Consider the following 114,189-nt stretch of genomic DNA (forward strand, 5'->3'; position numbering starts at 1 on the left):
CACTCAGATTTTGCCCTTCTGAACCCTGCAAGTCTTGTGCTCCCAGGAAAGTGCCAGTGTTTAGAGGTCTCACTTCTCCGGGCAAATGACCGGATAAGTATGAGTGATGGTCTTCTCCTCCTCGATGATGCGGTGCTTCAGGTAGTCTTGCCAGTTGCAAGTAGTTTGGAAGAGGACAGGTCCTCTGTTGAGACCTCCGGTCTGCTCAAGGAAACTTAAAGAACAAGCTGAGGGTTCACTGACGATCAGTGGGACAGAGACAAAGCTGTCAGCCCGACTGTGAGCCAGGCAGTTTCCCTTACACTTCGGGAAAAATACAACAGGCAGAGCTAATGTCTAGCGAGAAATATTCTTACCTTTTATTTCTTTTACAGGTGCACAAACGTGTAAAACACAATTAAAAAATGAGTTTTTAAAAATTAGTTAAGAAAATGGTTAATTATTTGCATCAGACTTCAAAACCACCACTGGGCAATTTCATCTGCATACCTCCCAAAGAAGAAGCTACTCACACCACAGCTTGTGAACGCTTGACATAAACAGTTCCTTTACAATCATATACCCGCTGAGAAGATTCAGTGACTTGTTACATACATTTTCTATCAGCCTGACCATACATCCTTAGGGCATTCCTTATCTCTTATCACCTTACACCATGTAAGGCCTCCTTTAAGACACCCCTTAAAACTCTTGGATCAATTTTTACATCTAAGCCTCCTTACATAGTTGTGTCAGACTTTTTTTGATAATACTTCTGTGAAGCAACTTGGGGTGTTTTATTCAGTTAAAGGTGCTATGTTGTTGTTGCTTAAAATCTATGAAGTTGTTGTAATAAAGAATATTGCATTCTATAAATTTCTCCAAAATCTGTTTGATAAGCAATTGATCTATCATATTTCTTCCTGGTCTAAAACCAGCTTTTTTCTTCATGTAGTCTCATTTCAGTATATCTTTTCCAGCTTTGTTGCCAAAGGCTTTTCTTAAATTGATTATTCTGTAATTGCTGCATTTACTCTTGTCTCCTTTTAAGATGATAATATTTATTAGCTTTCCCCAGTTTTCAGGCACTTGCTCTTCTAAAATAAATTTGTTCAACAGCTTTTTCATCAATTTGACAGTACCTCCCTCAGCTGCCTGCAACAACTCAGCAATTTAAACTGATCAGTTTTGTTTTTCAATGATTCTGGTTCTTATGGTGACAAACAAACTCTTTCAAACAAATGCATTAAAAAATGGACTTGATTATGATTAGCAGACAAGAAAAACGATTGATTTCATGGTGGTAAATGGAAATCCAGTGTTAGGTCATTCGGATCATTTGCGGCTCCCTCCACAAGTTGGTTTTGGCATGTGGACGAGGTCAGGTATGGGAACAAAAACAAAAATACCTGGAAAAACTCAGCAGGTCTGACAGCACCTGCGGAGAGGGATACTTTGCAGCCTTCCGGACTTAATATTGAGTTCAACAGTTTCAGATCATGAACTCTCTCTTCCATCCCCATCCCCTTTCCGATCCCACTTTTTCCAATAATTTATAATTTTTTTACACTATATTCTTTTCTTTTCCCTCCTATTTTTAAATTTATTTCGGTCTATTGTTTCATCTCCACCTTTCAGCCCAATTCGATCCCTTCCCCCCACTCCACCCGCACTAGGGACATCTGCCACTTGCTTGCTTCCCTTAATGTCCCCATCTTTGAGATAATATCACCACCATCAACACCCCTTTGTCCTTTTGTCTATGACATCTTTGGCAGTCTCTTCTTGGCCTCCACCTATCACTGGCCCCCTGTCGAGCTCTACCTGTCCCACCCCCTTCTACCAGCTTATATTTCATCTCATTTCTATATGTCTTAGTTCCAATGAAGAGTCATAAGGACTCGAAACGTCCACTGTATCCCTCTCCGCAGACGGTGTCAGACCTGAGTTTTTCTAGGTATTTTTGTTCCAGATTTCCAGCATCCGTAGTGTTTTGCTTTTGCATCAAGTATGGGAGTTGTGTCAGGACTTCACAAAGCCTCAGTCCCCGAAACATCTTTACTAAGGAAAAACATGTTTTTGTTCTTTTTGTTTCAGATTTCCAGCATGCGCAGTATTTTGCTTTTACCCGAAACATCTTTGTTGAACTGACTTATCAAGAACATGTCGAAGAGGCGACAGTATTGAAACATCTAAACAGTGCGGAAATGCTGTAGCAGGGTTTCGAATTGACCACGTGAACACTAAGAATGCGAAATCGAAAGTGAAGTTGTCCTTTTTTTACTTCTTACTTCGCGAAATGGCTGCAGCAAACGTGCTGGAAATAAACCATCGTCAGTCGAGGGTTTGGGCTGTGGGGCGCTCATTCCTGGTATGGGCTGTGCTCACAGTGCGGTGTGGCTCTGCGACAGGTAAGGAAACTGACCGGTGCTGAGTTCTCCTGTGTAAATTGTGGTGTTATTAAAAAAAAAGAAAACCGGATTGATAAAATGGAGCCTTCAACCCCACCAGAAACATTTTCCATAGAATTCTTCTCGGGAACTGAATACTTTAAACAAGCAGTTTTAGAATGTTTGCATGTGTGTGCTATAGTGAGTCCTTGCGATTAACATGATGTCTATTTGTGTGGAAACGTTTAGGATATTATATCTTGTTCTATTATATCCCCGCCCATTGGCTTCCTGTGGTGCCATTTTTTAGTTTCAAACAAAATAAGTTCAGGCTATTTTCAGTAGTTTTTTAAAACAAAAAATGGTAATTAAAAAAGCCAGTATGGACAAAAATGACAATGAATGTTGTCGTAAAAATATTTATCGAATCCTTCAGTGAAGAAATTTTGTCCCAATGTATGTGCCATCTGAAATGGCCTAAGCCATTAAGTTGTATTGAACTGCTTGTAGTAGTTCAATAAGAAGGCCCCACCACCAACACATCAAGGCAATGAATACTTGACAAAAACAGAATTACCTGGAAAAACTCAGCAGGTCTGGCAGCATCAGTGGAGAAGAAAAGAGTCGACGTTTCGAGTCCTCACGACCCTTCAACAGAACTGAGTATAGTTAGGAGAGGGGTGAAATATAAGCTGGTTTAAGGAAGTGGGGGGGAGAGCGAAGTTGAGGGGCGGGGGGGTGGTGGTTGTAGGGACAAGCAAGCAGTGATAGGAGCAGATAATCAAAAGATGTCACAGACAAAAGGATCAAAGAGGTGTTGAAGGTGGTGATATTATCTAAGAAAATGTGCTAATTAAGAATGGATGGCAGGACACTCAAGGTACAGCTCTAGTGGGGGTGGGGTGGAAAGACTGACAAGGTATTAGTTGTCGATTTTAAAATAATGGAAATAGGTGGGAAAAGAAAAATCTATATAAACTATTGAAAAAAACAAAAGGGAGGGGGAAGAAACGGGGTGGGGATGGGGGGAGGGAGTTTAAGATCTAAAGTTGTTGAATTCAATATTAACCCCGAAGGCTGCAAAGTGCCTAGTCGGAAGATGAGGTGCTGTTCCTCCAGTTTGCGTTGGGCTTCACTGGAACAATGCAGCAAGCCAAGGACAGACATGTGGGCAAGACAGCAGGGTGGAGTGTTAAAATGGCAAGCGACAGGGAGGTTTGGGTCTTTCTTGCGGACAGACCGCAGGTGTTCTGCAAAGCGGTCGCCCAGTTTGCGTTTGGTCTCTCCAATGTAGAGGAGACCGCATTGGGAGCAACGAATGCAGTAGACTAAGTTAGAGGAAATGCAAGTGAAATGCTGCTTCACTTGAAAGGAGTGTTTGGGCCCTTGGACGGTGAGGAGAGAGGAAGTGAAGGGGCAGGTGTTGCATCTTCTGCGTGGGCATGAGGAGGTGCCGTAGGTGGGGGTTGGGGAGTAGGGGGTGATAGAGGAGTGGACCAGGGTGTCCCGGAGGGAACGATCCCTACGGAATGCCGCCAGGGAATACTTGTCTTGTTGGTGACACCTACAGCTTGTGAATGAATATTGAAAATAACTGAAGCCCTCCTACAAATTAAGTGGGTACTTAATTTATTTGTGTTATGTCTAGTGGTTCCCAGAGTTCCAAAAATTACAATTTGGTAAACAGGCAGTGCCGTAAGAAGTGATGTGGCATTGTGGATATGCAGTAATTCCTCTCAAAGTTGTAGATGCATTCCTGAAAAGTGCAACTTTAAGTGAAACAACTTCAAGCCTACAGGCAACGGTCACGATGGTGGTCCCATGGGCCATTGATCTGGTCAGGAGGAAACGACTCACGTTCCTCCAGCCTAGGTATTCTGCTGCGGGGAGGCAACTTCATCGTCTCCGAGGTTAAGGAGGTGGTGGGCGGGCGCCTCCTCATAGCAGACGTAATGTACAAGAATGCTCCACTCCGGTTAATTAACGTGTCCACCCCAGCACAAAAGGGCGAGCGGCTGGCGGTCTTTCAGCAGCTCCCACTGCTGCTGGCGACCTCCAGGCTGGTCATTCTGGGTGGTGACTTCAACAGCATCATCGATGTGGCTGGACGATCCGGCAGGGCCGACAGCAGATTGGACGCTACGTCCAGATCCCTGATGGAAACAGTTAAGGATGCCAAGCTGCACAATATCTTCAGCAACCCTGCAGACGGAGCGCAGCGTAGATACACCTGGTCGCAGCCAGACGGGTCCATCCATTCCAGGGTAGACTTCCTGTTTGTGTCCCGTACGTTCACAGTCAGATCCACCAACATCAAGCCGGTGTTCTTCTCTGACCACTGCCTGCTGCTGGCTGACTGTTGCTTACAGGAAGACCAGAGGGTTGGCAGGGGGGCATGGAAGTTGAACGTGCAACTGCTGACCCCAGAGAACATTGAGGAGCTCGAGGGATTTCAAAGGTTGGAGAACCGTGAAACCCCTCTTTGAGTCCCTGACACACTGGTGGGAAGCAATCAAGGAAAACGTCAAGAGGTTTTTCATCCTCAAATGCGTCCAGAAAACTAGAAAAGAACAGAGGGAAATATCCCAACTCCAGAAAAACATGCAGAACCTGCTCCAGCTGCAGTCGATGGGGGTCAATGTCAAGGAGGACCTCCAAGAGGTGGAGAGCCAGGAAGCCTCGCTCTTTGCCTCGGAGGCTTCCAAGATCATCTTCCGGTCCAGAGTCCGCTCCGTGGAGCAGGATGAGACGTGCTCTTGTTTCTTCTTCCAAAAGGTACACACAGAGAGCTCTGTGATCAGCAGCCTGAAGGAAGAAGACGGCTCAGTAAAGTCATCACAGTCCGACATTTTTGAGGATCAGCAAATCCTTTTTATGCCGGATTGTATGCCGTGAAGCCCACAGACAGCATGGCCTTCCTGTCCTCTATCACGGAGGTCTTCGATGACAGTACACGGGAGAGCCTGGAGAAACCGCAAACTCCTGACGACCTGACTAAGGCCCTTGAGTCCTTCGAGAAGAGTAAGACTCCCGGAAGCGACGGCTTACCGGCTGAGTTGTATTTGGCTCTGTGGGATTGGATCGGCCCAGACCTGCTAGAAGTGTACGAGAGTATGCTTCTGGCTGGTAGCATGTCAGAATCCATGAAGAAAGGCATCATCGCCCTCATCTACAAGCACAAGGGGGAAAGGGAGGAAATTAGAAATTGGCGACCCATTTCACTGTTGAATGTGGACTATAAGATTCTGTGCAAAGTCATTGCCAATCGGGTCAAGTCCGCTCTGGAATTGGTGATCCACCCTGACCAGACCTGCACTGTGCTGGGCAGGAAGATCTCTGACAGCCTCGCGCTGCTCAGGGATACGATTGCCTATGTACAGGACAGGGATGTGGCCACCTGCCTCATCAGCCTGGATCAGGAGAAGGCCATTGACAGAATATTGCACACATACATGAAGGATGTGCTCTCCAAAATGGGGTTTGGGGAGGGAATCCACAACTGGATCCAACTGCTCTACACTAACATCAGTAGCGCAGTCTCAATCAATGGGTAGGAATCAGATAGCTTTCCTATTAAATCTGAAGTCAGGCAGGGCTGCCATCTCTCCCCTGTCCTGTTTTTGTGTTGCATTGAACGTTTTGCTGAGTCCACCAGGAAGGATCCGGGCATAAGAGGAGTGACGATCCCAGGCAGTAGAGGCACTCAGGTCAAAGCCTCCCTGTACGTGGACTATGTCGCCATCTTCTGCTAGGATCCACTGTCGGTGATGATCCACATCTGCAACCAGTTCGAACTGGCCTCGGGAGCCAAGGTAAATCGTGGGAAGAGTGAAGCCATGTTCTTTGGGAACTGGGCTGACCGATCCTTTGTCCCCTTCACCCTCAGGGCTGACGGCCTGAAGGTGCTGGGAATATGGTTTTAAGGAACTGGAGCATGCATTAGAAACTGGAAGGAGCGAGTGTCTATGGTGAAAAGGAAACTGGGCATGTAGGAGCAACGCTCCCTCTCCATTGTGGGTAGGAACCTGGTCATCAGGTGTGAGGCACTCTCGCTGTTGCTGTACGTGGCGCAGGTCTGGCCCATTCCAGACTCCTGCGCGATGGTGATCACCCGACCCATCTTTCGCTTTATCTGGAGGTCGAAAATGGATTGTCTCCGCAGGGATGCGCTGTACAAGCCTCTAGACAAGGGGGGAAAAATGTGCCCAACATCGCCCTCATGGCCGCCTTTGTGTGCGGCTGCGTCAAGCTGTGCGTAGACCCTCGGTATGCAAACACCAAGTGTCACTATGTGCTGAGGTTCTACCTGTCCCTGGTGTTGCGAAGGATGGGTCTGGCTACGCTGCTGCGGAACGCTCCAAGTAGTTGGACCGTGCTGTACCACCTGTCCCTTGTGGAAAAATTTATGCAGGGAAACACCTTTGACTACAAGTCCATCAGGCAGTGGTTGGCACGTAACGTCTTAGAGGCCCTGCGGGAAAAGGAGAGGGTGGATCCTGTCAGATGGTTCCCCGAACAGAGTATCAAAGTCATTTGGCAGAATGCCTCATCGCCAGAACTTTCCAACAAGCACCAAAGTGTAGCGTGGCTGGTGCTGAGAAAGGCCCTCCCCGTCAGACCCTTCCAACACTCCAGGAGTCTCACCCCTTCGACACGTTGCCCTCGAGGTGGCTGTGGTGGGGAAGAGACCGTTGTTCACCTCCTTGTGGATTGTGCCTTTGCAAAGAAGGTCTGGAGAGAGATGCAGTGGTTTCTGTCGAGGTTCATCTGAGCAGTTCTGTGACACAGGATTCTCTGCTCTACGGGCTGTTCCCAGGAACACATACCGAGACAATCATCAACTGCAGCTGGAGGATCATCAACTCGGTGAAAGACGCTCTTTGGTCTGCCTGAAACTGGTTGGTCTTCCAGCGCTAAGAGTTGTCCCCGATCGAGTGTTGCAAACTGGCACATTCTAAGGTCCAGGACTACGTGCTGAGGGACGCACTAAAGCTTGGGGCAGCTGCCGCAAAGGCACAATGGGGAAAGGTCGCTGTCTAAGGCCTTTCTCCCAAAGTGCACTGAGGGGCTGGGAATTATATAGACCCCTCGGGCTGTACGGCTCACAATGAATATATGCATTGAATACTAATGAATGTGTATGCATTGAATACATTATAATTGTATTGAAGTACTTCAGAGTGCAACATGATGTATGTTGATAGTGCAATGGTATTGGAGATGTCTGATTTTCTGTCATGACCATATTGAAATGATTGTAATATTCATTGATTGTATTGAAGCACCGTGTGATCCATGTGTAAAAGTTTAATCTGATTGTACTTTTTGTGATGGCGATTTAGAAATGTTTTGTAATGTCCTTCCAGATATTTTATGAAGAAAGTAAGTGTACTTTTCAAACAAAAAACAACCTTCAAGTGAATAAGATTTTCCTATTGCAACCAATGTAAAAACTGTGGTCAGGTTCTGTTGGACTACTGTTGTCAGAAAGGAACATTAAAACGTTATACTCTAAGCTGAAACACTGTTCAGTACTTTCCCAAATTCCTACATTTGAAAATGAAATAACTTATTTCAAATACATTTTAAAATATGAAATCGACTAGCTTTTTCTACTGGCCTCGCGCAGGCTAACTCCCTTGTGCAAGCTGACTCCCCGCAGGCCGCATCCCCCACGTCCCCCACGTCCTGTAAGCGAGAACTCGAGAGAGGCGGCAAGAGGGAGGAAGGGTGCAAGAGGGGCTGTGAGTGGGAGAGTCGGGCAGGGAAGTGGCAAGTGGGAGTGCTGGGCAGGAAAGTGGTGAACGGGAGAGTCTGGGTGAGCGGATGAGACTTAGGAGTGGGAGAGAGTCACAGGTAGCGGGAGAGGCTGCTCCAAAATGGTGCCAATTGGGTCTCATATGCCACCTCCATTAATGCAGATTCATGTGGCTGGTGGAAGAGGGTTTGGGCTGCAAGGTGACCGGAGTTAGGACATACTGGATGGTGGAGGAGCAGGCTGGATGTCGCCAGACGTACCTGCGTCATGTGAGTCAGTCGACGTGGAGCTTGTAGCCAAACCCATCCAGAGCCTCAAAATCACGGCGCTCGGCCCCGACTGCACTTGTGATGTCGAGGGGCACCGGCTTGTGGAGCACTTCGGTCCAAATTGACCCCTCCTCAGACAGAATTTCTCAGTGGCCCAGACAAAACCTCCCTCAGGAGCCTTAGTCCCACAATCTAAGCCATCTTTCAGAGGGGTTTACTGTACAGGCTGTTACTGCACAACCTCCACTTCCTCCCTCTTGTCGGCTGTCCAGACATTCCATGTGGCATTCCATTCTGCCATCCAGAGGAGGCAGAGCCCCAGGGAGGGCTCGCTCCAATGGAGCCCCCCACTTCACACCAGAGATTTGGCATGGAGGATGTTGCATGTGACAGTCCCGTGCGATAGAAAGTTAAATCGGTTCACAAATTCCCAGGCTGCCCGTGTTTTCTGCAGCCTTCTGAAATCTGTGTTCCATGTTTATGTTGAGGGCAGAGGTTTTTCATTATCCAAAGGGGCTGTTTCTCAGTTTTTGGTTGCACTTTAGTTCAACACTCGTGGTCTTGGCCATGCAGTGCACACGAAGGGAGTGGGGTTGGCAGCCAGATTAGAGGACCTCCTCATTGGTCTACCTTTGGGACTGGCCAAGGTGTCCATGAACAGGTCTAGGCAGTGGACAGTTGAGGGCATTGTTTATCCTGACTGTCTGTCTCTCTTCCGTGATTGCATCCATGCCTGGGGTATCTGGAGATGGTGCACATGGTGTCCGCTGGGTGCCAGCAGGAGTTGGGGGGCGGTGGGGCAGGGAGCAGGGGGCAGTGTGGTTTGCTGGAGAGCATCAAAACTCCCAAAGTGAAATTCTAATTTCACAATTTTCTGTTAAAGTTTTATAGGTTCTGTTGAAATAATGAAGACTGTCCTTTAAGGTGTTGATCATTTGTTTTGTTTATTTGTTTCATTCTCATTGATTTTTTTTTTTAACTGTATAAAGTGAGTTTTCTGGGACACTGGGCATTGGCTAAGGTGGAGGCAGACACTTGTTATGTTGCATTCAGTGAATAAATTTAGTATTAAGTAAAAGATTGGCATCTGGTTTCCTGTTTCAGAATAAATTGATACCCACTCTCCTGCTCCCCCTCCCCTTGAACTTGCGGTGAGGCGAGAGTGACTGCCCTTGACATCAACTGAGTGTGGTGTCAACAAGCCCTAACAAAACTGGAGTCACTGGGAATCAGGGGGAAAACTTTCCACTGGTTGGAGTCATATAAAGCACAAAGGAAAGCTATTTGGTTGTTGGAGGCCAATCCTCTCAACCCCAGGACATCGCGACAGGAGTTCTTCAGGCTAATATCCTAGGATGTACCATCTTCAGTTGCTTCATTATTGACCCTCCATCCATCAGAAGCGGGAATGCTTGCTGATGATTGCACAGTATTTAGTACCATTAATGACTCCTCAGATACAGCAGCAGCCCGTGTCTGTAAGCAGCAAGACCTGGACAACATACAGGCTTGGGCTGATAAGTGGCAAGTAACATTCATGCCATATAAGTGCCAGGCAATGACCATCTCCAACAAGATAGAGTCTAACCATCTCCTCATGACGTTCAATGGTATTACCATCATTGAATCCCCCACGATCAACATCCTGATGATTGCCATTGACCAGAAACTGAACTGGTCCAGCCATATAAATATTCTGACTTCCCAAAGGAGGTCAGAGGTTGGGAATTCTTTGGCAAATAACTCATTTCTGGTTTCCCATTTTGGAATTTGCTGCCTGGAGGGCAGTGGAGGCTGAGTTGAATATATCCATGGCTGAGCTAGACAGATTGTTGATTTACAAGGGAATGTGTAAGGGTTAAGGGGGTCAGGAAGAAAAGTGGAGTTAAGGCAGAGCTTCCCAACTGGGAGGAAATTCTAGGGTCATAAGTGCTACTGTGTAGCGTCAGATGAATCTCAACAGGCCTCTTTTAAAGCCCCTTTTTTTTTAAAATGGTGGGTGCGGCCTCAGTGGCTGACGCTTGAGACCTGATCACTGCTCCAAAAACAAGAACTGAAAAGGTAAGTTTTTAAAGACATGTGAAGATTAAAACCTCTGTCACCTCTTCTCACAACTCCCACTGAGGGCTCACGGCAATCTCGAAGCCTCGAAATGGGGTCCCAGTGGAAAGCACTGACTTAATGCCACTCTCAGATCAGCTGTGATCTTATTGAATGGCAGAGCAGGCTCAGTGGTCCAAATGCAAGAAATCAAAAGCAGTAACCTCAGGGTTACTCCCAGTCCTACCTGCTAACAGATTTGAGCGATTGAACACGTGGTGTAGGAGGGCGGCATCAGATTTCTGAGGCATTGGGATCGGTTCTGGGGCACATGGTACCTGTTCAAGATGGACGGGTTGCAATTTCACAGGACTGCGACTAATACCTCGCAGGGATATTTGCTATTGTTGTTGGGGAGGGTTTAGACTAGATGAGCAGGGGAGTGGGAACCTGAAAGGGAGCTCAGATTGCAGGGAAGCAAAACTGGCAATAGGAAGTGGAAAAGTAGTAAGCAAAATTAGCAGACAGAGGAAACAAAGGCAAGGATCAAATAGGATCAGAATTCAGAATAATGTTAAAAAGTCAGAATTCAAGGCACACTATCTGAAGGCTTGCGGTATTCGCAACACTTTTGATTTGAAGGCACAAATTGAGATAAATGGGTATGATTTAATTGCCATTAGAGTTGTGGCTACAGGATGATCAGAATTGGGAACTGAATGTCCAAGGCTATTCGTCATTTAGGAAGGATTGGCAAAAAGGAAAAGAGGTGGAGTAGTGCTCATAATAATGGAAGAGGTCAGTACATTAGTGAGAGAGTATCTTGGATAGAAGTATCAAGATGTAGAAACAGTGAAGGGCAGCAAACATTGATGGGACGAAAACAAAAAATGCTGGAAAAGGTCAGCAGGTCTGACAGCATCTGTGGAGAGGAAGACAGAGTTAACGTTTCGAGTCCGTTTGACTCTTCATCAGAACTGTATGACCTTTCTGATGAAGAGTCATACAGGCTTGAAACGTTAACTCTGTCTTCCTCTCCACAGATGCTGTCAAACCTGCTGAGCTTTTCCAGCAATGTTTGTTTTTGTTTCAGATTTCCAGCATCCGCAGTATTTGGCTTTTATCTAAACATTGGTGGGAGTTGTTTATAGGCCACTTAAAAGTACTGGTAATGTTGGGCAAGGTATCAGTCAAGAAATTAGAGATGCATATAACATGGGTGATACAGTAATAATGGGCTACTTCAATTTACAAAAAGACTGTGTAAAAACCTCATCACTACTAATGCTGTGGAAGATGAATTCCTGGAGCGAGTTGGTTTCTGGAGCAGTACTTTGAAGAACTAACTTGGGATTGGGCTATTTTAGATTTAGTATTATGTAATGAGAAAGGGCTAATTAATAACCTGGCCGTAAAGGAGCCTTTGGAAAATAGTGACTGTAATATGATAGAATTTCACGTTAAATTTGAATGTGATATTGTTCATTCTGAAACTAGGGCCTTAAATCGTAACAAAGGAAAGTATGAAGGTATGAGGGGCAAGTTGGCCATAGTGGATTGGGAAAACATACTAAAAGATTTAATGGTCGACAGACAATGGCTAGTATTTAAAGAAGTATTACGTGATCTACAACAGATATACATTCCTCTAAGGCACAAACACCCAATAGAAAGATGAATCAACTGTGGCTAAGAAAAGAAGTTTAAAGATTACATTAGACCAAAGGAAGTGGCTTATAAGGTTGCCAGAAAAAAGTGATAAGCCCAAGGATTGGGAACAATTTAGAATCCAGCGAAGGATGACCAAGAAACTGATAAAGGAAAATTGAATATGAATGCAAACTAACAAGGAACATAAAGGCAAAACTGGACCTGTATTCTCAAGAGTTTTGATGAATTAGAGGTGATTTCATTGAAACTTACAGAATTCTTATGGGGAAAGACAGGGTGGATGTAGGTAGCATGTTTCCCCCGACTGGTGAGTTAGAATCAGGGGAAATAGTCTCAGAATAAGAGTCAGGCCTTTTAAGACTGAGATGAGGAGGAATTTCTTCACTCGAGGCTAGTGAATCTTTGGAATTCTCTACCCCACAAGGTATGTTAAAGACAGAAATCAATAGATTTCTGGTAACTAATGACATCAATGGATTTGGAGATAGTGTGGGAAAGTGATTGAGGTAGATAATTAGCCATGATCTAATTAAATGGCAGAGTAGGCATGATGGGCCGAATGGCCTACTCCTGCTCCTATTTCTTACAATCATATGATCCCCACAGCCTGCCCTCCATCTACAAGGCACAAGTCACAAGAGTGATAGAATGCTCTCCACTTGCCTAAATGACTATGACTCCAACATTCAGGAAGCTCAACACCATTCAGGACAAAGCAACCCGCTTGATCGGTACCCCATCCAGAAATTTATACATTCATTCCCTCTGCCACCTATGCGCAGTAGCAGCAGTGTATACCATCTGCAACTTGCATTGCAATAACATGCCAAGCTTCCTTTGACGGCACCTTCCAAACCCACAACCTCTACCAGCTAGAAGGACAAGGAGGCGCACCACCATCTTCAAATTCCTCTCCAAGCCACACAGCATCCTGACTTGGAACTATATCACCATTCCTTCACTTCCTAACAGCACTGTGGGTGCACCTACACCAGGTAGATTGCAGCAGTTCAAGAAGGTGGCTCACCGCTAGTTTCTCAAGGGAAATTGGGATGGGCAGCAAATGCTGGCCTTGCGATGCATGTCCACATGCCATTACAGCATTAAAAAAGGAAACACATTAGGGAATTATAGATGTGACTTGCGCCTAATTGTTCCATGGCAGTGCTTTGGAGATGACTCTCTGAAGTGCTACTGTGTCACTTTAAATCGTATATTTTGAATCTTTTTTATTTATAATTTTGACAATTGAATAATGATACTAATATTTAATGTTCTTTTTATTTAGAAAATTTGGACATGACCATATTTGCGAGCCCAAAGGATGTCTTGGTGAATGATAATGTTTCTCTGGAATGTAAATTTACTGGCCATAGCACAGTAAACCTCAACTTAACAAATGTAGGTGTCCAGTGGATTGGGGCCAAAAATAAAAAGATCTATGAGTTTAATGGACGTAAATTTACTGCAGCGAGACAAGGAGCAATAATACCTCTAACGAAATTACAGAAAGGAGATGCTTCACTTCATCTTCCAAATATACAGCTTGATGAAGAAGGGAGATACACATGTATTGTATTTGTCACACCTGAAAAGGTAACAAAGAGTTCAGAACTGCGGGTGTCAGGTAAGAGTACCTGAAATGCTATCTTTTGTTGTGTTGGGGAAAATGCTATGTTCGAGCTGTAAAATAAACATGCTCCAATTAGAATCAATGGTTCCTTGGGTTGGCACACTACCTTTTCTCCTATGTAGCCTGGGTCTTAACGCAATCCATATTGACGGACTGATATTCTGCTCCATCTCCTAGCAGTGTGTGTGAAATGAATTTGAACAGTCTTAATTTTGGTGTGGAATGAGCAATTTTACCCCTAAGGTCAGCAAGAAGGCAGTGTGGGAAATTGGAAACTTAGAACGGTGCAGTAGGGATACTGCTCTTGAGGTTAAAGGTGAGGTTCAATGTTGGGGCAGAGTAGAAGAGTTTTAATTGGTAACAACACAACTTACATGTATTTGTTTGCTGACACTTGATTAAAACAATTGAAAAACCTTCTGATGCCTAACTGTGATGAGAACAAAAAATGTTCAAAAATTTTATCAGAGTGCTCTGACAACCTGAACTGCTCAGAACACAAAAGTAATAAGCTGCACAAGAAATGCCCCCACACAGCCATGAAAGAACTGGCAACCTAAAATCAGCAATGAGAATACTCCCTATATTGAAAAAATGAAGCCAATATAATAAGTGGGGACAAATGCAAATTATAAACAATCCCGAGATTATCATTATAAAAGATCATTTTAAAAAGTTGCACAAGAAATTAATATTAATTTGCTGGATATACTAATGGGAATCTGAGGGCTTTCTTTATCATCACTATCACTAAGGGCTGCATTTTCCGGTTGGTGAGTGGGAGCAGGACCCACTCGCTGAGCGTAAAATGACACGGGGGGGACGTCGGGTGTGCATCCCAACATCACCGCGCGTCATTCCGGTCTTAAGTTCGGCGGGCACACATCGGAGCCAGCTGAGCGTCCGCCGAACTGTCAACGTCCACTTAAGGCCTTTAGAAAAAGTAATTAACCCAATCAATGGACCTGCCCGTCCTACCTTAAGGTTGGCAGGCAGGTGAAGAGCCCAGGCGGCCTTCAGAAAAAACATGAAACCTCATTCACAGGCGGGATGAGGTCTCATGAGGGATTTAAAATGTGTATAAACAATTTTAAATAAAAGTGATTGACATGTCCCTGCTCATGTGACAGTGTCACATGAGGGTACATGTCAGGAATATTTTTTTTCTCTTTTTAATAAAGTTTTCAAATTTGAGCCGTGCTCCCTGAGGCTCCCTGAATACACAATCAGGGCAGCATTCCCCCCTCACCCTCCCAATGGGGGAAAATGCTGCCCTGATTGTGTATTATTTCCATAGCGCTGAAAAATCTGCCTACTGAAGCCCAATTTCTGCAGCAATTCTCACCAAATTCAATGGCATGAAAATATTATCTACTTCCTTTGTGTCCACGATTTGGGAAATTTCAATATGGAGTACCGTAAGGATCAGTGCTGGGGCCTCAGCTATTTACAATCTATGTTAAAGACTTAGACAAAGAATTGGAGAGTGGTCTATCTAAGTTTGCTGTTTTTACAAATCCAGTTGGGAATGCATGCTTTTTAAAAGGCATGAAACTTATAAATGTTGATGTTCAGAGAGACTTGAGTGTACTCATACAAGTAACACAAAAAGTTAGCATGCAGATACAGCAAGCAATTAGGAAAACAAAAGGCATTTTGGCCTTTATTGCATGGGGATTGGAGTACAGGAATAAACAAGTCTTACCATAATTGCATTGTGGAATATTGTGTGCACTTTTGGTCCCCATACTTAAGGAAGGATATACTTTCATTGGAGGCAGTACACCGAGGGTTCATTATATAGGACAACCCTCTCATCACAGGGACCAATGATGAGAGGCTGAGTAAATTGGGTCTGTATTCTCTGGAAGAATGGAAGAACTCAGAGGTGATTTGATTGAAACATCCAAAATGATGAAGGGCTTGATGGGATAGTTCCTGTAAAGTTTTTTCCCCTGGCTGGAGAATCTAGAACATTGGGGCACAGTCTTGGGTCAAGGGACTGATCATTTAGGGCAACGATGAGAAGAAATTTCTTCAAAGGGTTGCGAATCTTTGGAATTAATTTAGTTAAGGGTGAGGTACACAGATTTTTGGTGTCTCAGGGAACTAAGGGATATGAGGAGAGGTTAGTGGAGCTGAAGTGTAAAATCAGTCATGATGGTATTGGATGACGGACTGGGCTCAACAGGCCATATGGTCTATTCCTGCTCCTATTTCTTATGTTGTTATATTTTTGTATTAACAAAAAACACTGTGGTATAAATAGTGGTTTAACCCCTTTATGGCCTTCGCCTTCCACATCTCTGTAATCTCCTCCAGGCTTACAAACCCCATCCAGAATACACCATTCTTCTGGCTGTGGCCCCTTAAGCATCCTGTACTCCCCCATCCCACCTTTCTTTCAGTAACCTAAGTACTTCCTTCCAAAACAACTTTTGTGTCAGCTATGGCTCATTTGGTTGCACTTTTGCTTCAGTCAGAAACTTGTGGATTCAAGTCCCACTCTAGAACTTGAGCCAAAAAAAATCAAAATCTGACACTGCAATGTGCAGAACTGAGGGATCCTGCACTGTCAGAGGTGTGGTCTCTTGATGAGACATTAAACCAAGGTCCTGTCTATCTCTGATGGATGTAAAAGATCGGACAGCACTGTCTCCATGAAGAGTAGGAGAGTTGCCTTTGGTTTCCTAGCCACTGTTTATCCCTTGATTAACATCACAAAAACAGATCATCCTGGTCATTACCATATTGTTTGTGGGAGCTTGCTGTGTGCAAATTGGCTGTCGTGATTCCTACATTACAACAGTTACACTTCAGAGGTACTTCATTTGTTGTAAAAAGCTTTGGGATGTTCTGTAGTTGTTGAAGGTGATATTTTGATGCATGTCTTTTTTCTTTCACTTCCTTTTCATACTTTAGAAGTTATGTAAGGATTTTCTCTTTGTCTTCTTTCTCTTCCTGCTCTTCATCTCCTCCACTTTGTACTTATCTTTGCTCCCATTTCCCCTCATGCGTATTGGTGTTGGAGAAATCTGGAGTGTTTCAGTCTGAATTTGAAGCATTGGAATAGTTACTTAATTTATTCCAGATATAATTGTGCACTCTCTTGAAGAAACCAAGTAGATGATTGAATGAATGAATGAAATTGCTGAAGGAAGGAAAGTGTTGTTTTCAGTCAGTGTTTGTACAGACTAACGTAGGCCTGGCTTTATATATGTTTGGTAATGTGCCTTTTGCCAGTCTGACTTATTTTTACATTTATCTTTAATGCAGCTCGACCAGTGGTCCATTTGTCCACAAAGGAGATCACTATTTTGTCTGGATCTGAGGGGTCAGTGAGTTGTAATGTTACAGGATTTTATCCACAGCAGCACAAACTCATCTGGCAAAAGATACCAAATAAGGAACCTAAGGAACCTAGAGAACTAAAAGATGATATCTGCAATGGCGCTGTAATTTCCAATCATGATGGAACCTTCAGTGTTTCCAGTAGACTAAGAATTGAACCAACATTGGATGATGATGGTAATGTGTACAGATGTGCCATGACTCACCGGTCACTTCCTGACAGTGTTTCAGAGGAAGCTAAACTCTCAGTGCAAGGTACATTCTCATCTTTGCAAAAGATTTTTCAGTGTGTTTTTGCAAAAGCTCACAAAAGTTTAAAAAGTTTATCCTATTGTTTAACACTGAATTTCTACGGAGATTAGCATTTGACTTAAATCAGGAATTCATCCCTTATTATTCCACAATTAAATTACTATTGTACATAATAATGGTTATCCAAATTAACCAGACATAACATTTCTAAATTTCATAATGGGAGGGAGTAATCTGTGTTTAAAAGCTGTTTAATGGTACTACACGTTAGAGTTATGTGCACATTGTTTTTAGAACCTTTAAATAGTCTGTACAGTGGATGCTGCTTGTGCCCATGCGAATATGGTGACCGAATTAATTTGGAAATACTGAGAACAATAAAAACAGTAAGCCCTCACTTAAAGTTGTGGTTGCATTCCTGAAAATTGCAACTTTAAGTGAAACAACTTTATGCAAATCATTGACTCCTGTATTAAAAGGTGGAGTTTGGTTTTTCTGGGCAAGAAATACCTGAAGGAGCCGATGTAAAAGTTGAATACTGTACCGTACATGTGCAACAGGGTGCACTCCTAGCTGGATTAACTTGCAAAATAAAATAAATCACTGAATATAAGAGAAATACTGTGGAAATTCAAATTAGATAACACTAAATCACCCAGACAAGCCCTGAGTAGCACTGCTTCATTGTCTGATCCACAGAAACTCAGTTCAACTTTTTGCTCCCTTTCCTTTCTCACTCTGTCTTCTTGATCTCCCTCCTTTCCCAACCTCTGTCTCCTTTCTGCCTAACCCCCATGACCACCCCCCTCCAATCTTCACCCCCCCACCCCAGCCTAGAGCTGCACTCTGGCCAACTTCCAGTCCAAGGCCGTACCTGGGCCCAGTGCCTGGTCCTCTTCCTGACAGTCTACAGGGGGCAAAGCCCCTGTCCTGGACTATGGATTGAGTAGGGGTGGGGTGGGAGGAGGCTGTGGATTTAGCTGGAGAGCTCGCTTGCTCTCTTCCCATCCCAAGCTGCCATGGCACTGCTGCAAGCGGTGCTGACTGTCCCTGCCCTGGCTGAGCCTCTCTGTCAGGCCCCCTGCCTTGCGCTCTTCTTCCTGGGTCCCGTGCCCCGTTCGCTTGCTGAAGCTTTGGCTGCTGATGAAGGTCGTGGCGGCTCCGGGATCAGAACATGGTGGCATCTGGCCCAGCGTGCAACATATGGTGTGCTTTTGGCAAGGCGGTGGCGGGGGGGTGGTGGGTGGGGGGGTGGTGGTGACAAAGTGCAAATGATGTAAACTTGAAAATGGTGACACGTGTCAGAAAAAAGGCCCTAAATAACAAACAATGTGAAGTGGGGCAACCTAAAGTGAGGACTTGCATTGTTGATTGTTGTAAAAATCGATCGGGTTCACTAATGCCTTTTAGGGAAGGAAATCTTCCGCCCTTACCTTGTCTGGCCAACATGTGACTCCAGACCCACAGCAATGTGGTTGACCCTTAAATGCCCTCTGAAATGGCTGAGCAAGCCACTTGGTTGTATCGAATCGCTACTAAGCCTAAAAGGAATGAAACCGGATGGACCGCCTGACATCGACCCAGGCACCGATAACGACAATGGCACACCAAGCCCTGTCAGCCCTACAAAGACCTCCTTACTAACATTTGGGTGCCTGTGCCAAAATTGGGTGAGCTTCCCCAGAGACTGTCAAGAAACTGCCTGACATGGTCATATCATGGAATCATACCTTACAGATCATGTCCCAGACACCACCATCACCAGACTTGGGTTTGCCCTGCCCCATCGGCAGGGAAGATCCATCAAAGATGGCAGCATAGTGGGTATGCATTCAGGAGGGAGTTTCCCCCACCTCACACCCCACCCCCCCCCCCCCAATAAAGGGCCAGAGTTCTCTTTTTGAGAATTCCCCTGGGTTGAGGCAGAGATGCATCAAAATTCAATATAACCATATTGGATTTGTGAGTAAATATCTTTCTTTAATTATTGCTGTTTGTTTAAGTTATCCAACATAATTTGCTGATAAGTTGAATTTATAAATTTTGTGTATGAAGACTGCGTTATTGATATGTTATATTTAGCTTTAGTTATCATTTTATAACTTTATGTATAAGCTATAACCTACAATGGGCTTCAATAAAAATACCACCAAGGAGCCCTGGTAAATCTGAAGTGAATGAGAATTTGAGCAGGGTGTGGGGTTGTTGGGGGGTTGCGGTTAGCTCTCCATGGGTCGGAGCCTAAGCTGCAAACCTTGTGTTTCCCACTTCTGGCTAACAATCACTGGAGGCTGTATTATACGAGTAGATGCCTCTGTGAACCATGGATGTGCAATTTGGAACCTGTCCCTTCCCCACCCCCCCCCTTGGAGGCGGGACTTCTGGATTTGGAAGAAAGGATCTGTCATTGTGAAAATTCAGGCCTAAGTTGAGCAGAGTTCCTTATTTCCCTGCTGCTTCTGCAGTCTTCAGCTAAAACTGGCTTTTTAAAACCTTTACTGTAATTTCCATGCAACACAGCAAATTACTCCTGTTTTTCAGTAGCCGACACCAAGCAAATGAACTGACCCATGAAATACAGAGTGAACATCCCTCCAAGTCATTGGTAACTGCAGCTTATTTTTCATTTGTGCAAAAGGAATGCCATTGTTTAGAGAGGCCATTAACTGCAAGTCCGTCAATTCAAATTCTTTAACGTCTATGTTTAAGTATCTTAAATTCTAATTTAAAAAAATGGAACAACCCCATAACACATTTGGTGCAAGTCATAATTTAGTGTAATCTCAATGCTTCTGTATTTATGTTTCAAATTTCAGAACTTGAGGAACCTCCTTCAGCAGTAGGACCAGTTGTTGCAAGCATAATTTGTACGTTGCTGCTATGTGCACTATTGGTTGGTGTTGGACTTTTCTATTGGTTCAGAGTTAAAGGAGGTAATATATATAAGTGGTGAAACTTTTTTCTAATTGTGCAATGACTATCGATACTTGTGTGGACCTTGTTCTTGTAATTTCTTTGGCTGTTTATTGTTTCCCCCGTAACAGTCCTCGCGGTTTTTTTGTGCTGCCCCCATGGTGTTAGAGAAAAGAACCTGGGGTTTATGTTTAGCTGCAAATCACAGCCCAAAATTGTTTTGAGTGTTTCTACTTAAACTAACTTACATTCTGTCAGATGTGAAACCCTGTCATTAACAATCAGGTAGAGATTAAGAGCGTTTTACTTTTAAATTTTGCCTTAAGAAATGTTGCTTCATATATTTAAACATAGTAAGTTAGAATTATAAAATGGTTACAATATAGGAGGAGGCCATTCGGCTCATCGAGTCCATGCTGGCTCTCTGCAAGAGCAATCCAGTTTGTTCCAGTCCTTGCCCTTGCCCCTTGACTCATCCAGTAAGATCATGGCTGGTCCGATTTTGGCATATAACTCTGTTTTCCTACCTGATCCCTGGGGAGCCCCACTGTAAACCTCCCTCCAGTCTGAGAAACACCCATTCACCACTACTCTCACTACTGGGTCAAAATCCTGGAACTCCCTAACAGCATTGTAGGTGTACCTACACTACATGAACTGCAGCGGTTCAAGAAGGCAGCTCACCACCACCTTCTCAGAGACAGTTAGGGTTAAGCAATAAATGCTGACCTAGCCAGCAACACCCACATCCCATAAATGAATTTTAAAAACTCTGACTCCTATCACTTAGCCAATTTCATATCCACACTGCCACTGCCCCATTTATTCCATGAGTTTTAAGTTCTCTTAATTAAGTGACACTTTATAAACACCTTTTGGAAGTCCATATATACTGCAACAACCCCATTGCCTTCACCAATCCTCTGTTATCTTCTTAAAATAAGTTAGTTAAACATAATTTGCCTTTAAAAAATCTGTGCTGGTTTTCCTTTATTAATCCACACTTGTCCAACTGATTATTAATTTTGTCTCAGAACATCATTTCTATAAGCTTCCCCACCACTGGGGTTAAATTTATAAGCCTGCAAGTGCTGGATTTATCCTTGCACCTTGTATTGAACAAGGACGTAGTATTTGCAATTCTCCAGCTCTTAGGCACCACGCTCGTATTTCAGGATTTAACTATGAAACTTGGTGCAGTGTGTTTAATACAGCTGTCTGCTGTGCATTTAAAAAAAAAAGATTTTTTATAAGAGTGCCCTGTGAATGACCCAATTTTAAATAACTGAAAATTACTTCAAATAGTTCTGTTCTGTATGTTTTTAGTTTTATTGCTGTAGAGTAGTCAATTTATTTGTAAATTAACAGGAAAGTCATGTTCAAAAGCTTTCAAAATGTGACTATTAGTGTTCTTGTGCGTAAAAAAAGGCTAGTTTTAAAAATCAAAACACTGTGGATGCTAGAAATAGAAACAGAAAATGCTGGAAAATCCCAGCAGATCCAGCTGATTCGAGGGATCACTGACCTGAGGCATTGACTGTTTCTTTCTCCATAGCTGCTGTCGGACCTGCTGAGTTTTCATTCTCAATTTTAATGAGTCCGATTAACAGAGCTGGCAGTGGTGATTAAGTTGATGTTAGGGCGTTGCCAGTTGTGTGGGTGCAGCTGGCTTCTAGTGCAACATTTTCGAAACAGGCACAAAAGATCACAGAAATTCAACTTCCACTAGATGTAATTTGCACTGCATTGGCCATCATTGGCTGAAATGATTAAAAAAAACAGCACAGCATTACTGAAACTCCTGTCCTGTGGAGATACACAAAGTATCATGTCTTCTATATATACTTCTGCCTGTAGCCTAGCAAGAAAATAAGAGAAAACAAATGAGAACGTTTAGATTGTCAAGTTGTTTTTTTTTTATATGTTAGCTTCTCCAGAAATTGAATGCAGTAAACCTTCCATCATTCGCCATTTTGAAGAAGCCAGCATCTGCTTCACAGTTAACAGATTTAGACCTCAGAAAATTAAAATTGTTTTAAGCTTAAAGAGGAAAGAGGATGAACACAAAACACACATTTTTGAATGGTGTATCCCAGAGGATATCGCAAAGAATAAAGGATATTTGGCGTCCAACGGAAATGCAGATGACGTGCAGCTTCTCATGAACGATTGTGAAGCAGACACGTCCTTTAAGCCTTTGCAGCCAATACTTTCTAAGGACAGAAATGGAACTTTCAAAGTACATTGTGATATCAAAATGTTTCCTGATGTGGACAGAGATGATGAGGCTGAATTAATTCTTCATGTTCACCATGAAAGTCTTGCAAAAACTGCTGTGAAATCTATAACACTGGATGTTAAAGGAGGTAAATCATGAGCATTTGATTTTAATCATTATTATTTATGCTCGTTGAATCCATTCTGTATTTCCTTTCTTAACTTGTGTATTTGTAAATATGAAGTGACATGCGATTAACAGCGGTAATGCAGTTCTGTCATCTGTAGTCCCTAAATTAATATAAGATTCAGCCTAGAAAATAACATTTTCTTGCTCTTATTAACACCTGAAAACTTCTTTCGGTTTAAATAAACAACTTCTTTGTTTTGTTTCTCTTTCCCAAAGTCCCACCAAAGGTTTCAAACATTGTGATGCCACTTCACACCCATCATAATGACCTTGTGGCCTTGACTTGTTCAATTAATGGATTTAAACCAAGACCATTAACAATCATATGGCAACAAATGCGGAGGAATAATGAGTTGAAAGAAATTGTTCGTTTGGATCATAAGAACAGAACAATCCTTGCCTCTGACAATGGGAAGAAGTCTAAGTATAACCATCAAATAAGTGAAGTTGAGTATGAAGATAAATCATATGGTATCACCAGTGTACTAGTTATTAGGCCAGATATACTGCAAGACACAGGTACAAAGTACATCTGTGTGGTACAGCATGACTGCACTCACAGTGAGGAGCAGAAAGAAATAACTCTGAATGTTACAGGTATGTAATATTTTTGACATTTCCTTATTTAGAAGAATGGATTAAATTTGTTTACAGACACTTTGTATTTTTTACAATGCAACAAAATTGATGATTTTATTTGGAAAATCCTGTGAAGAATGAAGTGCCCTGAGCACCATATTTCTCTAATTGAGGTCATTGTGTAACTTTTTATTTTATACTTGAGTCCTATTTCCAAATTTTCAGAACACAGTGGATTAAATTTTCTGGCCATTGACTGCAGGTTAGGTAGAATCTAGACTCCAATATCTCTAACATCCCGCTGTTAAAGTAAATTTGTTTTACATGTTTCTTTTTCAGCCCCTCCAAAAGTGGAGAAGATAACACATGGTACAGAAAAACTAGTTGCAGGAGAGCCCATGACTTTAAGCTGTCAAATACATTCTTTTTACCCCTATAAAATCACAGTAACATGGTTCAAAAATGGTGAAAAAATGATAGAAGAACCTGAAGTATGTGAGCCAACTGTGGAAAGTGATGGACTCTGTTATTTGACAAGTCGTGTGAAGAGTACACCTACCGGGGCTGATGTTAAGAAGAAATATATGTGCCGAGTAGAACATGAAAGCCTAATGGAGCCATTGGAGGTTGACTGGGTACTCGATCAGCTGGGTAAGTAACTATTGTTACAATCCCCATGGGGAAACTATAAACCAAAATAACCGAGTTTACTGAATGACCCCCAAATGAAAAAAATTCCCAAGATCCACTTTTTGTAGCCTTCACTTCAACATGAATCAGAACCAACACAAATTAAACATGAATTAACAGGTAAATGATACTTCAAATCAAATTTCACTTTAGATAGATGATACAACAAAGATAGATTTTGTGCAAGCATACGCATCACTCCATACACAAATGTGGCACTACACAATTCCGTATTATGCTGTTTTTTATTCACGCAAGGTAAGTCAGGAGTCCTATCCCACAATAGCTTTCACCTTCAAGTTTCATGGTATGATTCTCACCAGCAAGCACACTTCCACTAACCCTCTCTCCTTTGGGTCACCATCCTGATGCTCTCCAGAGTTCCTTTACAGCTGATGAACCAAGAACACCCTGGTTCAGTTTGGCCACTTCTGGGAAACCACCCAGCTCTTATGTGTCTCCAAGCTATTTGCAGAAACTTTCCAGATTTTCGACCCTTTTGGCCAGCTTACACAGCACCTCCCAAGAGCCCCTGTCTCCTTTTCTGCCAAAGAGAAAAATTGACCTCTCCTTGAGAATAATTTGCTTCTTCTCCACACAAGAATTCTGTGTTTCCTTTCACTATCTCTGCCGCCTTTTTCTTGGTGCCTGCATCTGTGCACTGATCGCCTTCACCCTCCAATACCTCTACTTGCAGATCTCCTTTGTGCTTGCCAGCCACACTGCTTCTTTCTTAACTTCCTTCCTGTTTGTACTACTTCCAGGTCAAGGGCGGCCAGGTCACATGGACATGTATTTCTTATTATCCAAGAAAATTACAGTTAATTCCTTTACAAATGATGTGAACTCGCCAAAATCCTTTTCAAACATTCTTAAAAATAATTTTGGATTCCACCAGACCTTTTTAAAGAAATTACAAATTTTCCTTACTGTTCTGCTCCTGGTCAAAGGTCATCACATCATCTGACCAGAGCATATGATTACTAACTTTTGCCAAACATTTAGACAAAAAAAAGGACAAAATTTGCAGCAGTTGGACATCTGATAGCCGTTAGTTGGAAATTCTCTTGCACATTCAGGTTTTTGCATGTTTTATGTAGCAGGTTTCTGTGAGCTGATGACATCATAGTGCAGGAAACTGGGTATCTGATGCCTGATTGCACAGGGAATGCAGCTATCTATCTCCTTGGCGTTCCAGATTGAAGATTTTTTACTTGTTCGTGGGCTGTGGGTGTCACTGAACAAAGTCAACAAAGTCCCAACCGTGGTTTCCCTTGAGAAGATGATGGTGAGCCACATTGTTGAACTGCTGCAGTTTGTGCTTCCTGCTGTGGGGGCAGGGGGTGTCAGCTGTGGCTCAGTTCATAGCACCCTCGCCTTTGAATCAGAGGGTTGTGGGTTCATGTCCCACTCCCGGAAACCAAGAACTGTGATTGTACTCGAAAGAGTTGCAATCTGTGACTGTTGATAACTCGAAAGAGTTGCTGTGGGGGCAGAGTGTTCCAGATTTTTAACCTGTGCGCTGATCGCCTTCACCCATATTTTAGCAATAATAAAAGAATGGTGGCATATTTCCAAGTCAGGATGGAGGGGAAATTGTAGGTGGTGGTGCTCCCATGTGCCTGCTGCCTTTCTACTTGTAGGTGGCAGAGTTTGCTGGTTTAATGGAAGGTGCTTTTGAAGGAATCTTGGTGAGTTGCTGCAGTGCATCTTGCAGATGGCACACACTGTTAACAACTGCCCTGGTAGTTGCGGGAGTGAATATTTAAAGTGGCGGATAATATGTCAAACAAGTGGACTGTTTTGTCCTGGATGGTGTTGAATTCCTTGAGTTTTGTTGGATCTGCACTTATCCTGGCAAGTGGAGAGTATTCCATTACTACTGCCTTCTGATGCTGGATGTTTGCTGCATTGTACCTAATCTCTAACCTGTTCTTGTCGCCACAATATTTATGTAGCTGGTCCAGTTGCATTACTGGTCAGTGGTGACCCCAGGATATTGATCATGGGGGATTCAGTGATGATGATGCCATTGAATGTCATGGGGAGGTGATTAGACCCTTTCTGTCATTAAAGATGGCTATTGTCTGGCACATGTGTGGTCTGAATGTAACTTGTCATTTATCAACCCAAGCCTGAATGTTGTTCTCGTGTCTTACTGCATGCGAACAGATAATGCTTCATTATCTGACGAGTTGCAAATGGAACTAAATATGGGACAATCATCAGCAAATATCTCCGCTTATGGCCTTATAAAGGTGAGCAGTTCATTGATGAAGCAGCTGAAGATAGTTGGGCTTAGGACACTAGCCTGAGGTTGGGAAATTTTTTTTGCTCTTTCATGGGATGTGAGTGACGCTGGCAAGGCCAGCATTTGCTGGATATCCCTAACTGCCCTTGAACCGCTTCAATCCATCTAGTGCAGTTATTCCCCCATTGCTGTTAGTGAGGGAGTTCCGGTATTTTGACCCAGCAACAGTGAAGGCACGGCGATATAATTCCAAATCAGAACGGTACTTGGCTTGGAGGCGAACTACAGATAGTGGTGTTCCCATGCATCTGCCGCCCTTGTTCTACTGGGTGGCAGAGGTCAGAGGTTTGGAAAGTGTTGCGAAAGAGCCTTGGTGAGTTGCTGCAGTGCATCTTGTATATAGTACACACTACTGCCACTGTGTGTCAGTGGTGGAGGGAGTGAATATTTAACTCCTGCTCGTGTAGCCACAATATTTATGCTGCTGGTCCAGTTCAGTTTCTCGTCAATGGTAACCCCCAGGATGTTGATAGTGGGGGATTCAGTGATGGTAATGCTATTGAACACCAAGAAGAGATGGTTAGATTCTCTTTTGTTGGAAATAGTCATTGCCGTGCACTTGTGTGGCCCGTATGTTATTTACTATTTATCATTCTGAGGGGAAATTGTAGGTGGCAGTGTTCCTATGTGCCTGGTGTCTTTGCTGCAGTACATTTTGTAGATGGTACATACTGCTGTCAACTGCTGCACTGGTAGTTGAGGGAGTGAATATTTAAAAAGCAGGTTAGAGGCTGGGAATTGTGAGGTGAATCACTCACATCCTGACTTGATCTGCAAGGCACAAATCAGGAATGTGATGGAATGGTACTGAACACTATGCAATCATCAGAAAATATCACCACTTTGGACCATATTATTGAGGGAAAAGTTATTGATGAAACACTTGAAGATGTTTGGACACTACCCTGAGGACCTCCTGCAGCGATGTCCTGGGACTGAGATGGTTGGCCTCCAACAAGCAGAACCATCTTCCTTTGTACTGGGTATGACTCCAACCCTCGGAGAGTTTTTCCCCTGATTCCCATTGACTTCAGATTTGCCAAGGCTCATTTGGTCAATTTCTGCCTTGATATCAAGGGCGGTTACTTTTTCCTTCCCTCTTGAGTTCAGCTCTTTTGTCCATGTTTGGAACAAGGCTGTAATGAGGTCAGGAGCCAAGTGGGCCTGGCAAACCCCAAACTGAGCATCAGTGAGCAAGGTATTGCTGTGTAAATGCTGCTTGATAACAGTGTCGACGATCCCTTTCAACACTTTGCTGATGATCGAGAGGAGGCTTATGGGGCAGTAATTGGTCAGATTGGATTTATTCTGCTTTTTGTGGCTAAGACATGCATGGGCAATTTTCCACATTGCCAGGTAGATGCCCGTTTTGTAACTGTACTGGAACAGTTTGGCTAGAGGTGCAGCTAGTTCTGAAGCACATGTCTTCAGTACTACAACCAGGATGTTGTCAGGGCCCATGGTCCTTGCTGTATCCGGTGCAATCAGTGATTTTGTGATTAAAACTTGGAGTGAGTCAATTTAGCTGAAGACTGACTTCTGTTATGGTGAGGATCTTGGGAGGAGGCAGCGATGAATCATCCACTTGGTTCTTCTGGCTGAAGATGGGTGTGAAACCTTCAGCCTAATGTTATTTTGCACTCACATGCTGGACTGTCATCAATGAGGACAGGGAAACTCTTTCGAGTTATCAACAGTCACAGATTGCAACTCTTTCGAGTACAATCACAGTTCTTGGTTTCCGGGAGTGGGACATGAACCCACAACCCTCTGATTCAAAGGCGAGGGTGCTATGAACTGAGCCACAGCTGACACCTCGAATGAGGACAGGGAGATGCATGGAGCCTTCTCCTCCCACTAATTGTTTAATTGGATACCATCATTCATGACTGCATGTGGCAGGTTTGCAGAGCTTTTGATCTGATCCATTGGTAGTGGAATTGCTCAGCTATATATAAAGTATCTGCTTTGTCAGTTCCACATGAATGTTGTCCTTTGTTGTAACTCACTAGGTTGACACCTCCATTTTTAGGTATGCCCAGTGCTGCTCCTCCATGCTCTTCCATACTCCCTATCGTACTGGGGTTGATCACCTGGGTTATTGGTAATAATAGTGTAAAGGATATGCACATCCATGAGGTTACTGACTGTGGTGGAATACAGTACCTCGCGGATGCTCAGTTTGGAGTTGCTAGATTGGTACTAAATTTATCCCATTTAGTATGCTGTTAGTGTCATGTAACATGATAGAAGGTGACCTTGGTGAAAACTAGGCTTCACTCCTAACAATATGAGAGTGACTGGTGCAACAGATTGTTGGAGATGAGTTCAAGAAGATTTTTCCTTCCTTCTAGATTGCTCACCACCTTCTGATGGCCCAGTCTAGTAGCTACGTTCTTCAGGACTGTGCCAGCTTGTTCAGTAATGCTGCTACCAAGCTATTCTTAGCGGTGAACATTGTAGTCCCCCACCCAAACTATATCTTGTGCCCTTGCTACCCTCAGTGTTTTTTTACAAGCTTTGTTCAATATAGTGGAGTATTGATTCATCAGCTGAGGAAGGGTGGTAGGTGGAAATGAGCAGGAGGTTTCCTTGCCTGTGTCTGATCTATTATCATGAGACTTCATGGGGTCTGGAATTGAAGTGGAAGACTCCCAGGGGCAATCCTTGTCACCTCTGGTGGGTCTATCCTGTTGCTGGTTCAGGACTTATCCTTGTTTTCACATCCTTCCATGGCCTCACCCATCTCTATTTCAGTATTCTCCTCCGTCACCACAACCTTCTGAGATATCTGTGCTCCTCTAATTCTAGTCTCCTGTTCATCCTGAGTTTTAAATACACCACCATTGGTGGCCACACCTACAGTTTCCTTGGCCTCAAACTCTGGAATACCCTGCCTATACCTCAACGCCTCTGTCCCTTGCTTTCTTCCTTTAAAACACTCATTAAAATCTACCTCTTTGACCAAGCTTTTGGTCACCTGACCTAATATCATCTTATGTGGCTCAGTGAGATGCTTTATTTCATAATGCTCTTCTGTGCAATTTGTATATAAATAGTGGCATGTGTCATTCGTCTCATCATTTTATCAGCAGCACAATTTGGGGAATACTTGACTTGGGTATTTAAATTCTCTGATTTGATTTAAAAATGCATAAACGGTGAATATTTGTACATGAGAAAATGTTAACAAGCTGAGATTCATATGCAGATTCAGACAAATCTACTGGGCTGTTCCTGCATTGGAAAAGGTCCATGGTGAAGGCCCATGACCTAGAGTGATTTGTTTAGAGACAAGGGAAGTAAAGAAACCCAAATCTTGGGTCAAGATTTCTATTTCAACTTGGTTGTTTTTTTCTACATTTTAGCAAACTGAGAAAATCTGAGTTGATCTTTTTTCTGTCCATGAAATATATTCCATCTGCATTCTTTTCTATTTTGTTCAAGAAAACAATAATACGAAAGCCTAGAATAACTGCGAACAATAGTAAGAAAGAAAGACCTTGCATTTAAATCATGCCCTTCATATCCTATCTAAGTCCATAAACACTAGGGCCAGGATTTTCCCTGCTTGCCGCTGTCGGGCATGTTTCATGAAGTGAGTGGACAATATGGCGCGATTGAATTCGTGATTGTTTGCTCAGCCCAGCAACAGTGGGCCGCGTTTCCCGCCATCGAACGTCAGGAACCTCATTTTTAATACATCAGCAATCAGCATCTCGTTATTAGGCCAGCCCGCTGGAATCGCCCCCCCCAGCTGGATCCTCTATCCACATCGGCAGGAAAGCACGCTGCTGTGTTTCACAACAGCACACAAAAGGCGTGCACTAGGTGGGCTGCACTTTGAGGGGAACTCAGAGGTGAGTTCACAGCAACAATGTGCAGCGCTCGCCAGGGTCGCCTGTTAGACTTCAAACTTGAGGATCGTCGGTGGGGGGGGATGTAAAGGGCAGCCCTGCCGTTGAGGTGACTTGTGGGGGTGGGGCGGGGGGAAGGGCTTCCTTGCGGTTGAGGCGACTTATGGGAGTGGCACAAGGGCAACCCTGCCATTGAATATAGCGCACAAGCATTCGGGGTGGGGGTAGGGTGGGCGAGGGAAGCAACCACTCCTTAGGGAAACCTGTATAAGGTAACCATTCCTCAGCAGCTGAGATAGTTCAGGTGCAGCCACATTGATATAATTGGAGTCGGGTTTCTAGCTTATGTGCCCACTGGTGTTGAGAGGTGTTGAACTGCACCAAGTGCTCCAAAGCTTTGTACCCCCTCCCGGCACAGACTGCAAAGTCATAATCATTTAAGTGGACTGCAGAACAGTTGGATGACTGCACACGTTGTACAATCTCCTTGCTAAAGCTGGCCATGGAGCAGTTACTGCTGGAGGTGCTACAGCCCCTTGTAATGTCAGCATCCCGGTTTGGACCAGTCTCCCCCATGGTTGAAGCTAACAGTGCAGCCTTGCAGTGCAGGTTAGGAGAATGTCTGAGCTGAGAGCACAGCATACAGTCCAATGGGCAAAGCTGCCACCAATTGGTCAGGTGGATTGGGGCAGAGTTGGGTGGAGTTTCAGGTAGCCATGTGGCGCACTGATCTGTGGCCATCCAGATGATGGCCATCACTCTCCAGGAAGCATTAAGGGGCCATCACACTTAACCAGGACAGGTTTTTAGTACGCTCTGGTGAACCAGCTGTATCCCTGCTGGCCTACAGAGAACAAAGATGACAGAGGAGAAAGTGATGGAGGCGCCCGGCTGTGCAGAGGAAGGAGCAGCACCCTCTGGAAGAAGGGGTGGCTGGGGCTCCCGTGCACGCTGCCAAAGAGCCCCAGAGAGCTGTCACTGGTTGGTGCCGAGTGACACCCAGTGTCCATAGAGGCCACGTTTCCTTCCTGCAAATGACTGAGAACCAGAATCGCTGAAGACTACGCATGTCTAGGGACCTGGTCGGTCACATCTGCCACCTAACTGCAGGATTTTGTGCCACGGGGACATGGAGGGCATCCACTGCCAGTGGCTGTGAAAGTGACCGCGGTGCTCAATTTCTATGCCAGTGGCCCCTTTCAGGGCTCCACAGGCGACCTCTGTGGGATATCACAATCCGCCACCCACAAATGCATCCATGAGGTCACGGATGCCATCTTCACGAGGGCACACAACTTTGTGCATTTTGTCCGGAACCAGGACATCCAGGATGCAAGAGCGATTGGATTCGCCCAGATCTTGGGTTTCCCACAGATTCAGGGCGCAATTGACTGCACTCAGGTAGAACTCAGATCTCCATCGCAAAACACGGTGAACTACATCAACTGCAATTGGTTCCACTCACTGAATGTGCAGCTGGTGTGCGACCACGGGAAACGCATCCTGCAGGTATGTGCTCGGTTTCCAGGGAATATGCACAACTCCTACATCCTCAGTCGGTCACAGATCCCTGAAGTCTTCCAGGGTCCACGGAAGCTGCAGGGATGGCTCCTCGGGACAAGGGCTACTTTGGCTGATGACACCCGTGCAGCGGCCTCAGACTGCAGCAGAGCGACAGCATGATGAGGCTCATGCAGCAGCTCACAACTTGGTGGAGCAGACCATCGGGATGCTGAAGATGCGGTTCCAGTGCTTGGACCGGACTGGTGGAGCCCTGCAATACAGTCCACAGAGAGTGTCATGCATCGTCGTTGTCTGCTGCACCCTTTACAACCTGGCGCTGCAATGGGGAATCGAGCTGAGGAGGAGATGGAGAAGCTGGAGGCCTCCTCCGATGAGGAGGATGTCGATGGGGATGAGGGTGATGGGGTGCTCGAAGGCAATGATGATGGGGATGAGGCCCACGCTCAGGCTAGATGAGGCAGGTGGACTCAGGAGGCCCTCATAGTTGCTGGATTCGAGGAGGGTGATGACGACATGCAGTGAGGGTGACCCCATAGATCCTTACATTGCATCTAGGAATGTTTGACTCCAATCTGGCTTATGGCAGTGCGAATATCCTCGATGAAAATGCTCCTGTCGTGGAGACACAGTGGAGGCCTTAATAGTTGCTCGATTGCAGGAGGATGATGATGACGACATGCAGTGAGGACACTCCATAGATCTTCACATAGTCCCTGAGAATGTCCGACTCCTGTCTGACCGAGGGCAGCTCGTTTGCGCTCCATGATCAGGGTCATATCATAAAGACGCAGCCATGAAACTTTAGAAGCTTCTTACCCTTCATCAGGTGCCTTCAACACCTGAGCCCTTCAGGAGCACAGCGTCACTGGTCACAGATGCTGAAGAGATGGGGGCCAGCCCCACCTTGAAGGTTCTGAGCGCACAGAGAGAATGATGGAACTCAGTGGTGCCTGCCCACTACATTCTGGCAGCAATGACCAGCACCGTCGGGGTGCAGGCATCAGTAATGTGTCCAGGGAGTGTGAGGCCATACCAACACTTAGGTCTGAAGGCTGCACAGAGCACAGGGAAAAGGCCCTGGACTGAGACACCTGCCTTTATCTTGTGCAGAAAGGTTTCACATCTAAATGATGAGAACACTGCTCATCAGAACAAGGAGCCATAGGCAGGGAGACATTCTTGGGAGTTTATTGACAACAGTGAACAGTGTGCACAAGTGATTAACACCTGTGTCCAGGCGGAATAGCTAATTTTTCTTAACCTTCGTAATCCTGCCACTACGTCTTGGTGCTCCACGCCATCCATAGGAGGCAGCCTGCTGACTGCAACGCCCTGTCCTCTGGAGGGCCGAGACCTGGAGGGCCCCGGCCTGCTTTCAGGGTCCTGCTGTGTGGCAGTGGCACCCTCCTTGGCCTGTGGAGCTGGAGCTGCTGAGGTCACAGGAAGAGGGGAGTAGGATGGGCCGGACACTCCCAGAGTCACCTGGATGGATAGCCCTGGGGTGTGCACCTGCTGATCCTCCTCCCTATGGGTGCCCGAGGGCCCCAGGCTGCCCCGTTGAGGAGCAGAGATAGCTGGAGTGAGATCGAGCTGCCTGCCACCCCTCTTGCGTACACACTGTTGGAGGCCAAATATGGCATCAGTGATGGAGCTGAGCCTGCGTAGCAGTGCAGGAGCGAAGTCCTGGACCAAGGTCTCCATGGCGGCCACCATCCTATAACTGTTGACCTTGGTGCATTGCAATTCCGGCGCTATCTTCTCAGAATGAAGGCAGACGGACTTCTCCATCATGCCTTGCAATCTGAGGAGTGCAGCGGACATCATTTCCTGATGTTCCCTAGCTTGCCTTTGCAGCTCCAGCAACTGTGACATGACCGAGTCCAGAGGCTCGTCATGTGACTTGGACTCAGCAAATTTCTGGCCTCCAGCAGTCCTCTGAGTGCCAGAAACCTGGGAAGTCCCTGCTGTGGATCAGACAGCTTGGTGTGTTCCCCAGTTTGTGATCCTGAGGCTATTCTAAAGCTGGGGCCTGTTGAGGCGTGTGTCTCTATGCTGGTGGAGTGTGTGGGTGAGCGCTGTGACGGGTCTTCAAGGAGGGTGCCTCCAGATTCCTCTTCAGAGGCTTCTTCAGGGCTTGACTGGAGGCCCTGGGTTATGGACACCGTCGGCTCCAGATGTGCCTGCGAAAGCAAGGAGAGATAATTAATGCATATCAGTGGCCTGTGAAACAGGACACACCACTCACGGTATGGTTGTTTGATGGATGTTGCACTGCTGGATCCTCACTTGGTAGAGCAGCGCTGACCTCTCCGTTAGTACAGGGCCGGTCCAGATCCTCACCGGCCAGCTGGATGGCAATTTTCAAAGTCCATGAGGATCTTGATTTCAGGCATTCCCCCATCGGTCTGCGACCACTCCCTCTTGTTGTGTGTCAGCTTGTCCTGCATGAATTGAGATGGAGAAAGTGTAAGCAGAATAATTGTCAGGCCACATGATAAGTATGCCTGACGTGTGGGTGGTGAGTGGTCCCATGGATGGGATGAGGACAATGACAGTGAGTACGAGAGAGTGAATGGTGATGTCCCTTGAACTATCAGTGAGTGAGATCCCTGTGGATGTGAGATGGATTTGTGAGTGTGTGAGTTGAGAGTGATGAAAAGAGTGACTTACCCTGGCAGAACCGAGGAGATCATTCACCCTCTTGAGGCACTTGAGTGTCTGTCCTCTTTTGAAAGGTGTTGGCACTGACCACTGCTGCTGCCGCTGCCTCCCAAGCCGGGTAGATCACTCTGCTGCCCGTCTTGCGGACAGAGCAGTGTTAGAGGACACCCTGGTGGGACTCCACAGCATCCAAAAGGCATTCCAGTGACGCACCGCTAAACCTGGGGGCTCGGGGACATCTTCCCTGCAGCAGTCATGGGCTGGAAGCACTGAGATGTGTGCGCGTGGCTGGACTTTAAATATGACTCCTGGCGTGACGAAGTGGCGAGGTGATGACAGGGGGCGAATGAGAGCTTTCCTGCCATGGAAACGACGTGTTTCCTGGGAATGCGTCAATAGTGTGGCAAGTTTGGGAAAATATGGCGTGAAAACCCACCAGCCACACTGACATTTTACCTGCCCATCACCCCACTTAGTGGAAATCTGGGACGATTTCACCATGTTAATGAATTCCTTTTGGAATGTTGTCTGTGGTTTTGTAGGCAAACAGGGCAATTTGTACAAAGCAGTGTCCCACCAACAATGATGTGATGAACAACCAGTTAATCTTTTCTTGTTGAGTTTGTTTGAGGGTGAAATGTTGGCTAGCCCAGGAGAATCCCTTACTCTTGAAAAATGTTCAATGAGATCTTTTATGTCCACCTGAAGAGGTGGATCCAGCTGCTTTCAGTGCTGCAGTACTGTTTCTGTATTGTGCTGACCTAACACTGCAAATTACTTCAAGGCCTGGAGTGGCAGTAGAAACTAGGCCTTCTTCAGAGGCAATAGTAGTACAGGTGAACCAAGGTGAATGGTGTTGGAAAGGATTGTTTGCAGCTCCCTGTTAGCTCATTGGGAGAACGTGCCACCTGACTTCGGCCTGCACAACTGAGAAGTAGAACCATAGAATGGCTGTAGCACAGAAGGAGGCCATTCGGCCTGTCATGTCTGTGCCGGTTTCTGCTGGAGCAACTCAGTTATTCTCACTCCCCCATCTTTTCCATTAGTCCTCCAATTTTTTTTATCTCCAGATAATTATTCAATTCATTTTTGGAAGCCACGATTGATTCTGCCTCCACCACACCCTAAGGCAGCTCATGACAGTAAACACCTTTTGTCAAATCCCTTCTTAACCTTCTGTGTTCTGAGCAGAACAGTAGCAGCTTCTCCAGCCCCTCCACATAATGGAAACCCCTCAATCCCTGGTGCCACTATGGTAAATCTCGCTCGTGCCCCTAAACATCCTTCCCACTGTGTGGTGCCCAGAATTGAATGCAATACTCCAACTGAGGCTTAACTAGTGATTTAAAATTGTAAGGTTACAAGTCCAATCCCTGAGTTATCTGATCCCAGCTGAGGTATTGGTGGAGTGCTACAATCTGCCTTGGCCCCCATGGACTCGATGAATTATCACTTTCCAATGATTCCCTGTTGAATGCAAGGCTAGACTTGAATAGCCTCCGAGTATTCAATGTTCAATCTCACAGACAGTGACTGGAAATTTCCGAGAGGTATGGGAGCAATCGTGGCCTGTAACAGGGTGAGAGGAAAAACAGCGCCAGAGAAAAAGGATACTTTTTATTGAAGAAATCAATGTTTGACAATTTGTCAAGATGCACTAGTCTTTTTAAAATATTTTGGTGTTCTTTTAGTTATGCAGTCTTATTAACACTGTTTATTTTGTATGTGTGCAGTGTCAACGCCAAAGGTAACAGAAGTTACAGCAGATCCTGTTCTCCCAGAAGTGGGAAAACCTGTAAAACTTTCCTGCAAAGCATACGGCTTCTCTCCAAAAGACAATCAAATTATCTGGTTCAAAGGGTTTGATAAAACCATGGATGGAGTTGAAACATCTGAAGTCCAGTTTGATAAAACAACTGATTCGTACTTTCTATGGTCTAAAAGGACATTCGTTCCAACTTATAAGGACCATGGAAAAGAGTTCAAAATGCAAATCCTTCACTATGCAACTTCAGACAAACCTGTCTCATCCAGTTATTTCTTGAAAATAATGGGTAAGTCTCATTCCAACAAGAAGTGCAACTTCACAGTAACAATTGTAGAATATTGAATAGATTATTTGGAAATGGCCAGATATGTTTCCAGTTCATTAAATTGACATGTTTTAATAGAAGTGGTTCAGTCTCCGAGTCTTGGGGTGCTCACTCAATTCACCTTCATCCCCTGTCCCCTGTGAGAGTGCCTGTTGGTGGGCGGAGTTGAGGGCGAATGAGAACCCTGCAACTGGGAGCCAGACACACACACTCTGCTCCTTATGAGTCCTGTCCAGCCCCCTCTCTCTCTCACACACAGGCACGTGCGCTCACCCTCTCTCTCGGGCCTGCGATCCCCCTCCTCCCTCGCGCGTGCGCTCCTCCTCCCTCTCACGCACGCTCCCCCTCCCCCTTTGCGCGTGGGCATGCACGCATACACACTCAACCACTAACACTCCCTCACTCACTCACTCGCTGACCCACCCTCATGCTCACTTACTCACCATCACTCATGAACTTGGCTTGGTGGCGGGGGTAGGTGTGATATGAGCTGGAGCAAGGCCTGAGGCCTAGCGGTGCCCAAATGTGGAAGGCCGGGGGAGAACCGGTGGGATGCAGGGAGTACCGGGGGAGAGCCAGGGGAATGGAGCTGGGCTAGAGCACCAATAGCCTGGGGAAAGCATGGTGAATATGTGCTCCAAAATGTGTCTCTCTATCTTCAAATACTCGCTGTTGCCTATCAGCAGCAAACGCGGGAGAAAAGCAGGCTTTGATAGGAGGAGCAGCCTCCTGAAGAAATCTTCAAACGTACTGAGCTGTCTCAATGGCATTTTCAACAGTCGTTCCCGGGGCCACATTGGGGGGGCTTCGCAGACTGCAGTGCGGCCCAGGGTCCACAGGTTGGACAAGCCTGGACTAAATTGATGGCATAGCAATAATTGTTGAGGATCAACTTGGTTTTACAAATATTACACCGTCATAACTGGAATGACTCCTGAATCAGTTCTGCAGTGCAATACGCTTGCGTTAAATAAAGCTGTACATGCAGCTGTAAGGTCATCAAACATGTACTCTATTAGTGGCCAAAAACATTTTTTATTATTCGTTCAGCATTTATTGCCCATCTCTAGTTGCCCTTGTTCAGAGGGCATTTAAGAGTCAACCACATTGCTCTGGGTCTGGAGTGACATGAAGGCCAGACCAGGCAAGGACAGCAGATTTCCTTCTCTAAAGGACATTAGTGAACCAGATGGGTTTTTACAACAATCGGCAATGGTTTCTTGGTGGTCATCGTCAAACTTTTAGTTGCAGATTTTTATTGAATTCCAATTTCATCATCTGCCATGGTGGGATTTGAACCCGAGTCCCCAGAGCATTACCCTGGGTCTTTGGAATACTAGTCTAGTGACAATACCACGATGACACCTCCTCCCCCTACATAGCTACCTCTAACAGGATGCTAGCATTCCTTTTACTTTGAGAATGGTGATAACTTTGCCATTGCGGCCACAGGCTTGTGCTATTTCTTTGAGATCAACCTAACCTTCAGGAACAGTGCCATCTCACATTACATTCCTTGTTTGTCTGTGACCTCCAAGTTCCTTTCTGTGGCTGTATTGGCCCTAAATTGTGCTATTCCAACATGGCTGTGATTATCAAATCAGTAGCATAAATGTTCTGTAAGGTAAAGGTTTTTTTTTAAGTTGTCATTATCTTTGATAAAGGTCTAACTTGCACACTGAAAGATTTGATTACTGCCCTTGTTTTAAACATTCAACATTTGGGGGAAAAAGATAGATCTTTTGAATCTCCTTTTTGATCCTTCAACATGATGGCTATTTGGTAGAGTAATCAACTGTGGATTCATGCAACTTTTACAGGAATTCCATCTGTTGAAGATATCAAACTTGACCCACCAGAAGCCACGTATGGTACAGATCTTGCTTTGATCTGCAACGTCACTAACTTTTACCCACAAGATATTGGTACAGCTTGGCTAAAAGACGGAAACCAGATAGTCAAAGGGATTACGGTTAAAGGACCTGTGAGGGAGAACAATGGATGTTATCGGTTGACTTCCCGATTGCAAGTAACTCCAACTGCACGAGATTTTGATGAAGAATTTTCCTTCCGTGTGGAGCATGTTAAATTAAAATCTCCAGTTACAAAGCAGACAGTTCTAACACTTCAAGGTAGGTGTTATCCTGATCCTTCTCTCCACAAGTTTGAAAAGTTCCACGTCATATTTAAATGTTTGTGATTTAAGTGAATATACTTCACTAGGCCACCCAGAAATAATCTGGAAGAATTTGACTCGATACTCGAGGTAATGGAATGTGCTGGGTGGTGGTGATGGGTGGGTGGGTGGGTGGGGTGGGGGGGGGGGGGTAGAGAGAATGCTTGTGGGGAGACACATTTAGGAGTCATTTCACATTAAATGATTGTGAGCAAATTGAAATTCGATAAATTGGAGAAGGAAAACTTCAATTGAAGTTACTTAAAGGAAGGATATTTGATTTAAGATCATTATATTCACTGTAAAAACAGATTCCAAATAAATGTATCTTTTAAAGTAATTCCATTTATTGGAGCTAATTCTCACTAGTTCAGAAGCTTTTCTTACCTGAAGACATCAGTTCTTCAGTTTGTTAAAAATATTAAACTTTTATTACTGATCATCCTAATAGGGTTTGGATCAAATTACTAAAATTATGATTTTTGAATTTGTTTTTTTTCCCTTCTGTCTGACACTACTTCCTGCCTGACCATTAATTCAGTGGCCATTGTTGTTTGGGACGTCCCTTTGATATCCATTTGTCAAGGTATCTGTTACTACATGCTGCTTTAATGTAGTAAACCAATGGGCTGCAGCGGCTCAAGAGGGCAGCTCACCACCAGCTTCTCAAGGGCAACTAGGGATGGGCAGTAAATGCTGGCCCAGCCAGCGAAGCCCACAGCCCGTGAATGAATAAAAAAAATACACCACCTCCATCTTCACTTTAAAATCAGTGCTGTTTTCAAAAGAATCTTTTCTGTAACTATGTAAGTTGTTTATCTATAGAAAATATTAGAATAATTCTAATAGTAACTTTTGAGCAAACTCATGAGATCTTAACTTTTCTTTCATAAATTTGTGTATAATTCAGACTAGAAAAGCACCCTTTATTTTCTTTTTATATTCAGAAATTAATCAGTTGGCTTCAATAACTAAACATTCATGAACCTTTTTATTTGTCTTTCAGCTTATTCTCCTACCTTGTCTCCAATTAAAGTTGATCCAAAACTGCCTGAAGTTAATCAGCCTATCACATTCAGTATCTCATTGACAAACTATGCTCCTGCTGCTGTGCAAGTAAAGTGGTTTAAAAATGGGACATCTTGTTCAGGAGTGACTAACAATTCGCCTGAGATTGCTGATGATGGTCTTTTTTCATCAGTTACAAGCTTAACATTTACTGTAGCTGAGAAGGATCATGAGAGTTTAATCAGATGTGAGGTGCTTCACATCGCAACAAAAGAAATTCAGGAGCAAAATTTCACATTATCCCTTAAAGGTGAGTGTTGTTTTATCGGAGTTGGATTCAGAACAAAGCATTTCATTACAATTGTTGTCATTGTAAAATTGATGTTTTTGTTGAGCTCGAAGCATTCATTTGAATGTGTATTTGACATTGAAACTTTATATTGAATAAACGTTTCTTCACCGCTGAGAATAGTTAATTTTGGTGACTTCAGTTTGTTGCAATACTATTAGAGAGTTACTTAATACTCTTAACATTGTAAGTCTTTATTTAATTTGACCAGTGTTGTTTCTATGTTCAGGTGTTAAAGATGAAGAAGTGCATTATGAAAACATACACAGTGGTGAAGGTAAAGTGAAGATTTTGAGAAGTTCCTGTTTTGTGTGTGTTTGATGTAATCCGTAGTGATGTCAACATGGCATTTCAGCTTATTATACAGAATAACCCAGATATTCCTTTTTAGGTCTGTTTATGGCAGAAATATCCACCCTAAATGGGTAATCCTTTTAAAATAAGGCCATAATGATATGACCACATCCTGCATCCCATTTTCCATCATTACTGCCTTATTTACATTGAGTTCTAAAGATGCCCATATACAATGGCTGCCTAGGGTTCCTGGATGCTGGGGAAAAGACAAAAACATATTTGAAAAGCCAAACACATAATTAAAGTCTTGCAAAATCCTTATTTCTTCAGTAATTTAATATTTTTGTTTGCTGTTCCTAATGCTTCACTCTCTGCCATTTCACCATGAGCCCCTACCTTCAGATAAGACATAACATAGATTTCTATGTCAGTATGCTCCCTGAACGGGAAAGGAAATCGGGTTGGTGAGGTTGCACTGGAAGCCCATGACATCTCCCCAGTAGTAACCCACACTTGAGGATATGGAAAGAGATGACCTTTTCTGCATTTACTTGAGGAAGAGAAGGAACAGCAGCAGAGGCTTGAGGATGAAACAGAGCACAACCATTTCCTTCCTGCAGAACATATTTCTGCTACATTGAGACAAGAGGCTCTCGTGACTACCACATCTAATTATTGCACAACCCTCTTCTGCACATTTTACCCCACAACGTTTTGCTGAATGCGTTAATAGTTTTTCTTCATGCCATCTAATCAAATCCCTTTTCAAACATTGACATGGACAATGTCTGTACATGCAACTTCAGTGCAACCACAGTTTTAGCGGTTTTCCTAGGTGCCATCTAAGTAACAAGATGGTGTGAGTTGGCTGGATTTTATGCCAGTATGAACAGTTTCCTGAAGGCAGAACAGTTCTAAGGTGGATCTGTTGTCGGCTGCCTGAGAAATTTGGCCTGCCTGCATCCCTTCCTCCTTTCATGTTGGAAACTGAGCAGTTTGCAGGAGAGCATGTATCCTCCCCTATTCCTGGTACAAAAAGCTTTTTATACACTCGGAATAATTCCCTAATCTTACCCCAATTGGTGGCAGCTGCTCTCAATTACAAGAAAGCATGCACTCCATTGTAGCATGATTCCAACATTAACAGATTCCTTTCTTTCTTAAAGAAAATTAAATGCATTTTTTTAGGACAAAAGGAACTGAAGACATATAACTCACATTTAAGACTCACATTCTAAATTGGCCCTCTTATAATACTCCCAATAATTTCTCACTAGAAGCGTTCCTTTTGGCGAAACAATCTCTCGCTCTCTCTCTCACCATGGTTCTTTCTTTTCCGCCATGGTACTCTGTAAGTTAAATTAGTGTATGATATTTAAATAAGTGTATCTATTTGAACAATGCTTCCAAAAGTTTCCCTCTACATCTGGTGCCTCCTTAGGAGGTTTGAAAACATCCCCTTGGAGTGATCCCCTGCATTCCCAAGTAAACATTGCAAAAATAGCATTACCTTTCCTGCTGTGGTCGCGTCCACTCTGAGCTCTATCTGCTAAACATTCTTCAAAACATCAGGCTGCTAACCTAGCCTTGGCTTTAAGCTCCATCTGATAGGACGTTTTCGATGCAGATAATGCGACAGTGTTGGCTGACCCCTATTTGGGACCTCTGACTACACGCCGAACTCCCTCCATCTCTCTGTTAAGCCTCCTGTATAGTTTTATTTCCTGATTTGTTCTCCATTATTAAAACTTCTTGGTCATATGTATTTCTGCTTCTACTATTGTGTCATGATGGTTCTGCATTCTCCATTTCAGTGTGTAGTCTAGTCAGACTGTTGCCTGTATTTGACTTGAAAGTAGCTGGAAAGTCTGCTTTCCCAAAATTTTTTTCAGGGCAGCAGACATTTGGTCTAAGAGAGTTTTTCCATGAAACTGAACCCCCAAAATACCAGAAGTCGATCTATGTGTGAAATCTGTGCACAATCCAGTAACTTGAATGTATGCGCAGACTCCATCATTTCTAGGTCAAACTTTGTCAGTCTCTTATACAACCTATCAAAGTCCATAATATACTCTTCCGTGGACTGACTGACGGTCGTCTTAAATTTATCAAAAGTTGGCTACACTTCATCGGCTTCCAACAAATCATCTTTCTTGTAAAACCTGTCCAAATCACACCACTTAGGATAGGGTCTTCTGATTTGGTGAGGGACAGGATGGTGTGACTGTGAGCGAGGCAGGTAAGGGAACCCGGAGGGGAGGAATCTCGGCCTTTGCAATTGTCCAATAGGTTTGAGGCTCTCTTAGCTTTTTTGGATGAGTGAGGGGGCTGAAGGGTGGATGAGCAAACTGACCATGGCGCCGTGGTACAGGAAGCCATCCAAGTCGGGGAAGCAAAAAGGAATGTAGTGGTAGTAGGCGACAGTATAGTGAGGGTAATTGACACTGTTCTCTATAGCAAAGAGCAAGAATCCAGACAGCTGCATTGCCTGCTCATTGCCAGGGTTTGGATATGCGCTGAGGGCTGGAGAGGAACTTGCAGCGGAAGGGGGAGGATCTAGTTATTGTGGTCTGTAGAGGTACCAACAACATGGGTAGAACTAGGAAAGAGGTTCTGCATAGACAGTATGAGGAGCTAGGCACCAAATTAAAAAGCAGAACCTCAAAAGGTAATAATCTCTGGATTATTACCTGACCCACGTGCAAATTGGCATAGGATAAATAAAACTAGAGAGATGAATATGTGGCTGAAAGACTGGTGTGAGAGAAGTGGGTTCCAGTTCGTGGGGCACTGGCACTAGTATTGGGGAAAGTGGGGTTTTTCCGTTGCACCAGAACAGTGCTGGGACCAGTGTTCTAGCAAGCCTCATAACTAGGGAAGTAGAGAGGGCTTTAAACTAAATAGCAGGATCAAAGGATCAAATTTGGCAAGATATGGTAAATCAAAGTGCAGAGAAAAGATGAGAGAAAGGTATTAATGTGAGAAATGATAAACAGACCATAACAAGAAGGTACAGAGAGTACATGGAGTACAAATCTAGGAATAAGTCAGCAGATAAGGCTAGAGGTTACAACAATAATAAAAGGACAAAACTAAAGGCTCTGTATCTGAATGCACTTAGCATTTGAAGCAAAACAGTTGAACTGAGAGCGCAAATAGAAATAAATAAGTACGATCTGAAACCCATTACAGAGACATTATAGAAGGATTATATAGATTGGGATCTGAATATTGAAGGGTATGTGACATTTAGGAGGGTCAGGAAGCTACGAAAAGGTGAAGGGGCGGCTCTGTTTAGTAATGATGCTATTAGCACAATAGAGAGGCATGATCTAAGTCCAGGAGTCCAGGATGTAGAAATGATCTGCGTAGAGATGAAAAATGATAAAGGCAAGAAGTTACTTGTGGGAGTGGTGTACAGGCCCCCTAACAGTAACCACACAGTAGAACGGGGTATAAAGGAAGAAATAATGGGAGGTTATCAGAAAGATACGACAATAATCATAGGGGAATTTAATCTGCATATAGACTGGGAAAATCAGATGGGTAAAGGTAACCCAGATGAGGAATTTAGAGAATGTTTTCGGGATAATTTCTTAGAACAGCACGTTCTGGCGCCAACCAGAGAGCCAACTATACTAAAGCTGGTATTTTACAACATGATCAGATTAATTAATGACCTCATATTGAAGGTGCCCCAAGGTAGTAACGATCAAAATATCGAATTTTACATTCAGTTTGAGGGAGAGAAGACTGGATCCAAGACTAATATTTTAAACTTAAATAAGGGAAGTTATGAGGGCATGAAAGCACAGCTAGCTCAAGTGAACTGGCAAATTAGATTAAGGAATAGGTCAATATAGATGTAGTGACAGATATTTAAGAGGATATTTCAGAATTTACAAAATAGATACATTCCAACGATAGAATAATCCCAAGGGGAGGGCTCTATCAATGGTTACCTAAAAAAGTTAAAGATAGTCACAAACTTAAAGATAAATCATATAATTGAGCAAAGATGGATGGCAGGTCAGAAGAGTGGACAGAATATAAAAAATAGCAAAGAATGACCAAAAGGTTGAAAAGGAAGGAAAAATTAGAAGATGAGAGAAAGCTAGCTAGAAATATAAAGACAGATAGTCAGAGTTTCTATAGAAATTTAATAAAGAAAAGAGTTAATGGTTAATAAAGTGAGTGTTGGTTCCATAGAAAAAGAGTCTGGTGAATTAATGATGGAAAATAAGGAGCTGACAGATGAACTGAACTGGTATTTTGCATTGGTCTTCACTACAGAGGATACAAGTACCACCCCAGAAATAGCTGCAAATCAGGAAATGGAAAGGAGAGAGGAACTCGGGGGCAAATTACAATCACCAGGGTAGTGGCACTGTGAAAATTGTTGGTGCTGCAGACTGAAAGTCCCCGGGTTCTGATGGACTTCATTCTAGGGTCTTAAAAGAAGTGGCTAGTGAGATAGTTGATGCGTTGGTTTTAATTTTCCAATATCCCCTAAATTCGCGGAAACTTCAATTAGATTGGAAAATAGCAAATGTAACTCCTTTATTCAAAAAGGGAGACAGAAAGCCTGGAACTACAGGCTTAACATCTGTCTTAGGGAAAATCTTAGAAGCAATTATTAAAGACGTTACAGCAGGGCACTTAGATAAATTCAGGGTAATCAGGCAGAGTCAACATGGTTTTGTGACAAGGAAATCATGTTTAACCAGCTTATTGGAGTCCTTTGACGAAGTAACATACACTGCGGAAAAAGGGGAACCGGAGGACATACTGTATTTAGATTTCCAGAAGGCATTTGATAAAGTGCCACTTTCAACGTTATTGTGAAAAATAAAAGCTCATGGTGTGGAGCAGATAGAAGATTGGCTAGCTAACAGGAAACAGAAGGTAGGCATAAATCAGTTTTTTTTTCTAGTTGGCTGGATGCAACGAGTGGTGTGGCAGAGGGATCATTGCTGGTGCCTCGACTTTTTACAGTTTATATAAATCACTTGGATGAATGGGCCGAAGATATGGTTGCTAAATTTGCTGATGGCACAAAGATAGGTAGGATAGCAAGATGTGAAGAGGATACAAGGAAACAGCAAAGGGACGTAGATATGTTAAGTAAGCAGGCAAAGACCTGGCAAATGGAATGGAGTAAAACGTTGGAAAGTGTGAAATTGTCCATTTTGACAGAAAAATAAAAAAGCATATTATCCAAATGTTGAAAGATTGCAGAGCGATCTAGGGGTCCTAGTGCATGAATCGCAAAAGGCTAATATGCAGCTACAGCAAGTAAATAGGAAAGTTAATAGAATGTTACCGTTTATTGCAGGGGGAATTGGAATGCAAAGGTAGGGAGATTATGCTTCAGTTATACGGGGTATTGGTGAGACCACAACTGGAGCACTGTGTACAGTATTGGTCTCCTTATTTAAGGGAGGACATAAATGCATTGGAAGCAGTTCAGAGAAGGTTTGCTAGACTAATTCCTAGAATGGGTTGGTTGTCTTATGAGGAAAGATTGGACAGGTTAGGCTTGTATTTGCTGGAGTTTAGAAGAGTAAGAGGCAACTTGATTGAAAAACAAAACATCCTGAGGGGTCTTGACAGGGTCGAGGTGGTGACGGTGTTTCCGCTTGTGGGAGAATCTTGTACTTGGGGCCACTGTTCAGAAAATAAGAGGTCACCCATTCAGGACATTCAGGAATTTTTCGGGCTGGAGGAAGCTTTGTAATGGAGTTCCCCGGTGGTCGGTTTTGGGACCCTTGCTTTTCCTGATATATACTAGTGATTTAGATCTTGGTGTGCAGGGGACAGTTTCAAAGTTTGTGGATGATACAAAGCTTGGGAGTGTTGTAAACTGCGAGGAGGACAGTGCAGAACTTCAAAAGGACATAGACAAGTTGGTGGAGTGGGCAGCTAGGTAGCAGATGAAGTTCAATGCGGAGAAGTGTGAAGTGATGCATTTTGGTAGGAAAAACATGGACGGACAATACAAAATAAAGGATGAAATTTTGAAGGGGTGCAGGAGCAGAAAGATCTGGGTGTATATGTACATAGATCATTGAAAGTGGAAGAACAGGTGAAGAGAGCAGTTAATAAAGCATATAGTATCCTGGGCTTTAATAATATGGGCATAGAGTACAAGAGCAATGAGCTTATGCTGAATTTATATAAAACACTTGTTAGACCTCAGCTGGAGTATTTTGTACAGTTCTGGGCGCCACATTATAGGAAGGATGTGAACATATTGGAGAGAGTATAGAAGAGGTTTTCAAGAATGATTCCAGGGATGAGAAACTTCAGTTACAAAGATGGATTGGAGAGGTTGGGACTGTTCTCCTTGGAGAAAAGACGGCTAAGAGGAGATTTGATAAAGATGTTCAAAATCATGAAGGGGCTGGACAGAGTAGATATGGAGAAGCTGTTGCCACTCATAAAAGGATCAAGAATGTGAGGGCACAGATTTGAAACGATTTGCAAAAGAAGCAAATCTGATGTGAGAAAAAACTTCTTTGCACAATGAATGGTTTTTGTCTGGAATGCACTGCGTGGAAGTGTGGTGGAGGTAGGTTCGATCAAGGCATTCAAGAGGAAATTGGATGATTATTTGAATGGAAACAATGTGCAGGGGAAAGGCAGGGCAATGGCACTAGGTTATTATGCTCATTTGGAGAGTCAGTGCAGACACGATGGGCTGAATGGCCTCCTTTTGTGTTGTTAAAATTCTCTAAACAGATGACGAGAATTTTTTTGAGGGTTGTGAATTTTTGAAATTCTCTTCCACAAAAGGTGGTGGAAGCAGAGTCTTTGAATATTCAAAGGCAGAGGTAGATAGAAGCTTGATAAGTAAGGGGGTGAAAGGTTTTAACCGGGTGGGCAGGAATGTGGAATCGAGGTTATAATCAGATCAACTGTGATCTCATTATAACCTCAATTCCACATTCCTGTATAACAGAGCATGCTTAAAGGGCCAACTGGCCTATTCCTGCTCCTAATTCATATCTTCATAATAGAAGAGATTTGATCCCTCTTTAGTCACCAAGTAACCCATATCCAGTTCCAAAAATACTACATTCCTAATCTTACTTTTTCCTGGTAATGACAAAGCCATACTTTGCTTCCTCCAGGAGAACAAGATAACTCATGTCCATATTTCCACCTTATTTTTCCACTGCCATAGAATCCAGACGCTGAAAAAAAACGAGTAAATAATCAAATTGAGAATTTGCATCAGGCCTCAGCCATTTTGCACCAGAGGTTGCCAGGAATTTTCTTTTTTTTTCATAAGATGCAGGTAAAAAAAAACCTCCTATTTAACTTCCAATCACCAGAGCTCAATGTTCATTCTCTGCTTTTATGTTAAGTTCATACGTTGAGGGAAGGATGCATCTGGAGCCAATCTTTTCCTTTATCCAGGTTTATTCACAAGACCACAGAATGCAAGCATAGAGTTCTTTGTTACTCCTCCAAACCCAATGTAAATTGTTTTTTATACACTTGGAATAATTCCCTAATCTTTCCCCATTTGGTGGCAGCTGCCCTCAATTACAAACTAAAGCATGCACTATCGTAGCATGATTCCAACATTAACACCAAGTACTAAGTGGTTTACTCCTGTTCTATGTTCCTGTGGTAAGTTATTCAAGCATTTTAATACAGTTAGTGAAAACTTTTGATAAATGGTAGATAGTGCATTATTGTCTGGCTTCTTGTATCTTACCTGACCTGCTGCTCAAGGTTTTTAAGCTTTTTGTGGCATGGGGTGACTGTGTGCTTAATAGTTGATTTCATGCTAACTGCCCTGCATATTTCCTGTGACTCTCCATTTGTCTGTTCCCAACGTTTGCTATGTTCCATAATTGTATCAAATTTAGTAAAATCTCCCTGATGTTGGAAACATGCCTACTTTGATTTGTAACACACGATGTTTTGCCCACAAATGAATAAGTTGTAACAATTTGGCTTTTAACTATTTAACTAGGATTAGGGTATATATAGAACTTTAATCTCGCACTCAAAGTTCCTAGTTTGAAGAACAGAATTCCTTCTTATCTCATTCTTGAATATTTTTGTTCCTTCTCTCTTCTATGACGCCATCTTCATTATTCTTTCAACTCTGTGTCTACTTAATTGAGACAAAAGGATGGCTAGATAGTCTCTGACTGCTGTCATCTTTTTATTCTCTCCTTGGACATCAAGGCTCATGATTTATGCAAGGTTTGGTGACTCTTAATAAAATGGCTCATTTCCTGTAGAATGTCAGAAGCAGTTGGGATTAAAATGAAAAGGCCCTGAGTGTAGGAGTGCAGAGTTCTGCTGCTAGAACTACCAACTTTCCTTGTGTTTTTTTTAATACAGTAAAATCTATATTTTTTTCACGTTATCAAGATTTTTATTCATTTCAAATTTTTATTCCAACAGATGCTTTTCCGAAGGTGTCACAGATAACTTGCCAAACAAACTGCCCTAAAGCTGGCAAGCCCATAACAGTTTCCTGCACTGTTGAAGGAGCCACCATAGAAGAAGCTCACATCACTTGGTACAAAGATGCTTACCCTTTTGACGATGTAAGCTGCATTGCAAACACACCACTTCAAACTGGTACAGGTTTCACCACTGCTCTAACTTTTATACCAAAGCAAGAAAACGACAACTGTCAGCTGCAAGTTGATGTCATCACTGAGATGGACCCAATTAGCAGATATTTCAAGCTGAAATTAAGTTGAGTTGGTGTGGCTTTTTCTGGAAAATGTAGCAATGCATTGTGATTTGATGTGAAACATGGAAACAGCTTCCTTGTTTTGACCTCACGTCATGTATAATGCATTAAAATGTTTCCCGTAGGTGACTGAAATGGCGTATGGTCAACATCAGTTTTATTTTTATATTTCATCATTATCGTCTGAATTTTCTAATCATTAATACATTTATCCTGAGTCTTCATAAGATATATATCTCTAGGTTATATTAACAATACATGTATTTGTTTCTGTCAGTTGAATGATGAAACACATGAAGAAAAGCCATTAATTAGCTACTGTATTTGGAAACTGAAAGAATGAGCTTTGAGGACAGACCTTCAAAGCCACTCTGCGAAAACAGAATAACTGAATGAAAGAGGGTTATATTATACTGTGAAGGATGAGGAGAGGGGAATAGCTGCTAAAATGATCTCTACACTTTGCTATACAGTGTGTGTTGGGTAAGAAAGGAGTGAGAAGAGAAAAAGAGGATGAGGTGTTATCTCCTTCAGTGTTGCCACCCTTCACAGTCAAGGCTAAGATAGATAGATTTTTGGTCTCTCATGGAGTCAGGATATTGGGAGCTTGCAGGAAAGTAAAGTTGAGGCAGAAGATCAGCCACAATTGTGGGAATGACTATTGCTGCTTCATTCATTCCTTTATCATGTGGCAGCATTTCTTTCTTCAGTTTCTTTTTGTAACCTCAAAAGTGCAATTGTAAGACTGGTAGTTAATTGACAAACAGACCTTTAGCAGATATGGTCTCATAGCTCTAAGGTTTTTAATTGAGATTTATTGTTTTATTAAAATTTATTACAAACAAATAAATTGGGACTTTTAGTACCATTGTGATATTTAACTGCCAAGAATTTCACTGTATATTCATGCTTTACTTAAATTTTACCTTTTTTTAAAAAAAATGCATTTGTATCCCTTTTGGTGTATACCTATTTCTGCATTTGAATGAACAGCAAATGTAATTCTATTTTAGTAATGTTACGAGTACTAATCAAATGTTTTAAATACTTTTTGTATGTTTTGATATTCACCAAAATGGAGAAGTAGAACAGAATAGTTAAAATACAAATTTAACAGAGCTTACTTTTAGCAATAAATTGATGTTGGTCAAAAAGACAGAAGTGTGTCATTTGAAGTGAAAATTTGCTAAAGCTTGAAGTTGAAAAATTTGCCTGGCATGGGCATGATCACCTACTATGCTATAAATCTTTGTTCCTTTTGTGATATATGAATAAGCAGCTAATAAAGATTTTGTATTATTGGTTTAAACATGCATGAATTGCTCCTAAGACTTTCACAAACTACTAGATGATCTTGTATTGCTGCTTAAGGTGAGATTGGAAGATACTGAGCTAGAAGCTGAATAACCCAGTTTTTGGGCATGCTGGTGGTGATTCATGACCTGCCTGTACCCGTTCTGATCGAGGTGGGCAACCTGCAAAATTCTTGTTCCCAAGTTATCTGAACTACTCTATCTAGAGCACCCCTAGCACTGTTGTCTGCTCTTGAGTGCTGCTGGTGAGCTATGTGTGCAGCAGTAGGCCCTAGCAGCATTGATTTGTAGACAAAATTGTACAGCCAGCTTGCTGCTGTTAAAGACAATCAGTACCTCAAAGGGAGCCTGCACAGAAGGCTTGCTGCAATATACATTATTACAAAGTAAACACCAGGGCAGACGGAGGAATTCATAGTGATGGATTTGGTGCTGGCAGCATGAGTGGAGTTTGGACTCGTGGACCTGGTAACAGTACTATTAGAGGTCTAATGATCTCATACTGGTGGTCAACATCAATGAATGCATTTTCACATGATGTCCCCTGGCTACCCACCACCAACTTCTCGTGCCAATCAATACACCATCACTTACTCAGTAGTAATCCCTGGAATTTAGGACTCAGACCAAACATCCATATAGATATTCCACCTCCCCTTCACACACCTACCAATGCTGCCAACCTCATACTTGCCTCATTCAGGGTACCTGACTTTTTAAATAATGCAACTGCAGGGCTCATTTTGCAGCTTTATGCTTCTTTTGTCAAATGTAAACACAGATGACGCCTGCATATTCTGTGCCCAAATTTGGGATCCTGTTGTTACATCAGCTGGTTGAGCTGTTTAACATAGGAATAGTGTCAAATTAACGTCTTCCAGCACACGCATGGGATGCATTAGCTTGCACTCTTATTCTCCAGCAACACCTCAAGGGTCATGCAGGGATCTGCCAGCGGTGCTTTGTGCCCCTGGAAACAGAGGTAGGCACTGCTGAAAGTGGTGCTACAGCAATGAATTTCAAGCCCATTCCGTTTCCTAGTCACAAGAGTGTCCTACGCAGAGCGCATAATTTATTATGGTTCTCCTGTGGCATTGCTCAAGAAGAAGAAAAAAGCATTCTCGCAACAATTGCTACTTCCTCCCCACTCCCTCCTGTCTATAGGGCCATTTATATTGGTCTTTAATTTGGATTCTGGGATCCATGACCTGGTTTTCTGAATTTACGCTGCTAAATCTATTTTCCTTGGACTTGGCCACAAATACATTAAACTGCATATGGATGTCAGCTTTGGCTTATGGTCATTGGGCTTAACAACACAAATGCTGTCAGTTGGTTATGATAGGTTCCTGGAATCCAAATTAAAAGGTCAATATGGAAGTGGCTTCTACCTTCTGTCCATGTTCATTCACTTTCCCAATCCTTTGAAGGCTGTATTGCTCTGATATTTTTGATTTGCTTCTATCATTGCGTAATTCTCTCTTTCCCCATTGTCTCATTTTTAATTTCTATCTCTCAGAGTGAGGGTATTCTTTGGAATTGCAGTAAAGAGTCTGGGAAGACTTTTGAGTGTGGGTTAGATTTGGCAGCACATGGACAGGTCTGCACAGTAAGGCCTGGGATCAATAGGGGATTGGGGCAAGGATACAATTGCCTCTGACTACTCTAGAGAGGTGATGTGCTTAAAAAGGATTCAAATGTTTAGAGATTTTTGACTACAGACCATACTATTTTACAGTTCTTAATCATAGAAGGGTTTGGACCACTGAGCTTGGGCAGGATAGGGAGAAGTGATATAATTAAGTATCTGGGTGTGTTAGTGCTGAGGATAGATGTCACTGGATTGGAGTGTGGGAACATTGAGTGAAACAGTAAGTACCGAGGGGTTGGAAACTGCAGAATGTGTGCATGGACTTCAAATACCTTGGAACAGTGCAAAGTGTGGCAGTGTTCAAGGAACAATAGTCGGCTGTTTAGCCCGTCAAGCCTGTTTCACCACTTAATGGCTGATCTATGACCTAACTCCATGTGCCTGTCTTAATTTGTCCCATATTCTTTAATACACGAGTTAACAAATTCTATCAATTTCAGGTTTAAAATAAACAATTGACAGTGCCTTTGTGGAACAGCGATTCAAACATTTGACTGACTGTGGGATCAAGGAACTCCAGCAAAATTGAAATCAGGGGGACAGCTCTTCGCAGGTTGGAGGCATACCTAGCGCAAAGGAAGATGGTTGTGGTTGTTAGAGGTCAATCATCTCAGTTCCAGGCCATCACTGCAGAAGTTCCTCGGGGTAGTATCCTCAGCCCAGCCATCTTCAGCTGCTTCATCAATGACCTTCCATCATAAGGTCAGAAGTTGGGATGTCCGCTGATGATTGCATAGTGTTCAGCACCATTCGCGACTCCTCAGATACTGAAGCAGTCAATGTCCAAATGCACCAAGACCTGGACAATATCCAGGCTTGGGCAGACAAGTGGCAAATAACATTCGTGCCACACAGGTGTCAGGCAATGACCGTCTCCAACAAGAGAGAATCCAACCATCGGCCCTTGACATTCAATGGCATTACCATCACTGAATCCCCCACTATCAACATCCTGGGGGTTACCATTGACCCGAAAATGAACTGGACTAACTATACAAACAGTGTGGCTACAAGAGCAGGTCAGAGGCTAAGAATCTTGTGGCAAGTAACTCATCTTCTGACTCCCTAAAGCCTGTCCACCATCTACAAGGCACAAGTCAGGAGTGTGATGGAATAGTCCCCACTTGTGTGGATGAGTGCACCTCCAACAGCACTCAAGAAGCTTGACACCATCCAGGACAAAGTAGTCTGCTTGATTGGCACCAGGTTGCACAAACATTCACTCCGTCCATCACTGATGCACACTGGCAGCAGCGTGTATCATCTACAAGATGCACTGCAGAAACTCACAAAGGCTCCTTAGGCAACACCTTCCAAACTCATGACAGCTACCATCTAAAAGGATAAGGGCAACAGATAGATGGGAACACCACCACCCTCTAAGAATTCGCCTCCAAGCCACTCATCATCCTGACTTGGAAATATATCGCCGTTCCTTCACTGTCGCTGGGTTAAAATACTGGAACTCCCTAACAGCACTGTGTGTGCCTACACCACAGGGACTGCAACGATTCAAGAAGGCAGCTCATCATCACCTTCTCAAGGGCAATTAGGGATGGGCAATAAATGCTGGCCTAGCCAGCGAAGCCCACATCCCGTAAATGAATAAAAAATACTTCTACCACTCTTTGTGTGTAGAACTCTTTCCTAATTTCATGTCTCTGATTATTATACTATTCCCCCTGGTCCTGGACTTCCCAACTAAAGGGAATAGTTTCTCTCTATCTACCCTGTCTGTTTCCCATAATATCTGAAAACTTTGCTCAAGTCACCTCTTCACCTTCTAAATTCCAGAGAGGACAACCCTCGTTTGTGTAATCTCTCCTCATAATCTAAACCATCAAATCCAACCATCATTCTAGTAAATCTACACTGCACTCTCTCTGACACCAATATATCCTTCCTACAGCGTGATGCCCACAACTGCTCACTGTAATCCAGGAATGGTCTAACCAGGGCTTTGGGTAGCTGAATCATGTCTTCTACCCCCTTTGGATAGAAAGGCCAGCATTTCATTAGGGTTTTTGCTTATTTTCTGTTCCTGTTCACTACATTTTAATGATATGTGTGTCTGGACTCCTCAAGGCTCTTTGGACCTTCAGCATTTCTAGCTTTTCACCATTGAGAAAGGACCCTGTTCTATCCTTTATAGGTACGTATTTGAGGACCTCACATTTGGCTACATTGAAATTGATTTGCCACAGTTTTGCTGATTCACTTAATCTATCAATATCTCTTTGTAATTTTACGCTTCCATCTATGCTGCTTATAATGCTATATGTCATCAGCAAATTTAGATTTGTGGTTTTCTATTCTATCAGCTAGATTATTAGCAAATATGGTGAATAGTTGAAGCTCCAACACAGGTTTATATGGGGTGTAATTTGTCATATCTTGCAAATTTGAGTAGCTGCCCATTCCCTCCTTGCTCTATCTCCTGCTGCTCAGCCAATTTTCTAATCGGGTGAATGATTTGCTTTCAGTTCTATGAACTTAAACTTTAGCTAACAGTCCCTGTGAAGGACCTTATCAAATGCTCTCTATCTATATAAGTGACATCCATAGACATTCCCCTACCAATAATTTAGTCACCTTTTCAAAAGATCAATTAAATTCCCCAGCCATGATCTACCCTTTTTCAAATCCATACTGGCTCTGATCAGCTGAGACATTTTGAGGCGCTCGGTCAGCCTATCATTAATTATGAAATCATTTCCTGAAAACGCATAGTAAGTTAAATGGCCTAAAATTCTCTGACTTCCCTCTGTCACCTTAAGAAATGGATTTCAGAGAAATTTGCAAGTTTATTGTTCAGACCTTTGCAATGTTCTCGCCCACTTCCTTTAACATATACATCATCTGATCCTGGGAATTTGTCACTCATCAGTACCATTATTTTCTTCTTTACTGTTATTTTGCTGACGTTAATTTTGGAGAGGCCCTGTTTTTTATATATACCTTTCATGGAATGTATTGTTACTGGCAAGAATATTTGTTGCCCATCCCTCGTGGCCCTTGAACAGATGGTTATGAGCCGCCTTCTTGAACCACTGCAGTTCACCTCGTGCATTTACACCCACAGTGCTAAAAGGAAGGGAGATCCAGGATTTTGTTCTCATGACAGTGAAGGAATAGCACTTAGAATAGCTACAGAAGGAATAGGATATATTTCAATGGTGTGTGACTTGGAGAGGAACTTGCAGATATTGGTGTTCCCATATGTCTGCTGCCCTTGTCCTTCTAGATGGTAGATGGTGTGCGTTTGGAAGGAGCTGTTGAAGAAGCGTTGGTGAGTTGCTGCAGTGCATCTTGCATATGGTACTCACTGCTGCCACTGTGCATCGGTGAGTAGAGGGAGTGAACGTTTAAGGTGGTGAATGGAGTGCTGATCAAGTGGGCTGCTTTGACCTGGATTGTGTCGAGCCTGTTGAGTGTTGTTGGAGCCGCATTCATCCAGGCAAGGGGAGATTATTTCATCACAGTCCTCATTTGTGACTTTAAGATGGTGGACAGGCATTGGAGAGTCAGGAGGTGACTCACCGCGGTCTTCCCAGTCTCTGACTTGCTTTTGTAGCCACAGTATTTATATGGCTAGTCCAGTTAGATTTCTAGTTGGACATAGGACATTACCCTGGGAACTCCTGGATCAATGCCTTGGGGCTGAGATGATTGGCCACCTACAACCACAACAATCTTTCTTTGTGCTAGGTGTGACTCCAACCACTGGAGAGTTTTCCCCCTGATTCCCATTGACTTCTCCCAGGGCTCCTTGATGCCAAACTCAGTCAAATGCTGCCTTGGGGTCTAGGGCAGTCACTCTCACCTCACCTCTTGAGTGTTCAGCTCTTTGGTCCATGTTTGGACTAAAACTGTAATGAGGCCAAGAGCTGAGTGGCCCTGGTGAAACCCAAACTGAGCATCAGTGAGCAGGTTATTGCTGTTTCCAATAGCAGTGTCCTTGGAAGGTATGGCATACAGACCTCTTCCTCTGTTATAAATACTGTCCTTATTCAGCATGTCCATCATTTCCAGTTGTTGGTAATTAGGAACAGCATTGTTGGGCCAATTCCCAATTATGCCTTATCAGTCTGTTCTCAATTATCAATAAAGTGATGGAAGGTGTCATTGACAGTACTATCAAGTCGCACTGAATTAGCAATAACCTGCTCATGGATATAGCAAAGGCTATGGGTCCTGGTAACATCCTGGCTGTAGCACTGAAGACCTATTGTTCAGAACTAGCAATGCATGTAGCCAAACTATTCTGGTAGAGCTACAACAATGGCATCTACCCGCCAATGTGGAAAATTGCCCAGGTATGTCCTGTTCACAAAAAGCAAGGCAAATCCAACATGGCCAATTGCCATACCATCAACAATCATCATCAAAGTAATGGATGTTGAAGGCCAATCATTTCAGCCCCAGGACATCACTGGAAGAGTTCCTCAGGGTAGTTCCCCTGGTGCAACCATATTCAGCTGCTTCAGCTGTGACCTTCCCTCCATCATAAGATCTCAAGTCGAGGTGGGGATGTTCACTGATGATTGTGCAAAGTTCAGAACCATTCAGTATTCCTCAGATACTGAAGTAGTCTATGCCCAGATGCAGTAAGACCTGCACAACATTGAGGCTAGGGCTGATAAATGGCAAGTAACATCTGTGCCACACAAGTGCCCAGCAATGACCATCTCCAACAAGAGATTCTAATTATCTCTATTTGCCTGGATGAGTGCAGCTCCAATACTCAAGAAGCTTGACACCATTCATGACACTTGATCGATACCCCACCCACCACATTAAACATTTGTTCCCTGCACCACCGACGCACAGTGGCAACGGTGTGTACCATCTACAAGATGCACTGCAGCGATTCGCCAAGATTCCTTTGACAGCTTCTTCCATACCCGCAACCTCTACCACCTAGAAGCACAAGGGCAGCAGATGCATGGGAACACCAACGCCTGCAAATTCCCCTCCAAGTCACCATCCTGACTTGAAACTCTAACGCCACTCCTTCACTGACAGTGAGCCAAGATCCCATAACTCCCTCCCCAATAGTGCTGTTGGTGTACCTACAACACATGGACTGCAGCGGTTCCAGAACCTGGCTCACCACCACCTTTTCAAGGGTAATTAGGGAGCTGTTGTGGTAACATTGACGAACGAACCACATTAGTCTCAGGTACAGGTTACAATCGTTCATTCGAGCAATTGCAAGGAGTGAACCACCCAAAGCAGCTTGAGGTAGCACTCTACCAAATTACAAGTATACAGCTTATTTCTACATCACTGAGAAGAACATTGTTCAGCCTTCACCCAGGCAGAGCCTTCTCCCCCTATCTAAGCTGGGACCATCTGTCCTTTCCTCATCTGTTGACGAGCACACTTAATCTATCTTGTTTCCATCCTCCGTCTCCAGTCTGGCTCCCAGAGACTTCCTGGTGATTGCAGGCCCTAAGGGTGAGCAAAGTTCCTCTGGTAACCCTTAAATGTTAATGTACTTGATCGCACTGTCTGCCTGGAGATTCTAAGTAATTCCCTTTCAATAAATTCTTACTGTATTCCCCCTAACAGAACAAATGCTTATCCAGTTAGCAACGCTCAGATCCTAAGAATGAATAAAAACAAACAACTTGGTTGGCAAGGTGGAATTCATTTGGGTTGGACAGCCGAAGAAGCATTTGGCTAGCGGGAGTTGGTTGGTAGTTGGGTCAGCAAGCACTCTAGACACTCTAGGTGGGCCAAGAAACATTTGAGGAAGTGAGGTATGCTGAGATCCACTTAGTTTGGTGAATGGGTAGGAAAAGTGTGAGGCAAATAGCTGAGTTTGTGGGCAGGAAACATGGAGGCGAGGCCAGTGAGTCTGCAGGTACTTGCTATTGCCTGGGCAGGCGGATAAGTTGGTAGGTGGGCAAGGAGCAGCAATGGAACAAACTCCAACAAGGACAGTGGAGAAGTAATCAGGATAGACGAGTGAGCAGACGAATTGGAATCCTTCAGGTTGGCAAATGAGTAGTCGTGCAAAGAAGAACTTTAAAGGTGAGGGACTTTCACAGTTTGGTTTTCCTACATCAACCTAAACAGAATAATTTCCAACTGATTCTTGCTTCATTCATGGGATGGAATTTTCTGCGCCAGTTGGCGTTGGGCTTCATGGCGGGTGTGAGAGGACAATATGGTGGGAAGGCCAAAAATCCGTTTCACAACGTCGTGAAACCAGTTTGCAATTGTCCGCTCGGTCCATCAATGGTGGGCCTCGTTTCCTGCCACTACAGATCAGGAACTTCATTTTAATACATCTGCATATCATTATAAGCTCTGCTCAGCAGAATCATCCCTCCACGCTGAATTATCCGGGCACGTCGACACCTACGTGTTTCACAAAAGGATTTCTAAGGCATGCACCTGGCGAGCTGCACTTCGAGGGGAACTCGGAGCTGAGTGCACAGTAACATTGTGCAGCGTTTGTGAGGGTTGCCTGTTGGACTTCAAGGTTGAGGTGTCACGTATTCAGGTGAGGGCACAGGCAAGTTGCTTTTTCCTGGCTGGCTGACAGTGTACCACCGGGGTATGGGCTGCACTGCAGTTGATGATGGTGCTCAAGGACATGCAGGGTTATTCGGGGGGGGGGGGGTTGGTGGTGGAGGGAAGCAGCCACACATGAGGGAAACCTTGTACAAAGCGCCCACTCTCCGTAGCTGAGACAGTTCAGGTGCAGCCACATTGCCATGCTTGGAGTTGGGCCTCTAGCTTATGTGCCCATTCGAGCAACGTAGAGGCCTGAAAGTGCCACCAAATGTTCCAGAGCTTTTCACCCCTCAGGCACAGGCTGCAATCTAATGAGCATTTTAGTGGACTGCAGAACAATTGGTCTGCCCCATGGTTCAAGCTAACAGCGCAACCTTGCAGTGCGGGTTAGGAGAATGTCTATGCCTGAGATGAGAGCACAGCATGCAGTCCAGTGGGCTAAGCTGCCACCTGTCGGAGTAGGGCAGAGCTGGGTGGGCTTTCAGGCAGCTGTGCAGCGCACTATGCTCTGGCCATCCAACTGGTGGCCAACCCTTTCCAGGATGCATTAAGGGGCGTTCAGACATAACCAAGAGAGATTCTTAGTACATGCAAGCTAACCCACATGTCTCTCTCTTTCATCCTGCAGGAGTAGTACATCAGGAGCATGGAGCCTTGTGAACTAACTGTATGCCTCATGGTTTATAGAGAGTGGAGATGAAGGAGAAGAGAGTGATGGAGACACCTAGCTGGGCAGAGGGAGGAGTAGCACCCTCAGGAAGAAGGGGTGGCTGGGGCTCCCAGGCACACTACAAAAGAGCCACAGCGAGCCATTGTTAGTCGCTGCCTAGCTAGACCCAGGGTTCATATTTCACCTTTCTCCTAACTACGCTTCAGTTCTGCCGAAGGGTCGTGAAGACTCGAAACGTTAACTGATTTCTTCTCCGCCGATGCTGCCAGACCTGCTGAGTTTTTCCAGGTAATTCTGTTTTTGTTTATAGACAGTGCTTTTCATTCCTCCAGATGACCAAGAACGAGTGTCGCTGAAGGCTACACGTGTCCAGGGAACTGGTCGGTCACACCTGCCACCTGCTGCAGGATTTGGTGCCGTGGGGACATGGAGGGCATCCTTTGTCAGTGGCCATGAAAGTGACCACAGCGCTCAGTTTTTACACCAGTGGGTCCTTTCAGGGCTCCACAGATGACCTCTGTGGGATATCGCAAGCCTCCATGCACAAATGCATTCATGAGGTCATGGACGTCACCTTCATGAAGGCACAGAACTCTGTGCATTTCACCTGGGATCAGGAAAGCCAAGAAGCAACAGCACTGGGATTTATCCAGATCTCTGGTTTTCCACAGGTGCACGGTGCCGTCAACCCCGCCCACGTGTCACTCAGATCTCGGTCAACTACGCCAACATCCACAGCGGAGGTGAAGGCAGCCAGCTGACTGCTACGCCCTGTTTATGATAACAGTCGTCCTCTGGAGGGCTGAGCCACGGAGGGCCCGGGCCTACTTTCAAGGTCCTGCTGTGTGGCAATGGTATCCTCCTCGACTTGTGGAGCTGGATTTGCTGGTGTCACAGGAAGAGGGGATTCAGATGCGCTGGACAATCCCAGAGTCACCTGTGTGGATGTCCCCGGGGTGTGCACCTACTAAGCTTCCACCTTATGGGTGCCCGAGGGCCCCTGGCTGACTCCTTGAAGAGAAGGGGAAGCTGGAGTGAGATCGAGCTGCCCCACGCCCCTCTTGCGTTGACATCAAGACCTGGACAATATCCAGGATTAGGCTGACAAGTGGCAAGTAACATTCGCGCCACACAAGTTTCAGGCAATGACTATCTCCAACAACAGAGAATCCAACCATCATCCCTTCGTGTCCAATGGCATTACCATCACTGAATCCTCCACTGTCAACATCCTGGACGTTGCCTTGACCAGAAACTGAACTGGACTAGTCAAAGAAATACTGTGGCTACAAGAGAAGGTCAGATGCTAGGAATCCTGCGATGAGTAACTCACCTCCTGACTCCCCAAAGCCTGTTCACTATCTATAAGGCACAAGTCAGGAGTGTGATGGAATACTTTCCACTTGCCTGAATGAGTGCAGCTCCCACAACACTCAAAAAACTTGACACCGTCCAGGACAAAGCAGCCTGCTTGATTGGCACCACATCCACAAACATTCACTCCCTCCACCACCAATGCAGTGTAGCAGCAGCGTGTACCATCTCCAAGACGCAGTGCAGGAATTCACCAAGGCCCCTTCGACAGCACCTTCCAAACCTACAACCACTACCATTTAGAAGGACAAGGGCAGCAGATAGATGGGAACACCACGACCTGGAAGTTTTCCTCCAAGTTACTCACCACCCTGACTTGGAAATATATCGCTGTTCCTTAACTGTCGCTGTGTCAAACACTATTGGAAGCCAACTATGGCATCAGCAATGGAGTTCAGCCTGCATAGAAGTGCACGACCGATGCCCTGGACCAAAGACTCCAGAGCGGCCACTATCCTACCAGTGTTGCCCTCGGAGCGTTGGCATGCCGGCGTTAGCACCTCAGGCTGAAGGTGGACGAACTCCTCCATCGTGCCTTGCAATCTAAGGGGTGCACCAGACATCCCTTCCTGATGTTCCCGAGCTTGGCTTTGCAGATCCAGCAACTGATGTATGACTGAGTCCAGAGACTCATAATCTGACTCGGCTCAGCAGATTTCTGGCCTCCAGCAGCCCTCTGAGAGCCAGAAACCTGGGAAGTCCCTGCAGCTGATTGCTGTGGATCAGACAGTGTGATGTGCTCACCAGATTGTGACCCCAGGCTACTTTAAAGCTGGGTCCCATCAGGTGTGTGTGTCTGCTCGGGTGGAGAGTGTATGTGAGCACTGTGATAGGTTTTCAATGACATTTCAGCAGATTCTTCTTTTGAGGTATCTTCGAGGCTTGAGTCAAGACCTTGGGTTGAGGACTCCCTTGATTGTTTCCTAGATGTGCCTGCGAAAATAAGGGGAGATAATTAGTTCATGGCAGTGTCCTGTGAAACAGGACACATTACTCAGAGCATGGGTGTCAAATGGATTTTTCACCACTGGATCCTCACTTGGTTGAGCACCGCTGACCTCATCATTGGCACAGGAATGGCCCAGATCCTCCCCAGCCAACTGGATGACTCTATTTTCAATGTCCTGAGGACCTTGATTTCAGGCATTCTTCCACCAGTCTGCAACTTCTTACTTTTGTTGTGTGCCAGCTTGTCCTGCATGAATACAGATGGAGGGAGTGTAAGCAGAACACCTACCACGTCAGATGATAAGTATGCCTGGCATGTGTGGGTGGTGCGTACTCCGATGGACGGGATGAGGACAATGAAGGTGTGTATGAGAGAGTGATGAGAAGGTCAATCAGCTCCTGACCTCATTACAGCCTTGGTTCAAACATAGACAAAAGAGCTGAACGCCAGATGTGAGGTGAGAGTGACTGCCCTTGACACCAAGGCAGCATTTGACTGAATGTGGCATCAAGGAGCCCTAGCAAAACTCAAGTCAATGGGAATCAGGGGGAAATCTCTCCGTTGGTTGGAGTCATACCTAGCACAAAGGAAGATTGTTGTGGTTGTTGGAGGTCAATCAGCTCAGCTCCAGGACATCGCTGCTGGAGTTCCTCAAGGTAGTGTCCTCGGCCCAACCATCTTCAGCTGCTTCATCAATCCTTCCATTATAAAGTCAGAAATGGGATGTTCGCTGATGATTGTGCAATTTTCAGCACCGTTTGCGACTCCTCAGATACTGAAGCAGTCCATGTCCAAATGCAGCAAGACCTGAACAATATCCAGGCTTGGGCTGACAAGTGGCAAGTACCTACACCACAGGGCTGCAGCAGTTCAAGAAGGCAGCTCACCACCACATTCTGAAGGGCAATTAGGGATGGGCAATAAACGCTGGTCCAGCCGCGATCCCCACATCCCATAAATGAAAAAAAAACAACTGCATTCATGAAACATCTTTCACATTCTGGGTCATCCCAAAACATTCGTAGCCAACACATTACTTTTGAAATGTAATCACTGTTGCTATGTAGGTAAACAAACTAAGTTGTGTAACAAAGTTCCTCAAACAACAGGAGATAAGTAACCAGTCACACTGTTTCAGTGGTATTAGCTGAGGAATAAATCAAATGTTGGATAGTTCTCCTGATCTCTAAGTAGTGTCATATGATCTTTTACATCTACTTAAACAGGCAGACAGGGCCTGACTTTAACATGTCACCCAAGAAGTGACACCTCTGATAATGCCACACTCTTTTAGTGCAGTGCTGAGCTCAACCAAGATTATGGGCTTCAGCTTTCTGACTCAATGGTGAGAGCTTGCTCCTTGGCCAAGCTAAGACTGCTTTACCTTCAGCTGGGGGAGGATTTCATTTGCTGCAAAAGTGCAGACAGGATGGGCCAAGTGGCCTCTTTCTACACCGTAAACTTTCTATGTTTCTAATGTTGCTCCTGCTATCAGATGTACCTTTGCTCTAGGAGTAAATCACCTTACATGTGTGATATGAGCTGAAGTACAGATGGTGTAATATGATGGACCAAAATAAGCTTGAAGGACTTCTACTTCTTTAGGTTGTTTGGCTGGGATGTTGTAATTTTGTTTTAATGGATTTAAATTCAGTTGTTTTACTCATAGACGTTTACAGCACAGAAAGAGGCCATTCGACCCATTGTGTCCATGCCGGTCAAGAAAGATCTGACTACACTAATTCCATTTTCCAGTGCTTGACCCATAGCCCTGGAGGCTACAGCAATGCAAGTGAATATCTAAATACTTCTTAAATGTTATGAGAGTTTCTGACTCAACCGCCCTTTCAGGCAATGAGTCCCAGATTCCCACCACCCACTGGATGAAAACATTTCTCCTCAACTCCCCTCTTAGTCTTCTACCTCTTACTTTAAATCTATGCCCCCTGGCTATTGACCCCGTACTAATGGAAAAAGTGCCTTCCTATCCACTCTATCTACCCCACTCATAGTCTTATACACCTCTATCAGGTCCCCTCTCAACCTTCGCTGCTCCAAGGAAAACAACCCCAGCCTATCCAATCTTCCAGCGCATCCAATCTTCCAGCCCAAGCAGCATTCTGGTAAATCTCCGCTGCACCCTCTCCAGGGCAATCACATCCTTCCTATAATGTGGTTACCAGAACTGCACAGAGTACTCTAGTTGTGGCCCAACCAGTATTTTACACAGTTCCAGCATAACCTCCCTGCTCTTGTATTCTATGCCTTGGCTAATAAAGGCAAGTATCTCACAGGCCTTCTTAACCACCTTAACTACCTGCCCAGCTAACCACAGGGATCTGTGGATATGCACATGAAGGTCCCTCTGATCTTCAGTACTTTCCAGGGCCCTACCATTCATAGTGCAATTCCTTGCCTTGTTAGCCCTCCCCAAGTGCATTACCTCACACTTTTCCAGTTTAAATTCCATTTGCCACAGCACTGCCCACCTAAGCAGTCCATTGATATCGTCCTGCAGTTTACGGCCATCCTCCTCACTATTTATCACCCTACCAATTTTTGTGTCATCCGCGAACTTCTTGATCATACCCCCGACATTTAAGTCCAAATCATTTATGTACACAAACAGCAAGGGCTCCAGCACCAAGTCGTGCGGAACTACACTGGAAACAGACTTCCAGTCACAGAAACATCCCTCTACCATCACCCTCTGCTTCCTGCCTCTCAACTAATTTTGGATCCAACATGCCACTTTGCCTTGGATCCCATGGGCTCTTACTTTCTTGACCAGTCTGCCATGAGGGAGCTTATCAAAAGCCTTGCTAAAGTCCATGTAGACCACTTCAAGTGCATTACTCTCATCAACACTCCTGGTTACCTCCTCAAAAAATTCAATCAGATTTGTCAAACACGGCCTTCCCTTAACCAATCGATGCTGACTATCCCTGATTAATCTGTATCTCTCCAAGTGCAGATATATTCTGTCCCTCAGAATTCTTTCGAGTAACTTCCCACCACTGAGGTTAGACTGATGGCCTTTAATTTCCTGGTCTATCCCTTCCTCCCTTTTTTAATAATGGGACAACATTAGCAGTCCTCCAGTACTCAGGCACCTCACCTGTGGCCAGAGAGGATTTGAAAATTACTGCCAGGGCCCCTGATATCTCTCCCCTTTCCTCCCTCAACAGCCTGGGATACATTTATTTTATCCATTTACCCCAGGAAAGTTTGAGAGGGCTATACATTTCCTTATTGAAACGGACGTTATGTTGTACCGTGTTTATTAATATGTTTGATCTGTTTTTTTTGGGTGATGTTAGTTGAGGGATCCACATTCACCAGGTGATCTTTGCCACTCAATCTGCAAGTAGAGGGTGCGCGCGCAGCCCCGCCCGCCCGCCCGCACCCCGGCGAAAGTGAAACTTGCGCGGAGCCGAGGCTGTTTCTGCTTCCTGCTGACAGCGAGAGAAATTCGGAGCCGACCGAGAGAGAAAGAGAGGGGCCATGGGCTGGGCCGAGAACTCGTTGCCGTTCCTGGTACCGGTTCTGGTCGCGCTGGTGACTCTGGCACCGCTTTCAGGTAAAGGACAGGACGGGACGGGCGGTGGCGGTGAGCGGGCGGAGCGCTAACCGGGCCGGCTTCAGGCTGGGTTTGTACTTTGGCTGCGGATTTCCCCGGGTTTAAAATGATATTGGAGCAGAGCCGACCCTCTCTCGTCTGTTACTGATGTTCCTTTTGGGGATTGGGTTGCAAAGCAGAAGTTAATGCGATTAAAAAAAGCATGTACATGAATTATTCCTGACTTTCACTTTGTTACTAAAATAACTTTAGTTGAAATTGTATGCATTAAAACAATATATATTGTTACTGTGCTTAAACATTGACTGTCCAGGGGCTGTTTGACAGATGAGTAGTATCCAGAAGTCGTATCTGGTTTCCCTCCATTGCTGCCTGGGTGAGGACTGGAAGCTCTGAGGTGCCCCAGTGGTTGTACTAAGTGACATCAGCTAACACAGCAGCCTGCTTCAGCACAGGGGCTTAAAGATGGAAGGCAACCAAGTTGATGAATTTTCTGAAGATCTTTCATCTGTTGCTTTTTAATTTTCTCATCCTTATATTTTTCTCTCCAAACTACATAGCCCGGTGAGACTCTGCACTTGTACTGCTTGTGAAAGTTCCCAGTTTCACCAGGCGATGCTGTGCTGAGATTGTTTCACTTCCAATCAAGTAAAACTTTCATCAGGCGCGGATCTGTTGCTATACACTTTTTGGAACATAGGAATGGGAAATAGCCACTTGAGCCTATTTCACTATTCAGTCAGATCATGGCTAGTTTGGATTTTAGCTGCATACTGGTGCCTTGGTACAGTGACCCTAATACCCTTGTCTAACAAAAGTCTCAATTTCAGTTTTGATATTTTCAGTTGGCTGAACTCCAATAGCTTTTTGGAGGAGTGAATGTTCCAGACTTCTGCTACATTTTGTGTGAAGGAGTGCTTCCTGATTTCCCTTTGAACGGCTTAGCTCTAATTTTAAGATTATGCTCTCTTGTTCTGGATTTGCCCACTAGAAAAGCAGTAGCATCTACCCTATTGAAACTTTACCATTTTAACACCTTAATTAGATTACCCCAACCTTTTAAATTCAAGAGAATACAAGCCAGGTTTATACAACCAAACCTCATAATTTAACCCTTTGTCTTGCTATCATTCTGACAATCTGTGCTGTACCCTGTCCAAAGTCAATTTATATTTTCCAAGATTCAATGCTCAAAACTGAACGCAGTAACCCATATTGGTTTTGACCAAGGCTCTACAATTGAAGCATCATGTCAAAGGAATCTGAAAACCTTCCCCCCAGCCACACAATGACAATCAAAATGTTTAATTGTCTGTCTGGTCTAGTGCATGGCACTAGGAGTAATCGAGGTATTACAACTCTGGCACTTCTGTTCCTTAATCTAGAATTTAGATCCTTGAAATTCCTTTACAGAACTTCAATCCTATAGCTCTGAGTTTACAAGCTCAATTTAAGTCATCTGAGTGTCTTATGTTTATGGGTGTGTCTTTTTATTCATTCATGGAATGTCGGCATCAATGGCTTGGCCAGCATTTATTGCCCATCCCTAATTGCCCTTCAGAAGGTGGTGGTGCATGTGGTGTAGTTCACCCTCAGTTAGGGAGGGAGTTCCAGGATTTTGACCCAGCGACAGTGAAGGAACAGTGATATATTTCCACATCAGGATGGTGAGTGGCTTGGAGGAGAAATTCCAGGTGTTGGTGTTCCCATGTGTCTGCTCCCCTTGTCCTTCTAGAAGGTATCGTTCGTGGATTTGGAAGGTGCTGTCGAAGGAGACCTGGTGAATTCTTGCAGTGCACCTTGTAGATGGTACACACTACTGCCACTGTGCGTCGGTGGTGGACGGACTGATTATTTGTGGATGGTGTGCCAATCAAGCAGGTTGCTTTGTCCTGGATGGTGTCAAGCTTTTTGAGTGTTGTTGGAGCTACACTCATCCAGGCAAGTGGAGAGTATTCCACCACACTCCTGACTCGTGCCTTGTAGATGGTGGACGGGCTTTGGGGAGTCAGGATGATTCCTAGCTTCTGACCTGCTCTTGTAGCCACAGTATTTAATGGCCATTCCAATTCAGTCTCTGGTCAGTGGTAATGCTCAGGATATTGATAGTGGGGGATTCAGTGATGATAATGCTATTGGATGTCAAGGGGCGAAGGTTAGATTCTCCCTTGTTGGAGATGGTCATTGCCTGGCACTTGTGTGGCGTGCATGTTACTTGCCATTTGTCAGCCCAAGCCTGGCTATTGTCGAGGTCTTGCTGCATTTGGACATGGACTGAAACAGTGTCTGAGGAGTCGCCAATGGTGCTGAACATTGTGCAATCATCAGAGAACATCCCTACTTCTGACCTTACGATGGAAGGAAGGTCATTGATGAAGCATTGTATGCCCAGTGGAGAGTTTTCCACCTGATTCCAGTTGACTCCAGTTTGACTGCACTGTGACTTGATGCCACAGTCGGTCAAATGCTGCAATCTTTGCATCCCGACTGTATACCATTGTGCCGCTACTTCTGCTGGTGGTGTCTGGGGCATTATCTGTAAGATATGATTCCGTGAGTGTCAGGCTGTTGCTTGACTAGATTGTTGCAAATGCTTCAGCCTTATCTTTTGCGCTGATGTACTTGGATCCTCCATCATTGACGATGGTGATATTTGTGGAGCTTCCTCTGCCAGAGTGTTGTTTAATTGCCCACCACCATTCACAACTGGATGTGGCAGGACCGCAGAGCCTAGACCTGATCTGTTGCTTTTGGAGTAGCTTAGCTCTGTCTATCGCTTGTTGCTTATGCCGTTTGGCACACTAGTCCGATGTTGTAGCTTCGTTAAGTTGACACCTCATTTTTAGGTATGCCTGATGCTGATCCTGGCATGTCCTGCTGCACTCTTCATTGAATCATTGTTGACCCCCTGGCTTGGTTGTAATGGTGGACTGTGTTATATGCCAGGCCATGAGGCTATAGATTGTGGTTGAATATAGTTCTGCTGCTGATGATGGCCCACAGCACCTCATGGTTGCCCAACCTTGAGTTGTTAGATCTGTTCAAAATCTATCACATTTAGCACAGTGATAGTGTCACACAACACGCTGGAGGGTATCCTCAAAGTGAAGACAGGACTTCGTCTCCACAAAGACTGTGCTGTTGTCACTCCTATCTATACCGACATGGACAGATGAAGGTTGATGAGAATGAGGTTAAATATGTTTTTCCCTCTAGTTGGTTCCTTCGCCACCTGCCACAGACCCAGTCTAGCAGCTGTGTCCTTTAGGACTTAGCCAGCTCGGTCAGTAGCGGTGCTACTGAGCCACTCCTGGTGATGGACATTGAAGTGCCCCGCCCAGATTACAATCTGCGCTCTTGGTACCCTCGATGCTTGCTCCAAGTCGTGGTCCACATGGAGGTGTACTGATTCATCAACAGAAGGTGGGGGGCGTGGGGGGCAGCGGTAGGTACTAATCAGCAGGAGGTTTCCTTGCCCATGTTTGGCCTGATGCTTTGAGACTTCATGGGGTCTGGAGTCGATGCCGAGGACTCCCAGGGCAACCCCCTCCCGACTGTATACCAATGTGCCACTACTTCTGCTGGTGGTGTGTGGGACATTATCTGTAAGATATGATTCTGTGAGTACCAGGCTGTTGCTTGACTAGTCTGTGAGACAGCTCTCCCAATGTTGGCACAAGCCCCAGATGTAAGTAAGGAGGAATTTGCAGGATTGACAGAGCTGAGTTTGCCTTTGTTGTTTCTGGTGCCAAGGTCGATGCTGTGTGGTCAGTCCGGTTTCATTCCTTTTCGGCTTTTTAGCAGTTTGATACAACTGAGTGGCTTGCTAGGCCATTTCAGTGTTAGCCATATTGCTTTGGGTTTGGAGTCACAAGTAGGCCATACCAGGTGTGAAAGGCAGATTTCCTTCCCTAAAGGACATTAGTGAACGAGATGGGTTTTCACGACAATCGACAATGGTTTCATGGTCATCATTAGACTTTTAATTCCAGATTTTTTTTGATTCAAAGTTCACCGTTTGCCATGGTAGCATTCAGAGCATTACCCTGGGTCTTTGGATTACTAGTCCAGTGACAGTACCACTATGCCATCACCTCCCCGCGTGCTCAGTATCTAACCATACGATTGCACGAGACAGGGATTTGGCATAGGTATCCTTCTATGACTTGATAATCATGTTTGCACATACATTCAGTCCATCTTCAGAGGGATAGAAGTGAACAATAGGTCAAATGATAGATGTAAATTGTTAAGTTACTTTGTTTTATAGAAATAAACATAGGACAGGTATCACATTCAGTTGGTTCAATCCATGCAACTTGTCTTTGTGTAAAACAAAATAATGAATGCACTATTTTTCCTCACATCACTACATCATTTCTCTTGGCTTAAGCAAAATCAAATACACCACTCCAATGTATCACCCTGCAGCCTCTACTGAACTAGATTCACGTGTCACTGTCTTTATTTTCTCTTCTCCATGAGTAGCTGGAAAGGAAAGCCTACAGTTCCCCTGCCGAGCGCCCTGGTCCTGAGACTCCCAAGTGCAATTCTTGCCAAATGTGTATTGAATTTTGAGACAAGCTAATTAATTGCTTAGTGTCTCGTCTTTGGGGAAAGCAACTACCTTTAGCATTTAAGCACCGATCATCTTTGTATTTTACCAAATATGTGCCAGCATGAATCATTGCTCAAAATGGGTCATAAATATGTTAAAATATGATATCTGTGCAGCATTACCTCTGGAGTTACTCGATCTATCCTTGGCTCAACCTTTTCCTCCTCTAAATGTTGCCGAGGTGATGTCATCTGAAAACGTGTCTTTGTTTACATGTACACTGATGACACCCAGCTCGACATCACTACCTGTCTGAACTCCTCCACTGCCCCTATCAGCATGCTTTCTCACAACTAGTCCCAATCAGGGATAGACTGCAGTTTGTTCAAGTTGGACATCAGTAAAGCCAATGCCCCTTCCACAGACTCATGTAGAGGTACCTTTATCTCAATTGCATCTTCTTTACAGCTCCTGTTTCAGGTTGAAACAGACTCAAAATTGCAATATCTTATTTGACCCTGAGCTGAGCTTCTGACCCCATTTTGTTCCATGTCAAAGACTGCCTACTTCCACATTTATAATATTCCATGCCTCTACCTGGGCCTCATTTGTTATCAAAAGCCTCAACCACGGTTTTGTCAACTCCCAGACTCAACTATTCTAAAAGCACTCCTTCCCTGCTTTTCATTTTCCACCAGCTATAAACTTCAGCTCATTGAAAGATCTGCTACCCATCATCCGACTGCCACTAAATCCTGGTAACCAGTTAGCCTTGTGCTCACTGACCTAGTTTTGTTCTTGGCTCCCCAAAACCTCTAATTTAAAATTCTCAATCATTCAAATCCTTCATAGCCTCACCCCTCCTCAACTCTGTAACCCAAAACTCTTAGTTAACTCTGTGTCCCTCCAGTTTGGGCCTTGAGCAGCCCCAGCTCCCTTTGCCCCACCATTGGCAGCTGAATCTTCAGTTCTTTTGGCCCATGCCTCTAGAAATTTCCTTCCTGCACTAAAAAACCCCTTCAGCTTTCTGTCCTCCTTTTAAATATCTCATTAAAACCTACTTCTTTTGACCAAGCTTTTGGTCAAACCATCAAATATCTCCTCTTATGTTTTGTCGTTAAATTTTGACTGCGCTTTTGTGAAGCACTTGGGATGTTATCCTGTTTTGAAGGTGTTACATAAATGCAAGATGATGTTAGAATGGCTGAAGTGACAGGAAGAACTTCACTCGTGAGTGTTATGTGCAAGACTAAATAGTAAAGGTCCATATCATTCCCATAGCATCTTTGTCAAAATGTTAGGAAACCTCCCAATGGAGTTGTTTAGTAAGTCAAAGGATACACTGTTCTATGATGATATGCGTGTTTACGCGATGAAAGGAATAACTTCAGAGCCACTGATTTATAACAATTGAATAAGTCATCATTTTGATTTTTGTCCCACTGTTAGATTAATTTTATATACTGATAACTTTGGTCTCAATTATTGCAGAGCAAGGTGACCTAATTGTGTCAATGAATTCAAGAACTGTGAAAGCCCATGTAAATGAAGATGTTCATCTTGAATGCCGAGTGTCTGGTCACATGAGAGAAATTGACCTGAAAAATGTGGGGGTCCAGTGGTTCATCCAAAAATTAGGCGCTCCAGATACACTCAGACGAGAGGTGTATCAATTCACTAGTGGAAAACATACACCGTACAGAAAAGGAGCAACAATTCTTGATGACGACTTAAAGAAGGGAATCGCTTCCCTTTTTCTTCCAAATGTGCAATTTGCTGAAGAAGGAGATTACACTTGTGTTGTTTTTATAACCCCAGATAATGGAAGTGGAAAATCATCAATGACTGTTTCAGGTAAGAGTCTCTCACACTTTCCTTTTTTGATCATACAATCTGTTGAATAGCTACTGCATTAATTTTAAAACAGGTCAGGCAAAGATGTTCATGATCCCACACACAGGTCACAAAATCCAGGACCTTTGGAATTGAGACCATGCCGGATTTTCAGGTTTTCCTGGATTTTGGACCTGGAATCAGACAGGACATACAAAAAAAGAATTAGGAGCATGAGTAGACCACATGGCCCTTCAGGCCTGCTCCGCCACTCAGTAATAGCATGGTTGATCTGATTGTAACCTCAACTCCACGTTCTCAACTACACCTGCTACTCTTTCACCCCCTTGCTTATCAAGAATCTATTATCTCTGCCTTAAAAATATTCAAAGACTCTGCTGGAAGAGAGTTCTCTGAGGAAGAGAGTTCCAAAGACTCACTACCCTCTGAGAGAAAATGGGCGACCCCTTATTTTTACACAATGGCCCCTAGTGCCATACTCTTCCACAAGAGGAAATGTCCTCTCCACATCCACCCTGTCAAGACCCCTCAGGATCTTATATGTTTTAATCAAGTTGCCTCTTACTCTTCTAAACCCATCTGGTTCACTAGTGTACTTTAGGGAAGGAATCTGCAGTCCTTACCTGGTCTGGCCTACATGCGACTCCAGACCTAGAGCAATGTGGTTGACTCTTAAATGCACCCTGAACAAGGGCAATTATGGATGGGAAATAAATGCTGGCCTAGCCAGAGACGCCCACATCCCATGAACGAATTAAAAAAAATGATGCAGGAGGGGAAGGGGTACATATGGCTCTTTGAAGGATTTTGAGAGAATATTGCTTGAGTTGAGGTCAGAGTATGAAGTAATTGTGTTTTCATTCATGCCTGGGAAATAAAATGTTTTCTTACTGCAGGATAAAAAAAATGTTATCCTCACACATCACAGTAACATGTAAATAAACAAAAGAGCGAGCTGATTAATTGACAGCGACAGTCAGTGAACTGTATTAATTTTCTTTGCATTAAACTAGAAAATTGCAACAACATCAAGTGCCTGTTTTCTGAGGGTAGAGACACCTGATTATCCTATGTTCCACCAATGTACTGCTTTTCCCTACACATTGTATGCTTTTCTCTCCAGTTGTGAGGAAAGAATATTTTCAGCTCTATACATTTCAATGTGTGCCATCATTACATGTCCACATGATGTGAAAGGGTGAAAAAAATGCCTTCCTTAAATATTAAACATCTGTTACGTTGATCTTCACAGCCTCACCAAAGGTGAGCTTATCCTCGGCCACAATCACAATTGAGAATGGTACGGAGAAATCAGTGAAGTGTGACAGTGTTGGCTTTTATCCTGTCTCAATTGAGATGAATTGGAGACAGAAAACAAAAGATGGGGAACAAATAATTTCAAAACACATCTGCACAGGATCCCCAGTTAAAAACGATGATGGAACCTACAGTGTTTCTAGCCGTTTGAGGTTGCGCCCAACTCTGCAAGATAATGGCAATACTTATATATGCTATGTGAAACACCGATCACTTATTGAAGCTTTACAATTGACAACCCAACTGACTGTCAAAGGTAAGTTTATGTTTTTATGTACTTGCACATGAAGTGTGGTTTGTGTTAGAAACTGCAAATGGAAAATGAACACTGAAATTTTATTTTGAGATCATCAAAATGTGCATTGAAGTTTAATGTGCTCACCTGAAATTCTGCGGTTTGGGTTTAATAGTTCTAATGAAATTGGAATGTAGTAAGTATCTATCTTAATTTCAAGCTGAGTTTTTTTATTCTTATAACTTAAACTGAAAATTCAGTGCCTCTGATTGGCAATTGTGGTAGGAACCCAAAACAATCTGAAATTTATATGGACTAAATGACCCCTGTTGAAAGTTTCTGATTTTGGAGTTTTATGGTTGTATCAAGTTTGACTTGATCTCCATAGTTAAATAGCCTTCCAAAACTGAGTGTCAATTTTAGCATATCAATGATTGCTTGAGTGAGGTGTTAGATGATGACTATAGCCCATGGAACTTTCTGGAAGAAACTTGGTGAGGGAAAAATCAACACAAGTGTGCAGAGCATTTCAGTAATTCTGATTATATAATATCATGGTCAGAATTTGTGTGTCTTATTGTTGTCTGTGATTAAAGTGTCTTTTATGTGTGAGGTGTGTGTATTTAGTTACCCTCAGAATGATTTGTCTTTATTTAAATAATTTCTAGCAGCAAGCTTTTGCGATTTTAAAAACAAAGATTATTTATTATCACACTCTTGTCCTGTGGTTTTAACACGATATCTCGCACGCAATAGATAAGGATGAGTAGAAAAGCAATACAGTTACAAGTTGTAATGTAATTTCAGCCTCTTTTGTAGCAGACCTGTTGTTCCTTAACTGAATGCTGTAGTGGAGTTCTGGTAAAAGCAGAGGATTCTCAATAACCTCTGAGGTTCTTGTAGTTGAATTGCCAGGAGGTCAGTTCTCAGGTGAACTTGAAGGTGGAACAAGCTGGGGGAAGATTTCTTTCCTCTCTTTCCAGGTATAGCGGTTTTAGCTTGACTGAATTGTCTTGTGGCTGGTTTGATAGCTTTTCCCCCAAGAATATAATTTATTCATAAAATTTGTAATAGTGTAATACAAAACATTTCAACTTGGAAATTACAGAAAGTGCAAAAAAATTCATCTTGTCTCCATACAGCATGTTCTACTCTTGGGTGCCTCAATAGAGTTGTAAAACACTTGATATTTACAATATACATTCTGTGTCAAAAATACAACCATAGGGCAAAGGGCAGAATTTCCCAGCTGACGTGCGTGTGGCGTACCCCGCACGTCAGCGTGTAAAATGTTGCGTGAGCGTGCTGATGTCAGCACGTGGCATCGCGATATTTCGGTGGGCGGGCGCGCTCAGTTCGCCCGCCATTAATTGAAGGGCTTGTTAAGCCCCTTAACTTGCCAATTGTGTACGTTTTTGAGGGGCCCGTGCGAACTTCAGGTCGGCGCACGGGCCCAACGGGAAGGCGGATAGGAGATTATTTAAGAAAACTTTTGTAATATCGGGATATGTGGACTCAGGGGTTGTTCATGTTTTACGTGAAGTTATAATTGATGAAAGTGTTTAAAACTTGCCTGTGTGATTGTTAGTAATTCTCATCGATGTCCAAGAGGTTTTTGTGTAATTTGAAACCAGTCTGCAGTCAATAATCTTTTTTGGCCTTGCAGCTTTCCGGAGGCCTCCATTTAGCCTGGGGCTATGGGTTCTGACCTCTCCAGTGGAGGCTGCTCCCCTGAGGAGGAAGGGAGGGATAGAATAAAGAGGAGGCCAGGACTGAACAATCAGCCTCCAGGGGAGCCACCTTTGGGTGACCAGGCGCAGGCACAAGGGGCGCAGGGCCAAGAGGTTGTCCAAGGTGGAAGGGGCCGCAGACAACACCACTATCCTGCTGCCAGGGTATACAGGCGGCGAAGCAGCTACCTCAATATGACTGAGGTGCAGTGCCGAAGGAGGCTCTGACTGTCAAGGGAGACGGTCAACTATATCTGTCAGATGATTGGCCCTGAGATCTCCCCTAACTGTGTGGGAGGACACCCCATGCCAGCAGCTCTGAAGCTCACAGTTGCCCTCCACTTCTATGCCTCTGGCTCCTTCCAGGGCTCGGTGGGTGATCTTTGCGCTGTCTCCCAATCAGCTGTCCACACTTGTGTCAGCACTCTGTTCAGATGGGTATCCACCTTCATCCACTTCCGCTGCGACCAGGCAAGTCAGGCACAGCGAACCAGAGGCTTCGCGGCCATTGCTGGCTTCCCCCGTGTCCAGGGTGCAATAGACTGCACACATGTGGCCATCAAGGTGCCAGCAGGTGAACCCGGTGCCTTTGTCAACAGGAAGGGCTTCCACTCCATGATCGTGCAGATAGTGTGTGATCACAGGATGCAGATTCTACAAGTCTGTGCAAGGTTCCCAGGCAGCTCCCACCATGCCTACATCCTCAGACACTCCAGGTGCCGGGGCTCTTCAGTGCTCCGGCTCGGCTGGATGGTTGGCTGCTGGGTGACAAGGACTGTCCCCTGCGAAGGTGGCTCATGACGCCAGGACGCCGTCCAAGAACAGAAGCTGAGCAGCAGTACAATAGGAGCCAGGGCACCACAAGGGCTGCGGTGGAGAGAGCCATCGGCCTTCTCAAGATGTACTTCTGTTGCCTGGACCGCTCAGGGGGCGCACTCCAGTACCCCCCAGATCGCGTCTCTCTGATCGCGGTAGTCTGCTGCGCCCTGCACAATCTTGCGCTGGAAAGGGGGGATGCAGTTGACCATGAAGACCTTGACGCCCTGGATGAGGCTGCACATGATGAATCCAGCAGTGCCTCAGAGGATGAGGAAGCACAGGGCGATGATGAAGGGCACAGTGACGACCCGCGTTTACACCAAGGAGGCAGGGACACCCGGGACAATTTAATCCAAAGAACCTTCAGCTAGCTCCACACACATGGATCAGCAGGAACAGCATTGCCTGGAACTTCCACACATGGCACTTAGATGCTACATCTTCCATCTTATAAGCTGCAAATAAGGCTTTAGTACAGAAACATCAATGTCCACTCAAGCACTCATGATAATTATGTGAAAAAGAAAAAAGCATCACAATGAAAAGACCCTCAGCCATGGTAACAAAGGTGGACTTTATTGTGTCCAAAATTAAAGCGCACATGATTATTTCAGAATGACAGAAAAATGGGTCCCTATTCTAAGGCCAACACAAAATCACCAATGACATACCCAGGGAGTGCCTAAGGTGCCTTATGCTTACGTTTCCGGGTGCTACGTTTACGTGCCGCCCCATCGCTCGGAGTGGCTTGTGAGACTCTGCTGTCCTGTTGGCCTAGATGACCTTGGGCAGGCGTCCTCTGGCCCGTGGAGTCTGTGATGGCCCCGCCTGGGAAGGAGTGGCCAGTTCCTGAACTGGCACCTCCCCAGTTGTCGCAGCCTCAACGGAAGAAACGTTGACTGGCAGAGGAGCGGAGGAGCTGCTGCCCTCATCCGGAGCACCCTGAGAGGAGCTCGCAGCGACGACAGGCAGCTGCTGCACCAACGTGAGGTCCAAATCTACCTCCCTGCTCACCGCAGATGCATGGGCCCCGAGTGCTGACGCTTGGTGTCCACAACATCTCCCACAATGAGAAAGACCACCTGTGAGGTCTTGCAGGTCAGAGCGTAACCCACTCATATTTTGATCCATTTGGTGGAAGCCCCTCTCTATGAGAGTTACCAACCTCTCATTGAAGGAATCCTGATGCTCTGCCCTGAGGGTGGATTCTTCGCGCGCACTCTGCCTAGATTCCTCCGTCGCAGAGAGCAACTGAACCACTCCCTCGTGCAACCCTGCCAGATGCAAACGCACTTCCCGCTGCCTTTCCTGCAGCTGCTGCAATGGGGACAACTCCAGAGTCACATCATCAGTGCCGGACTCAGCATGTGCCTCATCCCCTGCAGCACTCCGGCTGCTGGAGCCATCAGCACTCTCTGTCCCTACCATCTCCTCCAGCGATCGTGATGTGCCCTCTCCACTGTGACCCGGGACACTAGCCGATGGTAAAGTCCCCACCGAGGTGTGTGTGTCTGCGCTGGTGCCTGGTTGGCTGAAATGATGTGCCGCAGAGTTGCACATGTTGCCCCTCAGGTGTGGCGGGGGGGCTGCGGTGCGGACGTGTGGGTCACTCTGGTGGTGATGCTGAAATTAACAAGGACAGTGCATCAGTTAGTGTTCATTCAGTTCAACCTTTCATCCCGTTCCCCCCCAGACCCATAAGTCGCTCACCCTTAAAGACCCTAAGGAGAAGAACATCGGTGAGGTGGAAATGAGTCAAGACAGGCCCCCCAACCATTAAACGCACATGCAGACAGGCTGGTCAGATGGCCTCAGGAATGCCACATGACTTGTTATAAACCATAGGAGTGGGGAGAGTGCGGGGGTATCTGATGTGGATGCATTGTTGCTTGGATAGTTGCGGGGCTGGGAAAACATCTCAAACAGTTGTGACCTTTTCCGCCGAACACAGGAGATTGAGAGGTCACATTATTGCCCTTCATTCTGTAAGGAGGGGCATAGACCGGGTGGCCAGAAGGCAACATTTCCTCTTGGCGCAGGAATGAGTAATGTGGTGGCATTCATCTAAGTTGAGTGCCATGAGGTTCACAGCTGAGGTGCTGAGGACCTTTTGGACAAAGTAATGGCTGAAAGGGTGCAGGAGGTCCCAAGCCCCCTAGAATGGAATAAGCCTTTGGCTGTGCAGCAGCGATCCAATGGCATGTTAGACCATGGTGATACCGGTCACAAATGGGATAAGATGACTTTGGAAGGTGGTGGAGACGCGCATCCTCAAGGGGACGAGGGTCCCTCCTGTCTGACCCAAATGTCAGAATGTCTCAGTCTGTGAATGAGCATTGTTGCAGCATTAACGATTGCAGCAACCATCAGTGGTTTGGATGGTGGGCACACAGAGTGGATGGGGCTTTGGACCTCAAACGCTTGCCCGCTGGACCCCAGCCTCGCCGCCCCCAGCCGCCCTGGCCTCCTGCCTCCTGCCCAGCTCCTCGAAGGGTGTGAGGCGCTGGAGGAGGGCGCGCTCACCACCAGTCCTCAGGCACTCCGGGGCATTGTGGTTACTTTTTGCCTGCATAACAGAGAAGAGGATTTATTGGGGCAGCTCGCTCAAGTACTCTGCACGTGCATGCCACACCCCAACCACAGTGGGCCATCTGAGGCCTCCAGCGGCTCCTGTCCACACTACTGGTGATGAGTCCCCAGAAGATAGTATGGCTGGTCCCAACCCCCTCCCCCAACGGTCCCCTTGGACACATTCGGCGTCCATCACTTTGAATAGCACACGGGTCCTAGTGCCCATGGCAAAGAGGAGCAAATAGGTGTGGCGCCAATGCCAGCAGATGGGACTTGCCCAAAAGACCTTGAGGCACCCCTTGGACCATGTCATTATCATTAATATGACGTGTTGGAGTTCTGAGTATGTGTCTACCGGCCTCCCCTGCAGCTTTCCCCCAAACTACTCATATGCCATAGAAACCAACATATGATGCGGGGAAAGCCCTTCTTCTCCTCAACCACTAAGCCTGATGTAAGCATTGTCAGTACCCATTTGCCCACCCAGCGTGCGCCAGATGCCCTATGTAGTAATGACAGCCATACATGGTGGGGTGGGGGGGGTGGTCAAAGGCTAAGGTTGCCTTCTGGGTCAAATGGCCAAGACAGACATGGTACTCAGCCGTCCGGAGCGCAGCAAATCATTGAATCGTTTTCTGCACTGTGTGCCAGTGCGTCTGACGTCATCATGGGCACTTACAACCTCACCCACCTCCTCCCACGCCTGTGTGGTGACATGGGGGTGCTCCTCCTCTCATCCTCCGGATACAGAATCTGACACCAGTTTCCCACCTCTTGCAGGAGCAAGGCATACGTCCGAGAATCTGGGTGCACAGTGGCCCCCTGCTGGCCTCTCCTGCAGCCTGCCCCCCTCCTCCTCCACCTCCTCCTCTGCCCTCCATGCAACATTTCTACCTCTGAATGGCCATGGTGCATTGCTTCAAGCAGGCTGCCTGGCCACTCTTTAAACAGGCTGCCCGCCTCTGCGACTATTTTCCCGTTCTCCACGGGAGTTGAGGCCCGCCCACGGAAAATGGTGGCGCGGCCCGTTTCGCCAGCGGCAATTGGCAGCCCGCCCGCCGCTGAGTCAGTCGGGCCCGCCCGACCGAACGTAAAATTCTGGCCAAAATGTTAAAAATTGAAAATTAAAAGTGTAATAGAATTCAACTTTTCTCCATACAGCATGTTCCACTTTGAGGCCCCTCAATACCCTTTCAATACTCCTGGTGTTCATAATGTACATTCTTCGTCAGGCATACAGCCCCAGGGGTTTTACACAGTTTCCAGCCCCTCATTGTACTATGGCTGAAAGGCCTTAGAAGCAGTCTTTCCCCATTGTGCCTCTGCCTCTGCTGCAGCTGCCCCAAGCTTTAGTGTGTCCTTTAGCACATAGTCCTGGGCCTTAGAATGTCCCAGTCTGCAACACTCAGTTGAGGACAACTCTTTGCACTGGAAGACAGTAAATTTCAGGCAGACGAATGAGTATCTTTCACCAAGTTGATGGCCCTCCAGCCATAGTTGATATTTATATTGGTGTGCGTTCCTGGGAACAGACTATAGAGCACAGAATCCTGCACCACAGATCTGCTCAGGATAAACCTCAACACAAACCGCTGCATCACTCTCTGGACATTGTTTGCAAAGGCACACTCCAGAGGGAAGTAGACAATGATCTCTTTCCCCACCAAAACCATCTCCAGGTGGTCTTTTCAGATGGACTTTCTCATGGTGGTTGTCATCAGAATAGCTTCTGCTGTTACTTTTAAACAGCTACTTAAGTCACTGCCTCTAGCCACACTTAATCTAACCTGAATTTCATCCTTGGAGGTAAATTTGGTGTTTATCATCAAGCCTCACCATTGCTTGCTGGACCGGCTTGCTAAATTTGTGTTCCTTATATGAGTATACCCAAGCCCCTCTGCACATCAACATTTACAAATTTCACACCTTTTATAAAATATTCTGCTTTTCTATTCTTACAACCAAGTGAATAACTACACACTACCTCACGTTATATTCCACCTTGCCACTTTGTTGCCCATGCACTTAACCTATCTATAACTCTTTGCAACCTCTTTGTGACCTCTTCACAGCTTACATTCCCACCTAATTTTATATCATCAGCAAACCTAGATTCATAACTCCCTGTATCTCCGTCATGGTCACTAATATAAATTGCAAATAGCTGAGGCCCCAGCACTGATCCTTGTGGCATTTATCCCTACCCTTCACTTCCTGTCCATTAGCCAATCTCTATTCATGCTAATATATTACTCCGTGAGCATTTATCTTGTCTATTAAGCTTTTATGTGGCACCTTATCAAATGTCTTTTTGAAATCCAAGTAAGCTATATCTACTGGTTCCTCTTTATCTACCCTATTGCATCCTCAAAAAACTCTAATAAATTTGTCAAACACAATTATAAATCCATGTTGACTTTGTCTGATCATACTGTGATTTTCTAATGCATTGCTAAGACTCCCTTCATAGATTCCAGCACCTTCCCGGCAACTGATGTCAGGCTAACTGGCCAGTTTTCTCCCTTTTTTCTCCCACCATCCTTTCTTGAATATGAGTGTTGCATTTGCTGACTTTGAATCTGCCAAGATTGTTCCATAATCTAGAGAACTTCAGAAAACCATAACCAGCTATCTCTGAAGCTTTCTTTTTTGGAACTCTGAGATATAGGCCAACAGGTGCTGGGGATTTGTTGGATTTTAGTCCCTGAAGTTTCTCCAATACTTTTTCTTTACTGATGTCAGTTACCATAATTTCTTCACTCTTTGAAGAAACAATTCAAACTGTTCAACAAAAACACATTCCATTGAAAAACAAAAACTCAGGAAGAAAGATCCATCCGTGGCTTACTAAGGAGGTAAAGGATATTACACTTTTTAAATGCTATTCATTTGTCATCTTGTTTATTTAATGTTTTAATCCAGTTCAGTGATCTTTTGAACTTAATGATTCCTTACTGGGTTTGGCAGTTGTTTAAAAAAATGTTTTCCCCATCGCATCTAATTGTACTAACACTCCTGTCTACCTCTTTCTTCTGTTTTGATAATGATTCAGCACCCAAAAAATTAACTTCTCTGTTCTCTCTCCACAGATACCACTTGACCAGCAGAATGTTTGCAGTATTTTCTGTTTCCGTTTCAGATTTCTAGTATCTGGAATTTTTAATTTGTTTTTTTTAATTGATGTGACATACTGTTCCTGTCTAGTGCAGTGTAGAATGAGTTAAGAAAGCTACATCATAGTAATGTTTTCATTTCTTAGAAGTATTGTGAAGATTTAGAAAAACTACAAATTCTGGAGCTCAAAGTAAAATCAAGAAATTCTGAAAAGATGCAAAGACTGATCAACATTTGAGGGATATAGGTTAATATTAATCACAACTCTGAGGAGTCTTTAACATGAAATGTTAAACTTTCCCTATCAACTTGCTGTCCATTTGTATTTTATTTTGCTTTTAAGATAAACCATTGTCTTGGAATAAGTCTCAATTTACAGATATTGCTCCATTTTGCTATTCACAATTGAAATACATGTTTATTTTATCTACAGAGCCAGAAGTTGTTATACCAGCGGGGATAATAACTGCAAGTGTAATTGTTAGCATATTGGTGTGTACAGCGATCATTGGCATTGGATTTTTAATGTACTTGAAGTATTTCAGAAAAGGTAAAATATTCTTCAAATCACTTTAGAAAAACAAGAGGGATTATTCTTGATCTGTACGGAGATGGCTCATCTCTGTTGGAGTTTTTGTTTCAAGTGCTTTTCTTGGAACTGGGCAACTATTGATTTTATCAGAGGTCAATCTAAAATTATGCAACAAGCAACGTGAGTGATATCACTGCAGTATATAGGCAAGGAGCCCCAACATAGCAGGTCTTTCAAATAAGAAACTTTAGATTTTTGGGAATAAACTTAGTTTTATCAATATTATTTGCAAATAGTCAATCAAAAGTACTGTAAAGAAAGTATTAACCCAGGCTTTTTTCCTTAAGTTACGAAACTCCACATTTTAAAAAATAACTATTTTACTCTGCATGTGACTAAATACTATTTTGCAATTGTTTACTTCTGAACAGCTCAGTTTAAAGTTACAATGTCCATCAAAAGAGGGTAATATAAATATTCATAAGATATCATGGACTTCTGTTCTCTGGCTTCAACATTTGACTCAAAATGAAATAACAGCTCTGAAATGAGGAACAGAAAATGTAGGAACTAAATGCAAGGAGCTTGAAAACTACTGCTTCTCTCTGTTTGCCCTCCTGCCACACCACAATCATGTTTGTGAGCGCTCAGGCTCTCACCCCTTTGTGTGTTCCCACCTCTGTCTCACACTCAGCTAAATATATTTTCTGAGTTTATAAACACAATACATTGTTCTGTTACCACACTAATGCTAATCATTCATAAACATTGTGTTTTAAAAAAAAATCAATATATTTATTATGCTTTTGAAATGTATCCCATTTGATTTCTTGCCAAAGAATACTTCTAGGTGTAAGTGCTAGCAGCTGATGAAAATGGTACAGCTAATTGGTACGAATGTACCCAGACAAATTCGGTACCCTACATGTGGCCCTAGTGCAAAAAATAAATTCAACTGAAAGTCACAGATTCAAGCAAATGCGTCAATTCTAAGTCAAGGCTTTGGGCCAGGCTGAAGTCTTCAGTAAAAACCTTAATGAATGCATTAGAAGACATCAATGAATTTAATCATGTTGATATATGTAATTACAAGTATTTTTACATCTTATTTTGATATTATTTCCCGCAGAAACTAATAGTTATAATGTTGGATGCAAAACTATTTTACAAAGTATTTTGAGTTATTTATGGGAACTTGTGTTCCAAGACTTCACAGAATGACTTGGTTACATCAGCAAAACCATTGTAAATCTGGGCAGAACAATTTATAAAAAGGGTAATAAGAGAGTGATAGCAGGACGTCAAGTGTCCTGGGGCATATTTGGAGATGTAAGATTGTTTTTAAGATACCAGTATATTTTAAATCTCCTATGATGTTGCTCATAGTGAGATACATGATGTGTCTCTATTTTGTCCTCTCTCCCCCTTCTTGTGACGCTCATTGTGGTGGTTGCCTAATTTTTATGTCCACTGATCTTTCTCCCCAGATCTCTATGCCTATTTGATTTCCCTCTGGGTCTAGCTTTTCCTTGGATGATTTTCTCACTATTTTGTGGAACACTGGCTTCCTTCATGCATTACTGATCTCTGCTGTTCTGTTTAGTTACTGACTTCTGTCCTTGTGTCCTGATGTTTCTGTACTTTTGCCTTAGTTTCATACTTGGTTTGTGATTTGTCTATTTGTGCCTTTCTACCTCTCATACCTTTATTTTAACTTAGGGATCCTAATGATCATTTTGGTCAAGGCAAATTTGTTTCAATAAGAAACAGGTTATTTTATTTCATTTTTAGTTAGAGATTACCTCTACTGTTGTATTAATATTTGTTATTCCAGTAATAATGTCCAGCACAGGATGAATTCATGCTGATATTTTTGAAATGACAGACTCTGTGGTAAAGAATGGATTAACTGCCAAATGTTCTTTTTTAGTTCCTCCAAAAGTTTCTGCCATCAGCAAACCTCCACGGATTATACATTTGCAAGAAGCTCTTCTGAATTGTCAGATTTCTGGGTATAGGCCTGAGAATATTTCTGTTCACTGGTTGCTACAAAGAAAATGGGAAAAGAAACCAAATACCATTCATCAGTGGAAATATATACTGAGGGACTTGCAGGAACCTGTAATAGATGTCCATCAGGAGCTTATTTCAGAATGTGAATCTCAATTTAGGGAACAAGATGAATCCTTCAAATTTGAGACGCCAGCTGTTGAACACAACAATGATGGTAGCTCCAGTGTGAATTGCAAAGTTATGTTCTGGCCTGATATTCATAAAGATGATGAAGCTATCCTCCAGGTTCAAGTCCAACATAGTACCCTTGAAAAGCCTATAATTAAGAATGTCAAGCTGAAAGTTGAAGGAAGTAAGTGTAAATTACAAGTGATGCTAAGTGAACAGAACCAAAGAAATCTTGTTTATAAAGCGATATACATGTACATTTATTTTGACACAATGAAACTATCTTGTTGTAGAATGGTTTCCAGAATATTATGGGTAAAATAATCCACCATTACATGTAGTGGAAAACTTGTCACTGGCATGTCAAGTTCCTAATCGCTCTGTCCAGTTATGTATTTTATCCAACTCATTCTGTACATTTTATGTTGCCTCCTTTAATTCCACTGCCCTTGTATTTGGAAATAACCTTACATAAAGAGCAATAGATGCAGCAGGATCGCAACATTTGGAGAGCAGATACTATATTACTCACTGGTCTGTAATTCATTAACCTTGTACATTTAGACTGGGGGTTGGCAACTTGTTTTAAAAAAAATACAAACTATTGGGAACCTCAACAAAACAAAAATAAACAATGATTAAAGGCATAAGCATACCTTAAGAAGAAAGCAGTTGTTTATTGGGAACCTAAGGAATATTATGCACATATTTGATGTTGTAAAAGGTCGTTTGCCTTAATCTCTCTCTGGCGTTTATAAGAGTGACTGCAGTTACAAGTAAATTTCGGGTAATTTCCTCTCCCATCTCCTGATTCCCCAAAGCCTGTCCACCATCTACAAGGTACAAGTCAGGAGTGTGATGGAATGCTCTCCACTTGCTTGGATAAGTGCAGCTCCAACAACTCAAGAAGCCCGACCCCATCCAGGACCAAGCCGCCCGCTTGATTGGCACCCCATCCACAAACATTCACTCCCTCCACCACCGATGCACAGTGGCAGCAGTGTGTACCATCTACAAGATGCATTGCAAGGACTCACCAAGCCTCTTTAGACAGCGCCTTCCATGACCGCTATCATCTTGGAGGACAAGGGCAGCAAATGCATGGGAAGACCACCACCTGGAAGTTCCCCTGCAAGCCACACACCATCTTGAGTTGGAAACATATCACTGTTCCTTCACTGTCACTGAGTCAGAATCCTGGAACTCCTTCCCTAACACCACATGGACTGCAGCGGTTCAAGAAGACATCTCATCACCACCTTCGCAAGGGCCGTTAGGGATGGGCAAGAAATGCTGGCTGAGCCAGTGAAGCCCACACCCCGTGAATGAATTAAAAAAAAAACGACCCTGTATATAGATTGGGGAAAAAATCCAGTTCCTACATCGTCTGAATAGATAAAAACAGTTATTTTTGCTTTCAAAGTTGAATCTTGATGCTACACCAATCTTCAATTTGCCTTCAACTTTGAATTATATCCTGGAGAATCATAGTGGCATGTTTCTTTACATGTCGAATTGTGACAGTTCTTCCAGCCATTGATTTTAATGATAAAGGACAGATTTTAACTGCACATTTAACAGCAGATTTAATTTATCGCTTTCCCTATTCCAGAAACAATAATGGTTGCATCCATAAAACCTGTTGCTTGAGCCAAAAGCATTATTTATAACTGTGCTGTAGCTATACCACTCAAACAGCTTATTTAGAGCACAATGATGGTTTTTGTTCAACTTATCATTTGAAACCATAAAGTGCAGCCTAATTAACTTTTTATCCCCACATTAAAAAAAGCGAGACAAATTCCCAGAGTGGTATTTCTCCTAATATCACTTCTATATAATTTAATAAATTCCAGCATTAAATAATTGTGAATGCTAAATTCTTTAACATCTGTGAATTGAATTATGAGATAAACTGTCAACAACTAGGAGACTGTAATGTTAAGGGTGGTTTGAACATTATATTATTTTTAAGATGACAATTAGCATATATTGTTTAGAATAATTTCTAAAGATGCCACTTTGAAACCCGATGGTACAGAAACTAAATTTTTGATGAAGCAACTGAATAGGTCAATAGGAAAATTATGTTGCTCTCGAGCTCTTTGATTTGTCATTTTCTTGACTTAACTTGGGGAAAAAAAACCTAAAAAAATTAATGCCATTAAACTGGAAAAGGTTGGGAGCTGAAAATGAAATGTTAATTAGCTGCACGTGGCTTCAAAGCCAGGTGCTGCCAATCCCTGATTTAGATAGATGAAGTACTTGTGCAGATTTTATGTTTTAGTGTCATTTAAGCCCAAGGTTATGTGGAAGAATATTTGAACAAGCATCAGACACAATTCTGTAGCCAGGTTTGCTCATTTTCCTTTGTGAATTGATGAGAACGAGAACAAGCTATAAGCGAAGGAGCTTTTGGTTGCATTTAGGACCGTTTTTGATTCCATGTTATTGGAATCTTTAGAGCAATTTTTAGAAGCCAATTTTTATTTACTGTTTATAATTTTTTAACAAACTGTCTCACATGCACTTTTTTTGAATGAACTGACAGAATAAAATAAATCATGACCAGGCAATCAGTAGGAACCATACCATAATATAGATATTGGCACACCATCTTGCAAATGGCCAAGAACATCTGTCCCTGTTTACTATAAATTACCCGGAATCAGTTCTTGGCCTATATCATCTACAAAAAGGGCATTTGCAGACACCTTACAACATACATATGGCAGCCCTAGTGGGAGGCAAGGTCACCAGTCCACCAGGCTACTTTTTTAATTCATTTACGGGATGAGAGCATTGCTGGCTAGGCCAGCGTTCATTGCCCATTCCTAATTGCCAATAAATGCTACTACACCTTCTCTTCATTCCTGTACCTAATGTGATGCTCACCAAAGCAAACAATTACGGTGATCAGCACTTTCATCTCCTTTCATACTTGATCACATGACACAGCTTCCCAATGTCACCACACTGCTTCACTTCGCAAAGTAGGGTGGAAGAGCAAAGACGCTGATGCTGACATGTGCCCAGACTGAAGGCTCATTTTATATGAAGCAAGTGGCTATGTTTGTGTTGTAATGGATTATTGAATTAAGCCCTTGTTCCACAAAGCTTTCAGTTATGTACTGCAACTTAAAATAAAAATACCTGGAAAAATTCAGCAGGTCTGACAGCATCTGCGGAGAGGAACACAGTTAACGTTTCGAGTCCGTATGACTCTACAACAGAGTAATGCAGGTCAACTGTTGAAGAGTCATACGGACTCGAAACGTTAACTGTGTTCCTCTCCGCAGATGCTGTCAGACCTGCTAAGTTTTTCCAGGTAGTTTTATTTTTTGTTTTGGATTTCCAGCATCCGCAGTTTTTTGCTTTTATCTTAGTGTACTGCAACTTGACTGCTTGCCCTGCAGAGGCATGAGAGACAGTGAAAGAAGTGTAGTGTTGAGAGAAGACTCAGCATGGGTGAGCAAGGCAACGTTTTGTGACTTGGAACTTTGGGCTGTTTAGCAGATATATGGTACTGTTGAAATGGCTTCACTTACAAGATTCTTTTAAGTTTAAGATCTTCACACACACTTGTTCTCGGATCTTGCAGATTAATTCTTGCTTGCCATTTTTTCCCCTCCCATGCTACATTTGTAAAGGTTAAAATGTTTAATTTTGTTTTCTCTTCTTTGGCCATTTCTTTTAAGTGGGTACATCCTTTTAAATTTGAGCCTTGAGAACTGCACATTTGCAATATTACATTTTCTGAATATGACTGAAGTAGCGCAGACCATGTTTTAAAATTATAATCCTGGCTGTCTTGTAGCACCTGGCAAGGCCAGCTGACCAGTTTGCCAACACAGTTTGAATCTTACAGCAGCAACATTAGCAGCTTTTTTTGGCCAGGATTTCAGAATTGCCCTTTATACTTGATAGGGTAGTAGGTTCTATAAACTCTCGGGTGTTTTTTTAAGTTGCTTATATTTTATAATTTCTGAGAACTTTTAAAACATAATTCTATTTTTTCCCTTTTTAAAAAAAAAAGTTGAACCGAGGATGACTGATATAGTGATACCTCCTTGTATTATTCATGAAGAAGTGCTGGCTGTGACCTGCCCAATTAATGGATTTAAACCCAGACCGCTGGCTATCACTTGGTCCAAAAAGAGGGACAATGTAACAAACGAAATTGTGAAACTGCACCCAGAACAAGCAGAGTTCATTGAAGGGAGTGAAACCGAGCAACCCAAATATGCCCACAGTACAACTGAGCTGGAATATGAAGATAGGACGCACAGTGTTGCCAGTGTTTTGCATTTTATACCAACCATTAATGAAGACCACGGAACAGTATATATTTGTGAAGTAATACATCCAGCCACAGCTTCAAAAATATGTAAAGAGGTTAATTTAAATATAAAAGGTATTGTCGACATTTCTCAATTTTATTTAAGATGCTTTTCTACAAATTTAGCTACAATATTTAACGTGTCTCAGCACAGAATCAATAATTGAAATGCATTTTTAGCGGTTAAAAGAATATTGGGTTGGATAAATGATTATCAATAAAAATGTTACCTAATATTGCTTGTGTTGCAATCCCAGGACTAATCGCCCGTTAAGATGTGACAAGATTTATAAGATCTAGGATAAGGTAGTAGGTGGAACAACTTAGAATAGTGGAACGTTCCACCTGGGGGTGAGAAAGACATTTGTTATAATGTGAAGTACTTCTCGTGGATTATCTTTCTGCAGTGAAAGTAATCAAGTGAAGAATTGAAAATTGTAACCAAGAGTTTCTGGTTATTAAATATAGTGGATTCTGTTTTGCATTAATTTTAATTTATTGAACATCTTTCTAAAATTTTGAACTCATCTGCTTTAACCTCAGTTTATGGTGAACTTAACTTTGATATCAGACTGGTTTTTGTGACTGGAGTTACTTTCTCTTGACTTATTCACACTTTCCTAGTCTGCCATTCCCCTGGAGAGAAGGTGCTTCATAGAGGTGTAATCAGAAAAAGCCAGAGAAGCAGGTATTGGGAGGGTAAGGAGAATCTTGAAAGAGCAGAATGATGTAGAGAGGTGCAGGCGTTTAGGGCGGGAACTTCAAAGCATGCAGACCAGCACTGTGAAGTTAGAATATCCCTTCCAGTGGGGTTACATTTCAGAAATGATCAGGGAGGTACAGCTAATGGGCTTATCCAGGGATAGAATGGATAGTAGCTTTTTAGTTTTTAACTTTGCTTCATTGCATTTTGTGGAAGGGTGGCAATACAGATGTATAATTAAAATCAAACATTTGTACCATAGTTTATGATGTTGCCGAGCTGAAGTCAGTTTCTGTTAGTAGTTATCTGTTTCCTTTTGATGATTCAATCTAAAATTAGTTCAAAAAATTGTTGCAGTTTGTTTCACTATTGTTCATTCCTATCAAAATTCTACAATTTCTTTTCTCATTTTTCTTCAGCTATCCCAAAATGTGATGATATAAAACTGTCACCAGAAATTCCAATTGTAGGTGAACCTGCATATGCATCTTGTAGAATATATTCCTTCTTTCCAAAAGATATTAGAGTTAGTTGGAAAAAGGATGGTATCTTACTGAAGGAAATGAATGCTGATTCTGAAGTGGTCTTCGGAGAGGATGGCCTTTGTAATTTCATAAGTCGTTTGAAATTTGTTCCTGTTAGGGAAGATTTTGGGAAAAAGTTAACTTGTGAATTCCAACATGAAAGTATCAGAGAGTGCAGAAAAACTGATTGTGCACTGATTCCTTTGGGTAAGTAAAATGTTTTATATTTGTTAACATATTATTTTAAAACATTCTAATGTTCGCTTTAGAACACAGTGCATAAATGGTGGCTTTTGTTAACTTTTTTGTTTTTAAAAAAAAGAACTATTTAGTGGAACAGGTAACATACTGGTTTCATGCACCCTATTTTAATCTCTGGGTTGTAGTTCAATAACGGCCAGATTGATGAAATGAAGATCTCTTTTCCTTGTTGCCTGTTGTCTTCTGTGAAATGAGATTGGGCAACTTCAGTTTCTAGTTGACATGAACACGAAATTACCCTTAACTTAAAATTATTCATTACAAAACTGGAAACCTATTCAGAAATGCCAGAATGAATATCGTAGAAAGTAGAAAAATTCATACTGATGCCGGCTGAGGCTCGAGTTACAATCCTGGACAGACTGAATGGGGTTTGCTCGGTAGCTGGCTGTACTAGACTTGATTTGGGAATACTTGATATTGTCACTGGAGATGAAGTTGGAAAAAATGATATCACCCTTTAATACTGACCATTTTCATCTTGAAGGCCACCATTCCAAAAGTAAAACTAGCATTACTAAAGGTTTTGAATTACAATATAGCATTAACAGCACGAAAACAGACCATTCAGCCCAATGTTGGTATTTATGCTCCAAACAAACCTCCTCCCATCCCCCTCCTTCTCCTAATTTCATTAACATATCCCTGTGTTCCTTTCTCCCTTTTGTGTTTATTTAGCTTCCCCTTGAATGTATCTATTACAGTCACTTCACCTATTCCTTGTAGTAGATTTTCATAATTTATCAGACAAGCTTTAAACTTTGTGTATCAAATTCAAGTTTTATTCCATCTGCATTCAATTCATAAAAATATTAGACAAAGGTCAAACGAAGTGGATCACCACTAGTTTGCTCCCTGATACTCTTTCCTGTTGGTTTCTTCCCGACTACTTCTTCCCTGCTGGTTTGTTCCCTGAAGCATTCTTTCTGCTGGTATCATCACTGTCTGAAGATGCTTAGCTGCAAGGCTAGTTTCTTTGCTGTGTATTTAACATGCAGTAGATTTTGCTGTATAAGGGATTTTTGACTGCAGTTTGTGGTAGGTGGTGTGCTCAAAAGGAAAAGCCTTCAGGTAAGACCGAGGACCTGTGAGCATAGCATCTCAGAGTAATGAATGGAGCCAGAACATAAGAAGTAGAAGCAGGTTTAGAGCATACAACTTCTCAAAGCTGCTCTGCCATTCAATAAGATCATGGCTGATTGGATCTTGGCCTCAACTCCACTTTCCTATCTGTTCCCCATAATCCATGACTCCCTTATAGGAATCTGTCTACTTTAGCCTTGAATATATTCAATGGATCAGTCTGCATGGTTCCCTCCAAAGATTCACAACTCTCTGAGAAAATATACTCCTCATCTCCATCTTAAATGGGTGACCTCTTATTCTGAAATATCCTCTTAGCATCTACCCTGACAAGACCCCCTCAGAATCTTACATGTTTCAATAAGATTACCACTCATTCTTTTATACTCCAATGAGTATAGGTCCAACCAGCTCAACCTTTCCTCTTAAGACAACCCCTTCATCCCAGGACTCAACTAGTGAACTGACTCCCAATGCAAATGCATCCCTCTTAAATAAGGAGACCAAAACAAGTTTGTCATACTCTAGATGTGGTTTCGCCAACAGCTGTAGCTATACTTCCCTACTTTTATGCTGTATTTCCTTTTCAATAAAGGCCAGCATTTCATTTGCTGCCTTAGTTACTTGTCGTAGCTGCATGCTATCTTTTTGTGCTTTGTGTTTGAGGACGCACAGATTCCTCTATACTGCAGCAGTCTGTAGTCTCTATCCATTTAAAAAATATCTTGCTTTTCTATTCTTTCTACCATGTTTCCTGCATTATATTCCATCTGCTAAATTTTTGCCCACTTAAGCCTATCTATATCCCTTTGCAGACTATTTGTGTTCTCCTAACTTGCTTTTCCACCTATTATTATATCGTCAGCAAATGTGGCTACAACACACTCAGTCCCTTCATCCAAGTCATTAATATAGATTGTAAATGCAGCACGAATCTCTGTGGCACTCCACTGGTTTCAATTTGTCAACCTGAAAATGATCTATATTTCTCAACTCTGCTTTCTGCTGGTTAGCCAATCCTCTATCCATGTTAATATATTAGCTCCAATACAATGAGCTTTGATTTTGTGTGGTAATCTTTTGTGTCGCCTTATCGAGTGCCTTTTGGAAATCCAATTGTACCACATCTACACATTCTCCTTTATCCACCCTGCTCCATACCCCCTCAAAGAAATCTAATAAATTTTTCAAACAAAATTCCCTTTTCATAAAACTATGTTGAATCTGCTTTTCTTAATTTTCTTAATCTCTTGTTACTACTTCCTTAATAATGGATTCCAACATGTTTTCAATGATAGATTTTAGACCAACTGGACAATCATTTCCTGCTTTTTGTCTCCCTCCTTTCTTGAATTAGAGGCTCTACATTTGAGGTTTTCCAATCCACTGGGTCCTTTCCAGAATCTAGGGAATTTTGGAATATTACAACCAATGCATCCACTATTTCTGTAGCTATATTTTTAAGACCCTAGGATGCAGGCCCAGGAGACTTGTCAGCCTTTGGTCCCCAGTACTTTTTCCACCAGTGACAGTTGTTTTAAGTTCCTCCTTTCCTTTTGCCTCCTATTTTTCTCCCATTGTTGGGATGCTTTTAGTGTCTTCTATCATGAAGACAGAAATAAAATATTTGTTCAAAGTCTGCTATTTCTTTGTTTCCCATTAATAATTCCCCATCAAATCCTCCAAGGGACCAACATTTGTTTTATCTATAGATGGTTCATCTTTCTGGAAGTCTGTCTTTCTCAGGAATATGTCTTTGTTGAGAATTATGAAATATCTCCTTAAATGCCTGCCACTACATATCTACCTTACCTTTTTAATCCATTTTTCCAGACCACTTCAGCCAACTCTGTCTTCATACCTTTGTAATTGCCTTTATTTAAGTCACTGGTTTCAGCCCCAAGTTTCTCATCCTCAGCATGATTGAATTTCATATTCAGTTTATAATCATTCTCTAGAGGATCCTTTATAATGAGATCATTAATTAACCCTGTCTTATTACACTTTACCAGATTTAAAATAGCCCATTCCTTGGTTTTACAGCATAGTTTTCTAAGAAACTGTCCTGAATAGACTCTATGAACCCCTGAAGGCTATCTTTACCAATTTGATTTGTCTAATCTATATGAACATTAAAGTTGCCCATGATTATTTTAGCACCTTTTCTCGCATTATGTCTTGATTTATACTCTTGACCTACAGTATAGCTAATGTTAGCCAGCATTTGGGGAGAGACAAAAATGCTTCTGAAGTAGAGGGGGTAAAGGAGAGCCTCTAAAATTAAGTGGGACGAGTAGTGCATTTGTGACCTGTAGTCTGCAGCTGAGTGGGTATGTAAAAAGAACCCCTCTTTTAGGCTATATATATGAGGGGAGGGAAGATAGTGTCTGTGAATTGGAGAGAATTGTGTCATCAATCAGATTTTACCTTTATTCATTAATGTCATGTAAGCAATGCGTATTTTTCTACAATAGATGTAATGAAGCTCCTCCAATTCTGGCTTCTCGTGCATCCCCCATTTTGATCACTCCATCATTCGTGGTCCTCTCTGCAGCTCCTGAGGCCCTAAACTCTTGAATTTCCTTCCTCGATCTTACTACCCATCTTATTTCATTTGAGATGCTCCTTTAAAACCTACCCCTTTGACCAGTCTGCCCTAATATCTCATGTCGCTTGGTGTAAAATTTTGTTCAACAATGCACCAGTGAAGTGCCTTGGTACATTTCACTATGTTAAAGGTGTTATATAAATACATGTTGTTTAATAAAAGGGAGAAAATCATATCATGAACTGCTTGATACTTTTATTTCTGTTATCAGCAAAGCATATAATATGGTACACTAAGATTAAATTCAAAAAACTGCGGATGCTGGAAATCCAAAACAAAAATAAAAATACCTGGAAAAACTCAGCAGGTCTGACAGCATCTGCGGAGAGGAATAACAGTTAACATTTCGAGTCCGTATGACTGTTCAACAGAACTAAGGAAAAATAGAAGAGAGGTAAAATATAAGGCGGGGTGGGTGGGGGGGGGGGGGGCGGAAGAGAGACAGGTAGAGCTGGATAGAGGGCCAGTGATAGGTGGAGATTGCCAAAAGATGTCATAGACAAAAGGACAAAGAGGTGTTGGTGGTGATATTAGCTAAGAAATGTGCTAATAGGTAACATTAAGGGTAGAAAGCAGGACAAGCAAGGTACAGATATCCCTAGTGGGGGTGGGATGGGAGGAAGGGATCGAACTAGGCTAAAAGGTGGAGATAAAACAATGCATGGAAATACATTTAAAAATAATGGAAATAGGTGGGGAAAGAAAAATATGTATAAATTATTGGAAAAAAAGGGGGATCGGAAAGGGGGTGGGGATGGAAGAGAGAGTTCATGATCTAAAGTTGTTGAACTCAATATTCAGTCCGGAAGGCTGTAAAGTGCCTAGTCGGAAGATGAGGTGCTGTTCCTCCAGTTTGCGTTGAGCTTAGTACATCTGCTTTATAGTATAATTTATCATAATACAAACAGAATATTTGTTTTCCCAATGTATTATCTATACTGAGGGTATAGAAGCACATTCATGCCAAAACCTGATATAATCACATGTTGTTCCATTCATTGACATGTCGCGTAGTTTTGCTGGCAATGTATTTGTAGGATATCAGTTTAAATGATTTTTTATGTGCATAATTTTGATGCAAACAAGCAACAGGTTCTATAGTCATTTTAAATGTCTGAATTTGCGTTGTGTATATCATTATGGCACACAATGATATTCACTAAATAATAGTTGTACAATAGGATCTGAATGACCAAAATTTGAGATTTAGTGTAACCTCATCTTCTAGATATATGTTTGTGACAAATAACTTTACTAGCTTTTTTAAATTTTATTTTCTGTCAGTTAATGAAGTAACTTGCAAGATACTACAACATCTAACTTTTTTTTTGCGTTGTTACAGTATCTCCTCCAATAGTAGGAAACATACGATGTGAACCAGAATTCCCAGAGGCAGGAAAAGAAGCAACGATCGTATGCAACGCATATGGCTTCTTTCCAAAAGAAACAATGTTCATGTGGTTTAAAAATGATGAGAGAACTGATGATCCAGGAATCACTTCTACCGACCCCCAGTTAGATGAAGCGACTGGCTTCTTCTGCCGTGAAAGTCGATGGAAATTGTTAATTAAGCCAGAATATCATCAGATGGAATTCAGAGTTGAGGTTCTTCATTTCCCAACTTCACACAGGCCTTCAAGGTCCAGTTTCATCATGTGTATTGGAGGTAAGAATTTAGTGCATATTTTTTCTGTACTAAATTGGGACTAAACTTCATGTAAGCTGAACAATTCTATAAATGGGAATATTTTGTCAAACTTTCACATACTTAAATAACAACAAATGCAAATTTACCACAAATGTGTTGTATCAAAATAAATTTTGCTAGTCAGCACCGATGTGTTTTTGCTTATGAAATCACAGAATCTTAATGGCATGGAAGGAGGCCGTTCAGCCCATCATGTCTGCACCGGCTTTCCAAATGAGTATTATGACCTCGTGCCATTGCCCTGCCTTTTCCCTGTACCCTTGCACATTGTTTCTATTTAAATAATCATCTAATGCCCTCTTGAATGCCTTGATTGAACCTGCCTCCACCATACTTCCAGGCAGTGCATTCCAGACCCGAACTTCTTGTTGTGTGAAAATGGTTTTTCTCATGTCACACTTGCTTCTTTTGCAAATCACTTTACATCTGTGCCCTCTTATTCTTGATCCTTTTAGGAGTGGGAACAGCTTTTCCCTATCTACTCTGTCCAACCCTCTCACGATTTTGAACATCTCTATCAAATCTCTTCTCATTCGCCTTCTCTCCAAGGAGAACAGTCCCAACCTCTCCAATCTATCCTTATAGCTGAAGTTTCTCATCCCTGGAACCATTTTTGTAAACCTTTTCTGCATTCTCTCCAATGTGTTCACATCCTTCCTCTAAAATGGTGCCCAGAACTGTACACAATATTCCAGCTGAGGTCTAACGAGTGTCTTATATAAATTCAGCATAACCTCCCTGCTTTTGTACTCTATGCCCCTATTAAAGTCCAGGATACTATGTGCTTTCTTAACTGCTCTCTCCACCTGTCCTGCCACCTTCAATGATCTATGCACATATACACCCAAGTCTTTCTGCTCTTGCACCCCCTTCAAAATTTCACGCCTTATTTTATATTCTGTCCATGTTCTCTGTACCAAAATGCATCACCTCACACTTCTGCACATTGAACTTCATCTGCCACCTACCTGCCCACTCTACCAACTTGTCTATGTCCTCTTGAAGTTCCACACCATCCTCCCCACAGTTCACAACACTCCCAAGCTTCGTATCACCTGCAAAGTTTGAAATTGTCCCCTGCACACCAAGATCTAGATCATCAATATATATATCAGGAAAAGCAAGGGTCCCAATACCGACCCCTGGGGATCTCCACTATAAACCTTCCTCCAGCCTGAAAAATATCCATTGACCATTACCCTCTGCTTCCTATTTTTCAGCCAATTTTATAACCACGTTGCTACTGTCCCTTTTATTCCATGAGCAATAACTTTTCTCACAAGTCTGCTGTGTGGCACTGTATCAATCCCTTTTCAAAGACCATGTACGCCACATCAAGACCATTACCTTCATCAACCTTTTCTGTTACCTCTTCAAAAAACTCCAGCAAGTAGTTAAAACACGATTTCCCCTTTAGAAATCCATGCTGGCTCTTCCTTTCCAACCCATATTTTTCCGTGACTACTAATTCTATCCCGAATAATTGTTTTTAGAATCTTGCCCACCACTGAAGTTAAACTGACTGGTCTGTAATTGCTGGGCTTATGCTTACAACCTTTCTTGAACAAGGATGTAATGTTTGCAATTCTCCAGTCCTCTGGCACCACCCCTGAGTCTCAGGAAGACTGAAAGATTATGGCCAGTGCCCCTGCAATTTCTGCTCTCACTTCCTTCAATATTCTTGGATGCATCTTGCCCAGTCCTGGTGCTTTGTCAACTTTAAGTGCTGATAGTCTATTCAACACTTCCTCCTCATCAATTTTGAACCCTTCTAGTGACAGAGTTTCCTCTTCTGTCACCATGGCCTGGGTAGCATCTACCTCCTTTGTAAAGGCATATGCAAAGTATTCATTTAATACCTCACCCATGGCCCCTTCGTCCATGTGTAAATTCCCTTTTAGGCCCTTAATTGGCCCTACTCCTCCTTTTACCACCTTTTTACTATTTATATGCCTATAGAAGACTTTGGGATTCCCTTTTGTGTTGGCTGCCAGCCCTCTCTCATAACCCCTCCTTGCTTCTCTAATATGCTTTTTCACTTCTCCTCTGAACCTTCTGTACTCTTCTTGGTTCTTAATTGTATTTTCTACCTGACACCTGTCATAAGCGCACTTTTTCTTCTTTATCTTAATTTCAATCTCCTTTTTCATCCAGGGAGCTCTGGATTTGTTTGTCCTACCTTTCCCTTTTGATGGAATATATCTTGACTGTGCCCGAACCAATTCTTTTTTGAAAAGAAGGTAGCCCATTGTTCAGCTACAGTTTTTATGCCAAGCTTTAATTCCAGTCTATTTGGCCCAGTTCCGTTCTTGCCCCATCGATGTCGGCTCTTGTCCAGTTAATTATTTTTACTTTAGATTGCCTATCTACCTTCTTTATCATCATCCTAAAACATATAATGATCACTGTCTCCTAAATGTTCCCCCACTGACACTTGATCTACTTGGCCCACCTCATTTCCAAGAACCAGGACTTTTCTTGTTGGATTGGACACATACTGCTGTAGAAAATTCTCCTGAACACAATCTAGGAAGTTTTGCCCCTCTCCACCCTTTACACTATCACTGTCCAGTCTACATTCAGATATTAAAGTTCCCCATTATAACTACTCTATAATGCTTGCATCTCTCTGTGATTCCCCTGCAGAATTGTTCTTCTACGTCCTTCTCACTATTTGGTGGTCTATAGACGACACCGAGCAATGTAATTGCACCCTTTTTGTTCCTTAGCTCTAGCCAAATTGATTCTGTCCTTGAACCCTCTGGGACATCCTCTTTCTCCAGCACTGCAATGCTATCCTTAACCAATACCACCACCCCTCCTCCTTTCCTTCCTTTCCTATCTCTTCTGAACACCTTGGGAATATTTAACATCCAATTCTGCCCTTCCTTGAGCCAGGTCTCAGTTATCACCACAACATCATATTTCCACATGGTAATCTGTGCCTGTAGCTCCCCAATCTTATTTACTGTACTCTGTGCATTCAGATATATGCATAGTAAACCTGATTTAGATTGTGTTACTTTCTCCCTTACCCAGATTTTACCTATTAACTTACTAGTCTCTATACTAGTGCTATCTGTCCCTCCCAATATTTTATGCACCCTGATATTCCCCTCTAATATTTTTTATTGGTTCCCACAACCCTGCTGAGTTAGTTTAAAGCCCTCCCAACAGCACTAGCAAAACACTCCGCAAGGAACTCAGTCCCATCTCTGTTCAAGTGCAACCCGTACGGCTTGTACAAGTGCCAAGCTGGATGGGTTGCACCTAAACATCTAATATAATGCCAATATTTCCTGCTTCTCAGTACTTTTTTTTTAATACTAGATTACATATAGCATGAAATAGGGTCCTAATTGGATTAGAACTATTTTGAAATTCTAATACATATATTTAATCATCAAATTGAATTATTTTTGAATCAAAACATGTGCAAGAAAATCAAAATAATTGTGGACAACAAAAGAGAATGAATGTGAATATTTATAAGCATGTAACCCAAATGCACATGCATATCATTACAACATAAGAACAGGAGTAGGCCATATAGTCCGTCAAGCCATTTCCAATATCCAGTGAGATCCTGGCTGATCCGTGACCTGACTCCATGTACCTGCTTTGTCCCATATCCCTTTATACCTTTGGTTAGCAGAATCTGTCAATCTCATAATTAAAATTAACAATTGACCCTATATCAACTGCCATTTATGGAAGCGAGCTCCAAACTTCTACCATCCTGTGCTTTAAGAAGCGTTTCCTAACTTTACTCCTAAGAGGCCTTACTCTACTATTTTTTAGGCTATGACTTATTGTCAATAGTAAGGATTAGTTTTGAGACCTTAAGAATGTTGACAGACAGGGACTTGGTCGATGGTAAGGTGTTTCATGTTGCAGGTTCCTGGCTTCCTGCAGCATCATCAATCTCACGAGTACCTTGCGAGTTATACAGCTTGGCCTCAGGAACACTTTTGGCTGAACCTGTGATTCCAGAGGGTTTGTTCAAACCCCAGCCACACTTTGTGATGAGGTTCAAACAGCTTCATCATCCTCATCAAGTTCTGAGCATTTCTTTGTTAATGAGTTTATGAATTCTACCCTTGGATGTCTAGGCCTTTCATTTTCCACTTGCTGAGCCGGATAATCGTGGAACTCATGCCTGATCTGTGCTGAAATGCATCAGTGCTGCTTTGCGCTCATTGTCTCTCGTTGGTGGATTGTTTAATCTTCTAAGATTGAGGAGCATGTGCACAACAAAAAGACCCCTCGTCCTAAACTCTTCTAGTGTAAATTGTCTGTCTCTAACCTATCAGTTTCCCTTAATATTGTGAAAACTTCGATCAAATCATCCCCGATCTTCTAAATTCCAGAGGACACTGCCCTAGTTTATGTAATCTCTTCTCATTGAAGAATTAGATAAAGGTTCATGTTAATTAAATCTGGTTTATTGCTCATTACTATATCTAATATGGCCTGCTGCACTCCTTCCCTTGTTGGTTCCAGGATACATTGTTGTAGAAAACCATCCTGAATGCACTCAAGAAACGCATTCTTTCTGACATTGAGCTTCTCTGCTTATCACAATCTCTATGGAAATTTAAATCTCCCCATTAAAGCCAATCTGTCTCTACTACATGCTTAGCTAATCTCTGCATTAATACATTCTGCCACTTAACAGCTGCCCACGAGTCTTTTTTGCCTTAACTCTACTTGTAGAGTCTCCACTGCCTTTTTTTTAACCTCTCATTTTTCCCTCTCCTTTCATAGAAGTAATTTCATTCTTAATTGGTAATGCTACTTCTTCCCCTCTATAAGATTCTTTATCCTTCATCCAGATTTTATAACCAACTTCAGTTTCCAGTTCTACTCGTTTTGTTTACCCTTCTGCCAATTTGCACGCGGTTCAGGTAATAATCCAGAGATTATAATCCCTGAAGTCCAGTTTTTAAATTTAGCTTTGTGGTACTAGCTAAACTAGCCTCCTCTTTCCTATGTTGTTAGTTCTAACAATTGGACCACAACAAAAATAGAAAGTGCTGGAAATACAAAGCAGAGTATTTCTAGCACTGTTTTTATTTCAGATTTTTAGCTTCCGCAGTATTTTGCTTTTCTTAATTGGGCCACAATGACTTCATCTTTCTCCCTCTCTCTTAATATCCTTTCAGTCTTACTCAAAATGATCCTCACCTTGATACCAGGAAAGCACTATAGCATGTGGGGCCTCTTGATGCTGCTTACAAATGATACTATTCGTCCCCCTAATTACTGAATCCCCTACAACTACGAAATTATGCTCCTCATCTCCTCCCTTTGGACATCCTCTTGCATGAAGGTGCTGTGATCAGCATTCTTGCTATCCTTCCAACAGTCTTCATCCATATCCTCATAGGTAGCAAGTACATTGTATCTGTTGGATAGGATCAGTTTCTGCAGTTCCTTGGTTCTCTTTATTACCTGGGTTTCCCTTACTCTGTCTGCTATTGGGTATACCTAGCCCATTCTAATCCTACACCCCTCTACAAGATGTGACTGAGGTCTGAAGCAGACTGTCCAAATACTTCCCTTGAAAGATTTCGATAATATACTAATTTTAGATTTTATATTAACTGGGACTAACATTTTGGGATCTCAACCTAATTTTAAATAGACTATACTAACTTTTTGCCTGCTGAGAGGATGGATAATTAAACAGTTAAGATAGGGTGCTAGCAATTTGCAGCTGTGAGGCAGTTTTAATCAGACTGTCAGTACTAATGCTATTGATAAGAGCTAGGAACCTGCTTGTCTGAACTGTTTGCTGCACCCTTTTGTTTTAAAAGTGACAGTAAGAACCAGCTCCAGTGCTAATAGTTCTACCCTCAATATAAATCCCTTCCTATAGGGATGAGGGTTAGTAGAACATGTGCACACCTTTTTAATAACATGTTGATCATTTAAGTATATCAGTAGAGTAAGTCATTTAAGACATCTTTGCTTATCCTGTTTCACCATGAGAGACATTGTTTAACACCTGGTATAAATGGCTTTCAAGTCATGCGTGACTAGTTCTGTGTGTATGTGAAAACAACTTGAGAAGGCCAACTAGCCATATTTTTTGGTAAGGATGCAGCATGTTTTATGGGAGTGTCATCTGTACTTTTAATCATGTAATATCCAGAGATAGCATTAAGTACAAAGAATGAACATCTGTTTTCAGTAACTGGTTATGAGTCTCTAGCCATGCAGATTGGGAGGGAAAGCTAGTGACCTCACTTTTAACCAATTGAGAGGGTTAATGCAAGCTTTTTTTTTCATGGGATGTGAGTGTTACTGGCTAGGCCAGCATTTATTGCCCATCCCTAATTGCCCTTGGGGAGATAATGGTGAGCTGCCTTCTTGAACAGCTGCAGTGGTGTAGGTACACCCACAGTGCTGTGAGGCAGGGAGTTCCAGGATTTTGACCCAGCGACAGTGATAGAATGGCAATATAGTTTCAGGTCAGGATGGTGTGGATAGAGGGGAACTTGTGGGTGGTGGTGTTCCCATGCACCTGCTGTCCTTGTCCTTCTAGGTGGTAGAGATTGCAGGGTTGGAGGGTGCTGACGAAGGAGTCTCGGTGAGATGGTCGGATTCTCTTTTGTTGGAGATGATCATTGTCTGGCACTTGTGTGGTGTGAATGTTACTTGCCACTTATCAGCCTAAGCCTGAATGTTGTCTTGCTGCATATGGAAATTGACGGCTTCAGTATCTGAGAAGTCACCCAAATGGCGCTTAAAATTGTGCAATCATCAGTGAACATCCCCGCTTCTGACCTTCTGATGGACAGAAGGTCATTGATGAAGCAGCTGACGATGATTGGGCCTAGGGTACTACGCTGAGGAACTCCTGCAATGGTGTCCTGGGACGGAAATGATTGATGAACAACCATAACCATCTTCCTTTGTGTCAGGTATGTCTCCAACCAGTGGAGAGTTTTCCCCCTGACTCCCCTTGACTCCAGTTTTGCTAGGGCTCCTTGTTTCACACGGTCAAATGCTGCCTTGATGCCAAGGGCAGTCACTGTCACCTTCTCTCTTGAGTTCAGCTCTTCTGTCATGTTTGGACTAAGACTGTAAAGAGGTCAGGAGCTGAGTGGCCTTGGCGGAATCCAAACTGTGTGTCAGTGAGCAGGTTATTGCTGAATAAGTGCCATTTGATAGCACTGTCAATGGCACCTTGCTGCTAATAGAGAGTAGTGTTTTGTGTCCAGGACATACCTGCAGTTTTCCATATTGCCTGGATGGATGCCAGTGTTGTAGCTGTACTGGAACAGCTTGGCTAAAGGTGAAGCTAGTGTCTTCAGTACTATTGCTGGAATACTGTCAGGGCCTGTAGCCTTTGCAGTATCCAGTGACTTCAACTGTTTCCTGATATCATGTGGACTGAATCAAATTGGCTGAAGACTAGCATCTGTGATGCTGGGGACCTCTGGAGGAAGTGTCATCAAGCCAGGTCCAAATATGGCTTAAGCACCCTCAGAATTAAAGACACATATCGAAGGTTTCAAGACACCTTCTTGGTGTCGTACCATCACTTGTAGGGTGACAACTTTCCTGAGACACATCAAATCAGGACAAAGACTTCATGTTCTGTCAGCAACTAGGGGATTCTGGATTCTTGGGAGGGGCAGGGTGTATGGTGAATGGGGGGCAGGTGGGAGAAAAGAATATCCTTGCTCTCTTTACTGACTTTAGTTCAGTACATTTACCTTTGTTTAATCAATTCTACTTTGGTTGACTATACCTGATTGTCTCTGTCAGTCAGTTCAGCAAGACCCATGGAAATTGTGAATTTGGGATACAAAGTTAAATTGACTAAAAATAACAGCATGTTATTTTAATCAGGTCCAAATTCTTATATAATTGCTGCCTAGCAAATATGGGGCCTTGCTGCGTAAAAGCTAAAAGCAGTCAGTGTTGAGAGAACAATCAGCAGTGATAATAGTGGAGCCTTGTTTCTAATTAATCTGATCAACTGTTAGATTCAGAGAGGGAAACCCCTAAAGGGAGCCCTGTATCAGGACCAAACAGGCAGTGAAATGATGTTAAATTTCTAAGTAGGAATTCAATTAGGTATACAGAGGTAGAGCCAGAGGAAAAACCTTCTCATGAAAGAGGAGGAAGAGAATATCATGCCAAATGGTTGGCAACTTTCCATGAAAGACTGGAAAGGATGTGCAACGTGAGTGACATTACGTTTCTCCAGGATGAGTGCTTGAACAGTACGGGCTCTCCAGTCAGCATTTAAGGAAATTTTGGCAAGCATCGAGGATCGAGTTTAGTGTAAAAAGATGAGAGTTGACTGAGTTATGAAACCAATCAGTTATGCAGCTTTTCTTTGCGCGCAAGAAAAGGAAGGGATTATTGAGGAACTAGATCAGGCGATTGCTGAAAAAGGTAAAATTACCACTGAAATAGGTCAAATTACCCTGAAAACAATGTTAACTAAGTTGTGTACAGAACACCCCGCTCAGTGGATCAACATGTTACCTTTGTTTGGTAGCAATTTGGTCCACACCACACCACACTACACAAGTGTCCCCTGTGAAGCCATGACAGGCAGATTGATGAGATTTCAAGGCCATTGAACCTTGACTGGAACAACTCCTTCAATGCTTCAAGCCTGTAACATGAATAGGCTTGAGCAATTGGTACGGAACATAGACACTGTGAACAGGATTGTAGCAAAGAATTTCAGAAAATCAAAACAGCAGATTAAAAAGTAATTTGACAAAAAGGTACATCTCTCAGAATACCATGTCAGGGATCAGGTCATGGTAATAAATTAGAGTAAGAAAGAACACTCTTTGAACCCAAATGGAAGGGATTGTACCATGTAATGGACAAGTTGAACCCAGCAATCTGTCTGATTAAAGTACTTGTCAAAGCAAATGGGAAATGTAACAAAGTCAAGTGGTATCATATTAATCAGCTGAAAACTGTAAAACTAAATAATACACTTGCCTTACAGGCCACAGAGAGAAGATGTGAAATGTGGACTCCGTCTGATACTGTTATCGACTCATCTGTCACTGACGACTGTTTATGTTGAAGAAGATAGAACTGCATAATTTTCAGACCCGATACTGCATCACCCACTTAACTTGAACTTGAAAGACACTCGCTTGACCGGTCAGTCGGATCCAACTGACTTATGATATTGCTTTTGAAAGACTGCAGGTGATTCCAGACAATGCAGGAAAGGTAGAGCCCTGGGGTTATAGAGGATAAAATTAAGGGGAGCTGTTTTGCTAACTGAACCCTGAAAGGTAGGCGACATACATGGATAATTAAAAAAGGGCAAGGGTATGTCTAGTGTGTGAATATGGTTGGAAGCATCTCAAGGAAGGATCCAAAGTTAACAATTTTATTTGGTTCATGAGACAGGTGACAAATAAGGACATATAGGAAAAGACAGGAGATCCCGGGACAAAAACCCACCCCAACCCTAACTATGACAAACCCACCTGAGAATTATGTTACGTTATGTTGGCCTAGATGGCGGAGTGAATTCCACTCAGGTAACTACATGTGCATAAGAGGAGATAAGATGGACTCAGACATTCAAAATTGGGACATAGTAAAAGAGCAACACCTGAAATAGCTTGTGAACCAGATTCCTGGTACTCCAGGAAGCCCAAACAAGGTAAACACACCCCCATCGTGTGAAAGAGACTTGCTCCATGCAATCCCGATCGTGATCATGCCTGTATGCCTGGAAACCCACAGTTATTGGCATAGTGGGCTGCTCCACAGTATGTTTTAGAAGACTTTATCACATTGTCGCACTTAAACCACCCTTTCTAGTTAATGGACTTGGAACAAGTGTTGCAAAGGTAGTGTGTCCCAAACACTGACAGGGTCCTGGCAGTGGTTTAGTTGTCATTCCTTGCAACACAGTATTGTATCACGATGTACACCATGAAGTGGTACCAGTAATGATCAATCTAACTGATATGGGATTACCAAAATGGTGCAAACACAAGACCAGAACCTTGCAGGAAAGAATGTTACATCAGCTAATTAAATAATTTTGGGAAAGAACAGGTACCATGGTAGACGAGGAAGAAATCACTGATTTGTTTAAGGCATCAGAGACTAGTGCAGAACACAAATGAGCCCAAAGTATAATCAATATAATGAAGCATTCAGCACAGGTGTGTTCATATTGAATAGCTTGGGCCTGGCTGGCCTAGACTATTCTGTAAGCGCCATTGGAAACAGATTGAGAAAGATATTAACTAAAGCAAATGATATAGATCAGAAAGAACTTGCTGAGGGTCAGATTATGACAGTACAGCTAAGAGATATAGAAGGAGAGCTTGAGAAACATGCCCACCAAATAAATAAGATCTTAAGGGAAAATCAAGATGGATTATCAGAAGCAGTAGAAAATGATAGCTTCATAGCTTGTGGTTCTTGGATTGTAGAACAAATTAGAGAGAACTTAAAAATTCCAGAAGGGAAATTACTTTCATGGATCACAGACATGCACCTACATGCCTGCTCTCAGACTCACTCATGACGTCTGTATAGCTAGAGGTTTAGTGCAGGTAAAACATGGATGCCACCTGAAGGATGAGACAAACATAATTGGAATAGTCCATTATTACCCCATATTGAAAGCAAATAAAAGAGCTAGTCCCTTGTTTAGGATTGAGAACATCAAAATTAAAAACAAAGGTCACATACTCTAGTATCATCAGAATCCAGAAAATGTAGCCCTGATAAATGGAACAATTTGGGTAGACCCTGACTTGAAAGGTTGTACCTACAGAGGTTATAACTTGGTCTGCCCTTATAACATTTCTCACACAACACCAGCATGTGGATTTACCTGGGACCAAAAAGACCCTAACTGCACCATGATGGCAACTGAGGAAGAGAATTTCCTGTACAAGAGAATTTCAGATCATAAAGAGAAAGGAAAATACTATATAACCGCTACCTCAGAGGATATCAGTATAGTAACCTGGCTTGCCCCACTGACTCAGGTATCTTTTGATTGACCCCTGCCCCATCAGTACTGATGAGTTTTACACAGCATATACAACCACTGGCAGTTAGACATCACTGTTTGGCATGATGTGCAGGCACAGTTACATGAGTACTTTAGCAGATTTTGATATATTTTTCCCATTGTCTAAACACCTGATGGAACTGATACAAGGGATTAATTCCTCCAACTGACATTTTTATCTGTTGCAACAATGGAATGCAGAAGTTAAAGAAGAAAATACCTGAGATTGGAGTTCAGAGATGTTGGTGGAACTTTAGTCTAAACATTAAGATACCATCATCGATTAAAGTGGAATCACACATTTTGGTTGCAATTCAGTTGATTATTGGTTTGATCATTGCAGTCAGATATATGAAGAGAATATATACCTGCCCTCCTGGGAACGCGACGCAAATAGATTTGATTCAGATTTTGAGAGGAATCAAGTATAAATATCTTCTTCAAGGTGGGGACTGTAAGATTTCGATTAATGTACTAATTTTATGATTTTATATTAATTAGGACTAATGTTTAGGGATCTCATTCACCACATTTAAATAGACTATCTTAAGTTCTTGCCCGCTAAGAAGTGAAGTAATTAAACAGTTCAGTTGCATAAGAATAGGTCTGCAGTCCAGCAAATAAGACATCAGTTGGCACACTGAACCAGAAGGTAGACCAACAGTCACTCCAGAATGAGTGTGAACTGTACAGGAATTCCCACACATCTGTTACCAGATCGAAATTATTGTTTGTTGTAATTCATTTGTAAAGTTAATATAGACGGATGCTTTTTACCAAACTATTGAGGCTGGAAGGCAAATTTTGTCATTAGTATTGATCACAGCATAAAAACTGTGCCTTTTGAATCCAATAACATGCTATTAGGTTAAATTGTGATAAAGAAAACAGTGTATTGTCATTTTTTGCATATGGGATTGATTTCCCACTGGACTGAAACCAGCAAACTGATGTAATTTAAATGGACATGAGCAGGAAATTACCTCATCAGTTCTGTGATTCCCTTTGCCATTCTTGGGATTTTCTTCCAGAAGGGGATGTAAAATGTACTGGTGATTATATCAAAATCATATGCATCATCTGATATATATGCCATTTTGTTCCTATGGCAGCATAAAGGCCTTAAAAACCTATAAACATAAGTGCCAAATTTATAAGAAAAGAAACTTTTTTGAATCAAAGTGAAGTTTGCTGAATAAATAGAGGCCTTCTGCAGCCAATCTCTGTCCTACACTAGACAGGCTCCCAGACACAATTAGAGGTGTTTGTCCAAAAGATTTAAAGGAAGTTTGTGTTAACTTTTCTTATACATGGTGTATCCAATCAAGTCCTAGCTCCAAATGTATCAGATCATGTCTTGATATCGCTAAGAACAATTAATGTATCAGATCATGTCCTTCACATCGCTAAGGTTAATTCAGACTTAAGTCTGATCATGATGGAATGCTTTTAATAATTGTTGATTGTAAATTTTTCTTTAATGTATCTTGCTTAAGTCATTTTTAATATTATGGTTAAATGCAACAAAATTTACAATTTAACTGTAAAATTAACTGCAGGCATAATCCAAAATATTTCCCACAGCACCCATGGGTTTTGGGATTTAATATTGTCTTAGGCAGTAATTTGTGGTAACCACAAGATACTCCAGGTTCACCAATGTGAAAATTATGGCCATAAAAGACAGCACAGTAGCAGTCTTTTAAAAAAATGTCTTCCCTTTTCCATTGTTTGCCATTCCTTTAACTGTAATAATCTTATATTTGAGTATCATTGGCAATAGAATCCATCTTTTTCCAGTGAGAATGTATCAGAAAATGCTCGGCCTCAGTTTCTTTTAATGCTCCCCTTCTTGAATAGTGACTCAAAATAAATTATTCATGTCTATTTTATCTGTAAGCGATTTTTAAAAAAACCTGTAAATGCTGAAAATCTGAAATAAAAAAAATGGTGGAAACAGATCACAATTAAGCATTTCTATTACTTCCAGTTTTAATTATGTAAATATTTTATTGCCAACCCTAAAAACTACTGTACTTAATGTTGCAAAGTTTCTAAAATCATGTTTATAAACTGGTGAATTGTTACTGGAGCTTTATTTTCTACTATATACAGAAGACAATAAATACAAAATTATAGTATTTGTTATGTAAAAAGATTATTTGTAATTAAAACAGTGATTGTATTACAATGTGCTAAAATATAAGCATGGTAAATAGTGATGCATAAGTAAAATATTTATCACTGAGAAATATTCTGTTTGCTTCCTTATTGACATACGTTCTTGACAAGTGTTTCTATGTGCCTCCAGAGCCACTTCAGTGATGCAATTTTGAATTGTCTTTAGAATCACCAAACATTGGGTAAACTTGTTTTTGTTATTTATTTTGTATATTTCTTCTGCATCTTATCCATGATGGTGTTTTTCCTAAAATAAGGCAGCCAAAACTGGACACAACATTACCAATTATGGTTTATTCAATGTCTTGCATTGGTTTTGTATCAAATCTGCTTTTTATGCTATACCTAGTTATAAAACCTTTCCACTTATTAATGTTTTTAAACTTTTGGCATTCAATTTCAAACAAATTTGTGTATCAGAATGCTTCAGATTCTCCACTTCTCCAGTACTTGATTCCTTTTAAAGTTTTATCCATCAGTATATATTTTTTCGTATTTCAGATTAAATTACTTCTGGGGTCTACCAAGGGGATCTATCTGCTCTTCCTCATCTGTGTTACCTCTTGGTGACATCATCCAAAGTCAGATTCCACATGTACACTGGTAACACAGCCCTACCTCTCAACCCCTCCATTGCCTGTGTCATTAGATTGCTTGTCTGACATCCAGTCCCGCAGGAGATGCTATTTCCTCATGTTGAACATTGGGAAAACCAAGCTATCCTCTTTGGCCCCCAGCAGAAATTGAATACCTTTTCCATTGATTCCATCCCCTCTCCAGCAATTGTTCCATATTGAACCAGGCTGCTCACACCTTTTGCGCCTTATTTATCTAGATTTGAGCCTCTAAACCCATTTCATCTCCATTAATTGTCTACTCTCACCTTCACCCTTACCTCAGTCCATTAATTGCTGAGTCTCTCTTTGTGTTGGTGCCACCTCCAGACTTGGCTATTCCAATGTTCTCCTGGCTGACCTGTCTAGGATCATCAATAAATTTCATGTCATTCCAAAAATCTGCTGCCATGTCCTATTCTTCACTGCCCCCCTCACCCTTCACTTGTGTGCTTTCTGACCTATTTTGGCTCCTGATCCCCAGTGCCTTCAATTTAAAATTACTCCATCAAACAGTTCATATCCCTAAATAATGACTCCACTTCCTATCTCTATATCTAACTCCAGCCATACAATCCTTGTACAGTTTTTCTCCTACAATTTTGGCATTTTACTTTTTCCCCCATTATTTCACCCTGCAGCTGTACCTTCACCCATTTTGGCCCTAAGCTTGGAATTCCCTCCTAAAACCTCTTCACCTTCCTCTTCTTTAAGACCCTCCTTAACACCCATTATTTGGCAAAGTTTTTAATCACCCCTCCTACTATCTTTTTTTTAGCTTTCTTTTAATTCTTTCATGGAATATGGGCATCACTGGCAAGGCCAATATTTGTTGCACACCCCTAATTGCCCTTGAGAAGATGGCGGTGAGCTGCTGCCTTGAACAGCTGCAGTCCATTTGATACAGGTACACCCACAATCCTATTAAGAAGGGAATTCCAGGAATTTTTAATCCAGTGACAGTGAAGGAACAGCCACATAGCTCCAAGTCAGGACGGTGTGTGTCTTAGAGTAAAACTTGCAGGTGGTGACATTCCTATGTGTCTCTTGTCTGAGTCCTAGGTGGTAGAGGTTGCAGGTTTGGAAAAAGCTGTCGAAGGAGCCTTAGTGAGTTGCTGCAGTGCATATTTTGCATGGTACACACTGCTGCCACTGTGTTGTTGGTGGAGGGAGTGAATGCGTAAGTTGGTGGATGGGGTGCCAATCAAGTGGGCTACTTTGACCTGGATGGTATCAAGCTTCTTGAGTGTTGTTTGAGTCATGCTTATCCAGGCAAGTAGAGAGTATTCCATCACATTCCTGACTTGTACCTTATAGATGGTGGACAGGCTTTGGGGAGACAGAAGATGAGCTAGTCGCTGCAGAATTCCCAGCCTCTGACCTACTCTTGTAGCCACAGTATTGATATGGCTGGTCCAGTTCAGTTTCTGGTCAATGGTAACCCGATATTGATGGCGGGGGATTCAATGATGGTAATGCCACTGAAAGTCAAAGGGAGATGGTTAGATTCTCTCTTGTTGGAGATGGTCATTGCCTGGCACTTGTCTGGTGTGAATGATACTTGGTATCCATTTTTGTCTAACTATACTTCTCTTGAGTGCCTTGAGACATTCTATTTTGTTAAAGGTGTTCTATGAATGAAGCGTATTGTAAATTTCTGACACCTATGTTCAAAATTTGCTAACTTGTTTATGAATTATAGTTGCTAACAGTCCTCTTCAAGGTTGCCCTTGCATCTTAATTTAGATTTGCAAATTCTGTAATTAAGCCACAATACCTAAATCTAGATAGTTTGTATCCATTGAGAGCAATATCCTCAACACTGATCCCTAGGTATTACACTGTTTATGTTCTTCCAGTTCAAGAACATCCATCAACAATTCCCTGTTTCTGTCCTTAAACCAACTTCCTATTCCTGCTTTCATATTATTTTTTTTTTCATATTGTATGCTTTCATCTTCTCACCTTCCTATGTACTAACATAAGGAATAGGAAAACGGAGAGACCACACAGACCCTCGAGCCTGCTCTGCCATGATCATTTGCTTTAACTCCACTTTCCCACCAGCTTCCCATATCCCTTGATCCCCTGAGACACCAAAAACCTGTCTATTTCAGCTGTAAAATATTCCACAATGGAGCATCCACAACCTCTGGGACAGAGAATTCTAATTATTTGCAACCCCTTGAGAAATTTCTCCTCATCTCAGCTCTAAATGACTGGTCCTTTATCCTGAGATTGTGCTGCCATGTTTTAGATTCCCCAGCCTCTAGACTGTCAAGACCCATCAGAATCTTGTATGTTTCAGTGAGATCGCCTCCCATTCTTCTCACTTCCAGAGGACAGGCACAATTTACTCGGCTGTTGTAGTAGCTGGAACAGAGGCCTGCTCGACAGAGTATTGTACTTGGGCATTTGGTGAGTGAGGGAATTCCGTGTTTTAAGGCTTAGAGTTTTTTTTTAAAAGATCTAGTGAAGTGTTGTATTTAGCTTTTAATTTAACTTTAATATGAAACTTGTAATTTCTCCCAGTCTTAATCTATGGTGAATAAGCTGCCTGCTAGTTGCAGCTGCACTGTTAGTTAATTAGGTGGCTCGTTAAAACTGGCTCCCTAGCCAGCAGGATCTGACTTTTTAATTGTTCACGAGATGGGGGCATTGCTGGCTAAGCCAGCATTTAATGCCCATCCCTGATTGCCCTTGAAGAGGTAGTGGAGAGTTGCCCCCTTGAACCGCTGCAGTTCATGTCGTGTAGGAACATGAGTGCTATTGGGAGGGAGTTCCAGGATTTTGACCAAGTGACAGTGAAGGAACAGCGATATATTCCCAAGTTAGGATGGTGAATGGCTTGGAGGGGAACTTCCAGGTGGTGGTGTTCCCATGTATCTGCTGCCATTGTCCTTCTAGATGGTAGTGGTCGTGGGTTTGGAAGGTGCTCTCTAAGGAGGCTTGGTGAGTTCCTGCAGTGCATCTTGTAGATGGTACACACTGCTGTCACTGTGCATCGGTGGTTGAGGGAATGAATGTTTGTGGATGGGGTGCCAGTCAAACAGTCTGCTTTGTCCAGGATGGTGTCAAGCTTCGAGTGTTGTTGGAGCTACACTCATCCAGGCAAGTGGAGATTATTCCATCACACTCCTGACTTGTGCCTTGTAGATGCTGGACAGGCTTTGGGGAGTCAGGAGGTGAGATACTCACTGCAGGATTCCTTGCATTGGCCTGCTGTTGTATGGCTAGTCCAGTTCAGTTTCTGGTCAATGGTAACCCCCCAGATGTTGATAGTGGGGGATTCAGTGATGGTAATGCCATTGAATGTCAAGGAGTGATGGTTAGATTCTTTCTGTTGGAGATGGTCATTGCCTGGCACTTGTGTGGCACGAATGTTACTTGCCACTTGTCAGCCCAAGCCTGTACATTGTCCGGATCTTGCTGCATTTGGACATGGACCACTTCAGTATCTGAAGAGTTGCAAATGGTACTGAAAATTATGCAATCATCAGCGAACATCCCCAGTTCTGACCGTATGATAGAAGGAAGGTCATTGATGAAGCAGCTGAAGATGGTTGGGCTGAGGACACTACCCTGAGGAACTCCAGCAGTGATGCCCTGGAACTGAGATGATTGACCTCCAACAACCATAATTATCTTCCTTTATTCTAGGTATGACTTCAACCAGATTTTCCCCCTAATTCTCATGGGCTCCTTGATGCCACACTCAGTCAAATGCTGCCTTGATATCAAGGGCAGTCACTCTCAACTTACCTCTGGAGCTCAGTTCTTTTGTCCATGTCTGAACTCCGGCAGAACCCAAACTGAGCGCCAGTGAGCAGTTTATTGCTAAGCAAGTGCTGCTTGATAGCACTGTTGATGACCCCTTCCATCACTTCACTGATGATCGTGAGTAGACTAATGGGGTGATAATTGGCTGGGATGGATTTGTCCTGCTTTTTGTGGACAGGACGTACCAGGGCAATTTTACACATTGCCGGGTGTTGTAGCTGTACTAGAACAGCTTGGCTAAGGGTGTGGCTGGTTCTGGAGCAGAAGTATTCAGTATTATTACTGGAATATTGTCAGGGCCCATTGCCTTTGCAGTGTCTAATGTCTTCAGCTATTTCTTGATATCATGTGGAATGAATCCAATTGGTTGAAGACTGGCATCTGTGATGCTGGGGCCTCTGGAGGAGGCCAAGATGAATCATGAGTTTACAGATTGTGGTTGAGTACAATTCTGCTGCGCCTCATGGTCGCCCAGACTTGAGTTGCTAGATCTGTTGAAAATCTATCCCACTTAGCACATTGGTAGTACCACACAACACGATGGAGGGTATTCTCAATATGAAGGCAGAACTTCATCTCCACAAGCACTGTGTGGTGGTCCCTTTAACCAATACTGTTATGGCCAGATGCATCTGTGGCAGGCAAGTGTTTGATGATGAGGTCAAGAATCTTTTCCCTCTTGTTGGTTCCCTCACCACCTGCCGAAGACCCAGTCTAGCAGCTATGTCCTTTAGGGCTTGGCCAGCTCAGTCTGTAGTGATGCAACTGAACCATTCTTGGTGATGGATATTTGAAGTCCCCCCACCCAGAGTACATTCTGCACCCTTGCCACCCTCAGCACTTTCTCCAAGTGGTGTTCAACATGGAGGAGTATTGATTCATCACCTGAGCGGGGTGCGGTATGTTGTTATCAGCAGGAGGTTTCCTTGCCCATGTTTGACCTGATGCCATGAGACTTCATGGGGTCAGAAGTCGATGTCGAGGACTCCCAGGGCAACTCCCTCCCGACTGTATACCACTGTGCCACCACCTCTGCTGCATCTGTCCTGCTGGTGGAACAGGACATGTCTAGGGAAGGTGATGGTGGTGTTTGGGACATTATCTGTAAGGTATGATTCCATGAGTATGACTATGTCAAGCTGTTGCTTGACTAGTCTGTGAGACAGCTCTCCCAATTTTGGCACTAGCCCCCAGATGTTAGTAAGGAGAACTTTGCAGGGTTGACAGGACTAAGTTCGCCATTGTTGTTTCCAGTGCCTAGGTTGATGCTGAGCGGTCTGACTGGTTTCATTCCTTTTAGACTTTGTAGCAGTTTGATACAACTGAGTGACTTGCTAGGCCATTTCAGAGGGCTTTTAGAGTCTACCACATTGCTGTGGACCTGGAGTCACATGTAGGCAAGATCAGGAAAGGACAGCAGATTTCCTTCCCTAAAGGACAC

At 43.1% G+C, this 114,189-nt stretch overlaps 2 protein-coding genes and 1 long non-coding RNA gene across 4 annotated transcripts; 2 read left to right on the forward strand and 1 right to left on the reverse strand.

Annotated features, from left to right (window-relative positions):
* The first annotated feature begins 2,088 nt into the window (after positions 1-2,088).
* Positions 2,089-50,242, forward strand: LOC144684898 (uncharacterized). Its single transcript, XM_078549300.1, has 12 exons — positions 2,089-2,390; positions 13,396-13,734; positions 17,017-17,346; positions 20,160-20,276; positions 22,185-22,622; positions 22,880-23,260; positions 23,582-23,893; positions 36,019-36,339; positions 38,199-38,510; positions 39,561-39,872; positions 40,141-40,188; positions 48,636-50,242. Exons 1-12 carry the CDS (start codon positions 2,279-2,281, stop codon positions 48,938-48,940), a joined length of 3,327 nt encoding a protein of 1,108 aa, XP_078405426.1. The 5' UTR covers positions 2,089-2,278; the 3' UTR covers positions 48,941-50,242.
* Positions 50,243-64,830: 14,588 nt separating this feature from the next.
* On the forward strand, positions 64,831-106,348 carry LOC144684899 (uncharacterized). Of its 2 annotated transcripts, XM_078549301.1 has the most exons (9): positions 64,831-64,998; positions 71,048-71,410; positions 72,663-72,983; positions 81,630-81,746; positions 83,659-84,093; positions 87,946-88,323; positions 89,371-89,682; positions 94,770-95,093; positions 104,125-106,348. In XM_078549301.1, exons 1-9 carry the CDS (start codon positions 64,923-64,925, stop codon positions 104,142-104,144), a joined length of 2,346 nt encoding a protein of 781 aa, XP_078405427.1. In that variant the 5' UTR covers positions 64,831-64,922; the 3' UTR covers positions 104,145-106,348. The 2 variants fall into 2 exon arrangements, with proteins under 2 accessions (XP_078405427.1, XP_078405428.1); XM_078549302.1 differs by lacking the exon at positions 81,630-81,746.
* Positions 83,716-85,104, reverse strand: LOC144684900 (uncharacterized). Its single transcript, XR_013577584.1, has 2 exons — positions 84,947-85,104; positions 83,716-84,057 (listed from the first exon to the last, which is right to left on the reverse strand). It is a non-coding gene; the product is annotated as an uncharacterized LOC144684900 (long non-coding RNA).
* Positions 106,349-114,189: the final 7,841 nt, after the last annotated feature.

The sequence above is a fragment of the Cetorhinus maximus genome, chromosome 9, assembly GCF_964194155.1.
Source record: "Cetorhinus maximus chromosome 9, sCetMax3.hap1.1, whole genome shotgun sequence".
NCBI classification, from domain to species: Eukaryota; Metazoa; Chordata; class Chondrichthyes; order Lamniformes; family Cetorhinidae; genus Cetorhinus; species Cetorhinus maximus.

Excerpts from the sequence above, each read along its gene's own strand:
- LOC144684898 (XM_078549300.1), top strand. The coding sequence starts at position 2,279 with ATGGCTGCAGCAAACGTGCTGGAAATAAACCATCGTCAGTCGAGGGTT. Across the intron at positions 20,277-22,184 it reads TTGGTTCAGAGTTAAAGGAG|CTTCTCCAGAAATTGAATGC; the intron begins GTAATATATATA and ends TTTATATGTTAG. Across the intron at positions 38,511-39,560 it reads GACAGTTCTAACACTTCAAG|CTTATTCTCCTACCTTGTCT; the intron begins GTAGGTGTTATC and ends TTTGTCTTTCAG.
- LOC144684899 (XM_078549301.1), top strand. The coding sequence starts at position 64,923 with ATGGGCTGGGCCGAGAACTCGTTGCCGTTCCTGGTACCGGTTCTGGTC. Across the intron at positions 64,999-71,047 it reads GACTCTGGCACCGCTTTCAG|AGCAAGGTGACCTAATTGTG; the intron begins GTAAAGGACAGG and ends CAATTATTGCAG. Across the intron at positions 81,747-83,658 it reads CTTGAAGTATTTCAGAAAAG|TTCCTCCAAAAGTTTCTGCC; the intron begins GTAAAATATTCT and ends GTTCTTTTTTAG.